This window comes from Oryzias latipes, chromosome 22 (genome assembly GCF_002234675.1).
Source record: "Oryzias latipes chromosome 22, ASM223467v1".
Lineage (NCBI taxonomy): Eukaryota > Metazoa > Chordata > Actinopteri > Beloniformes > Adrianichthyidae > Oryzias > Oryzias latipes.
The window spans coordinates 17,054,304-17,170,638 of NC_019880.2; the positions used below are offsets into that span (position 1 = coordinate 17,054,304).

The 116,335-nt window shown below is 39.8% G+C and overlaps 8 protein-coding genes across 18 annotated transcripts; 5 read left to right on the forward strand and 3 right to left on the reverse strand.

Moving 5' to 3' along the window:
• The first annotated feature begins 20,401 nt into the window (after positions 1-20,401).
• On the forward strand, positions 20,402-25,532 carry syf2 (SYF2 pre-mRNA splicing factor). The gene is made up of 7 exons (XM_004082390.4): positions 20,402-20,504; positions 20,787-20,888; positions 21,095-21,220; positions 22,243-22,360; positions 23,450-23,540; positions 23,954-24,052; positions 24,690-25,532. The coding sequence occupies exons 1-7, from the start codon at positions 20,487-20,489 to the stop codon at positions 24,853-24,855; spliced, it is 720 nt and encodes a 239-aa protein (XP_004082438.1). The 5' UTR covers positions 20,402-20,486; the 3' UTR covers positions 24,856-25,532.
• A 657-nt stretch (positions 25,533-26,189) lies between these two features.
• LOC110017476 (arginine/serine-rich protein 1) lies at positions 26,190-29,086 on the reverse strand. 2 transcript variants are annotated; one of them, XR_002872629.1, is made up of 5 exons: positions 28,872-29,086; positions 27,942-28,561; positions 27,688-27,863; positions 26,609-27,349; positions 26,190-26,525 (listed from the first exon to the last, which is right to left on the reverse strand). XR_002872629.1 is itself a non-coding variant. In XM_020713409.2 (5 exons), exons 2-5 carry the CDS (start codon positions 28,540-28,542, stop codon positions 26,394-26,396), a joined length of 981 nt encoding a protein of 326 aa, XP_020569068.1. In that variant the 5' UTR covers positions 28,543-28,561; positions 28,872-29,086; the 3' UTR covers positions 26,190-26,393. The 2 variants fall into 2 exon arrangements, 1 of the variants encoding a protein (XP_020569068.1); XM_020713409.2 differs by having other exon boundaries at positions 26,609-26,680.
• A 799-nt stretch (positions 29,087-29,885) lies between these two features.
• rsrp1 (arginine and serine rich protein 1) lies at positions 29,886-32,822 on the reverse strand. 4 transcript variants are annotated; one of them, XR_002292892.1, is made up of 6 exons: positions 32,633-32,822; positions 31,557-32,178; positions 31,303-31,478; positions 30,898-30,959; positions 30,310-30,663; positions 29,886-30,222 (listed from the first exon to the last, which is right to left on the reverse strand). XR_002292892.1 is itself a non-coding variant. In XM_011490527.1 (5 exons), exons 2-5 carry the CDS (start codon positions 32,161-32,163, stop codon positions 30,091-30,093), a joined length of 987 nt encoding a protein of 328 aa, XP_011488829.1. In that variant the 5' UTR covers positions 32,164-32,178; positions 32,633-32,822; the 3' UTR covers positions 29,886-30,090. The 4 variants fall into 4 exon arrangements, 2 of the variants coding, with proteins under 2 accessions (XP_011488829.1, XP_011488830.1); XR_002292891.1 differs by having other exon boundaries at positions 30,310-30,959; XM_011490527.1 differs by lacking the exon at positions 30,898-30,959 and having other exon boundaries at positions 30,310-30,381.
• A 9,676-nt stretch (positions 32,823-42,498) lies between these two features.
• Positions 42,499-44,117, forward strand: LOC101161354 (microsomal glutathione S-transferase 3). The gene is made up of 4 exons (XM_004082393.4): positions 42,499-42,735; positions 42,850-42,972; positions 43,233-43,305; positions 43,640-44,117. Exons 1-4 carry the CDS (start codon positions 42,610-42,612, stop codon positions 43,738-43,740), a joined length of 423 nt encoding a protein of 140 aa, XP_004082441.1. The 5' UTR covers positions 42,499-42,609; the 3' UTR covers positions 43,741-44,117.
• Positions 44,118-45,065: 948 nt separating this feature from the next.
• tmem50a (transmembrane protein 50A) lies at positions 45,066-48,748 on the forward strand. Its single transcript, XM_004082394.4, has 7 exons — positions 45,066-45,193; positions 45,697-45,800; positions 46,007-46,119; positions 46,434-46,501; positions 46,583-46,675; positions 46,826-46,886; positions 48,128-48,748. Exons 2-7 carry the CDS (start codon positions 45,699-45,701, stop codon positions 48,171-48,173), a joined length of 483 nt encoding a protein of 160 aa, XP_004082442.1. The 5' UTR covers positions 45,066-45,193; positions 45,697-45,698; the 3' UTR covers positions 48,174-48,748.
• Positions 48,529-54,679, reverse strand: LOC101161846 (RH-like protein). Of its 3 annotated transcripts, XM_004082395.4 has the most exons (10): positions 52,675-53,371; positions 51,635-51,821; positions 51,369-51,519; positions 51,125-51,272; positions 50,815-50,987; positions 50,564-50,701; positions 50,345-50,472; positions 50,192-50,271; positions 50,037-50,110; positions 48,536-49,004 (listed from the first exon to the last, which is right to left on the reverse strand). In XM_004082395.4, the coding sequence occupies exons 1-10, from the start codon at positions 52,823-52,825 to the stop codon at positions 48,978-48,980; spliced, it is 1,257 nt and encodes a 418-aa protein (XP_004082443.1). In that variant the 5' UTR covers positions 52,826-53,371; the 3' UTR covers positions 48,536-48,977. The 3 variants fall into 3 exon arrangements, with proteins under 3 accessions (XP_020569294.1, XP_020569293.1, XP_004082443.1); XM_020713635.2 differs by lacking the exon at positions 52,675-53,371 and adding an exon at positions 54,411-54,679 and having other exon boundaries at positions 48,529-50,110; XM_020713634.2 differs by having other exon boundaries at positions 48,529-50,110.
• On the forward strand, positions 53,559-70,176 carry maco1 (macoilin 1). Of its 2 annotated transcripts, none has more exons than XM_004082396.4 (11): positions 53,559-53,831; positions 55,434-55,575; positions 58,878-59,004; positions 59,983-60,106; positions 61,499-61,677; positions 63,741-64,293; positions 66,299-66,457; positions 66,678-66,860; positions 66,948-67,068; positions 68,070-68,244; positions 68,342-70,176. In XM_004082396.4, exons 1-11 carry the CDS (start codon positions 53,752-53,754, stop codon positions 68,542-68,544), a joined length of 2,046 nt encoding a protein of 681 aa, XP_004082444.1. In that variant the 5' UTR covers positions 53,559-53,751; the 3' UTR covers positions 68,545-70,176. The 2 variants fall into 2 exon arrangements, with proteins under 2 accessions (XP_004082444.1, XP_011488834.1); XM_011490532.2 differs by having other exon boundaries at positions 63,744-64,293; positions 68,342-68,684.
• Positions 70,177-72,915: 2,739 nt separating this feature from the next.
• ldlrap1 (low density lipoprotein receptor adaptor protein 1) lies at positions 72,916-104,660 on the forward strand. Of its 4 annotated transcripts, none has more exons than XM_020713455.2 (10): positions 72,916-73,310; positions 87,259-87,401; positions 88,456-88,568; positions 89,826-89,940; positions 90,517-90,589; positions 96,852-96,947; positions 98,692-98,786; positions 98,969-99,003; positions 100,265-100,296; positions 103,464-103,566. In XM_020713455.2, exons 1-10 carry the CDS (start codon positions 73,226-73,228, stop codon positions 103,508-103,510), a joined length of 834 nt encoding a protein of 277 aa, XP_020569114.1. In that variant the 5' UTR covers positions 72,916-73,225; the 3' UTR covers positions 103,511-103,566. The 4 variants fall into 4 exon arrangements, with proteins under 4 accessions (XP_020569114.1, XP_011488835.1, XP_020569113.1 ...); XM_020713454.2 differs by having other exon boundaries at positions 72,917-73,310; positions 98,692-98,825; XM_011490533.3 differs by lacking the exon at positions 100,265-100,296 and having other exon boundaries at positions 103,464-104,660.
• Positions 104,661-116,335: the final 11,675 nt, after the last annotated feature.

The following is a 116,335-nucleotide window of genomic DNA, read 5'->3' on the forward strand; positions in this document are numbered from 1 at the left end:
AAGGCAGCCAAACCTCCAATCCACAGATCTATAGTCCTGACCAGAGTTGTTTTGGGCGAACTCAAGTTGGGTCGAGCCCAGAAAGTAAAATCCCCAGTTCCTAAGATACTTTGGGACATTTCTTTACAGCTATGCATTGAATATTTTACAGATTTTACTAACTTTTGGGTGATGCCAGCAGCTGATCAGCTCTATCTGTGATTTTCTACTGAAAAATTAGGTTTACTTTGTATCTGAGAAAGTAGAACTTAAGACGTTACCGAACGCTTTACCCAATTTTTATGTTTCATCAAAATGAAATAAGACCAGGGATGTAGAAGTTGTGAGGAAAAAAAACTACATAACAGGAAATTTAATGCAACCCCTTTTTTGTTTTTAACTAATTAAGCTTGTTGCAGTTTGCTGTGTAGAACAGTCCAGAGCTTTGTTATCAAAATAAAATAAAACAGCAGTGGTTATCTTAAAGTTATCTCAAAGTAGACTGTGTCAGACTCTTCAAGCCTCAGTTAGTCTTTAAGATGTGAAGGTTTTACTTACAATATCAGAATTAAAACAGGCCAAACAGTAATAACTTAAAAACCGGGCACCTAATCTTAGTAGCATTTTTTTTCTTAAAACATCATAAACTTGTGATCGACTCTAACTTAAGGACAGATATTTGGACAAACAAAAAAATCAGCACTGTTTTCCACATTGGTCACATTGTTTCAGCCTACTTCCATCACAACAACTGTTAAGCACAGTGGTGGAAGGTTCATAATGAAGCAACAAAGCTACTCACTCTTGAAACATCACACCACATTTTATAAGTAGAACCTGAAAGTGTTTGTAAAAATGTAGTGTTTGTAGCTACTCATGACGGGAAAAGTTTTAAACATGGAAGTTTGAAACTTACATATCTGTGCATTTACATAACTTTTCATTGGAAGCAGTCGCTCGAAAACAGTGTAAAACAACATTGTTTAAAAGTCCTAAAGTTAAAGTCAAAACTCTTTTAGGTGCCGTATTTAATGTTTGTCAAAAAGTTTTCAGCAAGAAGATACTAAGATTTAAAGCTGACAGTAATATTGTGTGTTTATGTGTTTGTAGCTTTTCTTTCTAGAACCTACAATACATACCTGAGATCTTTGCACTAAAAAGCTAGTAAAACCATAGCTGCTAAAGATTTTCCATTTTATTACTTTAAAAGAATTGTTATTGATATGCAAAATTTGTGTGTTAATGGAGTTTTTCTAGGGGTATTTCTTTGATTTTTTTGGGGGGGGCGAGATTATTCCTAAACCAAAGATTTACAAACTTCCATATAGGATTATTCAGTTAGACTGCCTTTTTATCAAAACAATCAAACAGAGAGAAAATGTCTGTCTGTCGCATTTGTCCATTTTGCCTCACTGAGAGCAAACAATTGTAGAACATTATTTAGGATTGGAGACATTTTTGGACCAAAAAACTGAACCTAAAATTCTTGAAGAAAAGTCCTAAAAGTGTTTCTAACCTAATGGTTTTTTATGCGTTGCATGTATGAGTGGAAGTGATGTACATCACAAACATAGAGGCATTAACAGAGCTCTGAGCTGCCCGACCTTCACGTCATCTCCCAACATCAATAAATACAGCAAAATAGCATTAGCAATAACTTCAATGATATGACTAGGCTCTAATATGATAGAATTAGTATCAGTGTTTTAAGGTTTGGCCATTTAGGTGAAATTCTAAGCCGGGCAGGGAGTAATTTGGACACAGGGAAAATTGATTTTGACCATCAGCACTTTCTCATTTTCAAACAGCGCCTGTGGCTAAACGGGTTAGCCTGTTAAGCACATTACACAGGTAGCCTCTCCTTTCCTCCCCAGTGATTATATGTCCACCTTGAGAAATTGATATTTCTTGCAAATAAGAAAATTATCATATTCCTCAACTGCAAATAGAAATGACGTCCGGCTTTTATGGAGTTTTTGAACTCGGAAAAGGATGAGGCACATTTTTCTTTTTGAGGGTGGGGCATGCGTATCAAATATCCTAAGCTGTGTTGGCCATGGGGCGCTGTCAGGCCTCATCAATAAAAAAAAAATATGGTGAAAGAGTGTAAGTGGTGCAGGGAAGAAGGGATGGAGAGCCTCTGAGACAAGAGTACAGTTTTCTTGTGGCTTGAGCTGGAGTGTCATCACCAATTCGTATTGGTCCATTTATCATTGCTGCACAGAGAAAATGGAAAACCTTTTGTCTCATTCACTCTATCATTTTATAAAAATTAAAGAAGAAGGTGCTTTCTCCCACTTAAAGCGAAGAAACTCAGCCGACAGAAGCATGTTCACTTTGAACCAAAGAGCGAGCATTAAGGGTGTGCGCCATGATGAGTATTGAAGCTGTTCCAAATCCACTCACCGGGGCATTCCCCTTATGAAGTCTAAGAGACTGCTGCCGACAGCAGCTGGTCTAAGTGGAACCACATGGAGGAACCTGATAGTGGAGTTTTGTGACCAAAGCAGTTAACCTGGGGAGCTTCATTCTGCTGAACGTTAGGATGGACCGTCAGCGTTGAAGCAGAGAGATCGTGTGGCGTCCTTCTTCTGAACGTTCATACCTGATCACACACTCATACCACCTCGATCCATCCCTACGCCCTCCCACGGCTCTCTGCGGCCACAGTGCCCTCAAGAGTGGCCAACCGATCAGCAGCGTTTACCGGAGGGCTGGACGGCAAATGAACAACACCAAACACACTAATGGGGGGAAGACAAAGCCACAGACCACAGACATCCAGTAAACAGCAGACCATAATCCACAAGATGTGTGCTCTCTGCTCCATTTGACCGTGCAGGTACACCAAACACAGTTGTGACTTCCTGAAGTCTTTTGTGTCTTTTGTGGCTTAGGTTAACTTGAGTAACTCCTGCCTCAACATTGCATAGACAGGAAGTTCTGCTGCTGCAAGATAACACTGGTGCTTCTGCTGCTCCTCCATAGATGTTTGCAGGTCCGTTTTTGGGGAGAAAAGTTCTCTGTGTGTTTGTGACGTGCCCTGCAGCCATGTGTTTCCAGTTACGGCCCGCACTGAGCAGGGGTTAAGTGAAACTACCTGCTCTTCTGTGTCTGGCGATTATTTGTTTTGTCCGTGGCACTGCCAGATCATAAAACACTTGCGTCCACTTTCCTTTTGCTCTCCCCCCCCTCCAGTCCCTGGGGTTCATTACTGTTACGCCTGGATGTGTGGCTGTACAAGCCTGCCTTTTTAAGGTCATACCGCGACAGCTCACTGAGGCTTTCACTGCTGACACAAGCCAATATTTCACAAGCAAACTATTATACACTTCAATCTTGATCCAGAAGGATTCCTGCCGCCCCTGGTTTTCACAGCCTTGATGATCTAGAGTCTGGAATTGATACAACAAATAATGAAAAATTAGGTTTCTGAAGACAAATGGGATGAGACATGAAAGAGGACTTGAGTGCTGGCTCTGGTTTCCTGTCTGAATGGCTGTTAATTAATGGAGCAGACGGAGGCCATAATTCCTTGCTGGACTGAAACTGCCACAACACTGGGCAAGACAGCCAGCTATACAATGGCTAGCAGTACCAGCAGTCTTTTTCAGTTAAAATCCGCACATTCAGTCCTCTCATCCAATTTATAAAAAGATTGAGTTGCAATCAGCCAAGATCAATGTTCAATGTTGTAAATCTGAATCAGATGTGTCTTTCATTGCACCATTTCCTCCATGAAAACATGTTAATAGCTTAAGACACTGAAACTGACCCTTCAGTCTTTCATCTGAGCACAGGAGTCACTTTAAGTCCCACTCCAACCTTCTTTTGATGCAGGGAAGCCTTCCCAGTGGTCTTTTGATTATGATTATGACATTTTTGGCCAAAAACATCATTTTTGTTTTCTAGGACATAGTTTCTGCAGAACAGCAGTAGATCTTTACAAATTCAACACTTAGTTGTGGGCGGGACTGTTGGCACGCGCTCTCCCACTAGGTTACAGCCCTTCACAACCGTAAGCTGACATAACAGGTACAACAAAAATGGTGAGCAATTTGGGGATATCCAGCTGTGAAGTTATGAGCCAGATCTCAGCTCAGACAAGGAAAACAAAAGCCGCAGTTACATGCACAAAATATCTTGATCTGATCAATGGTTGGATTAAAATTCAACCGTGTACGTGGGCCCAGAAAAACCGATTAGAACGAACGTTCACATGGTCAAACTTTAGGTCGGAATAAATCATTTGGGCATGCTCAGTAGTGTTGAAAATACCGGAAGAGGAAATGAGCCCCACTGTAAACAAAGCGAGCTGCATTTATGCAGCAGCTCGGTAATATACGAGAAGATCTACATTTTAATTTTAATCCGTGTGGTCAGTGCTTTTTTGTGTGGAAGAACGGAGCTGGAAGAAGCCAGGGTTAGGTGAAGGCTAAGACACGCTAACAACATTAGCCTTGTTTGATAAACACAAAATCCATGCGGGAAATGCTGCAATCTGCATCCTGGCTGCATGTAAATACGTGGGAATAACATCCCACTGAGGACTGAGCGGCATTTCTGCTTTGAAAAGCTCACACACACACCCAAAGCCGGTGTGTGTAAGCTGGCGGCCCGAGCTTTGCTTGGACGCACAGTTATCCTGAGTCCGGCAGCCGCTAACCCAGAGCGGCGGGTCGGAAGCCTCCCCCCGGTGCGTACACGTAACAAAGCACCACCGCCCTGTCCGCAAACACAAAGCTATAAGTCCGGCTGCTCTGCTCACAGATACGGTTCACTCGCACGGAACAGCCTGTCGGTCTCATGTGCGCTCCAAAGCCTTCTCTGAAGCACTGCACCGTCTATGCGTGACGTAAACCAGAGCAGTAGCGGCACATGATTGGAATGAACTGTTTACATGCACAACAATCGGATCAAGAATCGGCATAACCCACCTATCTCGATCGGAAAGAAATTTTGATCCGAACGAGTCTGATAGGGGCAGAGTATTCCGAACGGCGTGTTTACATGACGCATTTTTCTTCCGATCAGGCGTTCTTTCCAATTACTTTTGTCCATGTAAACGCAGCTAAAGACGTACATGGATCTATTTGACTGCAAGTGGATGCATAAGAGTGGAGCGGAGCAGGGAGCTAGTGGCTTTCCGTAACTTGTACGCCACACTTACAAGCTCTTTTGATCTGCATTTTTTCATCTGGTCCTGATTCACAATGATTTGAACAAAGAAATACTCAGAAATGCAATTTTAAGCTCAACTTTCTTTATATAAGTCCTCTATCAAAAAAAAAAGAAATGCTACAAGAATATGTTAAAGACCTACTCCAATGAAAATCACGTCTTTGGTGTTTTCAACGTGTTTTTGTAGCATTTTTCTCACAAGTGAGGACATATATTTGAAGCCAGGATAAAATCACGCACAGGACTTAAAATACTGAAACTCAATTTTCATCGGAGTGGGTATTTAATCTCTGACAGGCTTATCAAAGACAGCTTGGAAAAAAAGTAGACCAAATTAATGTTCATTCATTTCTCATGAAAGATCATTGTCGCCTCCTGTAGACTCTGTTTAAAGTAAATGAATGAAATAAGATACAAGGAAATTGAAATGATTAGTTTTGGAACAGGAACGTCTGGGCCAAAAAAGTGATTGCATTCAACTATAAACGAGAGCTTAGTCAGGCAGAATGTAGCAGGGTAAGACTAAAATTACATGAAATACAGTCAGCTTTCAAACACGGATGAATTTCAGAGCAAAAGTCAGAACTGAGAGTAATCTGGTTCCGATCACTGATTTAAAATCCTTATAACAAGTGTAATTTCTTCTAAAAGTCATTGTTAACATCTTTTTGACTCTGAGGCGTATTTCCACAGAGACAAGATTTTTTTTTAAATGTCATTTTTTTACTTTGATGTTACAATCCATTACAGTCAAACATTTCTGATCAAAATCACAGAATGAAGGCTGTTGCGGCCACCATAGCCCTTGTGGGAGGAGGTAGGGTTCCAACTTGCATTGGTAAAAGTAGTCATTTACTTCCTCTTTATCAAAAAAAAAAAATTTATTTGAACAACAGAAGTTATGAGAATCTGAGGTTTCAAAATACTTTTTCTTCTCATTTTCACCGTCAAAAACTAAGAGCTGAACCTAAAACTACAGGTGAACAAAGGCTGCAAGGGAGGAGTCATAAACAAACAAATCCATTCTCATCTTTAAAAAATAAAAAAGCGAAATATCTATTTCAATGTATATTACGGTCTGAATATTGTAAATTGGACACAAATACAAATTAGTCAGAATCAACAAAGGCACAAAACTAAAGATAAAATATTGACTGAAAATACATGCCTCTTGCTGAATTTGTGTCAAATGTTAAATAACTTTTCATAAAAAAAACTCGAGATGAAAACCTGCTTTGCTTTCTCAAGTGAAACGAAAAGGTAATATAATCAAGAATTTCTGGCTAGAAAACCTTCAGTTTGCTGCAGATGAGATATAAATCCTTGTTTTTTAGCACACTTCCTCCTCTGTGTTGTCCTCAGCTTTTGGGCTTGGGTGTAAAAGAGACCACATTCCCAGTGGGGACAGTTAAGTCCCTTACCAAGGGAAGTAATCAGGCCCAAACCTCCAAATGATCAGTGTCGTCCTCTTCCCTCCTCATCCGACCGGAGCCTGGGAGTGGTGGTTGGTTTGTCCCATCCTCACCACACAGTCTGGGCTGGGGTTCTCCACCAAGCATCCACACTCCAGACCTGGAGCTCTTATACTGTGACAGCATGGGGACTCCAAAGGCTTGCTTTTCTGCTTCAAGGGACATTTTAAGTATTTGTGAGAACTTCTCAGCCTCACCCAGAAAATAAAAGACCACAGTGTTAACATTAGCCATAACTCAAAGGAGCAAATATCCAAAAATCTGCTTTCTAAGGAAAAATACAGTAACCATTATGGCTCACTTTAGTGTATTTGCATAAGCTGTGTTTCATTCTTCGAGTATGACACAAAACATGCACAAGTATAAAAATAATAAATTAAACATTATTAATGTACTTTCTGTTGCAACCTGTATTTGCATGAACACATATGGACCTAATTTAGACAAAGAAGAAACATTAGAAAAACATCATAAATGGTTTGTAGAATCACCACAATGACAAAAATGTCTCATTTTCCTGGAATCTACTTCCAGTACTTTCTGTGTAATATGCCTCATTTAGGGCACATTTTCACTTTCAGGTTCCTGCTAATTGGATGTCTGCTTTGTTGGTTGTAGAAGCTCATCAGCTCTGATCAGTACTGTGGACCAAACCAATGGACCAAATCCTGATCCGCTTAGGAACATGGGTTTTTGTGAACTTGCAAATGAACTCTGGTGCAGTTTACCTAAGTGAGAATGTAAACAACTAAACAGCGGAAGTAAACCAAAAAACACAAATATGAAGAAATCCAGACCATGCAAAAGTTTAAAAACTTTTATCAGGCCCGTTTGGGCTAAATAGCTGTTGCATTTTCCTTTGGACGCTTTGGACTGTTCAAGTCTTAGAATCAGCATCTTAGAATGCGATGGGTTATGGAAAAACAGCACAAAATAAAGGCTCGAATTTTTCAAAATAAAATGTCAGGATTACAAATCCAAAAGTTATTTTACTAAAAAAAATTGTCACTCCACATTCTTTCTATAAGACTAGGGAACGTTTTTTTTTCTTTTATAGCACAGTTGGAGGTAACAGCCATCTGTCTTATATCTTCTTCTCAAACATTTAAGTGATCAACATGAATCAGCTGATTCTGATGTGGAGAAAAGCGGTTTTGCAATACAAATTACAAACGCAAAATGTTGCATAATGACACAAATCTGCTTTTCTCTACCGTGGAATCAGTTGAAGAATTAAGGTAATTGAAAGAATGTAAATAATGCAGCTAAAGCTCTGGTGTTTAAGGGTTAACCCATGTTAAACACAGATGCCTATCTTTGGCTTCTTAATATTTGTGTTAGCTTGTGAGATTTGAGAGACCAGATTATGTTTAACCAGTCTAAGAAATTCTAAGAAACCAGCCGTTTCTTTAAATATAAGTTTTTGATTTTCCAAAAGAACTTTTTGTGTGTATGTAAAGATTTAATTCAAAGTTTTCCTGATATATTAATCTTCTACAAATAAGCCAATATTAAGAGCCTTTTTTTCACTTGCATAACGTTTTTCAAACATAACACGTGTGTAGTTTAATCTGAAAACTGTGTCCACCAAACTCATCCTTTTTTTAAATCTGCTTAGAAAAACTTTTGCAGATAAACTCCTGATTCCCAATGAGAACTTTCCACATCCCATCATGGTTCTGTTTCCCCTCCTGGCGTTGTACATGAGCCCCTGTTGGGTCAGCGCCACATGCTGCCCGGCTTCTTTATGCATCGTATCGCCACTACAAAGCGCAGAGTGCAGATTTAAAGCATTGTGCATTAAAAGTGATAAAATAGGGGCATAGTCAAAAGCCATGTTGGGTGAGGCTGTGGATGTCATGGCTGACTGCCAAGCTAGAAGCTTCAGGCCCTTTTCAGTTTTAGCTGTGCACAAATTATTACATGTAATGGTGGCCAAACCCAAACCACCATGACCAAGAGGGGAAGTGACATCATTCTCCATGGCTTGGCAAAGAAGAATGATTATACTGATGGCATTATAATAGCAATGGCGTCGGTCTGAGGGATCACTCCTCCAAGAGTTTGTTAACCACTGGGGAAAGAAATGGCGGAATCATAAATAATAAAGAAAAGAGTCTGCATCGTTTATCAGGTAAAGCTTTGTTTAACCTCCTTTATGACTTTGTTTTATGAAACCTACTTTTTTAAACTTCCGGTTTCATGTCTGTACATGGTTTAGATTCTTCTTTCCAACCAAATCTCAATTCTGGACAAATTTAGCCAAATGGCCTAATTTCACACCCTCATCCATCAGCGGCTCTGCTCAGGCTGCTATTCTTCTCAAACAAATAGTACTCCAGAATCATCCCAAATGTGTGTTTATAAACAAGACTAAATATTATTGTGATGTCTGAGCTGAATTCGATAGATTCCTCCTCTGTCAGCTGTGCATCTGCTGCAATCTGATCCGAAATTACATTCAACAGCAACTGGAGACGAGCACGGCTCATTCTGTCTGTGCTGAAATGCTCTTGCCCCCTCTCTAACTTCATCACAGGGGCTCGACGGAGCTTGTGAGGGGCCATGGGAGTCTGAAAACACTTTGGTCCATTACTCAGAGAGAGACACTAACCTGGAGTAAGAGTGTCTTGGCTATCTCCATCAGTGTCCCATGTCTGCCTAGAAGCGTTCCCTGCGAGGCTTTTGGCTTTAATGGACTCTGCTAAACTCATTCTCTGTGTATTACCTTTAAGATTGGCCCATATCTGGTTTCTTTACAGTCTGTTTACACAGCTTAAGAATTTTCTGCCTATGTACTTGATTTTCTTGTCATTTTTTTCCTGCCAATACATTTTTTTTACTCTTTTTATTTCTGTCTTTCTTTCCAACTCCAGTCTTTGACCTATTTTAAAATTGATGGTCTTGTTATTATTGTTATCCTGTTTTTAGCCAAAAAAAAATCTGTCTAGGACATAGTATCTGCAGAGCAGTTGTAGTTTATCAGAAATTTGCCTCTGAGTTGTGGGCGGGACTATTCCAAGTAAACCCAGCCCCTACATCCTTTCAGATGTTTCCACGTCTCTCACTAGCTTACAGCCCCCCATAACCCCAACCTAACATTTTCGGTGTAGTAGAAATGGCGAGCAATATCAGAGCTATCCAGCCGTACAGTTTTGAGCCAGATGCCAGCTCAGACGAGGAAAACAAAGACGTACATGAATCTTGTTGTTGCATCAGAATGGAGCACAGCAAGGGAGCTTGTGGCCCGCCCAGAGTATTTCTTAGCCCGCTCTTTTCAAACAGGATTTTTTTCATCTGCTTCTGATTTACAATTATTTGAATGAAGAAATATTTAGAGATGCAATTTTAAGCTTAGTTTTCTTTATGTGTGTTCTCTATCATTAGAAAAATGCCACAAAAACATTGTAAAAAACAAATATTTCATTCGAATGGGTCTTTAAGGCAAAAACTAGAGCTAAATTTACAGTTATTTTCTTCAGCACTCTTTTTGTTCTTCTCTGGAGTTTAGATGAAATCCTACAAATGAGGAAACACTTTATGCTTTCACATATGTAACCCTGCAACCCCACAGACTGTCTGGCTGAGAAAGTCCATTGACTATGAAACATCTGTCGTTGCTTTCTCGCTTCTATTCAGCCCTCACACATCTGAGTTTGGTTATAATGACTGCAAGACGCTCAAAGCTCTATTACAATACCACCCAGGTCATTTTTATAATAATCTGGTGTGAAGTCTTTCTGAAAGCTGCAGTTGTTTTTGTCATCAATGCTTTACAGTTGTGACTATTTGGGATTTGCTTTAGCATCCAGGTATGATTTATGAACTTTTGTGTGTTTCATTTGTTTGGAGGTTTTTGAGTTTAGCTTACAAGTGTCAATATGGGATGCAGCAATAAAAAGGTTCTTTTTCCTTTTAAATGACAGATTTCATTACCTTTTTGTCAGAAATTCCCATAGTGCTTTGTTGCACCCCACATGTTAGTTATAAATGGGTTTTGCTAAGAGTTGTGTAACCTTTGTGCTATCCTAGGCACTTTAACATTGGGAGTTGGGTCATCTAGACCCACTAGACAGTGCGCTGAACCTTTTTTCTTCAATGATTTGTGATCTTCACTGGTGTCCATGGATTACATGAAATCTTTTCACCTTTATCCACCTTTGTCATGGTAGGGATAACACGTCTATGTAAGGGTGGGGTCATCTAAGATAGCACAAGGGTTAAAGGTCAGGGCTCAAAACCAAGACTTTGCAAAGATCCATCAAGGGTTCATCTGGCCTTTAAATAAAAATCAACTAAAATGTGACAGAATTCAGAGATCCACATTCAGATTTGAGGATAAATTGAATTACACTCAACGTTTTCCATTCTCCAGGGTCATCTTTACTCCAATGACTGACTGCATCTCTACAAAACTCACCAAGGTCTGCAAAATCACTGACTATATATGAGAGCTGGAGTGAGTGATGTCACACAGAGAAAATGATTTACTTCCAGTTCCAGCAAAACTAAGTGAATTTAGTCGCCATTTTGTTGTGCTACAGACATCGCCATGTTGGAACCACAAATCATCAGTAAGCAGTGTTTGGTCCAAGTGAGCATGAGTCAACAATTGTATGGCAACAGAAGTGAGCTTATTGGAAGGGCTCACCCCTACCACTTGTAAGGAGCCTTAAGAGAATCTGTCAATCAGACGTTTCAAACGTTCAACATGAGACCACGTACTATTATTGAGACATCTGATTGTCCAGTTTATAACTTGAATAAGTTGCACTACAGAAACAATATTAAAAAAAATTAGGATTAACAAGAACATGTAAAAAAAAAGACCTACCAGAGCAAGAAAGTAGATATTCTGGTAACAATGAAGCTCAAAAGCGGAACATAGTAGTGTTTTAAACATTGATGTAAAATCCAGACTTCCCTTCACAAATGGCTTTAGAACCAACAATAAGACCATCGTTTTTATTCGTCAAGCAGTTGGGCAGTCGACCTCTGATTGGAAGACTGCGAGTTTGATTCCCACCTTCCATGTGTTGAAGTGTCCTTGGGCAAGACAATGAACTCCACCTTGCCTCTGGTGGTTATAGGTTGACAATAGTGTTCAGTAGCAGAACTGCCATCAGTGTGTGAGAGTGTGTGAATGGGTGAATGGGACTGTGACTTTAAATTGCTTTGGGCCTTCAAGAAAGGTAGAAAAGCACTAGACAAGTATACGCAATTTACCATTCAGCCCCAGGAAATATGATGAAATGGTCTCAAAGGTGTTGGCAATTGTGTTGTTTAGATGACAACATAGCAACATAGATGACATTGAAAACATTTACAACTAGATCCTGAGGAACTAACTAATGTTTAACCATCTACAAGCCTGTCATGGCAGTCATTTAGTACCGCAGTGTAAACACCTCTGGCCACAGGGAAGGTGGAGGCTGCTGGATGAAGACATATTTACATATCTTTATGTTTTGGAGATGTTTTCACTTCAAGTTGAGCACCAAAAAACAGTATCTGAATGAAACAGGACAGAGATGAACTCTCATGTGGAGGAAGAAAAAAACAGCCTGCTGACTAAAGGAATAAGGATTGAAGTAAAACAAGAAAAGATTGTGGAGACACCCACAGTCTACTAAACCAGAAACAGGCTGTGGGAATCGGGCCACATTACACACCTAGAGAGGTGTGATTGTAACTTAATTATTAAAAAAAAAATGAATGCAAAGAAGTCGGATTTCCAAAAGTGCAATGTATGAGACAGGTGACTCAGCTTACACCCTGCACAGCTTTGGAGAAGGTGTATGGTTGCTAACCCTTTGGAAATGCTAATGAGCAAACTTGAGAAAGAGACGGTTGTGATGCAGCAATCCAGAGCAACAGAATGGTCAAAAAAAGAAGAAATTCAAAGACGCTTTAATGAGGAGGAAGGAAAGATGCAAGGGTGTGCAAACAACAATGATGCACACTTTAGCTATGGCCCCTATTCAAGAGACAACATCAGAGCTTTCAACCCAGAGAAGCCTGTTCACAAGAGATGAATAGTAAAAGACTAGAATTTTTAATTGTGCATCAATGAAAATGTCAAATATGTGCTTCGTAATTATTCTGATTGCATTGTTTTTAACATCAAGCCAAGTAGCTGAAATAAAATGACATTACTAAAAAATCCAGAATAGTCTCTTAAGTGTGACCAGGTTATGACAGCTTTCTGCTACAAAGAAAAAGTTTGTTTACAAAAATAAAAGACCTTTTTCTTCCCTAAATAGTTCAGAGAATAAGTCATATTGTCCACAAAGACCCACATTCATCACTCAACAGCTCACAGTAATCTTGTTGTTGACACTCTTTTTAGTCATTTGGCACTTATTCGTTCATCGTCAGATTTGAAATTAGATCATCTGGGCCTTGAAACGGAGATGAAAGAAACCACCCCAGTTCAAATAGATTGTTAGCTCTCACAGAGCAAATTCAGCTGGGAATTGGGCTAGACTTCAGTTGTGTGTGTCCGTTTGCGAGGCCTCATGCATCTTAACACGTGTATGTGTGTGACTCCGTGTGAAGTTATTTTATCTCGCAACTGGATTTGCGTGTCATGCCGGGAACAAATAGGAAGAGACTGTTCGCTTGCACAGCTGCATGTCCAGAGGCTGTTGGGTGGCCACCTCTTATCGCCACCACATACAGCAGCGTATTGTTTGGCCAAATGAGAGCTTTACTCTCTCATTAAGGTCACTGGGTGAGAGGATGGGAACTCAGAGGCGGAAACCCATGACACTTTGGGTTCTGCTTAAGGGAAGACACTTGTGTTGAACTTGTTTGTGGGTACGGTGGTGAATAAACAGCAAATATATTGCTTTTATCTGGGGTGAGAACTCAAATCTGCTGGTGATTGTTGCAGTGGGAAAGTAGATTCATTCAGAACATGCATGACAGGGGCCTCTTTGCACAACCGCTGCTCAGTTTTCAGTGGCACGTCAGGAAAATGGCTCCCTCTTGTGTTAAATGAAAGGGGTTCAAGTCCATGCTAGACATTCAAAAACGAAACTATTTTCCTCTGACAGTCCCCTAAACTTTTAATGGTATGGCAGTACTCTGAGTTGCTGTTGTACTTTATTCAATTTTGATCAATAATTATGATCATAAAGTTTGCGGATGAGTCTGAGTTCCTTTGGATGACAACACAAGAGACATCTGCGCGCCCACAAGCTGCAAGCCGTGGAGCAGTTCTCCCTGCGGTTGCTGCGAGAGGAAAACCCATAATGGACTTTAATTGGAGCTTTAATTGTGTGCGGTGGAGCAAAAGCATTGACTTCAAAACCGGTGGTATCTGAGTGCATGCATGCATCATTTTTTGGGTGAGCTTTTGTGTGTCACCAGATCCACGTGAAAAAGGTTCATTTGGAATCGGAGCGACTGAAAAATCCTCCTGGATAATGTGATATTAACAAAATTCTGCCCAAAGGGGGAAATGGTAATTGGTCGTTTAGGGGTTTTTAAGAAGACTTGAAAAGTGTCGTTTGTGTTGATACAGAGATGCATTAAGTGTGAGGGTTACCATCATGTCACTGCTGTCCATGCCCTGTAGATATACTATGTGTATAATACCAGCAGTTCTCAAATCAATGATAGCCTTTGACCACTAATGATGGCAGATAATAGGAAACCGTAACGCACGATGACATTTGACCTGGAAGACTTCCCTCCTAGAATCTGCTTTTATGACTGAACTTTCCAACTATATTCAACTTGGGTCTAACAGCGGTGCTGAGAGGAGACTGGAAGAGGATACATGAGAAGGAAGTCGTGGTATGGCTACAACATCTGTGTCGAAAACAAAGAAAAGTATCAGAAGTTGTTGCAGTTGGGGAAGGGGGGGGGGGGGGGGGGGTGATGAAATAGATTATGATAGCAACAGTTGGGAAACTTGGAGGAAATGGAACGCAAGTCGCCGTCTTGTTTTCCAGTCGTGTCTGCAGCAGTCGCACACGCTGGCGGAGGGAGACGGGAGCCTGCGGTTCGGCTCCAGTGACAGCGGCCTGGAGTCAGGGAGGCGAAGCTTCAGGAGCAGCTCCTCGTGTTGGAGAAGCATGTTTGTGTTGGCCCTGAATTAATAACTTTTCATTTAGTGCGGAAATGACAGGAATAGTAATTAAGGAAATGGAATGATTTTATTGGCCATGATGTTTATATTAAGTTCCAGATGTCAAGCAGCTGCCTGCCCAGCAAGAGAGCCTCCCCTACGTGTGCTATCTACAGGAACTGCTGGTAAAAGCAAGATAACAGCACCAATCAAACTCCTGTCTGTGTATGAAAGACGTATAATATTTCGTTCATGAGATGGAGCAAACTCCACTCTCCTCTGAGTAATGTGAAGCCACGAGGTCTGCTCCAGATTTTTATAAATGTGCCCCAAACGTGCAATTTATTTGCAGATATAAAGTTTCTCTGTTTCAGGCCTGATTTGCCCGACTGGAAAAGTGAATATTAAAGAGCGACTGTTCAGCGTTTTTGGGTGGCCTCCGCACATGTGAGATGCCTGTCACACATTGCTACATGTCAGAGCGTTTTAAATGAGGATGGCAACTTTGCAGAGATACTGCCAGTCATTCAGTCTGGAATTCCATTTAAAATCTGGCCATTTCCTCTAAACAATAGCTGTTCATTAATCATAATAAAAAAAGACAGATTAAAAAAAGATAGAAAACTGACTAACTGCCAAAGCCATGCATAAGCCAAAATAATTTATTCCTATTTGTATTGAACTAAAACTTATTTTATTATAAATGAACTAATAAATGAATACTATAAACGAACTACTGGAATTTAATTGATTACGTTAACTATAAAATTGGATTGATGAAAAACTACAGTTTGTAGCCACACCAGGAGCTTGTTCTTAATGCTTTGCCCCACAAACAAAATGCAAACAAATAGAGAAATAAACAAAATGTTCTTATTTTTATCTAGTTTTGACATAATCTGAACATGTACCAAACCATGAACTGTAATTTTAGACATATTTTATCTGTAATCTTAAACAATTCAGTTGTAACTAATTTTTATTTATGGGACAAAAATAAATAAAATTGCCCTGACTAAGTGTTTTACTTACTACTTTTTGTTGATCTAATGAGGAAGTGAGAAGTCTGCTTTTTTTTTTAAATGCTTTTTGAACCATGGTTGTTTGGATCATGAAAATATGAATTTAGTTTGTTCCTAGTTTTGTAATAGTTAATTCTGCTATTAGTTCCAGATGTAAACCTGAAATAACACAGAAGATCACTTAAACATTTCACATAAAAGTCATAAAACCATTGGCATTGCCTCCCACCAGAGGCAAAAACACCTTGCCTCTAGTGGGAGGTTGGCGCCAGTGTTTGGCAGTGGAGCCGCCACCAGTGTGTGAATGTGTGTGTGAATGTGTGTTTGACTGGGTGAATGGGTCTGTGACTTCAGCTTTGGGCCTTGTAGGTAGAAAAGTGCTATATAAGTATACGCCATTTACCATTTTAAAACAATTTGAAAAGTATAAAACTATTGCTTGTAAATTAAAGTTATTCATCGCTGTAATATTTTAATGAATTAAAGATTACATTAAAATACAGAAGAGGATCAGGGCCATGGAGAAGAAGAAGGACAAAAAAAATTCTGACTTTTTTCTCCGAATTCTGACTTCAATCTCAGAAATACGAACTATGGAGGCCTGTGAGCTACTGCCTTCAGTTATCTTTAGTAGCACTGTGGAGTCATACATGCAGCAGTGGAAGTAACAAAAATGTTCTCTTTAAGTTTCTTTTTGCGCTGTTGTTAACCAGAAGAGGCCAGTGTGTTAACAGAAGAAAAGCATTTATTTTTGGGGAATTTGTCAATAAAAGTCCTACAGAGCTAGCATTTTGTAACTGTTACCAGACCTAAAACGTCTTTTAAAAATGTACGGGTGGGTGAACATCTGTGACTGACAGTTGTTGTGCATTTCTACACACATTCTGTGTAGTTTTGTTTGCATGCAGCCTGTTTGTTTACATTCAACTACCCGATCATTTCATCCAGAAGATGTCAATGTAAATGTAAAAAGATGTAAATCTCCGGAAATGAGATGATACATAGGTTAATAGGTTAATACATGTTATTTGGCTTCTCTAAATCGTCCATAGGTGTGTCTCTGAGTGTGTATGGGTGTGTGATTTTCAGCCCTGCTACGGACTGGCGTCCTGTCCAGGGTGTCCCCTGCCTTCCCCCACGAGTGGCCAGGATAGGCTCCAGCAGCCCCATGACCCAGAAAGGGACAAAATGGGTTTAGAAGATGAATGACTGAACGAAGGTTGTCGTGTTTTCTAACTATGCGTGACTATATAAATAACGGCGAACAATCTTTATTTAGACTTTATATCAATATTTTGCTCTCAGGCTTCTTATCACCTCATTCGTTAGATATTATTAGCCTCTTATTGGTGAATATGCAGCATAGGACGGTGCCACATTGAATAATTATCCATTTTCATAACATTTATTAGCAGACCACACAGATGCTCTTTCTTTACATTTGCGTGAGTGTAAATGAGACTCAGGGTGTGGAAGTTTCATGACACGTTGGAGTAACGTTGCGTATCCAAGGCAACCGTCATCTCTTCCTCTGAGAGGAAAGACAGAGAAAACAGCAAAGTGTTAATTATTTTGAGTACATAAAAAAAAAACACATTAGTGAAGCAAATGACTCGTCTATCACTGCTACAATGTTTACAAAGAATGCGTTTTTATTTTTTGACAGGTGTAATTTTGAGAGTAAGGGACAGTTTCAATGTAACGTCATAAAGGTAGTTCTCCAAAATAAATCAGGTAATCGACATAATGTAGGCCAGGATTTTCTAGGAACACACTTTCATAGTCTATTTGGATGCTCCTAATTTCTCCCAGGTATCAAATGTTTATGAGCCTGTAAATAGGTAACATTTATTACTGTCAAAGGTTTGCACATTTGGTTAAACGTCTCGTTTATCCAGGTGATATCTTGAAATTGAGTCTTGGCATCTGGACTTCAAATCTCTCTTGAAGAAGGAAGATGGAAGTCCAGATGCCCAGAGTTAATTTTAAGACAGGAAGATTGTTTTTTTCTTATATTTTTACAGTGATATCAAATAAAACTCATATACTTTTTTTTTATTGATTTGTTTTTCTCTTGTGTAGATTGACAGTGATGTCATTGCTTTGGAGGACGATGCAGCTCTGGGACAGAAACAAACAACACACACAATCACAATTCACACCAATTTAGATTAACCAACTATAAATCTCCACACAGAAAGCACCCCGTTACAAAATGCAAGCTTTTTTATTGACAAATTCCAAATAAATAAATCTCTTTTTACTCACCTCCTGTTCTTCTGTTAACACAGTGGCCTCCTCTGGTAAACATCCAGCATGCAAAAAGAAACTTAAAGAGAACATTTTTGTTACTTTCACTCTGGCACGTATGACTCCACAGCGCTGCTAAAGATAAGTAGCTCACAGGCCTCTGTAGTTCTGAGATTTAAGTCAGAATGCTGAGAAAAAAATTAAAATTATGAGACAGAAGTCAGAATTCTAAAACTAAAGTCAAAATACTGCGATGAAAAAAAAAGTCAGAATTCTGAGCTTACTCTCTAATTGTCTTTCGTACATTAATGGATTTACAAAAAATCTTTTAAATGTTCACAAAGTTTTATCAAGAAAGTTACTTTTTCCTCAGTAAATAAAGAACAATGTGCAGGAACAGTCATGAAAGAACAAATGTCCAAAATAAAAAAAAGCTAACGTTTGAAAAAACAAAAATAAAACATAAAAGTGTTTGCCCCTTCTGACGGGAAAATAATTCACTGAGATGTTTTATTCCAAACTTCTGTTTTAATGTTTGGAAATGTCAAAGTGCTAAACAGCGCCTGATGGACCTCCCTCTGATTTGAGAGGTATTTCTCGTGAAGATGTTTTCCTTTTTGCACAGTCCAGCCGTGCCCATTACTGCACCCAGCGGTGTTTTGCTGTGCTGTGATGTGCTCCCATCTGGTTTCAAGTGAAAATGCATCACTCCATTAACATTGCCTGTGATCTAGAGGATGCTTTAATCTAAGACTATAAACTCCACTTAATTACATCCTCCAAAGGAGCTCTATTAGTATAATGCAATCAAACAGGGAGCCCATCCATTTTGGCAAGTCAAACATGCTCAGATGGCTTTTGAAAGTGTTTACATTCGTCTTCTGATCAGATCATAAAATCATATTTGAAGGTCCCGAGTTCCAAGGCCTTGATTGATGCATGCGCTTGTGAATACAAGTAAAATGAATTAGTAATACATGCAAGACTCTGTTCCTTTGCAGCAAAAAAAAAATAAAAAAACAACCTCCGTAACAATTGAGTTTTGGAGAGTCTAAACAGACTCTCTGTGTGGCAAGCTGATGACTTTATGCTTGACCTTTCATGCATCTCACTTCATAACCCCAAGTCATATTCATAATTGCTTTCTGTGTGTGTCATGCCAGATTTCGAAGCCGGGTTTTTCAATGATTCTAAACTTCAAAGGGAAGAAGGATGGTCTGGTTTAAAACTACACACTTAAAGCTTCCCTGTTAAACACAGTATTCCTGGCAATTGCTTTTGCCATGGTGCCATGATGAAAAGGGCTGACATGCAAACAACTGAGACCAATACAACAAGCCTGGCATTGTTCTTCACGTGTAATAAGTTAAGTCAGATGTGCAAAAACTAAAGTCTGAGAAATATCAACAAAAGTTCCTTGAACCATGTAAGTTGTTAAAGAGGGTAGATGTGTGATGTGAATTTTTCAAATCGATCAAAGGTAAGAGGTAAAAGTAAGTAAAAGAGAAATGTTTAGTGGTTTGTTTATTTCTATAAACAGCTAATTAGTAGTACCCAGCTTGACTTCTATTAATCCACCATGATAGTAAAAACGAGTTCTACTGATTTAAACCTCTTGAAAGATGATTGTTTGTGTCTCTTCTTTCTTTTTTTTTTAGCTCTGACGTGAGGAACTGTTCACAACTGTCAAAAGTGTCAAACATGGAAGACCCTGATACTAGACGAACAGGCTGCAACAGGGAGACTGATGACAATTTATTTGGAAACAAAACACTGCAGAGCAGGGAAATTTAAATGATCTGGAACTGAGATTAAACAACAGTGATATAAAAATGATGAGACATGGCAGCATGAAAAACGAATATGTGGGCTAAGAGAAAACTCACTGTGATGTGCAGGCATGTATTTAAACTTATTAAAGAAAAATTAAGTAGTAAGTAGGTTGGAACACAACCAATCAATACAATCAAGGAAAGCACAGACAAGACAAACTCATTCAAAAGATAACTGGAGGGTAAATAAAAAAAATTAAAAAAAAACAGCAGCAGATTTAAACAGGAATGCTCAAATATAATACTAATTAAAACATTTATGTTAGGTCTAATCATGATCTGTTGTATTTCATTTTAAATGTTTATTTAAAAACGCCCTCATTTTGTGACTTTCATGAAAAAGGTTGTCAGTAAAGTTCTGATAAAATAAAAAATAAAAATGTCAATGATTTTAAATAAAAGGTCAAATTTAATAAATGCTAAAGAGTTGAACATTTTCCAAAAAAGCAGTGTTGTAATATTAGTACAATAGAGTTCTACTGTTACAGTTGTTATTGTGATTTCTTTTAATGATATTTATAATTTTTTTTTATTATTTTAGCTTGTATGTTTCATGTTTGTTTAAAATTGTTTAAATGTGTTTTATTCAGCCTTTCAGAAAAAAAAAACCTTTTACGTAATATCCTGTCCTCGTGCCAAACTTCCGCTCTTCTGCTTCCTTTGAAGAAGAGCAATGGCGTCACCTGAAGTGGTTAGTTTTTTGTTGTTTTTTAATCTATACATTTCGGCTATACATTTCTGGGAATCACATTTATTCCTATTTAATATTTCCTTGTCAAGTAAAACGATAAATCTCTTAACTCTTGTTGTTTACCGTGTTGTTTTTTCAAGCTAACCATTAGCTAGTTAGCCTAGCCATTAGCTAGTCACTAGCATGGTAAATTCTGTATTTGGTCTTTGTTGTTCTTGACGGTTTTTTAACTGAGCTCGCTGACATTAAATTGCACCATTCTGTTTCCCTTTTCGTTTGTAGGAAACTCACGCAGCTGCAGGTGACGAACAACAGACGGATTCTTTAGTCTCGCAAAAACGGGAGGCGAGGCTTCGTAAATTTCGAGAGCTGCATTTTAAACGGGTCTGTCTGTTCAGTCCAAAATATTTGACCTTTGCTATGATTATGTTAAAATACCTAACCACGTAGTCATACATAAGCGGATTTCTTAATGAATTCTGTAATTTCAACTGATCCAATTATATTATATTATTTATATAATTTAAATCCAATTTATATATGATGACTTACATATTTTACTTTTATGGGTTTGTTTAATTAATCTACAGAACGAAGCACGGAAACAGAACCACCAGGAGGTTGTGGAGGAGGATAAGAGACTGAAACTGCCCTCCAACTGGGAGGCGAAAAAAGCCCGACTGGAATGGGAGCTTGCTGAAAATGAAAAGAAAAAGGTTTGTGTGTGTTTATGTACTCACACCAATATTTTCCGAAACACAACATTCTGTTAAGGTAAATTGGGGTTGTGATTTAAACGCCCATTCCAATGAAAATGGTGTTTTTAACATTTTCCTGTGGTTTTTTTCTCATGATGGAGGGGAATATAATATATAGATAAGCCTAAAAATATTTCTTTATTCAAATTTCAAATTGTTGTGAATCAGGAGCTGACGGGAAAACGCAGTTGGTAAAGCTTGTAAGTGTGACATAGAAGCTGCATTTTTGGGCCTCAAGCTCCCACTGTGCTCCATTCTTGTAGACAACTAGATCCATGCACATCTGCGTTCTCCTCGTGCCGCCTGGGATCTGGCTCAAAACTAAGGCTGTATGGCGCTGATAGTGCTCGCCATTTTTGTTGCACTTGTTATGTTAGGTTGGAGGGTGTGAGAGGCTGTAAGCTAGCAGGAGAGAGTTGACCGAAGGATTTTGGGAAGCAGAGGCGGGCTTGAATCGTGACAACAGATCCACCTACGACTCAGCGGCAAATTTCTAATTAACTCCAGCCATTTTGCTGAAACTATGTCCTAGAAAATGACAGTTTTTTGTGTGTTTTTTTTTAAATTCTGGCTAAAAACTGCATAATCATAATAAACAAACCACAGGAAATACTTTAAAAAATAAATCAAAAGATGGAATAGGGTGGGATTTTAAAGCTCTAAAAAAAGAAGCTGGAGTACAATCCTCTGCTCTATACTAATTAAAAAAGAACCTTTGATGTTTGTGTCTTTCTGTTTATTTCCTTTAAAGTCAAATCGCAGACATTGATTGTGAAATGTTGAATTATACTCAATTATGTGACAGATTCAGTGTTCAATAGAAGCTAAGATGACATTCGGCTTCATGAAAGAAAAAAATCTTAATCTTTCAAACGATGTATAAATTAAACAGTCTAACAGTATATACCTATAGATTCAGAATATTTACATTCTTAGCTTAAGTATTAATTGCAGTATTTAAACAAAGTGTGCTTTTGTAGGAATGTGCTGCCCGTGGAGAGGACTACAACAGAGTGAAGCTGCTAGAAATCACCGCTGATGATGCAGAGCGGTGGGAAAGGAAGAAGAAGAAGAAAAACCCAGACACGGGATTTGCAGGTTGGTATTTGTAGGAAAGACTGACGCCAATAATTTGCTCATACTTGTTTTGTGGGATATTAGTGAGATAATTGCAGCATCATTTAAAGATTAATTAGTGGCCTGTTGGTGTACTTCTCCAATGCGAGATGCCCCCAGAGAATAAATCTGAACGATTATTATTTATTTATGTTCTGATAAAATCTTTCAATCTTGTGGCGGTGGAAAAAAGCCAAGCAGCTAACAGAATCTCTCTAAACTAATAAATGTCAATGTGAGCTCTGTTTTGGAACTAAAGCTTTACTGCTTTCTCAGAATTGGATCTGCAGTGTTTCCTCTTTATATCACAGTTCCACTTTTGCAGTTTTTTTTTTTTTGCATGCTCTTCTTTATTTCCAGCACATCCTGATTGGCTGTAGAGCATTGTCAATCGGTTTCAAATTTACATAAATCTTTGATCGCTAACAGTGTTATTTTAATGTGTTGGACTGATTTTTCTTGGAAGATTTGAATTTTGAGAGTTTAAACAGCTATTTTGCAGTTAAAGTAAAGTAAAGAGAGAAACTGACAAAGATCAGAAGTAAACATGCTGATGAAATGAACTTCTGAATTGATCCTACAAGTAGTAGTGTTTCTAGAGTGAACCATTGAAGTCACATTCCAATTGGCTTTTGACCTACGTTCAAAGCATTCCCAGTAGTCTTTTAATTATAATTGCCTTTTTTTAAGCCAAATAAAAAAACCTGTTGTTTTTTAAAATCTTTGATCTTAATTGATGATCTTCAGCATTGCAGCTTCACCGAGATGTTTTCAACGGTTGCTTTAAACTGTTAAGATTTGCAGAAGAACAGCTTCTGTTCAAAACCAAGCTGGGGAGGGGGCAAGTGCCCATCATTTAAAGCTGTTTTCACTAAATCTATCAAGAAACCCGACTAAATGGCTGGAACTCTGGGAGAGATCAATCCCTGCAGGGGCTTGAGGAGAGGACAGGAGCTGGCGAGTTGCCTCCGGTCCTCCCGAAGCCTCGTGCCTGCTTCCTGTTTGTTCCACTAATTATACCTTCTTTTCTTCCTCTCTCCATGTCTGAAAAACCCTCACAACGGACAAAAGGTTACGCCGAGGCCCAGTTCCGACAGTACCAGAGGCTCACAAGGCAGATCAGACCAGACTTGGAAAGTTATGAGAAGCTGAGGGAAGACAGGTGAGCTGAACTGGAAACTGGTGTCCTTAAAATACGCTGCAACCGCTCAGAACAAACTATAGACAGAAAAATCAACTAAAGTGATTGGAAGTTGAACCTCCTCGTCTTCCCAAAAACGTATGATGTTCACCAACGCAGCCTCTCGGTTTTGCTTTGAGCCAGAACTCCAGAAATGAGTTTGATTTGATTATTGTTGAAGGAATTCATGCTAAGGTTCATGCCTAAACGTTTTTCACCCTTAAAAACAAGCTGCTGCATACATAAGCTCAAAAGATGCACCAGATTTGCCCCGAAGCCCCACTTTTCCCATTTGGATGGTTCCAGTCACGACGATGGAAGAGAAAATCTACTTTGTTTTTAACGCTGATTATTCTTAATGATGTATTTCTAATTCTTTTGCCGGCGCTCCACAGCGGTGAAGACTTCTACCCCACGTCAAATAGCCTGATCCACGGCACCCATGTTCCCACAAAGGACGGCATTGACCGCATGGTGGAGGATGTTGAGAAACAGTAAGTCACATTCACCACAGATAAGAGCCAAAATGTCTTCCAACGTTTTTGACCTTTTTGCTTAATTTGAGTCTGGCCTCTATAACTATCAAGCACTAATCAGAGCCAACAAGCAGAGGGTTAATCATAGAACATGTGCTTTTTTGTATCCATTCATAAACTCTTTTTGAGCGCTCTTCCTCTAAACGCTGGTGACCTGTACGGCTGTAGCTGTTAGGATTGCCACGGTCACATTCACAGAGGAGCTCTGAAAATAGCTGGAATTTCCACATTTTAGATGGAAATATTAAAATCCTCTAACGTCTTGTACTTCAGTCTTTTAGTTTTTCCATGAACTGTTTATTAGCAGAGAGCGCCCCAGGCTTGTGTCGTAGATGCAACTGTTGGGCATTAGACAAGGTTCAGCTGCCAGTGTGACGCACCTAAAAAATGCTTTGAAAATACTAAATCATGAGCTTGGGAGCTCTCAAACTGACAGTTGGGGTTTTTTGTGTGTGTTTGAGGTTTTTCTTATTTTGGGGGGCATTTTTTGTACTTCCAAATTTAAATACACAGTCCTAAATTCTGGTTAACATTGGAAATGCCACAGAGGGAGCACAGACTGCTTAACAGAACCTTTAATAATCTGCTTCCTCAGGATTGAAAAGCGTGCCAAGTACAGCCGGCGCCGAGCCTACAACGACGACGCAGACATCGACTATATCAATGAGAGGAACGCCAAATTCAACAAGAAGGCTGAGCGTTTCTACGGCAAATACACGGCAGAGATCAAGCAGAACTTGGAGAGAGGCACGGCGGTCTAAGAGGCATCCGTCGAGTCCTTCACTCTTTCTCCAAATTGAGGAGTGTTTTTTAAAGCAGTCTTTATGTTACACTGACAGATATCCCCACGGTTTTTCCTTATATAATATTAAATGTTGAACAGCCATTTTTCTTAACCTTGCTTTGAATTAAACCGTTCCATAATTGCATCCAGTTATCTCATGACAGATATTTTGAACCTGGGCCTGAATCCCTGTCAGACCTCTGGGCATGTTCTTCAGAGCATGGAAACCAAAAAAAATGCTTGAGTGTAAGAGATTGAGAAGATAATGGTTATCAGTGGAGTAATTCAACTTATCACCTCTATCTCCCCTGAGGTTACAACATGAGCAGCAAGGCCTTGTGACTGGAGATCAGAAAAGCAAACTGTTTCACATCCAAGTGTCAATACACCTCAGAATGTGGGGGAACAGCGCCCTCTGCAGGCGATGGGATGGTTTTCAGAAGATTATTTTAATCCAACTGGTATTTTTTGTTAGATTATCCCCCGTAGGTTTGGGTTTAAAGAGAATTTTCCACACATTTGCATTAACAATCACTGTTCTGATCAGGTCACAATGCTTTCCAGGTCATTTCAGGGTAATACTGATCCAGCAGGGCAAAAAGGGCAGCCATTGCATCTCCAAGAGCACATTAAAAAGAACCTCAAATTTAACAGTTTACAGTTTCAGTGATTATTTTGTTTAACTGAACATCTTACTTGCCTAAAGATCATTTTTGATGAGATCTGGTGAAGAAAATAAATGACTGGTCAAGAATAAAAACAGGCTGTTAAACCTTGACAGAAAATGCAGTCTGAGTGGATTGAGTGTAACCCTTGTGCTATCCTAGGCACTTTGACATTGGGTGTGGGGTCATCTAGACCCACTAGAAAGTGTGCTGAACCTTTTGTCAATGATTTGTGTTCTTCACTGGTGTCTATGGATTACATGAAATCCTCTCCACCTTTATCATGGCAGGGATAACACGTCAATGTAAGGGTGGGTTGATAAGAGAGATAAGGGTTAAAACAAACTAATCCTATGAATAGGAAACAGTCTTCCACAGACATAGGTTTAAACTACTCGACATTCCAACATGAAAATAGGTTGACGTCAATACGACAGCAAATGGCGCTGGTATCTCCAAGTGCAATACTGACACCACGTGGCCGCTATGAGAAACTACTAGCAGGTTGTTGCAAAGGCCACCTCATCACTACAACTGACCCGGTATATATTTAGTTCAAACTTTTGGAAATTCTGAAGTAAATGTTTGGCATTAAGACCTTTATGAGCAAATCAAATAATAATTATAAATAGATTGACAACACAGGCTTTATCAAGAAAATATTTTATTGGACAAATAAATACGCACGATGTATACAAGAGGAAAATTTCCCACCTGAATTGTTCACCTCTTCTCATTTAAAATGTTCATATCTGAAAGAAAAAATGACCACGAAACAATGCTTCATTATATGTACAAACTATTTACAACATTTACACGTCCATGCAGCTACACTGTTGTGGCTCTAAGCTCATTTGCGTGCACTTTGGCCCGAACCGATTGGAATCCAGCTGCCGTAGGGCTTCCTGCTTTCATAGCTGTCCACTCTCGACGTTAGCTTAGCAGGAGATGGAGCAGCTGCAGTTGGTTTGGCCACAGAATTCTGGAAGAAAAGAAAGAAGCTCTAAAATAATAGTTTGAAATACAAAACTTAATTTCACCATAAGTGGTCATTTTTCCACTTACATTCAAGCTGAAGGCAATTTGCCCTTTAGAAGACGGTCTCGGGCTGGACACTTCAGGCTCCACCTCAATGTCCTAGATTCAAAAAGGGAAAAAATAAAAGGTGAATTAAGGGCAGAAAGGAGCAGTATCCACACAGATCAGTTATAACAGGAGCTTACAATCTGCTCCCAATTAAATGACATTTGCAGACAAAGGAAAGGAAAAATAAATTCTACCAAAGATGGCAGAAATTCACACAAAAGTAAAGCAAACAAAGGGATGCGGGTTCCCCGTCCCTGTAGCACACATCTGTGTACCAACTTATCTGTGACAAACGGAGAGGTGTTCCTGTTTTATAGTTCTCTTGACAGGTATAGTCACTATTATGAAGTCCACACACCTGTGCCCCATCAGCGGACGGAGATCTCTGTTAAATAAATACCAATTTCATCTGCAAGCATAAATACATTTGAAGAGACAAAGTTCTACATATCTGTATAACTGTGGCTCTCTCCTACCATTTGAACGGAATTTAAAAATCTGTTTTTAAGTTCTTAATCTGTACTTTTTCTTTCACATAACCTAAAATAACAACGGTGTAGACTGCAGATAAGAGTAATGTGTTATTAAACTGAACTGATGACTTAAAAAGTTACATAATTCATCAGATAACCTTTAGGCAAACAAATACTTTTGTCACCCAAGTCACATGAACGCCTTTTTATCCCAGGTGCCGGTGAGTGAAGATCACCGTCATGTTATCTATGAAGACAGGAATAAATACAGAGAGTACACATGTTCTCCTTCATGGTCCAAACGTTTAAACAGAGCAGAAAAGTCATCACAGAACTGAAGATAGAGACAGTCCAAAGGTTCTTGAAAGTTTGATAAATAATTTAAGAACATACTAAAAAGGAAAGAAAAACAATCATTGGTATAGTCTTATACTTTGAATCAATGCAGGTTAACAGTCCATCTCACAACATTTAACAACTTGCACTTCTACACAAAGGATGTCAATTTTTAATGTTTTAGTGTGGGATTTTTGTTTTCACTAACTCCCCTGCATCAACAGTCTTAATACCTGTCTTAATACCCACCTGAGGTCCAGTCCTTTCAGAACCTTGCCTCCTCCTGACCAGTGGTTCTGGTGACAGTGGTCTGGGCTCTGGTTCCTCTGATAGGATGGGTTTCACACTCTCAGGAAGCTCTATCTTCTCCACCCCAAGGATCCTCATGGCGTTAGCCTTAGCAGCTTCAAGCAGTTTCCTTTTATCTGGAAAACAATCAGGTGCAAAGACGTCATGAAATGTCTCCTGCAAAAATGAACTTGATTTTAATGTATTTAACTTACCGTCAAGGCTTAAACTGACAGAGCGCACCGGACTCCTGGATCTGGATCTGCGCCTGTAAAATCTTGGCGGGGATGGAGATAGAGTGAACCTGCTTCTAAACTGGCCAACTGGTCTCCTGTAGCGACTCCAGCGACCTGAAGACCTGGAGCGGGATCTTGAATATCTGCGACGGCGGTAGTATCTGTCTGGTGTTGGGGATCGGCTGTAGGAGCGGGAATGGGCTCTGTAGCGACGTGATGGGGAGCGACGGTAGAGGCGCCGGCCAGATCTTCTGTGTTCATCACAGCGACAGCGAGATGAGCGTCGGCGGCAGCGGGGATGAGACCGAGACCTAGACCGAGACCTGGACCGAGACGAGGACCGGCTCCTCGAGGATGAACGGGAGGAAGATGAAGATGAAGATCTGTCCCGTCTTCCTCGTCTCTTGTAGTGACCAGAACCAGAAGAGCGGCTCCTGCGGCTGCTGGAACTGCTGCTGCTCCTCGACCGGGACCGGGAATGGGAAGAAGATCCGGGGCTTTTCTGGTCAAAGATCACATTGAGGCCATCGGTGTGGCGAGCCTCGGCCATTGCAGAGTGAGAATTTACTTGTTCAGCCATAGTGTTGAGCTGCCAAAGGCTAAAAAAAAGAGAAGTAGTTAGCTTACAACATTAGCAAGTACACAATAAAACGACAGTGTTGTGTAACAGTTGCTCAATGGCGCCCCTAGCAGGAAAAAAAAGCTGTTGCGTAACGATAAAATGTTCTGGAAATTTCCATGCTCAACCGAACTAACGGAAAAGCCAACTACCCCGATATACTTTCGCTTAATCCTAATGTACATATTTTTAATCTTATTTGAAGGAGAATACACATTGATAAAGACGACACATCTCCCAAACACAACTTTATCATGAGTAAATTACGCTTTTTTGGTCAGACTACTTACCAGGTCGCGTGAAGGCTGCCTGTTTCCCAAAAAATTATACGAACAAAGACACAAACGCCACCAAAAAGATCGCGGGTAACGTTTTCAAGATATAGCGACTAAATTTAAATGTTTTTGTTGATTTTTTAGCTAGTTGCGAGGGTTAGCCTCGTTTGTTCAATCGTCCTCGAATACGAACAGCACGCTGTCGTCACTCCTGACTAAAGGACAACCCACCAGGCAGCCAGTTCTATATAGCAACCTTCTGGAATTTTCCATTCTTTAGCGGACGATTCCATTCCGCGAAACCCTACAGCCAGCTAACATTTAACAGAATTCAATATGGGCAGATGGTTGCCATTTAATTCAAATTTCGACATTTAAATGTATTGTATCAAATAAGTAAATAAATAAATTAAAATTGAACAAGTTAGTTACAGGTTCAAGAATTGATCAAAGTCAGCATTTGTATAATAATATGAATAATTAATAAACATTACTGCTTTGATAAATTAGATATTTACACTAGCCTAAAGTCTGAGTTTGGATATATTACCCTAGATACCTCAGGTATTAGCAAAACTCAAAGTTATTTAAAAAATAAATGAAGTTTAGGTTCCATCAAAGAGGGATTATGGCACACAAGGCAGTTATCCAAAAGAAATATTTTTATACAAAATTATTCACAAACTGATTAGTTTAAAATACCTACATGTTTCAAGAAGATTCTATGTGGCAAAAAAAAGAAAAGAATTAAACTTTATTTTTAGCCTTTGAGCATTATGATTTAAATCAAGTTTCCTTGGTTACCTTCTGCTTGATATGCTTTGATTCCGACTTTAACTTTTTAGGCATCAAAGTCATACAGTTTCTTAAAGGTTAATGTTTTTTTTTTTTTTAATTAAAGTTCATTTAAAGCACATTGGCATGGTTTTTAGTGTTCCAGCATGTCATCCATGTGTCTAACAAGTATAATTCGTTCATTTTCACAGCTCCCTAATTCATAATGCAATAACTTGAATGAGACACATTCCATCAGTTCAACAAAACTTTATTTACATCTATAAATTTACAATGCGCTATATAAATAATCCCACCTGATACGAGTTCTTCAAATCTTCACATATAAAGTTTTCACATCTGAAAGAAAGAAAATGACCACGGAGTGATGCACCATTCTTTTTATATAAACTATTTACAACATTTACACAGTCTATATAACCACTCTGTGGCTCTAAGCTCATTTGCGTGCACTTTGGCCCGAACCGATTGGAATCCAGCTGCCGTAGGGCTTCCTGCTTTCATAGCTGTCCACTCCCGACGTTAGCTTAGCAGGAGATGGAGCTGCTGCAGTTGGTTTGGCCACAGAATTCTGTAGGGAGAAGACAAAGCTGATAAGAATCTGAAATACAATTAAATATTTATAGCTGACTAAGAAACACAAAGTATATAAACTTACATTTGTGCTGAAAGCAATGTGTCTTTTTGGAGACATCATGGGGTTGGACACGCCAGGCTCAACGTCTCTGTCCTAATTTAAAAAAATAAATAAAATGAATTAATTGATCGGTCAGAAAGAATATTACTGCATATATTTAAGCAAATGCTCCTCACCACTTGATGCCCGTTTTAATAAATGACTAGCAAAAGGAAGTTTCCAGACTATATTAGTACAACCCTCCTAGCTTTGAAAGCGTTCAGCTTTTATGTCAACTTATCTTCAGCAAATGAAGAGCTGCTCCTGTCTTTAGTTTGACAGGTTCTCTTACTATAATGTGGTCCAGACACCCGCGCTCCGACAAAGAGTGCAGATCTGTTAAAAAACCCATGTCATTTTGTCAAAAATGTAGCCATCAAAACAAACAAAAAGTCGAGAAACAATCTTAATTTAATGTAGATGAACAAAAATGTTCATTGGTAGCTGTGATTAGTTTTTTTGTGATGCATTTCAAGTAATCCGTATCCATGTTGCTTTAGCTAGTCACTCCAAATATAAAAAGTTGCAAATATCCACAGATCTGTCACGCAAAACAAATATTTTGGTCACCCAAGTCACATGACAGCCGTTTAATCCCAGGTGTTGATGAGTGAAGACCACTGTCATGTTATCTATGAAGACAGGAATAAATGAAGAAAGTACATGTTCTCCTTCATGAAGTTAAGCGTTAGCACAATAGTCAAATAAAAACATGGGCGATAAATAGAGAAGAGTTCATGACCAAGGGAGTTACAGGAAGTAGAATACATTTCCACAAACGGGTGCAAACTTTAATTAGCAAGAACAAAATGGTAATCTTTATTTGAAAAAGATTCTATCAAATAGTAACATTAACCATGTTGACGTTATCATCAGAAACTTTACCTTCAATTTGGGAAAACAAAATCCATCTTCTATCCTCAGTCTCATTTGACTGAACGAAATATATTCTTGCCTCTTTTTTGTAATACCCACCTGAGGTCCAGTCCTTTCAGAACCTTGCCTCCTCCTGACCAGTGGTTCTGGTGACAGTGGTCTGGGCTCTGGTTCCTCTGATAGGATGGGTTTCACACTCTCAGGAAGCTCTATCTTCTCCACTCCAAGGATCCTCATGGCGTTAGCCTTAGCAGCTTCAAGCAGTTTCCTTTTATCTGGAAAACAATCAGGTGCAAAGACGTCATGAAATGTCTCCTGCAAAAATGAACTTGATTTTAATGTATTTAACTTACCGTCAAGGCTTAAACTGACAGAGCGCACAGGACTCCTGGATCTGGATCTAGATCTGGATCGACCCCTGTAGAATCCATATGGGGACGGAGAGAATCGGAATCTGAGCGGGCTCACAGGTCTCCTGTATTTCCTCCAGTGACCAAAAGGCCTGGACGGAGACCTGGAGCGGGATCTTGAATATCTGCGACGGCGGTAGTATCCGTCTGGTGTTGGGGATCGGCTGTAGGAGCGGGAATGGGCTCTGTAGCGACGTGATGGGGAGCGACGGTAGAGGCGCCGGCCAGATCTTCTGTGTTCATCACAGCGACAGCGAGATGAGCGTCGGCGGCAGCGGGGATGAGACCGAGACCTGGACCGAGACGAGGACCGGCTCCTCGAGGATGAACGGGAGGAAGATGAAGATGAAGATCTGTCCCGTCTTCCTCGTCTCTTGTAGTGACCAGAACCAGAAGAGCGGCTCCTGCGGCTGCTGGAACTGCTGCTGCTCCTCGACCGGGACCGGGAATGGGAAGAAGATCCGGGGCTTTTCTGGTCAAAGATCACATTGAGGCCATCGGTGTGGCGAGCATCGGCCATTGCAGAGTGAGAATTTACTTGTTCGGCCATAATTAGGTCCCTTCTCTGCTAAAGAAAACCAGTAAGAAAAACAAACATCCAAACTTTTAGCGGTTCTTACATCGTTTTAGCTACCCAAAAATATTTTTCAAACTAGCTAAACAATGTATCCATAAATTGTCAGCAGGTGGGATCGCGCAGATGCATTTTCTTACTAAAGATGACCTTTACAACCATGGAACAGTCCTTAAAAGTGCTCATTGATGCCCCAAGCGGTAGAGGGGCGCATTACACAACCCACATAATGGAAAGTTCCAGAACATCAAATGCATGCTAACAACAGCACAACTAGCTATCGGCATCTCCTCCTAATTCAAACGATTTCACATTTAAATTTAAAATACAAACAATCTACCGAAATAATATATCTAGTTGGTAGCAAATGAACAATATAACAATAGTTTCGGAATGAAACGGCGGCAAGATGAATCCATCCCACCATGTGTTATATTTCTCTTACCTGTCAGATGGGAAAAATGCCTTTGTTTTCCCTAATGTTGTTTTCAAAATACTTCTTAATCAGCACGGGTAATTAATATCTTAGTTTCTTTCAGCTCTTCTGACACTGTGAGCGATGTTTCATTCACTGACTCCCTGCGCGTTTTGACCGTCAGCTCGCTGCACTGCGGCTTATATAAGCTCCGTCTCCTGTTCTGGAAGTTTCCATCCTCTGCTGTTTAGCAGCATGGACTGCAGAATTCTGTGCAACATTTATTCTGTTGCACATCACTTTCTAGAAAAGGAAAACGTTGTAAAAAGTTGCATTTGAAGATAAATATGATTTGATTTATTTTGGATTGTAAAACGTCATTCATTTATAATTGATTCTTTACTGTGTTTCTTAGTTTTTGATGTAGAATGCATTTGAAACTTTTTTGTTTATGGTAAAATATTTGGCTATTAATATTGGCAAGAGATTTATCTGTCTCAATTGCACAAGAAATAAGTGTTACTTTTTTGGGGGGGGTTGTATATATATTCTCTGGCCCCAGAAATCACTCGGAGTGTGAATAAGGCCTCAGTTCCTGTGGGGGATGGCGGTGAATCCAACGCCTAAACCTCTTGTGTCATCTTACTTGACAACAAATCATCATGCGGATTGTATCATATAATACGCGTGGCTTGCGGTCTGGACACAGTGTTGCAGATAAATCCAGTCGCTATGTCGTTGATAAGCTTTTGAATGAGTGTGATGTATTATGTTTGCAAGAAACTTGGCTTGCCAAACAGGACTTGGACAATCTAAACTCATTACATGTGGATTTCCATGGTGCTGGTGAATCCACCACTGATCTGAGTACCAGAATCGTTCGAGGTAGAATTCCTGGGGGCGTGGCTATCCTCTGGAATGTTAAGTATGATGCTGCTGTTAATGTTGTGAGGCTTAATGTTGATTGGGCTGTTGGCTTGGAAATCGACATTGATGAAAAGAAATTTACAATTCTAAATGTCTACATGCCCTATGAGTCTAATCTATTGGAGGACGAATTCTTGCACAAATTAGCATTCATAAAAGCATATATTGAGGATAGCAGCTCCACTTGTGTTATGGGAGATTTTAATGCTGATCTCTCAGATGACTCATCAATATTTGGTAATCATTTAACTTCTTACTGTGAAGAAAATAATCTCACCTTATCAAGTAAAATACTTCTCCCAGATACAAGCTTTACTTATATCAGTGATGCCTGGCATTCCACCTCATGGCTGGACCACTGTATCTGTACTACGGATGCTCATGCTTCTCTGAGTAACATAGAAATCCTGTATAACTTAGCTACCTCTGATCACATACCAATAATCTTCTCCTTAAATGTGGCAAATGTACCATCTCTTGTGGCGAAAGATAATAACGATCTTACAGATAAACTTGATTGGTCCAAAGTTACAAATGAGGACATCAATAAATACACGGCAACCACCGATGCTCAGCTGCAGGCTGTAAAATTGCCCAGGGATGCGCTGGCATGCTGTGATCCAAACTGCAAAAATACTACTCATTGCAATGAATTGTGTAAACTCTATGAAAATATAGTAAAAGCTGTAAAAGATAGTAGTCTTTGCCTACGAAGCAGGAGTCTTAAAAGCTGGACCGTCAAGCCAGGCTGGAATGACTTTGTAGCTGAACATCATGCTGCAGCCAGGGACGCTTTCAGACTCTGGCATGAAGCTGGGAAGCCTCGTCAAGGTGCCTTGTTTGAGAGCAAGAAAATGACTACTGCTAGATTCAAATATTCACTTCGCATTCTCAAAAGGCAAGAAAACATGATGAGAGCAGACTCTCTGGCCAGAGGTCTACAAAATAATGATTACCATAAATTCTGGAAGGAGGTTAATTCTATGAATAATCGTAAAACTTCATTGCCATCCAACATTGAAGGTGTATGTGGTGCTGATAACATTGCTGATTTATGGCGTAAGCATTATTCTGACCTGCTTAATTCGGTAAAAAGTCATGCAGTTTCTATTGACAATGTGGATTTTACAGACACAATGGTTATTCGTGCAAGTGAGATTCAAGATGCAATTTCAAAGATAAAAGAAGGCAAAGCATGTGGTCTTGATGACATCACAGTCGAGCATTTAAAATATTCAAGTTTTAAATTACTGCCCCTGCTGGCCATGTGTTTCACTGGCTTTTTAACCCATGGAGTCCTGCCTGATTCAATTCTCTCAGTTGTATTAATTCCCGTCATCAAAGACAAGACCGCCAGTTTAAATAGTCTGTCGAACTACAGACCGATTGCCCTTTCCAGCAACATTTCAAAAATTTTAGAATATGTTTTATTGACTAGACTCGAAGTGCATCTTTTAACAAGTGAGAACCAATTTGGTTTTAAAAAAAGCCTCGGCACTGATATGTGTATCTACGCGTTACAGGAAATAGTTGGGAAATACCTGCATCTGAATACATCTGTATTTCTGTGTTTTATTGATGCCACTAAGGCCTTTGACAGGGTCAACCACCTCAAGCTTTTTCAGAAGCTAATTAATCGAGGAGTGCCCAAATATCTTGTACGACTCCTGGCTTTCTGGTATGCTAATCAAACAATGGCAGTCAAATGGGGCAATGTCTTATCAGAGCCTTTTTATGTAAGCAATGGAGTTCAACAGGGGGGGATCCTCTCTCCATTTCTATTCAATGTGTATATTCATGACCTATCCACTAATCTGAATCTGTGCAAAACTGGATGTGTTGTTGGATGTCAAACCTTTAATCATCTTATGTATGCTGATGGCCTTGTCATTTTTAGCCCCTACAGTGCTGGGTTACAAACACTTTTAAAAGTTTGTTCTGACTATGGCAGAGACTTTGACATAAAATACAATCCCTCCAAAAGCAAAGTAATGATCGTAAGGACCAAAGACGACAGAAATGTAAACTTTCCTGTTTTTAAGCTTTGTGGAACGCCTCTGGAACAAACATCATCTATCAAATATCTTGGACATTTCATTACTGACGATTGGAGGGATGATAGAGACATTCAGAGACAGTACTGTAAACTCTATGCTCAGGCAAATATGCTGATGAGAAAATTCAGTGCATGTTCTCTTCAAGTGAAGTGTTCGCTGTTCAGAGCTTACTGCACTCCTCTGTATACGGCCCCTCTTTGGTGGAACTATGGACGTGGGACATTCCACAAATTCTTAGTGGCCTATAATGATGCTTTTAGGCTTCTGCTACAGGTGCCCAGGTGGTACAGAGCCAGTCAGCTGTTTGTGGACGCTCACATCCCCACCTGTGAAGCTCTACTGCGTAAGCTTACATACAGCCTCATGGAACGCCTGGACAAATCTAAGAACTCAATTATCATGTCTCTGACTGATCCCAAAAGAAGCTCATGCCGCTACACTTCTGCCCTAAGGAAACACTGGATACAGCGATTATACTCTTTTTAAGTTATATCTTTTTACTTTTTATTATAAATACTGTATTTGTATCTTATGTTTTATTTTATTCTCTTTTCCACCTGAGTCTGAAATAAAAGTTTGAAACATATATATATATATATATATATATATATATCAGTCGACCCATGATCATAAGATTGCAGGTTCGATTCCCGCCTTGCACGCCCATGTGTCGAAGTGTCCTTGGGCAAGACACTGCACAGGCTGCAGCCAGGGCTTACTCAGACACTGAACCCCACCTTGCCTCTGGTGGGAGGTTGGCGCCAGTGTTCGGCAGCGGAGCCACTATCAGTGTGTGAATGTGTGTGTGCATGGGTGAATGGGATTGTGACTGTAAAGCGCTTTGGGCCTTCGTAAAAAGGTAGAAAGTGCTATATAAGTATACGCCATTTACCATTTACCATATATATACAGTATATTAACAACATACTTGGTTTGAAAGAAGAACATAGCACATGCTATCTTTTTTGGTAACACCCTGCCATAAACCAATTGCTCCCGTATCGTACAAACATTTCTATTTGTTTTATTTGGGCTTTCTGCATAACAAACTCTTTCTATGTTTTTTTTTTCTCCCATGCACATGGTTTTTGTTTTTTTATAGCCACAAAGAATAAGGCATCATGATCCATATCCTAAATCTTTATTGTGTTTTACCCCAACATTATGTTTATGTGTTGTTGTTGTTTTTTTTTAAAACAAGTTATTTTTAATTTGTCATGGTTTTAGAAACTTGCAAACTATTTCAACTCTTACGGAAGCTGTTATATTTACTTTTATGTTTCATAATTCTTCTTTGTTTGTTTTTGTTTTTAACAAATGTGGATTTATGTTATATCTATGAAATTATGTTGGGTAATTTATTTTCAAGGTGTGACCTTGAATAATTTCTTTTTAAATTTTCCATTTCTACATACATTTTGTAGGGATAAAATACTCAATTGCCTTTTGTGTATTTTAACAGTAATCTTGTGGAATCAAACAGTAATGTTTAAAACTATGGTTTCTCGTGTGCCATGCAATTAATTCAACAATCTTATCTAATTATAGTAACAGTAACAGTTTTGTGCAGAAAATTCCTGGCCTAAAAGTTAGAAATGTTTTTTTTTTTTTTTTTGCAGTATCTTCATTTAAATGTAAAATGAATGAGTATTAAATGTTTGGCAGTTTTTTTCAAGTTCAATAAAGATTTTTCAATTGATTTTTTTTAAAGTTCAAAGACGTCATAATATCTCGCGATGGTTAGGAATCATCGAAAAACATGACTAAATCCAGGATGGACGCTAAGGCGGTGGCGGGTAGGCACAGCTGTGTTGTGACTGGGAAGGAGTGGGGAGATGACGGGGGATGTGAAAGTGAGGATAGTATGGAGATGAGCTTTGGGATTGAAACAGGAAGGGAAAAGAGGGGAAATAGTTTTGATGGAGCTGATCCTAGAAAACTAAGACGAGTGATGTCAACTGACAGTGATGAAGAAGGAAGGGATGGCTATAAAGTCATTTTGAGATTTTCTGAAGGACAAGGGTTAAGTACTTTGAGTCCGATAAAATTGACGACTATATTAAAGAATCAAGTGGGGGACATTAAAGTTGCTAAAGTCCTGAGAGATGGGAACCTGTTGATTGTTTGTAGAAGTGAGGAGCAGAGGGACAGGGCCTGTAAAATGAGAGAAGTGGGGAAACATAAAGTTGTTAGTATGAGCAAGGTAGGATTGGGAGGTCAGGGGCGGAGGGGAGTGATTTGGGGCATACCTGTGGAAATGTCTATTACGGAATTTAAAGCTAACCTACGAGGGGCAGAAATAAGAGAAGCAAGGAGATTAAGTGTTTTTCGGGATGGTGTGAGGAGGGAGTCTGAGGGAATATTGTTGGAATTTATGGGAAGGAGCCTGCCGGACAGAGTGTCCCTGGGATACATGTCTTATACTGTGAGGGAATATGTTCCTAAACCCGTTAGATGTTTTCACTGCCAGAGATTTGGACACACTGCTGCTGTATGTAAAGGCAAGCAGAGGTGTCCCAGGTGTGGAGAAGATCATGGCTATGAGTCCTGTGGAAACAAGATGAAACCAAAGTGTTGTAACTGTGGGGGGGACCATAGTGCTGCATATGCAGGCTGTGAGGTTATGAGGAGAGAAGTCCATATTCAAAAAACCAAAGTACTACATAGAATCTCATATGCAGATGCAGTTAAAATGGTTGGTAAAAGTTCTGATAGACAGGCAGGAGTCATACACGAGGTGCCAAACAGTATACAGGGCAGGAATGTTGAGGGGAGAGTTTTGATAGATTTGAAGAAACTGGTCACGTTTGTGGCTGGAGTTATAAATGCAACGATGGAAACTAAATCAAAAACAGAAAGAATACAAATCATTGTAAAAGCAGCAGCGAACCATTTGGACATCAATGAGTTGACATGGGAAGAGGTTCGGAACAACCTTAGTGCCCAGTCTAGTCAGGAAGTGGGAAGTGTGGGATAGTAAATGGTTCTTATACTTCAATGGAATGCAAGGAGCTTATTGGCAAATGGACAGGAATTGAAAAAGTGTATAGATGACTTGGATCAAAAACCGGATATTATATGTATTCAAGAGACGTGGTTAAGGCCAAATTTAGATTTTAGAATTTCCCAATATACGGGAATCCGGTGTGATAGAGCAGAGGGAGGTGGGGGTGGTTGTGCCACCTTTATAAAAAATAATTTCAATTACAGGGTGATTAAGATAGGAACACAAGAAGAATTTATTGGCATTGAAATTTATATTGGTCTGGGGAGAATATACGTTGTTAATTACTATAATCCATGCAAAAGGTTAGATCTCAGTCTTCTTAAATCAATTATTCATCTAGACAATGGGCATGTCATTGTTTGTGGGGATTTTAATGCACATAGCACATTATGGGGGGGGAAGGTGACAGATGTTAATGGTGAGGTATTGGAGGATTTGATGGATGAATTACACTTGGTGTGTCTCAATGATGGGAGAGGAACAAGAATTGATGCTCGAACAGGGAATATGTCAGCGCTAGATCTTACTTTTGTTTCAAATGTTTTGGCAGGGGGTAGTGAGTGGAATGTACACAACAGCACAATGGGGAGTGACCATTATCCTGTGTTCTATAGGGTTGGTGGTGATAGAGAACCACCAAGTAATGGAAAGGAAGGAAGATGGCTTTTTCATAAAGCAAAATGGGATGAATTTACTTTTATGTGTGAGGAGGAATGTTCAAACATTAGTATGGAGAGTACAGCTGAAGAAATGGAAAAGAAAATTCGAAATTTAATAATTTCAGCGGCGCAAAAAACAATTCCGAGAAGTAAAGCAACTATGACGAGGAGAAATGTTCCATGGTGGACTGAAGACTGCAAAATAGCAGTTAAGAATAGGAATAAGGGTTTGAAACTCTTAAAACGGACTCACACATATGAAAATCTGTTGAATTATAAGAGACTTTGTGCACAGGCAAGAAGGACTATTAAAAAGGAGAAAAGGGAGTACTGGAGGGCTTTTTGTGATAAAATTGGTCGAACAACTCCAGTTAATACGGTTTGGGGAATGATTAGAAAAATGAAGGGTATAAGGAGGGAGTTACAATATCCAGTATTGAAAATGGGTGATGACCTGGCGATATCGGATATTGGTAAAGCAGAAATGTTGGCTAAAACTTTTGTGAGAAGTCAAAGTAATGAGAATTTGTCAGGGTATAGGAAAGGGAGGAGAGATGAAATTAGGGAACGGCACTACAAGGACTTTGATGATAACACTTATTTGACAACCATGGATGCTCCGTTTACCTGCTTTGAATTGGATTTAGCACTACATAAATCTAAAATTACATCACCCGGTAGGGATGGTATAAGTTATGTTATGTTAAAACATTTAGGTAGGAAAATGAAATTGAAATTATTGGACATGTATAATAGGGTCTGGTGTGAAGGTAAATTGCCGACCAATTGGAAAGAGGCTGTGGTTATTCCTATATTAAAACCTGGGAAAGATCCGAGCAGCCCAGAAAATTACAGGCCCATAGCACTCACATCACATGTTGGTAAAGTGATGGAAAGAATGATAAATGAGAGATTGCAGTATTACCTGGAAAGTAAAAATTTGCTGTCCCCATATCAGAATGGTTTTAGGAAAGGTCGAGGGACAATGGATCCTGTAATCTGTCTAGAAGCAGACATTAGGAAAGCCCAAGTAAATAAAGAATATTTGGTGGCGGTATTCTTTGATATTGAAAAGGCTTATGATATGGTCTGGAAAGAGGGTTTATTGATAAAATTAAGAACGTTGGGACTTAATGGAAGAATCTATAAATGGATTAAGGGCTTTTTGTTTGATAGATATGTTCAAGTCAGGATAGGAAAGTCCTTTTCTACTAGGTACGTAGTGGATAATGGAACCCCACAAGGTAGTGTAATTAGCCCTGTGCTGTTTTCAATTATGATTAATGATATATTTAATTCAATTGGATGTGAATTTGGGAAAGCATTATTTGCAGATGATGGAGCCTTGTGGAAGAGGGGAAGAAATATTCATTATGTGGAGAGAAAGATACAAGACGCCATTACGGAGGTGGAAAACTGGTCTTATGACTGGGGATTCAAATTTTCAGTAACTAAAACAAAATGCATGGTTTTTACTAGGAAACGTGGAACTGTTTTGAACTTAAGGTTATATGGAGAAGCAATTGAGCAAGTACATAGTTTTAGGTACCTGGGGGTTATATTGGATACAAAATTGAAATGGAGAGAGAACTTTGATAGTATAGTAGGGAGATGTAAGAAAGTCATAAATATAATGAGGTGCTTGAAAGGTACTGGGTGGGGAGCTAGTGCACAGGCTTTAAAACAAATATATATTACAATGATTAGGTCAGTCACAGATTATGGAATTATTGTTTACAATACAGCGTGCAAAACGTTATTACATAAAATAGAAGTCATCCAAAATCAGGCTTTGAAAATATGCACTGGGGCTATGAGGTCAACTCCTGCTGTGTCATTACAAGTTGAAATGGGGGAACTCCCATTGAAACTAAGAATTAAACAGCTGATGCTTAACTATTGGGTGAAAATACAGGGTTGTGTAGGTGTAGAGAACATGGTTAGGAGGGCTATTGAGCCTTGTTGGGAAAGTGATAATGGGACAAATGAAAGTGCTGCTTGGAAATTAGCTAGGTTAGCGAGAAAAGCAAATATTCATGGCAAAACCCTAGTTAAGACGTTTCTGTACCCGACCACTCCTTTCTGGATTTTTCCAACTGCACAAGTGGATTTGTATCTCCATAGAACAATGGAGGATAGAAAAGGGAAGGGAAACTGGGATGAGATAACAGCAGACAGATTAGACACAGTCCATGCTTCATTTATACCCATATATACAGATGGATCTAAAGACCCAGAAACAATGAGAACTGGTTTTTCTTTCTGTATCCCTACATTGGACAAATCTGTTGGAGTTAAGACGTCAAAGGATCTTTCAGTTTTTGCAGTTGAAATGTTGGCAATTTCATATAGTTTACACTGGCTAGAACAGAACAGAATTGGGGATGGTATAATTTGTTCAGAATCATTGTCAGCTTTGATATCTCTGAAGTCATACTATTCTGAGAGCAGATCAGATATATTATATGAAATTTATGAGAGTTTGATCAGGTTGGCAAACTTAAAAATAAACATTAGATTCATGTGGGTACCAGCACATAGGGGGGTGGAGGGAAATGAAATGGCTGACTTCCTGGCAAAAAGGGCATTGAAACGGGGAATAGAGATAGAAATTCCATTAGGTAGGACAGAATTTAGGGCAATTATTAGGAGGCGTATTATGGAAGAATGGCAGACACAATGGGAAAGGGAGAGGAAAGGAAGACATCTATTTAGTGTTCAGGACAAAGTAGGGAGAGGTATGAATGTCAGAGTAAACACCAGAGATAGCTGCATAATATCACGGTTGAGGATGGGACACACTGGTTTAAATAATACATTGCATCTGATAGGGAAACATCCTACTGGTTTGTGTGAGTGCGGGAAAGGGGAAGAGTCTGTGGAGCATGTTCTATGTCAGTGTGAACTGTATAGGGAGGAAAGACGACAACTGGAAAGTAGGGTACGGATGATAGAGGGCGAGCAAATGACTTTAAAGAAGCTTTTGGGAGGGGAGGAGAATTTAAATGGTGCAATTATAGGTTTTTTGAAAAGAACTAGGTTATTGAGGAGAATTTAGTTTTTTTTTTTTTTTATATAGTCAAATTTGGTTAGGTAATCCCCACTCTGACCCACACTCCAACACAGTAGGTGGCGGTAATGCACCTTCACGATAGTGCCTCCCGCCAATAAAATCACAAGAAGAAGAAGAAGAAGAAGAAGAAGAAGAAGAAGAAGAAGAAGAAGAATATCTCGCGATATCTTACGCGATTTGGCCTGTTCGCCTGCCGCGTACGTTAGCGCCTTCTTATCCCTCCCTGTTGCTGGCGCTGATAAGTATTTGTGAACTGCAGCAAACCAGATTCTTCGAGTGCAGTGATGGCTGTCCTCGCCGCTTTACCATCTGACTTTGGATATGTCATATTTACTTACCTGTACAGCTGGATTATGATGGCCTATTTGGCTGTCAAAGTTGGGGCGGCACGGAAGAAGTACGGCGTTAAGGTATTGCTAGTGTGTGTGTGTTGAATTTCTGTTGTGCCGTTATGATTTGAACAGTTGACTAACTATTTTTGAGTCTCTTGAGGATTCACTTTTTGTTTCCGGTTTAATCTGCAGTATCCCGCGATGTACAGCGACAAAGACCAAGTTTTTAACTGCATCCAGAGAGCCCACCAGAACACCTTGGAAGTGTACCCTCAGTGGCTTGTTTTCCAAACGATCGCTGCACTCGTCTATCCGGTTAGTTTTCAAACGTGTTCGTCGATTATATGCATTTGGTGTCGGTTTAAACTCTGTAAATGGCGTAAACAGTCAGATCTCTAAAAAATTTTGACGAGTCATGATGATTGTGTCACACTTATGAGACCACTCCTCCTCCTGAACTTTGCCATGATGTATTAACATTGCTCTGATGACTAGACATAATCCCTGGAGATTATGCCAGATTTTCTCATTGATTAAAAAAAGTCATGTTTTATGTACTTTTTGTTTTTACCCAGTTAACTGCATCTGTCCTGGGTGCCATTTGGGTAACCAGCAGGTTTTCCTACGCCTGGGGATACTACACAGGAGGTAATGCTCAGACAGTTTTGAATAATGAAACATTATTCTTTCATCTTTATTGACACGATTGTTTAATCAGAACCACTAGACAAAAGGTTATTTCACAACAGATTAAACGTACATACAAACAGTATAATCAGAAGCATAAAAGCAGCTGAACAGGCAATAATCGTAAAGGTCAATGTGCAGCAATGGCTTTGATAGCTCCTTTTTGAAGTTGGTTAAATTATTTACACTTAAGTACACAATTAAAGTTATTCTATGAAAAGGTCAGTATTGAGGTTATTTGACATTATTTACCTTTTTGTGTATATTTAAAGTGGAATGGTTTGCTGTATTTCAGATCCTGAAAAGAGGATGAAGGGAGCCTATGGCTACATTGGATATCTTGGAGTCATCGTTCTGTCCATATACATCGCCCTGCAGCAGCTGGGAATTTTGTAGGATGACCATCAATCCACTTTTGTATCTGGCTCAAACGTTTACCCAGATTATGCCTACTAACATGGAGTTTTCAGTTCCTCAAATCAATCTTCAATATTTTCAAAGTTAATATTTCTGTCTCCTTTTATAAGATTGCTTCCATTAAATTCTGTTATCATATATAATACAATTTTTCTTAATGTATTCTTCATTTCTGCATTTGCAGTCATGACGTGACTTCAAATACATTGTCTGTTTATTCACATGAAATTTTGACAAGATTAGTGGTAGCAAAGTATATGAATCAACTCATTACTCGTTGAGAATCTTCCATTCAATTCCCCCATTCCAAGAATGTTTTCTGTTTACTTTTTTTAATTAAAGTTTTTTTTAGCCTAAATACTTTCTCTATATTTTAAATAGGAAAATGCTATATGAAACATCTTGTTTAAATTCTTTGCCACTACACAACCTACAGCTTTGAATTTTTGTTTAGACCAGTTTGTTTAAACTGGTCTAAGCAACGACAAAATAATAAATTTTATCATTTAGTGTCTCTGTCTGTGACTGTCTGTGACTACTTAGTCTCTAAAGTTTAAGATTTACATTTGGAGTTGCTGATGGAATAACACTTTATTTCATTTGATCTGTAAAGGTGACCCACCACACAAAACTCTTAAACAGTCTCTGGAATCTCAATACATATAATTCATGATAAACAAAGTGCATTCACTTTGATTATTTTGATTCTTGATAGATTTTAGAAAAGACAAACAACATGTAAGGAGTTTTGATGATCATCGTGCTTGTTAAATCCAAACCAGACAAAGGATCCCATCAAAAGTTTACTGTCATTTTAAATCTTTTAAAATACGTTCTTAATCTTTGGCAGCTTAATCTTATCACGCATGCGCACGGGTGTTTTCAATGTATATGCAGGGGATCTCGCCTTCCGCCGCTGTGGGCGGGGCAGAAAACGAAACTAAAGTGTTCGGATATGCTTTTAAAACGGTTAAAGCAGTTCTTGCACAATGTTTATTTCCTTTTTCATATATTTACGACAACCATTTTAGACTCCGCGAGTATATTCGCGTAATCGCCCAATCCTACTGCAGTTTTGTAACAACTAAATGTAACAAGTCATTCATTTTGAAAAATATTTAAAGAATTCAAACAATCGTGTAGTTTAAAATATGATTTGTTTATGGACACCTTACCTTAATTGACTTTTTTCTGCAATAAGCTGTAATTGAGAGTATTTGTTTGACCTTAAGTCTATTTGTTTTAGTCATAACAACGGTTTCATTTTATTGAAGTTTAAAATTCCTACGTTATTCTATACACATGAAATACACACGACGAAGGGTTCTCCCATCAAACGAAACGGATGAACTGCGCATGTGCACGGTCGAGGTCTATCGGAAGTCAGGTCGGTCTTAGCGGTAGTCCACATCAAAAAACTCAAAACAGAAAGGTAAGAATCTTTTTAAAATAGTAAATTAATCCATATTACAACAGCCCGCACATTTTTTATTCATTGTTGTCGCTATATGTTAAAACAAATGTACTGTTTTAAGACTACGTAACAAGAAACCTTCAAGGAACTGTTTTGCTAGTACCAAAGCGATGAACAAAAGAGTCCGACGACACAACAGTTCCACTCTCCTAGTTATTACGTTGTCAGTTTTAATACTTTCAATTCGAAACTGTCAAGAGAACCAATACACGTTTTGCTTTGAAGTGATACAACTGTCGACTCCAAAGCATGTCGGTGCTTGCGATCCGGGGGGTTTAGCATCATCACCAACAACAGCGATTGCGCACAAATGTTTTCACTGACTCCTTTCTGATTTACACGCGACGGGAGCGGACTTGCATGTGGAGTATTGGTTTAGATTGGTGTTTGGATCATCTATTGAATGGATAATAACCGATATTTCTTTGAACTGATCGACGTCGCCCTTTTTTTCCTCACAGTCATGTCAGGGTTTCTGGACGGGATCCGCTGTGGAGACTGTGACTGCAATGTTGACTGGGGGGAGAGGAGAAACACCATCGCTTCCATTGCTGCTGGAGTTCTGGTACTTCACTGATTCACTAATTTAATGGGTGTTGAACAATTGAAGCCACATTGAGAAATGTATTCCAACCTGTTTGTAAATGTGCACACAGGAAGCATTTGTAAATGTAATTATGTCTACCTGTGCAGCTTCCGGTTGGTTATTGATCATGGTCCACCGTCCTCCATATTTCACGCTTGAGTCACATTTGAATGTTCTTATTGCAGTTCTTCACTGGTTGGTGGATCATTATCGACGCGGCAGTGATGTACCCTCTGGAGGAAGATTTTCATCGCGCCTATCACACCTGTGGGGTCATAGCTACTGTGGCCTTTCTCATGTAAGATGTTGGTTTCATTCATGTTTGATATTTTATGAGGTTTGGCAGAAACAACTTCATACTAGGACTTGAAGACATGCTAGCAGTAGGGAGACGGGGTTGTGTTGGTAACCAACAAAAGTCTTTAGTGTCTGATGCAAATGACTGACCTGTTTATGGGGCTGTGTAACCAGTTTTGGTTGATGTCATGTGACGGCAGTCATGTGATTCATCTAAGGGCCTCCTTCATGAAAGCTGAGCAGGCTGCTGTCACATGGCTACCATATGAAAAAGTATATATTCAGTTTGATGTTTTCTCTCTTTCACATGTTTAGGATAAATGCAGTTTCAAATGGCCAGGTGAGGGGAGACAGCTACAGTGAAGGCTGCATGGGACAGACAGGTGTGTGTGCATCCAAAAGAGAATCATTAACTTGTGTTTAATGTCACTCAACAACTCTCCCGTCTTGATCTGTGCATACAGGCGCTCGAGTGTGGCTCTTTATTGGTTTCATGTTGGCTTTTGGCTCCCTCATTGCTTCCATGTGGATCCTGTTTGGGGGATTTGTTGTGCCTGGTAAGTATCCCCATGTAGGCACAGTCAATTTATACTGAGTTTTGAATTAGAAAACATTTTAGAACAATGTGTGGTTTTGTGCAAAAATGAAATGTATGGTTGTTTTTTTTCCAACATTTTTGTGAACAGTGCAACACTTATCTTTTGCAGGGAAGCCACATACGTACCCTGGAATCGCCATTTTCTTCCAAAATGCATTCATTTTCTTTGGGTAAGTTAAAAGCAACTTTCACCAGTTTTTCCACTCCATTTGACACATAAAGGGCTGTATTAAAGCTATATAATCAGCATAAATGTTTACTTTTTAATTCATATTCTCCTGAAATAGATTTTTTCCCTTTTGCTTTTTGCCCTGTGTGTCTTTTTTATTTTGACCCCCCCCCCCCGCCTAGCACATGTTTTCTGTCCACATCTCGGTTTTTTGTTAATTTGAATAATTCAAACACGTTGAAACTTTATTTTTGCCGGATATAACGAGGTGGAAGCTTCAGGTTTCTATGCACAGAAACAGGTTTGTAAACAGATAAAGACCAGGAGGAATTTCAGTTTAAATTGATTTAATTCATAAATCTTTATTTTAATGTAAATGTGGAACATTATTGTTCTTATCCCTGTTTGCTACAAACACAAATAGACTCGCATTTTAGTTTGGTTTCTTTTTAAACAGACTTGGTTTGTCAGCTCTTTCTAACTTCCAAAACTATTTTATTATAAATCCTGATGTGAATTTCCATAAAGATGGAAATAAAACACCTACTTGGTTGAAACTACTGTTGGACACAAGGGGAAAAAACAATGGACAGACTTAAAAACAGGGTTTTTTATTGACATCAACATAAATAAGTTATTAAAATCTTGAAATGTATTTTGAAACCTCACAGCAGAGACTTTGTTCCCGTCCCCTTGAAGCCAAATTGACTTATTCTAGTCTTGTTTTGTTTTTTTTACATCAGGAGATTGAAACATAGTCCAGAAGATTCTGGCTGTATTGAAACGAGGCTTTTTAAGGGGTTCAGTGTGAGAAGCCGTTCACAAGCAAAAATATTTAGCTCAAAGACCAACTCTAGTCAAAATCGTGTTTTGGTGTTTTCAACATTTTGACATTTTTGTTGCACTGGTAACGTTCGATTGGGGTTGTAAGGGGCTGGAAGCTAGCAGTAGAGAGGGTAAACAAAACAACTGAGAGGAAGGGGGGCGGGGTTGCTCCACACAACAGTCCACTCCCCCACAACTCAGAAGTGAATTTCTACTGAACTACTACTGCTCTGTAGAAACTATGTCCCAGAAAAAGTCACCGGTTTTTGGATTTTGGCTAAAAACGGCATATTCAGAATTAACAGACCATTGGGAACGCTTTTACAACAGATCAGAAAATGATCGGATTGGGTCTTTTAAAAAGAAAGTCATGAAAGATTGTTAAACTCACATGTTCCTTCATTTCTTCTATCATAGGGGGTTGGTCTTCAAGTTTGGACGCACAGAGGACCTCTGGCAGTAATGAGCTGCATGTGTCTTTATGTCTACACTCACACCCTCTGCTTTCTGTATTGTATGAGACTAAATAATTCCAACATTTCCTGAATTTATACTTTTTTTTTTTTTAGCTTTCAAACTAAAATCTTTAATTTATAAGCTTTGTAGTTTATAAGCTGCATTTTACCAACCACACATTTTTATAGATGTCTTGACAGGTGGAACATTTCCAAATGTGGCACATGGGTTAAGATGTCTGCCTACATTCAGACCTTTTAGCCATGTTGATAATATGTTAAATGACTTGTGTATGACAAAGATGTATATTGGGAGCTTTTTCTATCACTTCCACTTTGGTAGACATTTATGAATAACGTTTTTTTTTTCTGGCCCATGGAGTCTAAACTACATAAGCTTTTCCAGTAGATAAAAAAAAAAGTTTCATGTTATCGTGTCTTTAGGGGGGTGTAATCATATGGGGTGTTTTTTTGTTGTTCATGTCTGTTGTAACACAACCACAGTTCTCAAATGTGTACACCCATTGTGGAATAAACAAGCTCACAGTGCACACCTGAAGCCAACAAAGGTTTCACAACAGAACGGTGTTGTTGCTGAAAAAGAGATTTGCGTGTACAAGTGCCATGTCCAAAACATCAGGTCATTTTCTGAGAACGATGGCATAAAAAAAAAACTGACATCAATCTTTCTACTGTCCAGCCTTATTTTTCTGTTTTTCTTCTTATTCACAATCAAAATCTTTAAAAGACCCATGAACTTGATGAGATTTGAGGCAGAGATGAGTCACTTTGTAACTTCTTCCTCTGTCTTCTTACTTGCGCACTGCAAGATGAGGAAACTGGAAAACAGACAATGAAATTTTAGGATTCCAAGTATTTGTAAGCGCAGTGCATCTCTAAAACCTCTATTGATTATCATGCATCATGCCATTATTAACATTTTAAGCCTAATAAGCTTCTATCCTCATATGACACTCAGATTTTAATAGTATTTTCTGAATATTTTAGCTCAGGATTAACCAAGCTCAGGATAAGTCACAACGCGTGCAGATATAGATGCTAAAGTTCTGCATGTTTCCCACTTGGAACCATTGACTGTATAGAAGAACTGGACCGAGTGAGCGTGATGTCACCCATAGAAATGGTTCACTTCCAGCTCCATCAAATGAAGTCAATTCAGTTGCCATTTTTTTCGTGATACAGACATCAGTAAGTAGTGATTGGTCTGAGCCAACATCTCTATGGCAACCACACAAGCCAATCAGGGGTGAGTTTACACTCCTTCCACTGATAGCTGTCAAAACACTTCACATATTCAACATGAGGCCACTTACTTTTATCATAACTTAAACTGCACAACAGAAAAAAATAGGCTTGGCAATAAACATGTTTAAAAAAAAGGTAGCAGAGCGAGAATAGTTATTCTGACAAATATAATGGCTGTTTATTTCTGTATAAAAGTCTATATGGTTTTGGCGTGTTGGAGCCTGAGGGTACTTCCTGTTTGGAACGCCAGGGGGTAGGAGTTACTCAGTCCAGCTCTCATGTACAGTTGATGGTTAGAAAACAGTGGAAAAAGCACAAAGTAGTTGAATTGTCTTTTTCCAAACAGTTGAGATTTACTGAGTTAAACTTGTGCATCTATTCTAACTCAAACTCCAGATGAATGTGGAGATGAATGGTGATGTCATGACTTCATTAACATGACCGTAATCTTTTTGTTTCTAGATTTGAGTCCTTCATAAACTCATTATTTTAAATATGCTCAAAAGAAGGAATACTTCTATTGCTGCAACACGTTTGGAATGTGTTGTGCATGTAAGCACCCTCCCTGACTTCTTCAATTGAGAAAAGATGCCACGACCGCTTACCTCCCAGAAAGCTTGATCATCGAAGCACTTCCTGTTTTGAGGAGGCCTCCAGACGTTCAGCCTGAGCAGAAATCCTTTGACACCAACAGCAATCAATCATAAGTGAAACAGCTTCAAAAATCAATTACGGATTGAATTGGAAAGAAAATACATACCTGTCAGTGTTCCCATGGTCAGGCTTACTGTAATGGTGACGAGGAGAGTGCAAATGTGAAAAACTGCAAAGCGGATAGCCCTAAAAAATAGAGGTCAGATTTCCTAAGTGCCACATATCTTCAGTGTCTGTTAGGATAAAGATGCATTCGTACACTGTGTGGTCACCACAGTCTTTAATCTGCAGGATGAGATGCGCAAACCATCCTAGGAGACCTGGGAGTCCATGTGTACTCAAGATAGCGGCGGTGTCATGGCAATGAAATGCAAGAAGCATATGGCTCTGTTCAAAACAAAACAAAAAACATGAATAGAAGATGCTATAGATAGATCATTAAAATCCGTTAAAATGTGCATGTTGGGTTTTTAAAAACCTTAAGATATTTGAATCCAGTGGCTGACAGAACAGCTGCAGCGAATCCAATTGCCATGGCTTCCCAGGGCTGATGGACTGCAGACATGGACACCCCGACAGCAACACCACCAGCAAGGATGCATGACTGCATTTGGATCTGGTCGAAGAGTTTTGTTAAGAGGCGCTACTTGGTGAAATGGACTTGACTTGATGGCAGCAACAATAGCTGTGAGCTTTTCTTGGCTTTCTGAAGAAAGTGTCAGATCATACCAGGTTAAGTTTTCCTCTGGGACAGGAGAGCACAGACACAGAAGCCGCTGTCACGGCACTGACGGCAAGGGCCAGGTATGTGCTGTACACAGCCCCCAGCTTCCTCCCAGGGAAACGATCATCCACAAGCACTGAGTTAAAAGTGGGCCAGAACATCCAGAGAAACACACTTCCTGAACAACAAAAGCCAATCATGGACAGTTAGTCTAAATGTGTGCTAAGATGAAGGTGTAACCCTGCAGGGTTATATGTTTTGCCAAACATCTTTGCTAAAAAAAATAAAAAATGATGCTAGGGATAGTTCCTTCACCCAACATGGAGAACAGCCCCGATTTTTTGTCAAATTTCTCCTTTTCAAATCCTCCCTCTGAGCCTTTGCGGTACAGGATCCATGTCAGCGTGAGTCCAAAGAAGGCCCCAAAGATGTGGAGCAGCATGATGCCTTTCAGGGGTCGGACCTGGCATTGAGGAAGATCATTCCAACCATTTTGAAAACCAAAAAAATCAAAGTAAATGATCTGATTTAAAAGTAAAGATTGGAGGCATTTGCTTACTTTAAGGAGACCCTGGAGGAGCCGTTCATTCAGGACGAACCCTGAGACCTCCAGCAGGGCCAAAAGAACAAGCTGAACTGGGTTGGCTTTCCCCATCACGGCTCCCATTGAGATGAGGGCAGAAGCTGCACACATCTCAGCAACCAAAACACTGCAGACATTTTTCACAGACTCAGAAAACGGCACTGCTTATTATATGTATACTCTTGAGTCAAACTAATAATAGTACACGCAGTTGTAAATCCAATTTTGAAATAATATTTTACCTTCTGAGATCTAGAGGAATCTTTCCTCTGTCATACCAGGACTCAAGGCCGATTAACACGAGTGCCCACTGGGTTGCTACGGCAGCAACAAGAAGGTTGAACCCGGAGCTGCTGAAACCGTGACGCACCAGAAAGGTGCACAGGAATCCAAAGCCTAGAACCACCATCACGTTCACATCCTGGAATTCTGCAGGAGGGGAGAAGTCTATTCAACCATAAATGGTCATAGTGCATTTTATTTTTTTACTTTTCTGTTTTGCTTCATAAGTCGAGACTTTGCAAATATTCTGATCTGCTGTTGAATTTGAACAGCCAGGGCATTATTACTGATTAATCCGAAAGATAACATAAAAGCCATTCGTGGCATTAAATATAAAATTAAACCAAATTTACTTGTTCCATCTTGCATTTTGGAACATTTTCATCACTGGTTTACAAAAGTATCAACATCGGTGATGCCATACTGGAGCACTTTGGTATTTAAGTATATTTTTGGCCCCATTCTGCTCTAGTAAATGGTGTTCAGAATACTTTCTGTTTCTGTGAGAGTTTTTGATCTACTTATCATTATTGTTCACTTTTGTTGTTATTGATTCTTAAGTTTATTTTTTGTATTATTTATTATCTGCTGTTTTAAGCTTCGGTAACAACATCATTTCCCCTTTGTGGGATCAATAGAGTTCTATTCTATTCTATTCTATGTGTTAGATGCATTTATGTTAGCATCAGTTCAGTAGCTGTCCAGTGATATATTATTCTGTTATTTTGTCATGTTTAACCCCTTTAAATATACCCCTCTGTAGCTGACGGTGTTCAACAGGGGTCTTGTCTTGAACCAATTCTTTTTAGCAATATTTTCTATATATGTTTAAATATAATTTTCAATTTTGATTGCAATAACACAGATTTGCGTGTGTTTGTCACTTGCTTTAGAGTTGCCTAAAGACACCAACGTTCCATATAGGTAAATATATGTTGTACACTCAAGTGTAACACAAATCAAACACATAACCCTTCATCCCATATCAAGTGAGACTCACCTGCATACGCATCTCTGAAAATGGCTTCATCTACCACAACGTTATCTTGGATTTCAAAATAAAACGCGTATATGAGGATGAATCCTGTCTGCAAAAACAACAACAAAGGGCCCAGACGGGAGCGCAGACTCGGAGCGTATCGAGGAGCCATTGGAGCTTTTCTGTGTCCGTTCAGTTTCCACGACGGTTTGAAAATGGGCGCAACCCCCTCAGCTCTTTATCAGCTGTTGGACACGAAAACCTATAATCTGTCCTAAAACATTAGGTCATTACAGCAGGTTGGTTTTTGATTTTTTTCTTTTCCTTCATTAGGTGGGTTAACACGTGAAAAAATCCACAGTTTTGGGTATATTTGCTGTTATGTCGGGTTTAAAGTAGGATAAGAAAGATGATAATTAGTTTTTAACTATAGTTTAATTAATAAGTCAAGAGCACATGTTTCCTATCCTTTGTGAAGAATTGTATGTGGCTCAGAGCAGGATTCCCGTCACTGAACATTTCAGAAATGTTTGACTATAAATGTATCCGAGTGCTGGAAAGAATTTTTGAAACAAAGCAGATTTTAGAACAATGACTGTATGTTCCCTGCAGATATGAACCGAGGCTGTGGCAAAAGGCCCGCCTCTGACATAAAGTATTGGTTAATCATCAATGCCCAATTTGTCCACAATGATCTGATTAGTCGAACTGAGAGCCTTTCTTGAACATCCTACACGCTCTCATCTGTTGTCTTCAACGAGAACAGCAAAGCGAGCGGCCTTGCTTTGATCTGATTGGCTGACGCTTGTGTCACTCAAAGAGGAACACGTCGGCAGACGCGCTGATTGGCTAACTCGGCCGTCTGACAAGTTGACGTATGTAAAACACAGCGCGTCTTGGGTTTATTGAGCCTGCGCTAACAGAAAAAGAGGAGGTTCCCGAATAGAGTCCTTTATTTATTTCTTTGTGTTCAGTAGGGGGGAAATAATAGCAGAGACATATACCTACGATATTTAATTTATTATCTTTGTTCGTATACACAAGAAAACTGGATAAGATTACAGTTGTTGCTCGAAGGCCAAAGGCAAGGGGAGGAGGATGAAGCGGCGCAATGCGGACTGCAGCAAACTCCGACGGCCGTTAAAACGGAACCGAATCACCGAGGGTATATACGGCAGGTAACCAATACAGAACCGAAGAAAAGCGGTGCTCCCCGCGCGAGTGAGCGGCGGTAATTATGCAGAATATTTAGCTTTGGGATGCCGTTGCCATTGAACAGCCCCATGCTACAGCAGCCTGTTAACCCAGCTAGCTGAGCTAGCCGTGAATTTGTTTTCGTTGAACGGCAGCAGGTAACGCTAGCTAGTAAGCTAGCTAACAGCTAGGCCCCAAAAGAGCCCTGTCAGTGTCACTATATTTATTTTCCAACCACTTTAATATCATTCATATAAGATGCCGTAGTAGACCTTGTGAAATGAACTGTACTATAACTCAGTCAAACGGCGGCAGTACTCCGTTGTTGTCATCTGCCTCTCCTGTCATAGAGTAGCCGCTTCCTTTACGTCAAATCTGTAACTTTTGACAGCAGCTTCTATCTTTTGGGACCCAAACACAACCACGAGACTTAATGAATCCAGAAGCGCCGTGTTAACATCGAACATCTCCTAATAAGACCACAGGAGCAGCTTTCGCTCCACCTTTGGGTTGTCAAAGCAGAATAGTTGAGTCGGTTGCCCTTTCTGACAGTTTCCACCTACCAGCGACTTCCTATCTGATCAGCCCAACGTCGGCAGTCAGTCACCAGTGAAACACGTGGCAGAGAGGTTTACAGATATGGGGCAGGTTCTTCATGATCAAACTGGAGTGAAATGTCCTAAAACAGATCTGTTATGATAGAATATTAAGTCAGATCTACTCCACATGAGAGTAAACAAGAAACAACATTAAATGACTTTTACTATTTTTACAAATATTAATTCAAAGCTAAATCATAATATAATTTATCAAACCTGAACTGTAAGCATCTCTTTTAGGGGTCTAATGATTCATTTGAACGATTCATATCATAATTAGTGGTTGCTGATACGATTCAGAGTCAATATTGGTTCATTTTGAACAATTTGATTCACTGATTTCAAATCAATGTGATAAATACCTGGTACTTAACAGTGCAGGTGAAGTTTTCCAGATTTCTTGCAAGATAATCAAGTGTAAATGCATTCAGTTTATAGTTTCATAAAGTTCAGCTCACTCATAAAAATAATGCAAATGGGCCATTATTACAACATTCTAGCACACTGCATGATCACTATTTTGCAAAATTCAAAGTGTTTCCACACATTGGACTGTAATGATGGTTTGGGCATTTTTTGCTGCAGCTCGTGTGTTTTTTCTGTTAAAATGTCACTTGATCATTTTTATGTTAGAGCAAAATAAACCTACAGTGTCTCAATCAAAATGGTATTTTCCAGGACCGATTATTATCAATTTGTTTCATTTTGAAGCAATTTAATAATAGTGTATTTAATTCAATTAACAACTTACCTTAGACAGATTGATCTAGTTGGACTGTAAGAATATAAAGTCAATTAATCGTTACACCCCTAGTCTCTTCTTTTTTAAGACTTTTGTTTAAGATTAAGCACTCAAATTATTATACATCAAACAGTAATACAATCACAGCAATATACCCACACAATTACTTAGAAAAAAATGTTAATCTTGTACATTTGGGTTCCCATAAAATGTTTTTAATTTTTTGTTATTTGAATCTTTCCTAGTACCTTCCTGTACTTGAAATTCCTGGTGGTGTGGGCTCTAGTGCTGCTGGCAGACTTTGTGCTTGAATTCAGGTTCGAGTACCTCTGGCCGTTCTGGCTCTTCATTCGGAGTGTGTACGACTCATTTAGATATCAAGGACTGGTAAGTATGGCAAGAATATTCATAAAGATGAGATAGATTAGCTTTTTGTCTTTGTCTTATAGTTTGTGGCCATGAGAATGTTTTTTTTTTTTTTTTTTTACCCAAAAAAAAAAAAGAAAAAGGTCTAAGCCATTTAACTTCAATAGTGACCAAAGCAGAAGAAGTAAAGGGGGTTAAATGTACATTGCAAACAAGTCATTTAGTTGTTGAAAGCTAACATTATAGTAAAGGAAATAGCTATAATAAAGGGAAGTCCTTTCGATTGGGTTATTAGTGAACCCTCACCAGAGCTTTCTGTATATCCTTGGGATGTTTATGAAAGGCAGCAGACAGTTTGAGCGTCTGATTTCATAAGAGCAGCTCCCTGTGAATGCGTCAACCTAAGTGCTTGCTTACCCCCGTCTACACACTTACAGTAGCATTAGGTCTACAAACACAAAACAAACAGTTGTGAAATAACCAGAAACCTGACAAAAATTCTAAAACCTGTTGTGAATTTTATTTAAAAAGTATCAAAAGCACAAATAACATTGTTATACAGCATAAATAGTCATGCAATAAAAAATATAGAAAACTATTATTACGTGTTAATTACATTTATTTCAACTTCAATGTATTAATAAATATAAATGTTAAATTAAATATAGCAAATATATTCAAGCTAATAGTTTTTAATTTAGTATTTGCACTTTATTGTGTAACACGAAAAGCTAGCAGATGTTCCAAGCATCTTTAGCATATTTCTTTAAATTTTTCTGGTGCTTAAGGTGCTGCTTTTGAATTACAAATATTCATTTTAAGATGAAATGTTTTGTTGAAGTCATGGAGGCAGCTGTTGGGAAAAAACAGTCTTCACTTGTAGTCATGCTGCTCTAGCGTTTTTTTTTCTTTCTTTTTTTTAATGGGGACAAAAGTGGTCACTTGATGCCCGATAAAAGTTCATCCCTATTCTGGGGTTTTAATGAAATTGAATCACAATCAGGCTCAAGGTTCATCCTTCACATCATTTTCATTCTCATCAAATGTTTGTAAAAGAGACTTTTAAAAGACCCACTCTGATGAAAATGGTCTTTTTGGTGTTTTACCACGTCCTTTTGGCATTTTCCTGATTGGGGGGGGCAAAAAAATGTAACTCAAAATTGCATTTCTTAGTGTTTTTTTTTTAATTGTATTTGCTATGAATCAGGAGCAGACGAGGAAATTCTATTTGGAAAAGCCTGTATTTGTGACATAGAAAATAAGCTGGGCAGGCCACAAGCTCGCTGCTTCACTCCATTCTGATGCATCCACTTGCAGACAAATAGATCCATGTTCATCTTTGTTTTTCTTGCCTGAGCTGGAATCTGGCTCAAAACTGTACGGCTGGATAGCTCCAATACTGCTCTCCATTTTTGTTACACTGCTAATGTCAGGTCAGAGGGGTGAGGGGCTGTAAGCTACTGGGAGACAACGTAAGCAGGGTGATGGGGAGTGGGGTAGGATTGCTCTGCGCCAATGGTTCCGCCAACTACTTAAAGGTCCATTTCTAATGAACTCTGTCTCAGAAAACAACACAGTTTTTTTTTTTAATATTTGGCTAAAAACAGCAAAATCACCACGTTCAGCTGGTCTTTAATGACCTGAATTGGATCAAAACTTCAGAGGTAAACCACCGAACAGCAGAGGTCAAATCAAACATAGTTTACATGTACAGCTGTGGTCTAAACCGGAGCTGAAATGCGACAAAACCGTTGAACCTAACAAGTAAAACTAAAAATACTTTTTATATTACATGATACAGCAAGGACAAATACATAAACGGCACTTGACATGTTCAAACTCTTCTTACAGTAACACCACTAACCAATGTGTTGTACTTTTTCAGTCTAAAGCAGAACTGAAATGTCTGAATTCACTTCTGTAAATTAACTATCACTGTTGGTTCCAACTTCTGTTTGTCTTCTTCACTGTAGACTCTATTTTACAAAGCTAATAGAACAAACTTGGATTCTTTTTTAATCATCCTACTTAAAATATTCTTAAAAGGCTTTTGTCACATCATAAAAAATATTTTTATAAAACATTTTGTTCTTGTTAAATTTTGTACACAAACCTTTTTAAATCATAAAACCGCTGGTTTGTGTTGGTGAAGCAAATACAAGTCTGTGTTCTTCCTTCAATATTGACAACTGTTTCTTTTTATTTTTCTTAAAGTAAGAGAAAACACAGTAAAAAGGTTAAATGCAGCTTTCAAATGCAACTTTCTCTTAACATGAAGTTTAGTTGGATATTAACAGTGAATTATATTATATTTGCATGTTGTATTTTGTATTTCCACATAGTTTTTAGTGAATAAAAACTATGCCCAAGTTAAAATTCAGTTACAAGTGAATGGCAACCAAATGAATCGCCAATTAAAGGTTTGAGCAAACTGTTTAAATAAACTCAGCCCGGCTAAGGTTCTCTGTAGACGAGAATGACCCCTTCAATACTGACAGACTAGGCTCTGGATTAAATATGACTTCATCCACACTAACAGCCACTGATTTACATTGTTTGTTGATTATAAATACTAGCAGTCGCCCTTTAACAACAAACCATTTACAGCAGCTTCGACACACAAACACATATGTCCACAGACCATTTAGGTTCAATTTATGCCCCTTACTCTTCATTAATGCTCTGCAGAAAAGCTTAGCAAACATAAAGTGTTGCTTTTTTGTATTAGGAGTCACCCTCAGAGAGCAGAAAGCAAATTATAGTCATGAAAATCCATCATAATTTGGATCAGGATAAAGAAAAAATGCAAGCAAGAGTTTTCCTGATCACAGCCTGATGAAGTTATTTCGACTTGATGTTTTTTTGTGTTAAAACAGCTTCATGCTGTAACTTTGAGGAAACGTTGAGTTCATGTTAAAGTGAGCTGAACATAGAAACCAATAGTTTGACTTGAATATTAGTTTAGAACATTTGAAGGTCATATTTAGGAGAACATCATTGTATTTCACAGTTTGAATGCTGAAACTGGACAGTTGCTTTAGTTAAAATCTGCTGTGTAGGTCTGGTTTGTGTTGTGAAGGACAGAACTAGATTGTCATGTAATTATTTGCGTTCTCTTTGTCATGTCTCTGATGTTTTATATTTTTGAAAAAGGAACAAAGCATGTGTTTCTGGCAGAAAGCTCCCTAACCTCCAAAAATGTGTAGTATGTTTGTGTTTAATGTGCAGAAGCTGTGATTTGACTAAAATTTAGTAGGAAGATCAAATTTAAAACTTTTTTTTTGTCAAAACTAAACTTTAGCCTCTTCTCTTTTCCCCAATAGGCTTTCTCCGTATTCTTCGTCTGTGTGGCGTTTACCTCGGACATAATTTGCCTGCTCTTCATCCCAGTGCAATGGCTGTTCTTTGCTGCCAGTACCTACGTGTGGGTGCAGTATGTTTGGCACACAGGTACGTTTCTTTCAACCAAGACAACAAAAATCAAGCTTCCATTGCTGCAGGCACCTTAATAATTGGATTTTTTTGTTGTTGTTGATTTTGGGGTTAAAGAAAAGTAAATAGATCTTTTTTTTTATAGAATTCCGTGCACAAACTTTTAAAATTTTGTGATTTTTGTTTTCTTATTTAAAATGGTGTGGCCTGTTTCTCTGCTCTGTACTGCAGAGGATCTGATAGATTTGCATGACTGCCTGGTTGACCAAGGGCCAGGTGTCAAACTGAAATACAAGATCTTATTAGGGCGGGGAGAGGGACACACACACACACACACACACACACACACACACACACACACACACACACACACACACACACACAGACAAATGGAATGGTTCCCAGTTTCTTTCTGAGCTCTTTAGCTTTGCTCACCAGTGACATTCACAGCTGTAGATGTCACACTTGTATTAATATCAACACCAGAACTCCCTGATGAATGTCAGAGTGTGGAGTTTCCCCATAGTTTTGCCAGCGGCTAGGAAATTAGTCTGAGAAAGACTCTGGCTGGAAGGATTGAAGGTTTTTTATGCCAGATTATTTAATCTGATTCCATCAAGCATACAAGTATGGGAATATTTTTCTTTGTTTAGCTTTTTTCCCCTTATTAACTGAAACGTTTCTCTTTTTTAAAGAGGTGAAGGGCTAAGGCATGTCTAATTCATCAACCCTTTACATTTATTATAGATTCATTTATAGCCCATTGTGGTAAATTAAGAATACAGGATATTTGGAAAATTCACAGGTGTTGTCAGCAGTGTGGTTTGGATTTCTCAAAAGAGGATGCAGCTGACCAAAACTCATGTCAAAGCAAATTATAGTTGGGATATTTTTAACAGTTACACCAAAGGCCGTGTAAATAATGACATTGCGAGCACATGGTCAGGTCAGAAACCTCGCTCTGACATTTTTGCCTGCCTTTGCTTTGGTTTCCAGAGAGAGGGGTCTGCCTCCCCACGGTGTCTCTATGGATACTCTTTGTGTACATAGAGGCGGCAATCCGATTCAAAGACCTGAAGAATTTTCACGTGGATTTGTGTCGACCTTTCGCGGCGCATTGGTAAGTTCCGTTTTGGTAAGACCAGTTTAACATCTGATATATGTTTATGATATACATATTCCGAAATGAATTATAGAACTAGTCCAACAAAAATCGTGTTTTCTGCGTTTTTACACGTTCTTCTAGCATTTTTCTCATGATGGAGGACATATTTAAAATAATTGAAGATTAGAACGGTGTTTCTAAGTATGTCTTTACTCTCATCATGATGGTTCAACAGCAGATAACAACCTGCCGTTTGAAAAAGCTCTCAGTTGTGATGCAGCATCTAAAATGGTCAGGCCAAAGTCTCCCTGCTCCCCTCCATTCTGATGCATCCACTTGTAAAGCGACTGGATAGCTCCACTATTGCTCGCCATTTTTGTTGGACCACTAATGTTAGGTTGGGGTTGTGAGGGACTGTAAGCTAGCGGGAGATGGTGTAATCCAAGGGATGATGGGATATTAGCGCTGGGTTACTACTTTACCAACAATCCCGCTCACAACTTGGTGGAGAAACTGTCCTAGAATACAACACACGTTTTTTTGTAGTAGGTTTGGGGCTGTCATCTGGTTTTTAAAAACCAAGTCCAGATGACAGCCCCTAAACCTACTATAATGGAACCAACCTGGATGAATGAGAGTCTTCATAGACGACACACGTTTTTGTTTTTAGCTAAAAACGTCATGATCCTAATCAAAATCCACTTGGAAACGCTTTTACAATAGATCAAAGGATGATCAAAGTGGGACTTTGAAGTCATTCTTAGAGCTAATAGTACTAATGTTCGCGGTAAAACGTGGTTCTTTCCAGCAAAAGCAAATTAGGTGAATATGATCTAAACGTGTAAAAATGTTGCTTTCTCCAGTTCTTCCGTTTAAATTGAATAACTTTACCTGATTTGCTGCAGCATTCTTGAAACGCGTCAATCTGAAATCATCATCATCTTCATCACCAGTAACAGCCGCTTGTAAAACAACAGAGCGCTGAAGCTGAATGCATGTTTGGATAAACTTCTTCACAATCTGGAGAAATAAACATTGGTCTGTAATAAACTCTTTGTTTTTTAGGTTTTGTGTTGGACTGATTCAAATATGATGCAGATTTTCTCTTTACCAGTGATGTGGAGGCTAACAACTGGACACCAACTTTAGCCTCGTCTGTAATTATTCCTAAATGAGAATGGAGTGAAATAACACACAAATCAATGGAGGTCCAGTTTACCTAAAGTTATGGTGGCGCCATCATTAGCGTGTTTGTGCATCTGCAAACATGTGTGTGGTCGAAGACAAATCTTTTTTTCTTCGGCAAAATGTTGTCACTCCTGCTTGATTGACTGGATGTACACAAAATAACAAATGGTGTAATTCTGAAATGATATAAAGTCAAAATTCTCTGCTTTTGTTTTGCAGCATCGGCTACCCAGTGGTTACATTGGGCTTTGGATTTAAAAGCTACGTTAGTTATAAAATGCGATTGCGGAAGCAGAAGGAGGTGCAGAAGGAAAATGAATTTTATATGCAGCTGCTACAGCAGGCTCTGCCTCCAGAACAACAGATGCTTCAGAGGCAAGAGCGAGAAGCTGAGGAAGGTAAGATTCAACCCCACATGCAGTTTACATCATAGAGCTGGAGAATCAGGAGCAAAAAGAAATGTAGCAGTCACCAATTTTGCAAGTTGTCCCCCTTTAAAAGATGAGAGAGAGCTGTAATGTTCATAGATACACTTTAACCTTGATAGACAGAATGTAAAAAAAATCCAGCAAATCACATCCCGATGTCTAAAAAGTTTATTTGTATAACAGTGGAGAAAATCAGTATTTAACCCCAACAAACAAACAAGAAGTCTGTCCTACAGACATGATACAGACAAGATCACTGACAATGTCCCTCCATCTGGAGCTCCATGCAAGATCTCATCCGGTGGAGTACAAAGGATCTCGAAAATGAAGAGAAAACAGATCAGAACTACACAGAGGAACTAGTCAGTATCAAACTACGGCATCATGGATTCAAATCCTGCAGAACTCCGAAGGTCCCCCTGCTTAAGCTAGGACATGTCCAGGCCGTCCAAGGTTGATCCAGAGGTGCATTGGGAGAACGTCATGTGGTCTGATGAGACCAAAATGTAACTTGGTATAAACACCACTGGCTTGTTTGAGAGGGGCAAGAATAATGAGTTGCATCCCAAAACCACCAAGAAGCATCAGGCTTTAAGGCTGGTTTTCTGCAAAGAGGACAGGAGGACTGACCTGCATTAAGGAAAGGTTGAATGGGACTATGTCTGATAAGATTTGGGACAAAACCTCCTTCCATCAGTGAGAGCATTGAAGATGAAACATGGCTAGATCTTCCTGCAGGACAATTATCACAAACACATCACGAGTGACCTAATTAGTATCTTGACCTCAATCCCCTTGAGAATCGGTGGAGGGAGTTAAAAGTCCATGTTGCCTCAAAATGTCACAGCTCTTGAGAAGATCCGCATGGAGGAATGGACCATAATAGCCTCTACAGTGCGTTCAAACCTATTCAAGACCTACAAGAAACCTTTGGCCTCTGTCATTAAAACCAGGGTTACATTACAAAGTTCGTTATTGACCAAATACTTATTTTCTGCCCTCTCAAACAAATAAATTCTTTAAAAGTTTAGAAAATATAATTTCCTGAATTCTTATATTTGCATTGGGTCTTGCAGTTGAAGTGTATCGACGATGAACATTACAGATCTTTCTAGTCTTTTGGTAGAACAACTTGTAGAACCTTTGACTGATTCATTCTTATTCTGTATTTCAGGCTGAGTTTATTTTTTTTCATCTAATTTCACCACCTTCCTTTTTAAAAAAAAAAAAAGAAAAAAGAAGGAACAATCTTTAGAGATTTCCTTCTCAGCAAAATGTCGAGATAAAGTTCTGACTGAGATGAGAACTTTTCCAACACTGTGAGGTTTTGTTTGTCATTTTGATGACAGAAGCACGTCACAGCCTGGTGGCAATGTGAGCTGTGTGAGATCCAAGAACAATGAGTCCATCCAAACCGGATCTCTGAAATGCTCCACCTACTTCATAACAACTAAGACAATATTTAGGATTTATTGGTCTTTCAGTTGGAGAATATGTAATTAAGACTAACAGTCCAATAATTAGAAAAATACCTCGTTTGTTACAGCGCTAAGGAACCCCCCCCCCCCATTCAAAGTACTTCCTGTTCTTCAACAAGTTGTCAAGCCTTTATTCAAAAACAATGTTTATAGATGGAATAAATGTCAGATCTGTCTTTGAATTGTGGCTGAGACTGGCTGAACCCTGTTTGTAAATAAACAAACATTATGCTAATGCACATGTGCTGAATATAGTTTGTTCTTCTATTGAAAGTCTGCGGTTCGCTGCCTAAGCAAACAGCGATCACAACGTGAGTCACTGTGTGTGATTTAGGAAAACAAATCACTCACCCAAGCAGTCGGTAAAAGCAGGACAAACTGCCGTCTCCAAAGTGTCTGAAGGTCATTTTAGATTCCGCTGAGCTTCAGGGGTTCAAACACTACAAATATTGAGTCTTCTCAGTTCAAATGGCTCTTCAATGAAACTGTGCTTCAAATGCAAGACCAAACAAATTCCAACTTAAACATGATGTCTGTCATTTTTCTGTTTTCCAGCAGCCAAAGGAGCATCTGAGGTGGAGACGCTCCCAGTGACCCAGAATGGCGCCCCGCCTAATAAAAAGACATCTGTGCCGCTGCCAGAGCTTGAGTATAGAGAAAAAGGGAAAGACGGGAGAGGCGGAGGAGAGGCTAAAAAGCAACACAACAGCAACAACATTCTTCAGCCATCGCTGGACTCTAAAATCCACGAGATGGAGTATATGGAAAACCATATGAACAAGAGACTGACCACAGAGCTGGACAGCACAGAGAGCCTGTTGCTAAAAGAGGATAACAATTCCTCTTGCTCTTCTTCATCGTCCTCCTCCTCTAAAAATTACAAAAACGCCAGCAGCAATGCTGCAGCGCTTAATTCTTCACCTCGAGGCCATAGCACCACCAACGGCAGCGTGGCCTTCTCAGCATCTTCATCTACAACTAACACAGCGAAGAACGACAAGAAGCACAAGTTACCGGTGGGCAAAGGGACAGCAGGAGGTTCCCACAAGGATCCCGCCGACAACTGGATCCCCAACAACCAGCTGAGCAAGCCTGAAGCACTTGTCAGGTACGACCCCACGCTGATGTACAGAGCTGTTTAAAAAATGGGATTCTTGTGAAAAAGTGTTTTTATTTTAATGAGATTAATGGGTTTATGTTGAATTTTGGCCACTTAATCTTGATCCCAGGAAAATCAACAGAGTTGTGCTCATTTCAAACACACCTGGCGAATCTCAAAAAGCGTTCAGTTTGTCTCAAAGTGCTACTCAAAGAGCAGAAAGCATCAGTTTGGATTGGTCTAACCCAGTTCAGTCCAGATCATTCCAATACAGCCGGATTAACAGATGAATCCCTGGAATGAGCAATCTAAAGGATGAAAACTCTAACAATGTCACACCAAACGCGAGTCGATCAGATGCCTCTGTTTTCATGCACACCATATTTGTCCACCTGTCCAAAAATGTGTTCATAATCTCGTTTATGGAGGAGCTATCACCAAAAGTTTATGCGTCATTGCTACATGGAAGCATTGGCTATGACGACCCACGTAAGAGACGGATGATGAGAGATCAGGTTGATTTATTTTGCAGAGCTCCTCCAAAGCATCAGTAATCAGGTCTCCATGTTTGGGTTCATGAGATCATTCAGAGACTCTCCCAGCACAGTGAGGTTCACCTCCTACTGCAGGAGCTGCGTCTGAATGACTGAAGCGGTACTTCCTGTCTGTTTATCTGTGACCCAGTTTGATGACTTGCTGTACAGCATTAGTCTGAGGAAAGAAAAAATAAGAATACATTTAAATGAAAGGACCTTTTTTTTTTATTATTGTCTCCATACAAATAAGAAAATATCATAAAGTTCCGGAGAGGAAGAATCCGATTCTCCTCCATGTTGGTTTTGGACGCCACCCGCTGGTCACATCACTACATCATGCGGCAAAGCTGAGTCCCTGATTGGTTAACGTGATGTGTCTTCTTTGCCAAAGTTAAGATTCTTGAACTCCTGATGTGCCGTGCGGCACCGCGATGCCTAAAAGGTGCCGCAAGACCTCTGATCACACCTGTACCTACCTGGACTCCCTGGATGCAATTAGCGTGGGGCAATTGTGTTCGGTGTGAACAGAACTTTAGTTATAACTGCCCTGCTTTCTGCAGCTGAAAAATGGGCAAACTTGTACGGGTCACACATGTGGCCCGCAGAAAATGTCAAGAGCATAGACCACTCATAGAGAGAAAATGCAGGGTCACAACGAACACTTTTAGTCCCACTCTGGTCAAATCCTACGCAGCGTGCAAAGGTTCCATTAGTGCTGTTTAAGCGAGAAGTACGCCCTCCTTACGTGCAACCTGACTGTTAGAACTGAGAGTGTAGTTTATGTGGGCATCCTACAGTCATCCCACAGGTACTTGCGGATCACCTGCACACCCTCTGCATGCAGGATTTGCATGCAGTCAGTAAGGAGCCAGCACCCACGCCTTACCAACGATCAGTGAGGCTTAAGGACACCATAGGACAGCATTACCCGACATAGGGGACCTTTTAAAATACTTCACGATACGCTCGACATCCTATGAGGTGGCCACATGAGCCTCAGGACAACTGCAGGACACACTTAGGCTCTTCTTATGATGCAGCTGCTCCTCTCTACTCCACAAGCCCGGACAACCCAAAAACCTGCAGCACCCGCACAAGTCAACTGCTCGTTCGGGTGCATGTGCCTCCGGCTTCCCTTGCGTCTCATGTATAAGCCTAGATTGGTGGTGTGAGTAATGAGAATCTTCTTCTGATGAGTTCAGTTCTGTCACAATGGTTAGAAGAACGCCAGTAGCTTTGAGACTGATGGAAACTGCTGCTGTAGCCACAGCCCTGAAAGTAATGATTAGCAGAACTGTGTGATCTGGAGGTGAGGAGCTGTTTTTAGGATCAATTCTGGAAAAAAAAAAGTACAAACTACAAGTGTCACTTGGATACGGATAGTGAAGCCAATATATAAAGTCATCATATTGATGGATGAAGTTCTGCTGTTTTCTCACTATTCTGCATTGTAAATGTTTTGCTCTCTCCTGGGACAGACTGGAGCAGGACATTAAAAAGTTGAAGGCGGATCTGCAGGCCAGCCGGCAGGTTGAGCAGGATCTGCGCAGCCAGATTAGTTCGCTGGGCAGCGCTGAGCGCTCCATACGCACCGAGTTGGGCCAGCTGCGCCAGGAAAATGAGCTTCTGCAGAACAAGTGAGTGGCTCTGTGAAGGTTGGAAGTGAAAGTTCTGGTGAAGGTTTTATCCAGGCAGCATTTTTCTGTGTAATAAGGGGTGTGTTCATAGATTAAGTTTCACGATTTTACAGATTTTCCGTCAAGTTTTTTTACACAGAAAGTCAAGAAGAATAGGTAAAACTGGTATTTCTTGCGTCGAGTTTGCTGATCCTCTCGTCTCTCTGTGTGCGTCTGTTAGGCTCCATAATGCTGTGCAGGCAAAGCAGAAAGACAAACAGACTGTGGGACAGCTGGAGAAAAAGCTTAAAGGCGAGCAGGAAGCTCGAGCCACTGCAGAAAAGCAGCTCGCAGAGGAAAAGAAGAGGAAGAAGTTGGAGGAGGCAACAGCAGCCAGGGCTGTAGCACTAGCAGCAGCATCCAGGTAAGTCTTCTTCCAATTTCAAAAAGCGTTCCACTTTCAGCTGCTGCAGAAGCGTTCTCATCCTGCATTCCTTCTCGCATATCTCAGAGGGGAGTGCACAGACACGCTGCGGCGGCGGATCACCGAGTTAGAAACAGAGTGTAAAAAATTAACAATGGACATAAAGCTGAAGGAGGATCAGATACGAGAACTTGAAATAAAAGTGCAGGTATGCTGAGCTTTCTACCTTTTCTTTTACATCTTTTGATCAAGAAGATGAAATCAAAGTGATTTTTCTAAAGTCTTTAAGTGTTTGAAGTTTGTATGGAATTATCTACTCATTGGCCACTAAAGCATCGTCTGTTGGATGAAACAGCCGTGCAGCTTAATGCACCAGGAAGGAAGAAGACATTTTCCCTCACACGTCAGAGCGAGGGTTTCTAAAAGCTGACGTAAAAGGAAAATATCTTTCTACTGAGCTGAACTAAAACACCTGTATACCAGTATAAGAGCTCAAGCTGGGCGTAAATAGAAGCACAATTTAAAATGTATATTTGTATGTATTTTATGACGAATTATTGAGAATAAAGGAAACCTAGCTTGCTGTGAGTGAAAATCCTCACGATGGAGGTTTCCAAATCCCATTGAAACTAATCAGATGAGATCCATAGAAGGATTGTGCTCCATAAAGGATCCATTTAAAAGAGATTTGAAGAGTCAAATATGACATCATTTGTTGTTCAAACTAGTTCCAGTCTTTCATTTTCTGACTATATTTGGTAAAAGGGATGTTTGGTGATCAGTTCCAGCTACTTAGCATGTAAAGCTAACAGCTAATCGTGTTTGTTTATGAGTGTAGACATTTTTCATTTCTAAATACAGCATTTCTATTGTTTAGGAGATGCTGGCCGTGACTAACATTTAGGTCTTGGTCCCAACTGCCCTTATGGGTAGATACAGGCTACAGATCCGTCACAATACACTTAGCACATACACTTGAGGTGGCTGCACAAGCCACAAGGAACACACCTGTGCTCACCTTAGGATGCAGCTGCTCTGGTCTCCAACACTCTATGAGCTCAGAAAACCTACAGCACCTGCACGGGTCGACTCCCTGTACAGGCGCATGTGACTAAAGCTTTGTCGTCATTATTATTGTATCAGTCTGTAGAGAAATCAGTAAATGCCAATCAACAGATTGATGCTAACATTTGCGTCTTTATGTTTCAGGAGCTTCATAAGTATAAGGAAAACGAAAAAGACACAGAAGTGCTGATGTCAGCGCTGTCAGCCATGCAGGACAAGACTCAGCACCTGGAGAACAGCCTCAGCGCAGAGACCAGGATCAAACTGGACCTCTTCTCTGCTCTTGGAGATGCCAAGAGACAGTTGGAGATCGCTCAAGGTTAACACCACATGAAAATGTTTAACATGTCCAAATATTACCCTTTGGAATTTAAGCTTTTGTTTTTAAATGTTACCTAAACTTCATTTGATTGCAGGTCAGATGATCCAAAAGGACCAGGAGATCAAGGACCTGAAGCAGAAGATAGCAGAAGTGATGGCAGTCATGCCCAGCATCTCCTACACAACAGACACCAGCAGCATGACCCCCGTGGCCCCCCATTACTCCTCAAAGTTTATGGACACCAGTCCCTCTGGCCTGGACCCCAACGCTTCTGTTTACCAGCCACTTAAAAAGTGAAGGCTTTTCTTCTCATCTCTTCTCTCAGCGTTTTTACTTTTCCTCCACCATCTTGCAGCTGAGAACTTCTTCTTTTCTGTTCTCATTTTGCCAGGTCAGAAGAATGTTGTATTGTGTGACTGTATTTGTTGTAGTTAAAAACAAAAAAAAAAAACAAAAAAAAACAAAAAACAAAAAAGGCGGACATCCCACATCAGCTGTTTAGAAAAAACCTCACAGATTCGGGGGTGTATCTTCGTTCTCTCTTCCCTTCCAACATCGCAGCAGGTCTGTTTGGTCCTGGAAAGAAGCTGCTGTGACCTCTTAAGGTTTGTCCACCTAAGATAGCAGAGCAGTTCCTTAACATGCATCCAGGCTCTTATCAGGAATGGTTTTTTCCTCCTAATTTCATTTAAAAAGCAGAGGAATGTAGTGCAAAGATGGCACAGACTTGCTCGTTGTTTTATTTATTTAACATCTACAGATTTACTTTGCTCTCTGCTGTTTTGGCGCGCGGTGGCTGACGACTCTGAACAATTGAAAGCTCAAAATTGAGACCAAAATTTGCTCCAAAAGTCGAACGTTGGAGCTTGGGAGTAAGTGAATTCCTTTGGATCCAGCTTGGACGTGTTGTCAAAGTGATGGGAGCTGACAGAGGGGGTGTGTGCAGGTCAACAGCATCTCTGCGCTCCTCATCCTCGTCTTTATCACAGTGCCTTGAGTTGAGGATGCTTCAATTCCATCCAATTCTTCTAAATTCCTCAATCTGGAAAGTATTGCTGCACAAAATGTTTCCAAAATTCTCCTTTGATGGGAGGATAGAACTCATCGGGAGGATAAACACCTTCGGTTGTGTTGACATAGCAAAGCCACCACAGTCAGCAGCTCATTTCATGTCCTAACAGGAGCTCCCGTGTTGAGCTGCTGCCAAGGGAAGCCTGTAAAACAGAGCGAGCAATGCCAACCAAAGCCCATCTGATGCTCCACATGAAATCCTCGTATTAATCCTCCAACTTGAGTTTGAGTGCCATGACAGGAATGCCCGTTTCTCTAGCGATGTATTCAAGAATGTACATGCAGAAACACTGACTGACATGTTTGTCAAATATCCAGCTGAATATTGCTTCATGGAAGTCCTTGTAAAGCGGTCAAAGAAAGTGGTCAGCTGTTCGTCGTAGGCTGTATAGTGAAAAGTACGGGAGTAGGAAGTCACATTTCTTTTTGTGAATGTTACAGTATTTGCAACGTTGGGTAAGTCGGTGTTTTAAAGCAGTTTGCGTACTCATGTTTCTGGTATTAATCGTTTAGTTCTTGCAGGGAGATAAATCTGCTCGAGTCAGATTTGGTTTCACCGTCACCTCCAATGGTCATTGTTGTGCGTGTGGTTTTTTCACCTTCTTTAAATGGAGAAGCTTTCTTTGCTCGGATCGCCGTTGTTGGCCTCCTGAAAATGTTGTGACGATTACAATTTTAGCCAGTTGTTCAGTCAACCGATTGTTGGAAGTATTGAGAAGTGTTTTGTTTGTTTTTTTGTTTTCAATGCCCACAGTCACTGTTTTCCCCCAGGTCTGACCTTGGCTGCGCTCTCGCTCTGTGAGGTTTACAAGGAATAAAAAGTTTTTCTCTTGCAAAAAAAAAAAAAACACAACAAAATCCGTGTTTGTTTGTTTCTTTCACTAGTCATGGCATTGATTAGGGATGCCACAATTCTGGATTGAAAACCGAGCCGTGAAACTGAATTATAGGGGAAAGTGAATTGTTGAATCCCTTCTGCATACCAGTGTGTTTACATTGAAAGGGTTAAACAGTTGTGCTAAATTTAAGATGTTTTTATTTTTATTGTTTTATTACCGGTACATTAGGCCAGGCTTAGCATAACTAACTTACTTTATCATGGCTTACTTATTAGCAAATTTAAAAGAATGATTTTTCATAATTTTTAGTTTTTTTGTTCTTTTGTAATACACAAATCAAACATCGAACCAAAACGGTGACCAAAAAATTGAGGTTTGAAGCAAATTGTGATGAAAAAAGAATCATTGATTCTTCTGTTATGATGATGGGGAGCGTCTCCAGCTAACAACTACATTTGTTTCGTCAGAGATGCAATGTCCACCACTTTACTTCCTACTGATTTGTTGCTGGTTAGTGTTTAATATCGTTTTTTTAAATGATTTTCATGACTGCTGTTACCAAATGAACTACCTCCTGTCACCAGTAGATGGCAGTCTTCGTCGAAACCTGTCAAACAACTCCTGTAATAACTTAGAAATGTTGAAACTCCCACGTATTTGTGATTCAAGACAGAACATTTATTTTTGAAAATCACACGAGTTCATCCAAAACTTTTGTAAAAACTTTGTGCCATTTAAAAATATACAAAAATGAGAAAATGCTGCATAGTCATGTTTTGTATTAAGGCAATGACTAGATTTTTAAAATCATTTTTAAGAAGATATAAAAAAGTTTTTACCAAGGGGTAATAAGCCACTGAACCTGTAAGAGACCTTTATTCATCAATCTGGCTAAAACAGGGATCTGAAAAAACACTGACTGTTCCTTAATTTAAAAAAAAGAAATGAAGGTAAAATCTCTTTTTGTTTTTTCTATTTTTTCCCCTGGCCTTGATGTTTTGGCATAAATTTGTGTTCCATTAAAGTATTTATGCAAATGTTGAACCTCAAAGTCAGGGAGTTTTTCCTTCACCAGCTTAGTGTGGGGCGCTGTCACATTCTCTAGAAAGTAAAGAGAGAAAGAAAAAAATGTACCATTTCACAAGAAAATCATAAAAGAACAGCATGTTTATTCTAACAAGAAAATAACTATTTCTTATGAAGTCAAATCAGTGTGTTTGTAAGTGTATCACCTTTTTCCCCTCTCATATTTGAGAAGAATGTGCTTTCTAGGTGAGGAGAAGCATCTATACTGATCTACGCTGCTGCTTTGTCAGTCAGTCAGTCGCGCCTCAGCAGCTCCTCAGGCCTTCACAGAAACCATGACTGCACCTGTCTGCGCTCAGAGGGAGTCCTCATGCGTCTACTGCAACGCTCACAAACCCCTTTGAAGTGAACTTTTTGCACGCCTGGCCCGGTGCTGTCACAGCTAAACGTGTCTTCCAATGGAGGATTGCAGAGCTGTTGCCTAATATGTCCTCAGGGACACGCTGGCCTCCTGAACTCGTTCCTGCACGTCATTTATGAAATCTAGCACTGCAGGATTTTTGGCACGCCAATCTCCTGAGTGATTTCTCTGAAGGGCGGTGATGCAAACAAGCGAAACCCAGATTGGTGTATCAATTTAATTATTTTGCTAATGGAGTCTAAGAATTTAATGAGCATTTCCCTCCCCAGCAGTGAGCAGTGGAAAACACACATTTGACGCTGTTGCTTAAAAACAGCAGCACAAACATGCTCCCATAATGAATTATTTAAAAAGAAAAAACATTTTTTTCCTTTCATCAATTATATGTGTACATATGAATATCTTCTTTCACAGTTTAATTTTTCATTTTCCAAAGGTTTGGTATTTCTATGTTTAGATTTCTTTTTTGTCTTCTTTAGTATGTTTTTGTTTTGATTGCCTAAAATAATGCAATTCCTAAGGTTAACTGTTGTTGAAATCAGTGATGCTGCATTAGATGCCATTTTACATGTCAAAACTGCTGTTTTCTAAGCAAATCTTAAATGTATTGACTACAAATATTTGTAGTAATCCTCAGCTAAATTTTAACTACATAGACAAGCCTCCTTATGTTGGTCAAAAGGGTGATTTTTAAACCTACCATGTTTGACCTCATGCATGTGTGGCCTCCCCTAACCCTTCTTTGGTACAGTGCAGAATGGATGTACCTTCCTCAATATCTGATTTTTCTATTCTGTCCCATTCATTCGTTTATGCATCCTTTTACAGCTGCAAACGCATCTTTTGTCAAGTTATAGACATTCCAGTGTTCTTGTGCTTGTCTTCTTCCTGCTCTCTCATTGTTTTAGTTACTAACTTACTTTTTTTTCTTTTATTATTGTTTTTCAGTGTTTATCTGTGTCTTTCTTTTCCTCTCAGATAAATAGTTCCAACAAAAGCCCCCCATCCCCTCCAGACTGAATCTGCTTCTGCTGACCAGACAGATGTGCTAAAAAGACACTATTTTTTTTTTTAAATAAACCAATAAAAACGTTTTTTTTAAAAGGAAATCTGACTTTGCTGTTCATGTAATAAACTGTGAGGACCGAATATGCAAAGACAAATTTGCCTTTAGAAACGTTAGAGGGACTTTTGATGAAATGCACTTTTTTTGGGGGAAAAAAACCTTTATTTAAAAGTATGCTGAACAAATAACACTTTTCTGCTGGAATCCAGTCATTTCTGTAATCTGACCCCGCCCCCCACACGCCGCATCGTCGCACGAGGCGCTGAGACGAACCCTGACAGGAACAACATCCGCCGCTCCGCCCGTTCGGAGCCGAATCCGTTCGTGTGTCACAAAAAGCCGGGCGTCACGCACCTTATCCGGTTCATTTACATACATGACGCCGCCCAGAGTACGAGCATGGTAATCTGCCATCGGCTGAAACCGACCTACCCGACGAAAGCAGATGAAGAAAAGTTTGGACGCGGGGCTGCTGCTGTTCTGACCGGGAGGGACTGATTCGAGTCGACGGAGACCCTCGTCGAGCTCTTTTGCTCCACTTTTCGGTTTACGATAATGGACGCTTTAAAATCCGCTGGGAGGGCGATCATACGGAGTCCCAGTATCGCCAAACAGAGCTGGGGTTCGGGCAGACATAAAAGTAAGTGTTCGGTGGGTCCGCGCGCGTGCTGACATTTAGCTCTTAAGTTGTTTCAACCATAGCTAACTTAAGACTTAGCTAAAGTAAGCTAGCTTTCCCGAAGCAGCTAACCTTAACCAGCGTAATTCATCTTTAAAGGCCAGTCACTGAACGGTGTGTGCGCGCGCGGGGTGTTTTCTTCCGCACAAGTACAGTCGGAAATGTTTCGGCTGTTGAACCAGAGACTCTCGAAGTGTTAGCCCTCGTCATGATGCCTTTAGTGCAAAAAGTGACACTCCTCAAGTGGTTGAAAAACCAAAGTTTAAATGCTCCTGTCAACATTTTGTTTGCCCGTTCAAACAGGGCTGAAAATATTCAACAGAGGCTCCCGAACCGAAGGAAGGCAGAGTGGTCGCGAGCTTGTGCCATCCTAGCAACGCACTGTTGCTAGGCGATACAGGATGTTGGGGTGGTTTCTGATTCCCTTCATTTTTAAAGCTCTCTCGTCTATTATTTGGTGAAATATTTATGGCGTTGTGTGATCACATCGGGGTGCTGCTGCCAGATTTAAGTTTATTTATTTATTTCCAATTGTATTTGAACAACAAGCTGAGCAGCTCTTTCATGTTTGTTAAAGAGAGAGATGTCCCCAGTGTCCATGCCTCTGCTGTGATTGTGTTTCCCTCTCCTAGAGACAATGGGCGACAGTGGTACTGTTGCACGTGCCACCCAGGGCAATCGATGCTTTATGTGCCCCCCTTGCCCCTTGGAGGCTGTTGCGGGGTTATCAGTCCATCAACATCTGATCAGGCACAGTAATCAATCACACTGTGCTGGGAGCTCAGGCTCAGGTTTACTTTGTGTTGTTTTTGTGGCAAAAGTCACAACCTCCCTTAAGCTCAGCTATGACATTCAGACAACAAATGCAGTGAGTCATCTCATGTGTCCACACACACACTCAGCATGCATTCCTGTGTCTTTCTGTCGTCCCGGTTTCTTTGTCATCTGTGGACTGATCTGTTAAGTTATGGGTTTGTACTCGGGTTATAGTGGCGTCATCAAAGGATTTCTCATTTCAATCTTCAACCGATATAGCAGCTAATTTATTTCTTTTTCATCTGTCATTGTCATTATTTTATTGTTTTTGTTCTTTTTGCTTTTCAGGGTGTCATTTCTGCATGTCAGCACAGGTTATATTCATAAACATCTTTATTTTTTCTGCTGACTGTACACCGCCTTACATTTCCTTCTTCTAACGTCCAGTTAGTTCCTATTTCCATTGGAGAAAATGATGTGAAACAGACTTTTTAGGTATATGAGCATTTTTTTTAAAGCCCCACTGCAATGAAAATAGTTTTGTTGTTTTTTTTAAACAAGACCTTGAAGCATTTTTTTCTAATGATGGAGGACACATAAAGAAATTTTAGCTCAAAATTGCATTTCTGAGTATTTCTCCGGTGGCTCAGGTAATGTTAGGGGTTGTGAGGGACTCAAAGCTGGTGGGAAGACATGGAAACAGATGGATGTTGGGTAGTGCGGACAGGCTTTTTCCACGCCAACAGCCCACCCACAAATTAGAGGTGAATTTTGGATGAACTACTGTTGCTCTGCAGAAACTATGTTCTAGAAAATGACAGTTCTTTTTAAATTTTGGCCAAAAACGACATAAGCATTATTAAAAGACCAGTTGGAATGCTTTTACAATAGAACAACAGATGATCGGAGTGATGAGGGATTTTCAAAGACAAACCCTACCTGCACTAAAAACACATAAGTGGATCAGTCTATTTAACTTTTATACCTCAGTGACCAGCAGTGTATGATTTGATTTGGTAGTAAGTCCAGAAATTTGATATTTGTTTTTATTTTTCACATTCATACATGAATACTTATGGAAGTTTAGAAGCTTCAAGCATCTGAACTCCAGTGCAACCTGCACAGAGTCATCTAAGACGACCTGCAAGGAGGTGATGGAGATTGCTTCCTGCAGAAATCCTTTATGGTGCTGTGAAATCCTCACTGATTTATGACCCTGTTGGATGTGACGCAGTCTGGTTCTGCGTGGAGATTGAGCCTCCTTCATGCTGTGTCACGGACGCTTCCTCTTGAAGGACAGCAGATGCGTGTGTGTCTTTGGCTTCAGCTGACAGAGGATCAACATGCCTGTGAACATGGGACTTGCAACAAACAATGTATTTTGATAGGCCACAATTACAGATCAGATGCTCCACTGCACTTATCTATTTTGCCAATTGATTTGATTTTTTTTTTTAAGATCAAAAACAATAATTATGTTTTATTTTTTTTGTGTATTTTTAAGCTGCAAGTCTTAGACTTAAGTTCTGCTTTTAGAAGTGGAACCTCTAGGTCTTGACTTTATTTTTCTTAGAATAATCATCCAGAAACCACCGTTTATTTTAAAAAGGAAGTATCGCTCAAAAATGAGTTTACTTTCTTGATAAGAAGCAATTTCTGTAATGCTCAATAGCCCTATGTCTCCACATATGGACATCTATGCATTCTTTTTTGTAGATGTCCCCTAAAATGCCCAGAGTAGCTTTAAGTGTAGTAGTCACCGCTTACATTTGGATCCTGGACCTCACCCTGGAATTTGTTGTATTGTTGGACATTCAGTGTCCCATTGAATTCCACTTCCTCTATTTTAATCCTCTCTGAGCTACTGAACAGCTTTAACCAAGGTTGAGAGAACCAAATAAAGTACTACAGGAGAACCCCCCCCCCCCTTAGAGAACATGTCAGTGTTTGCTCATGGGTGGGTGTCTTTTGGCTTTTTGGATCACCACTGTTGAAGCAGCTGCATCAGTGCTCCTCTGTCCATCTTCATCCCAGAAAGTATAGGTTTGAGTCAGATGGCATCTTATCAGTCAGTAAAGTCACTCAATTCCTCTAAAAAGCGACTTGAATTTTGTAGCACTTACACACTACAAATGCTTATTAAATAGGCGTTTGCAAATTTAAGCCTATTTCAAAAATGTTTCTAATCCTCTTCCTAGGGGAGTACAAAAAAAATCCCAGATATATATCTATGACAAGCCGATTTAGCAGTCAAAGGTAAGACTTTGCTTACGCACTCTGACTGATCACCTCTCCATCCATCCTAACGACACAAACGGCTCCGTCCATGTTAACTTCAGCTCACTTCAATGTGGGCATGTCCAAAGTCCGGCGCGTGGGCAAAATCCAGCCTGTGTTCACATTTTCACAGGTCTGCGGGCTGCTGTCGTAAAATGAATAATATGTTGCCCTCAGCAGCTTCTAAGAACTGTGTACGATTTCTTGATTCTGGCTAAATTCCACCAGGAGCCGTTGAAAACCTGTGGCTACTTGACCATTAGAGCCTAAAGAGCCGAATGACAGGAACAGAATTTGTTTTCTGATCAAACCACGGTGGTTTTTCCACAGTAATTTGGGAAAAATGTACATAGATGTATTTTTGTTTAATACAAAGAAAATGAAAGGTATTCCCTTGCAATAAAAATGACGTTAAATAGTTCATTTGCATTTAATGTTATCACGAAGGGTAAAAAAAGCAAGGTGATTGGTTGGCCCTCACACTTTTTTACCTCATCAAATCTGGCTTTCTTTGCAAAAAGTTTGGTCTTGTTTAACGCATCAGTTTGTCAATACAGTCTACTTGTTTGCACCTCCACAAAAAAAGGTAAACATGGCGCAAAAGCGAAACGTCTTTTGTTCTTCTTTGGCTCGTCCAGACTCCTTCACCCATGTATTTAATCTTTCATGTGTTCTACCTTCACAAATAAACAGGACTTTTGAGCTTTAGTCACATCTGTCATTTAGTGCTTCGAATACATTCATAAAACCTAAAGAAGGCGACTTAAGACTGTAGGAAACTTGTTTCTACACTTTTAAGAAGTTTTCGGCCTTTGAAAAAGTTTCTTTTCAGAACTCTCATTACTCTGATGGTGGATTGGTTTTACTGTCAATGAACCGACCGTCACATCTCTCTGACCGCAGTCCATTGATTTCTGATGAATGGTGCTTGACGCCGCTGCTCTGTTGTGCTCTACATGACTGATCCCCATCCTTTTGTTTTGAGCCGCCTCACAGTGCAGCTCATAAATCAGGCTACAGATCGCGTCCTCAAAGTGTTTAAAGGGATGTTTGCTTAACAAGTGATGCACACTAAGGAAGCAGTTCACGTCTTCACAGTTGCCATACAATCCAGCCCCTCCCGTTTGGCACGCCTGTGAGCGAAGCATGGAAGGGATCCGTTTCATAACCCGGATTCCTGCTGTTAGTACATTCTGGCCTCTGCTGGACATGAGCTTTAATTCCTCGCTGGCATGACCCTCATTTTTCTCCTCTCCTCACTGTCCTCCTTTGAGTGGATTCAGCCAATACTGCTAGACACGTGTTTCAGTGTTGGGACGTGGAAGTATAAGACTCTTATCCTCTGCAAATCCTTCCCAAATTGATTTGGACGGTTTTCAAACCAAATGCTGATGAGTGCGATCTGTATTTGGAAATGTTCCAGCGTTGATGTTTAAGAAAACTGCTGCTGCTGGTCCGTAAGAAGAGAAACATCCTGTTTTCTCCAGATGAAGAAAAAAAGAGGTCACATGATAATCAGTGGAAGACCCCACTGACTGTTGACTTAACGTGACTTCATCACTGCCTGACCCTCTGTGGTTATTTGTGGACATGCCTTTGTGTACTTTAGGGGACTTTGACCATGGCTGTTCGATAATATGTGAAGCTTTGTTTCAACAGAAGCTGACGTTGGGAGAACTTTGCAGGCTTATGCGGACTATAATTCCCTTTAAAACAGCTGCTCTCTTTATCTTCTTCTCAGCCTTTTCCCATAATGACATGCCATTAGGGATTAATGATGGTTGTGCATTCTCTTGCTTCCACCACTGGACTGAACAGAACAGACTGGCATCGTTTTTGGTAGCACGGTTAGACTGGTTTGAAGCATTAAATATGTGCTGTGCCCATCAACTTTCTGTCATCCGAATCTAATCAAGCCCGATTTGTCTTGATTGTAATCGGTTTGATACAATATTTATTTGGAAATATCTTATCTAGTTACACTAAGATGAGATGTAAATCGTTGCTTTTATCCCATAAGATGTTTTAAAATTCCTTATTTGAGAAAACATCTTTTTTTTAGGAAATGTTGAATCCCATTTGGGAAGTCTGAAAAACCTATAGAAATAGTTTCAACAAACTAGTTTGACCTGTGCTGTCCTGGGAGTATTGTCATTCTGAGCTGACATGAGTCACGCCTTTGCTCTGGGTGATCTGGATTAAGGTTTCTTTTCTTTTTTCATGTTTCTGTTTCTTTTGTTGTTTCTTAGATGTACAAGATTGTGTTTCTTAAAGGTCGTCAGAAACAAGACATCTCACAATATTGACGTTGAAAGCTATGATTTTGATATTTACATTTGAAATTTAGCCAAACAAGTCATTTGAAATTATTTATATGATGTCATTTTAAATGCGTGTTTCCCTTTCAAACACTTTTTAAAAAAACAGTGAGGTTATTTGTTTTTAAATAGTGTTTCAGAGTAAGTGCAGATCATCTGTTTGTGTGAATCTAACTGTAACTGAGCTGCTTCCTTTTGTGGGTGTCGCCTGCTCCTTTCGCTTTAGACTCTGACTGACCTTGTCTTCAACCACTTGACTTGATTTGTTGTTTGGAGGTCAGATGTATTCTCACTGCACCCAGCCCAGAGGCTTTTCCTACATTTGGAAGCACATGCCAATATTCAGATCTCATCCTAAACAGGGTCATATGCTGCATATGACATGGTCATGTTCACATCCCATCTAGACTAAAGTTCTTATCCAGATAAGCCATGTTCTTAATCAGTATTTCACATTCACAGCAGTTTGATCACATTGATTATAAATATATGTGTGTGTGTGTGTGTATATATGTGTACGTACAGAGGGACAAAAACGCATTTATCAAACATTCTGCAACTTGACTCACTTCAAAAAATAAGAGAGGTATGTAATTTCCGTCATAGATACACTTCAACTGTGAGCAATAGAATGTAAAAAAAAAAAAAAACAATCCAAGAAATCCCATTGAATGTATTTGTGTGATGTTTTTGCAATGAAGTATTTAGCTCCACAAACAAACAACAATTCTGTTCCTCACAGACGTGTCGCTACTTCTTTAAGAAGGTCATCTATCCTCCACTCAGTGCCCGTATCAATGTCACCTGTTTGAACTACACCAAAATGGAAATTTTGGGTATAAGTGCCACTTACCGTGTTGGGAGGGGGAAGAATGCTTAGTTACATCCCCAAAACACCATACCCACTGTGAAGCATGGGGGTGGAAACATCATGATTTGGGGCTGCTTTTTTTATTTTTTAGAAAAGGGGACAGGACGACTGAGCCGTATAAGGCAGAGGATGAATGGGCCATGGAAGGAGAGATATTGGGCGGAGACCTCCTTCCATCAGTGAGAAGATTGCGGATGAAATGTGGCTACATCTTCCAGCATCACAATAATTCCATACAGACATGACATTTCAGTTCACATGAAATGTTACATATTATTCAGTGTTAAATGCTCACTGTAAACCTACCAGTTTAAATCACATGAACAAGAAATGCATGGTTTCTTATGTAGAAGTACAAAACACGGACAGGTATTTTGTATTTCACAAAAATACTCCAGTTTCAACTTGTCTTGGTGGCTTGTTCTTTAAATGTTCCTTTTCATTATTTACAGTTGTAGAAATAGGTTCGGAAGAGTCACAGAAGGGTCCAGCAACAGTGATGTCGCAGGTTTACGACGGCTCGAAACAGAATTTAGATAATCATAGTCAAGAAATCCTAAACACAGTTCTTAGAAAGTGCTGGGTGCCACATATTGATTTTATGACAGGAACTTTTAGGCCAGCGGAAATTTGAATGAGGGTCACTTTTGCCCCACAGGCCAGACTTTGAACACGCCTGTCCGATCAGACCCAGCGTAGAAATGTTGCCAACAGACAGAAAGTAGTAAGCTAATTTCTGTTAGCCGTCAAAATTTACTGGCTATCTTTCTGTTTGCTTGGTGCAAAGCTGACTTTGATGCGGCTTGAACAAAGCGTCACCGTCTGTAGAACAAGTAGTGCTACTTTTGTTCAAAGCTAAAGTCAAATCGTCCAAAGGGATTCTGTTAAAAAGACACAGAAGAAGAGAGCTGCTCAGCTTTAACCAACCTGAGAATTGAGATTCTGTTACTTGTCAGGCATCACAGTTCCCTTTTTCCTTTCAACTAAAAAAAAAGAATATAGAAATATTTAAATATTTTGTATTCATTTTTTTTATGGCTGTAGAGAAATATTTGCGGTGATTTGGATAAATGTTTATAGCTAAACTGTCAAGTTGTCTAGAAAAACTCATTAATCTTTTGGAATAAAGCAAAAAAACTTTTTTATCCTAATTAATTTAGTCGAGACGATACATTTTTTGTGAGGTACATAAAATGAACTTGTGAACATTATGCATAAACGAATTTTAAACAATCCACACGTGTCCTTCAAAGCATAACTTTATGTCTTAAAAGGAAAAAAGGATTGAATTTTAGTTGATCCATTATCTGTTTCTGGTTTTTGCCTCACAAAGACGACGTTTAACAAAATCTATCTAAGAATGGATGGGCTGAAACAGAACAAACGGCATCAGCAGCAACTTTCATCCTCTGCAACACGAGGAACGCCCCGGACCCATTAAAGGAGCAAATCAAACAAGTCTGAGCTCTTGGTTAGCAAAATAAAATCCACAGGACACAAACAAACAGAGAAATCACATAAATATTGCACCTAACGATGATATTAACGCGGTTGTTTTCTGTTCCCTTTTTGATCAAAGAAAGATTATGCCTTGATCATGATACGACGTTGAAGTTAAAAAAGCAGTCCTCTGGGGTTGATTGATCTTTTATTTTTAAAGATTGTTCTCTGCAAAGGTTTCTTGATTCTATAATACCGTGGTAACAGAGCTGGTTTATATGCCTCTAGGAGGGTATGACCCCTTCTATGGAATGTGAAGTTATATTAATCCAGAAGTGCAGATTTTTGGAAGTCTGGTCTTGAACGAGCTGTAAGAACAAGATGAACAAAGGATGCAACTGGTGAGCATATGAATCCTTAAATTGTTGGTCACTGGGCGGGTCGAAGAGTGTGCAGGTGAGGAGAAATATCCAAATGGATTATCAAAAGTCAAAATGGTTTCAGGTCTTTGTAAGTTCTTTTGTCCTTAGCTGGGGTCCTCTGGGTGAAATCAGCTTATTGGGTCTTGTTGGACCAATGGAAGATAGAACCCAAGTTTTCCATTTTTATTAAGTTCATTTGTTTTTTAACAAAAATGGTTTCTTTTATTTATGTCTCACTCAAACCATCCTTTCAATCTGGTTAAGATGCAAAGTTGGATCAGAGAGACCGGGTCAACCTGTAACCAACTTTTTGTTTGTGTCTGAATTTCCTGATCAACTGAATGAGGCGTCATGTCTTCCTAGTCCATAGAAACTTTCCAAACCCTGTATTTCAGAATTGGGGAAACCTATTGGCAAGGAGGGGGAAACATCAAATCAAGTTGCCTGCTTTAGATGGATGAACCTGAATAAAAAGCTCATATAAATTGTAATGCTTAGGAATTATTTCTTTTTTAGAAATGTTGTTTATTTCTTTGTAACGTTTAGGGTCTGCGCTTATAAATAATGCGTCACCCCTAAGATTCTTACAGAGAATGCCCTTTCTTTGTGGTTGGTTCCGGTTTATCAAACTACTAGGTTACCACAAGCGGACCTGCTGTGTCATAGCCTTTGTTGATTTTTCTTTTTTTAATTTTCAAACTTTGGAGTGACTCAAAATACAAGGTGTGTTTAAAAAGAACTTGATTGGCAGTTTTCCTTCTCAAGTCTGGCCGTCTCCACAGCTTAGCCATGATATGGTGTGTAATCTGTAACTGACAGCGTTGCAGCAGCTTACTCATCTTCTCACATGAAGACTAATCTGGTGTCTCTTGTAGGAGGGTGTCCGTCAAAAGAAAAAAACAAAGCCCACTTTTTCTTCGGATCTTGTTGGAACATTAATGGGTTCTGTTAAATATTGTTAATCATCTCTGTGAGTCTGACTCAAAGAACAGGTCATCCGCTGTGCTCGGGTGCATCTGAGCTGGCGCGATAAGAGCGCTGTCCGTAAATGTTGGCAAGAAGTCCTCTTTCCTTTCATCCTGCTGTCAGCTGTTGCTGTGTTAACAGTGCAGTCAATCAGGCTTAAGGCATCCAAACACTCGATGGCATGAAAAGCTCAATCTAAAAGAAAACGACCACAGAGCTGCCAGAGACGTTTATGAAGCGCGTGTAGACTTTAGTAGCGTTGTCTTTCGTTCTTTTTTTTACTCAACTTTTAGAAAACTAATTAAGGCAAACAGACTATAAGCAATCCCTTCTGTTGAACTTGACTTAAAGTCCTCCGTTACTTCTGAAAGGTTTCCACAACCTCATCAGATGTTGGACCTCTTATGAACACTGACATTTGACATATTGGATAATTCTAAACAAACTACATCAAATACATTGACTAGCTTTGCATACATATTTAAAGTGTTATAAAGGAAAGACCCATTCCGACAATTTTTTGAACTATTTTCAAAGTTTTCCTAGTGGTCTTTTACTTATCATGCAAAAATCCAAAAACCTGTGTTGTTTTCTAGGACATAGTTTCTGCAGAGCTGCAGTAGTTTATTAGAAATTGGCTTCTGAGTTGTGGGCGGGACCCTTGATGCGGGGCAACCCCGCACCCTCTTCCCCTTCTTGTTGCAGTGCGGAGTGGGGAGCTTGTGGCCCGTCCAGTGTATTTTCTACGTCACAAAGAATCTTTTCCATATTGCATTTTTTCGTCTGCTCCTTATTCACAATGATTTGCATATAGAAACACTCAGATATGCAGTTTAAAGCATAATTTTCTTTCTGTATGTCGTCTATCATCAGAAAAAACACCAAAACGAATTTTTCATTCACTTCTCTTCGGGCTGAAGGTAGAGATAGCTTTTAATGGACCAACTGGGTTGTTTTGAGGAACATCCTCACTTTAGACTCTTTATTTCTTACCCATAAACCCTTGTTGTTGCTTCCTTTCTTGTGCCAATAAGAGCCTTTGTATTTGGGTTGTGCAGTTTTTATTTTTGAACTATTATTTGAAGAATTCACCAGACTTACCTGTTCTGATTCCAGAAAATGCTTTGGCTCACGAATCTGAAGCCAGAGCAATACGACCTCTGGCTGCTACATCCTCACACCTCTGACGAGCACAGCTTTCTGCCCTCTTGAATCCCCTGCCACTTGCCAAACCACCTCTCACCTGCTGGCTGCAGCTTATTTGCAGGGAGTGTCACCCGAGTAAACGCTTTGTCCAGCCAGAACTGCAGAGCCTCAGCTGTTACTGTAATTATCTCTGTGGCTGCATGGAGCTGTGGTGGAGGGGGGGGGTCTGTGTTTGTGGTGGGATGATTACCTGAGTTCAGCCAGAGATTACCAATGTGGAAAATAATTGGAATCCTTCTGAGGCTCCACATTAATCTGAGAACAAGCTACTCATTTTTTAATGAAAGATTTTTGTTTACCGTCTCATCATTTTCAGTCCAAGTCGGTGCTTAAAATGGTTTTGGCAATATATTAATCTGTTGCCTCTTTTAGTGGAAAACAAGGATTTTAAGGCTTAAAAGGCCATAAACATTTTCTGGCAGCACTTTTTTGTCACTTTTTAAAGTTGAGCACATAAATGGCGCTAATTGACTGGTTGGGGGTCTATCATGGTAGCTATCAATCGACTCAGTCTGATTTTAAAGACCCACTCTAAAGAAAACTAGAGTATTTCATCATTCAGACTGTAGTGAATCAGAAGCAGACGAAAAAAGCTCTTTGAAAAAGCTTGTAGATGTCAAGTACAAACTACAACCAGAGGGTAACAAGCTGTGCTCCATTCTGATGCATCCACTTGTAGACAAATAGATCCATGAACATCTGCATTTTCCTCGTCTGAACTGGCAGTTGGTTCAGCTACGATATTGCTCACCGATTTTGTTGCATCACTAATGTTAGTTTGGGGTTGTTTGGGGCTGTAAGCAATGGGGAGAGAGTGTAAACAGATGGAGGATGGAAAGTGCGAGTGGGCTTCCTCTGCGCCAACAATCCTGCCCACAACTCAGATGTGATTTTCCTTCCGCTCTGCAGAAACTATGTCCTAGAAAACGAAAGGTTTTTTGATTCTCTCTGAAAACGGCATCATCATAATTAAAAGACCTCTGGGACACTTTTACAGAACAGTAGATCAAAAGATGATTGGAGTGAGTCTTTAATGTTTGCTTTTTTTTTTACATTAATCCTGGCTCATGCATTCCCTTTGGGAGAAAGCCAGAGATTCTCATGCCTCATTTTTAGTCGGTTGTAGTTGACCCCCCCCCCCCCCCCCCCCCCCCCGTGTTTTGTAATCTGGGTTTTCTGCATTCTTTCAGGCAAAACTTAAATACTTGGTATCTTATAAAAAGGCTGTGGAAGTTCTTGACTTTGCCCTGAGATGTTTCAGCTTTTTTTCCTTTTTAAAGAGAGCAAATCAAGTCAAAAATGGCAAGTTTGATTGTTGAAAAAAAAACCCAGTCTAAACAGAAATACCTACAGTACCGATGAACTTCAGTTTGAGGTTTCCCTCCTTCAGGCACTGGTGTTGAATGCTGCCGGAATGTTTTTAGGATCACCACACACCAATGGTGCGTGACTGACACGTCTGCTGCAAACCATAAATCACACACTGCGTTTGATTTTAAAGAACAGCTGAAAGTCGGTAGAGACTGGCCTCATCAGAACCCGAGGAGCGTGCAGCAGTGGTACCAGATGGCCACTGAGGCTTTTTGAACAAGCTTTAAGTTCTTAATGTTTGTTGTTTTAGTGTCTTCAGAGCGACTTCTCTTCATGCGAACCTTTTTTAGCAGCATGGAGACTCTCGTCCACAGATTGTCGCTTTAAGTGGTATTTATCCAAGGAGGACGAACTGTTTCCATGACTGAGGAGCTCAAAGCCTATCTATGGGTGTTCACTGGCAGACACACCCTTTACTTAAGAATGGGCTTGGTCACAGCTGCATTTGGGCCATTAAAAGTCATTCTCTGTAACTACTCCCAGGCTGCTTGGTTTGGCGATGGAAGAAAAGATTATTATAGGTTTGGATTCTGCTGCCATTTGCAAATGTTCTGCATCTCTTTAATGATATGTTATCCCAAGCTGGGAACCCAAAAAAATACATCAAGAAAGATTTATAATTTAGTTTTCTGTCTTTAGGGTCATTTAAAACCATTTTAACAAAGCATATTTTTTTGAAAGGTGTGGAAAGTCATGTACCTTTATGTGTGCTCAGAATTCTAAAGTAGCTGTAATTTTTCATGATCATAAACAAGGTATTGAGGAAATGAAGAATCTAAAGCTTCTTTTTAATCATTCAAATTTTATCTACAGTAAAGAATGAAAATAAAAAACAGAACAGAGGGAAATATTGGAGCACAAGGCTTCCATCACTTCCATAGGGCTAGACTCTGAAAAAGGGGGAACGCATGACTGTATTGTCTTTATTTTTCGCTGTCCTCCCTGCAGGGATTGGAGCTTTGAGAGTGGGGGTTTTTGCACATCAGTCTCAGAAGACGGTGAAGTGCTATGAGGACCACGGAGCGCCTTGATGGTTGCTAATGCTGATCTTTGCTGATGGGCCTTTTGAGGAAATGAGTGGATTCCAGTTCCCTCTGTTAGTCACAATGGACAAACATTTGAAATGCCTCCAAACTCTGATCCTGATCGTCTTGTTATACAACTAGAGGTTCTCAGTGAAACGTTTGATGTTTGAACTGGCAAAAGCTAGCTTAAATGTGGATCAAATATACAAACATTTTTGTTTTTTAGATTTTTGTGTATTTTATATTATGTTATTTTCTCTTATGTTTACTGCTATGGTAACTCACACATTTCCTACGTGTGGGTCATTAAAGTACTTCTGATTTTTGACTCTGATTCTGAAATAGGTTTTTTTATATACAACCCGGACTGATCACTGTTTCACACACAACTGTGGGTGTTTCCTTTTTTTTTCTTCCTAAGCGGATTTTTGTTGCCTGTTGAGAAACTTTTTGGAGCCAAAGTGGAATTAAAGCAGGAGGAAATGATTTCAAGATGAACCAAGGCTTTAAAAAATGTATGAAATGTTCAGAAGTAAATCTGTTCTACAGACTCTTGTGTAAGTTGATAAAACTAAGATAAAAAAAAAAAAATTGTAATTTTTATTTTTGCATATCTGTAAAATTATTTTATCCCAAATGATCCATATCTTTCCAGAATAATCGGCACTTTTGCATCTATATTGGAATTTTTGCTAAATACCTCGACTTGTTGTGGTTAAAGATTTGTCAGGGAAAAAAGAGGATTTTTATCTTTTTTTCAATATAAATATTGGGATATTATAAGGAGTTAAAATAACTAAATGCACTTTTTAATTTGGATTATTCTCTCTTTACGATATCTGATATTGGTTTGTCTTTTTTGGACTTAAAAAACCCACCAAACCTTTGTTAAAACCCAAAGGAATTTATCTGTAGAAATTTAGTTTAGAAAGATCCATCTGTTTGAAACGGGGTTAATCAAATTTCTTCATACAACTGAATTGAATGTTTTAAACTTGTGATTAAAGTTCAGTAATTATCAAATCCAAATGAAAATATTCCAAAAAGGCTGTACCTGTGTGTTTCAGTGACAAGAATATCATTCTTCAAAAACGATCTTTTCTAAGTAAAGGCCTCCAGCTGCAGTCATGTCCAGCACTGCATGTGAGAAGAAAAGCTGTGAAGAAATGCATGATGGGAGGATTTCTCAGCTCTCTTTGCTGCAGGATGGATTGGAAGCACAAGTGCCATTGACGTGTGTGTTCTCTCGTCTTGCAGAGCTTCCAGAGAACTGGACCGACACCAGGGAGACCCTGCTGGAGGGCATGGTGTTCCAGCTCAAGTATCTCGGGGTCACCATGGTGGAGCAGCCCAAAGGCGAGGAGGTGTCTGCCACCGCTGTCAAGAGGATAGTAACAACAGTGAGTGAAGACACACACACACACACACACACACACCGTACACACTAATCACACAAATGTTTTCTACAAACATACAGGTCCACATTTCTGCAGATTCCCTCCTCTGTTACTTTGACCTTCTCCTCTTATGAATGGGTGGAGACGGAGTGTTTCACTCCACTCCCTCGCCTCCCACTTGAGACTCCTGCTCAGTTTTTAGAGAAGGCTTTTTGCCCGTGTGGACGCTGTTCATGCAGCTTTAACATGGCGGAGGAAGCTTAATGTTATTGGAGCTGGCAGCTTAATGAAGTTAGCCTCAGCATTACTGGGGACTTTAGGACACAGAGATGCTTGAATAAGGAGGTGTAGGCTTTGATTTGGGTTAATCCAGTGCCTGGTTTCAGTGGCCCTCCTAAAAGGATGTTGTAATGGGAGAGGGGGGGTACCCAGCATCCTCTTCTCTATACAAGCTGTTCTTTCACACATACCGTATTTTTCAGACTATAAATGGCTCCAGAGTAGTTGTAGTAGCCAAAAAATGCATAATAAAGACAAGAAAATCAAATATAAGTTGCACTTTTGAGAGAAAAGTGCAATTCTTCTGAACAATTGCGCAAAGCGCGGCGTAATGCTGTGCTCACACCTAGAGCTGTGACGATGAAATTGATGACGTCGTTAAAAAAATAGTGAGCATGGTTTCCAAATTGCTTCTAAAATTCAGGGCACTGCAAAGCCGGGCTATATCGTTTTTTAGTAGTTGGAGGTTAGGGTGGGAGGTCGGACACAACCTGAGCCTAAGCGGCGCTTCTTCTTCTGTGTTGCTGTCAGTATCAAATGTTGATTGCACCTACAGCGCCCTCAGCGGTTGTTAGTGGGGAACTACTGCCAAAAGCCAACCAGTTTCCAGTGGGAAAATTGTAAATCTATGAGCTAATATTTATTTTTTAAAAATCCTATGTAAGTCACTCCTGAGTTTTGCGTAGTTTGACTGCCGGCCAAACTATGCAAAATAAAACATGACTAGGCTACTTTGGTTTGTGTTTGATCTCGTCTTTGATCTTTTTTTATTTTGCAGGCCAAAGCCAGCGGGAAAAAACTTCAGAAAGTCACGCTAACCGTGTCGCCGCGTGGGATCATCCTTTACGACAGTGCCTCCAACCAACTGATTGAAAATATTTCCATATACAGGTCAGTTTCTTCAGCCGCTGAGAGAATGAATGACTGTTTGGTTGCACTTTGTGTCCAAAGTCAGTCATTCATTGAACTAAAGGGACTGAGCTATAATTAAACTCTCATTTGCTGCTGTGGCACTGATGATCTCCAAACAGCTTCTGTGCCTAAAGGTTTGTACCTGGGTGATCAAAAAAGCAGAAGATCAGACATGTGGTTCTTCATTTCCACATGTGTGATCTTCCACTTCAGGTGATGCGTTTACACATTCAGTATTTTCTTGTAAATTCCCATCTTTCCTGTCACAGTCTGCACGCTGGTCTAACTTCTATTAGCTGAAGGATTATGAGCCCAGCATGAATGCCTGCTCATAAATTCCACTTTTATGAGTTTGCGCACCTAGAAACAGGAATTTCCATCATTTTGCCAAAGATTCATTGACCTGTGTTAAATAGTTTCTTCAAAAAGTTGCAGGTAAAGTTTTCTGCAGTCAGTCATGGCTGTTTTTCTGCGGCTTAATTCAGTTTGACTGAGGAGAGTAAAGCTAAGCTCCTTTTTGTTTTTGTTTTTTTTTGTCATTTTAGCTAAATTGAAGCCACATTTAGTGTTGAATGTTAAAAAGGCTGTAAAATCTACATCAAATTAAATGGTGCAGTTCTTTATCTGAAGTCATCGTAAAAGATTCTCGTTTCGGCCTTAGGAGGTGTGCAGGCACGAAGCAAGGAGCCAATAAAAATGGATTTTGTTTAAACAAACTCAACAGGCTGCAGCTCAAACACTTGCTTGTAAACCTTGGCGGAGTTTTTCTGCAATATACTTTTTATGTGGTTTATTTTCGTGGATTTGTCGCGTGTTTGGATGTGTGCAGAGGACAGGGGAAGGACAGATGGCAGACGGTAATTATTTCCATCCTCCACTGAATCGCCAGCTCCTCTCCACCTGGCGAGCGTGCCTGTGGGGTCGGTATTAAAGTAATTACATCACGCTCAAACGGTGGAGAAAAGCTATTTGCCGGGCATTATGGCTTGATTTAAAAGCCTCTGCTGCACCTGAGACGGGCCAACGCGCCCGATGGCTGACACAGAAGTTAGGAGGCCTCTGTCAGCTGGGTTCAGGAAGGCTAGGAATTTTCTTTCTTCTTTTCAGCAATTTAAAGGCTGCTGGGTGAGATTAGGGGTTTAACACAGATTAGATTTAACACAGTAATACATTAATCCTGAGATTTAAAAAACACAGATTTTGTGTTCTCACTGCTGTGTTGTCTGTTTGCTTCAGAATATCATACTGCACAGCGGACAAGATGCATGACAAAGTGTTTGCTTACATTGCCCAAAGCCAGCATAACGAGACCCTGGAGTGTCATGCTTTCCTCTGCACCAAAAGAAAAATGGTGAGTCACTAAAACTGTGTTATTTTAGGCAAAACCTTTTGAACTTTTTGTTGACGTCCAGCAGCATCTCAGGAAGTGACCTCAGCAAGACTGTAAAGGTATCCGTTGCAGAGCTAACACTAGTGGCACTGTCAAGAGGTTAGTCTCTCACATCAACACACCCACTTCCCCTTTTTTGGTCTGAATGTACTGATAAGAAACGGTGAAGGCTGTAACAGAGCAGCACTTCCATCGCTTGTCTAAAGGAGAAGGGAGGAGTGAAGTACGAGGAGGCTGCGGTCCCCCTTCTGGCACTCTCACATCCCTGGAGGATTTCTGATGGAACCGGGCACTCCCTCTCCTTCCGCCTTTTCTCTAATTTAGTTGCGGCCAAAAGGCCACGTACCCCGCCGTTACACAAACAAGCCCCTGCGAAGCTTCCCTTGTGCTTTCTTGAAGTGTATCTGCAGGGGAAGCCGTGTTCGCGGTCGGTTCCTGTTTGTATCACTGCAGGAGCTTCTCTGGCTGCTGGATTTTCCTTCCTGTTTTATTCATCCCTCACTCTGGTCTCTTCCTTCTCCCCCCCCTCCCCATCAGGCTCAGGCGGTGACCCTGACGGTGGCTCAGGCTTTCAAAGTGGCGTTTGAGTTCTGGCAGGCCGCTAAGGAAGGTGAGCTCTGTGGTCCCTATACATTTCCTTGTTTCTCTGACTCCTTTGCCTCTAAATATATGATTTTAACATGTCAACACAAAAACGCTACACTTCCTGTGATCTCAGCTCTAAAGGCCTGTTCACACCGGGACGAATTTCGCCGGCGATTTTCGCCGACGTTTAACGCCTCGTGACTAAACAAAGGGCACCAACGAGAGTGTGCACACCGACGCGAAAAAACGCCAGGCGTTAAAGCGTCAAAAAAAAAAAACGCCTCGGGTTCGTTTTTTTTTTTCGACGCGTCGCGTCGAAATCTACTCGACCAATGAGAATGGCGCTTTTGCTCACGTGTCTGGAGCTTCTGAAGTTACAGTAAAACACAACTTGGGGGCGCTCAAACACAAAACTGCCTTGCTGAGCACACATACCAGCGAAGAAGATAGACGCCAAGTAGCGTCTACACAACCGCGAAGCAATAATGACGGACATTCTAAAATATCCCTTAACCAAGCACCAGTTGGAGCTACTGGTGCTTGAAATATTCATGTTTTCTTTGTTTGATTCTGACGAGCGCGTAAATACTTGCTCTCTTCTTCTGAGTGAAAAGCGACTTTAAGAAGCGTAAAGTTGCGCAGCGCCACCTTGTGTACAGGAGTATTTCTGTTTTACATTAAGCGCCATCTAATGTCAGGGAATGAAATTGCATGTTCACTCCACTCATCGTCAGCGAAAATCGCCTGGGTGTGAACACAAAAGACGTGGCGAAAAACGCTGGCGAATAACGCCTGGCGAATATTCGTCCCGGTGTGTACGGGCCTTAAAGGCCTGTTCACACCGGGACGAATTTCGCCGGCGATTTTCGCCGACGTTTAACGCCTCGTGACTAAACAAAGGGCACCAACGAGAGTGTGCACACCGACGCGAAAAAACGCCAGGCGTTAAAGCGTCGAAAAAAAAAAACGCCTCGGGTTCGTTTTTTTTTTTCGACGCGTCGCGTCGAAATCTACTCGACCAATGAGAACGGCGCTTTTGCTCACGTGTCTGGAGCTTCTGAAGTTACAGTAAAACACAACTTGGGGGCGCTCAAACACAAAACTGCCTTGCTGAGCACACATACCAGCGAAGAAGATAGACGCCAAGTAGCGTCTACACTGCCGCGAAGCAATAATGACGGACATTCTAAAATATCCCCGAACCAAGCACCAGGAAATATTCATGTTTTCTTTGTATTATTCTGACTAGCGCGTAAATACTTGCTCTCTTCTTCTGAGTGAAAAGCGACTTTAAGAAGCGTAAAGTTGCGCAGCGCCACCTTGTGTACAGGAGTATTTCTGTTTTACATTAAGCGCCATCTAATGTCAGGGAATGAAATTGCATGTTCACTCCACTCATCGTCAGCGAAAATCGCCTGGGTGTGAACACAAAAGACGTGGCGAAAAACGCTGGCGAATAACGCCTGGCGAATATTCGTCCCGGTGTGTACGGGCCTTAAAGGCCTGTTCACACCGGGACGAATTTCGCCGGCGATTTTCGCCGACGTTTAACGCCTCGTGACTAAACAAAGGGCACCAACGAGAGTGTGCACACCGACGCGAAAAAACGCCAGGCGTTAAAGCGTCGAAAAAAAAAAACGCCTCGGGTTCGTTTTTTTTTTTCGACGCGTCGCGTCGAAATCTACTCGACCAATGAGAACGGCGCTTTTGCTCACGTGTCTGGAGCTTCTGAAGTTACAGTAAAACACAACTTGGGGGCGCTCAAACACAAAACTGCCTTGCTGAGCACACATACCAGCGAAGAAGATAGACGCCAAGTAGCGTCTACACTGCCGCGAAGCAATAATGACGGACATTCTAAAATATCCCCGAACCAAGCACCAGTTGGAGCAACTGGTGCTTGAAATATTCATGTTTTCTTTGTTTGATTCTGACAAGCGCGTAAATACTTGCTCTCTTCTTCTGAGTGAAAAGCGACTTTAAGAAGCGTAAAGTTGCGCAGCGCCACCTTGTGTACAGGAGTATTTCTGTTTTACATTAAGCGCCATCTAATGTCAGGGAATGAAATTGCATGTTCACTCCACTCATCGTCAGCGAAAATCGCCTGGGTGTGAACACAAAAAACGTGACGAAAAACGCTGGCGAATAACGCCTGGCGAATATTCGTCCCGGTGTGTACGGGCCTTAAGAGGTCAGGAAGATCCCCACTGTCAGAGATGCGCTCTAGTTCAGAGTCTCCTCTGTGAAGCTCACAGTCCGTCTGCTCTTTCCATTGCAGACTTAGCTCAGATTTTCTCCTGTTGTATTTTACCAACCCCCTCATGTTATGTAATGCATATGAACCTGTTTGATGCTGTGTGACGATGGTGTCACGCTCTCTCCTGAAGCTCAGCAGAACACACATGCCATATACGGCACGTTAGCCTCCGTTCTTGCCCAGATCCTCATCTTTGACCTTGATGCCTGATTATCCTTCCTGGCTTTCTTTCTATGACCCGCCGCAGTCCTGGAGTGCAGGGGGCCATATTTTTATTTTTGCAATTCTTCTTCCTTCCAGTAAACCCGCAAATAATGATGACATCACAGCAAAGGAAGCTGTCAAAAAAAAAATGAATGGGGCTAAAATCTCTTATGGGTCTCAAAATAAATCTGTCATATTCCACTAACAAAACCAAAACACACACGTTTTTAAGTTATAATGTGATGTGATGTCCACCGGGACCTACGGTGTTGTGGTCATATTATGACAAAATGTGAAATGTAATGATTGTTTGTTGTTTTTAAAAAGATATTCATATCAATGCGTCGGATTATCTCGGAAGATTTGTTCTTCCATGAAATTTTCAGAAAATTTTAAACGGGAATTAAGTGTTTCTGTTGTAACATCATGTTGGTTTGGTAATTTAACGCTTACAAAAAGAGATTTCTTTATTGTCTGTTACAAAGAAAGTCTGTTTTGGTATTTTAGATAGTTTATTAATGTTATACACACTTGTAACAACGAAACAGAAGAAGAGGAGGAAGAGCAAAAAAGCAACACTAACTACTATCAAAATAATACTGTTGCTAAAAGTCAACAAAACAAAAATAGAACAAAAATGAAGAATTCGCTGTATGTGCCCTGGACTCGAACTCACATGAGAAAAATATCAACTGAAACAGTTTAACCATCAGGCCGACCCAATAAAACGGTGCTTGGGACGCGCAGTTTTGAACACGATAAGCCCGTCTTGTGCGGAAAGTACATGCTACTTTTGTGTCAAAAGTGGCGTTTTTGATGGCCAAATGGCGTTCTTTTTACACCACTTTTCCTGGCGAATCATGACCCCTTTAGCTTGCCATAACAGCCTCACATCGCAACACTTGATGGTGCTTTTGCTCGGGTGGAGGAGAGAGGAGCAACTGTTGGGGGATGGGGGGAAGAAAGCAGAAAGGCGAGAGCGACTGAAGACGGTGGTTGCATGTGTGTGTGAGTGGAAGCTTCAATGTCAAAGGCATTGATCCTGTCTTCCATGAAGAGGAGCTTATTTATGCAGTTCTTTAGAGACACATTTGCACAAAAATAGTGTAACCGCTTCTGTTTTTATGCAAGATTTCTACCTCTTCTATTATTTTGGAACATATTTTATTAAAAAATCAGTTTTCTGAAGATCAAGGCCACATTATCTCCTTTCATTTATTTAAAAAATAAAGTGTTTTTGGCTCCCTTCATCTTTTTTCTAATTGCAGCTGGGCAAAGAGTCCCTTTGAATATTCATTACTTGTTGTTGTTTTTTGATCATGTTGGGATGAGTGGAATACTTTCGTCCAAAAAGACGTGGAGGAAGAGAAGAATAGATTGTGATGAAGAGAGTCCGTTTCATTCAAGTCAAAAGAGTTGGCAGGAGCGTGGTACCCACGGTTCGCCTGTCTGGTTTGCTCACCGTCCAGCTCTTTTTCACCACCCACTGTGATTCCTCTGCACACGTAAGACCCACATTCCTTCAAGAACAGTCATGACTGTGCAGTCAGATTAGTCACTGTCAGAGATTTGAAACTGAAGAAACAGTGGCTTAACTTAAGTTAAACTTGTTTTTAAACATGCGATTTTTCATGTAATACCTTGTATTTTAATTTCCCTTTAGTTGACAGGGAAAAATAGATAAAAAATCTCAGTTTTCGCTGCTACTGATGTTCATTGAGGGAATCTGTGTGGAGATGAGGAAATTTGAAAATATGCATGAAGTAAAACCACTTTAAAGGCTTTTTAACCATGATGTAATGATTGAATTAATAAGTCATTGATTATCCTGCCCCAAACACTGTGTGACTACAATCAGCCTCAGAGAGGGTGAAGTACGCAACATTTTAGCCCATTTATTTGAGCACACTAACAGCCAAACAGCATGGAGGTCACTTCTGCTCACAGCCTCCTCAGTCATTACACCCACGATTCCCCACTTCCCATGAGTCTTAGGGGCTTAAGGTGGGGCTGACCCCCAGATTGCCACACTGTGTTGTAGATTGAGGATGTATATGTGCTGAAACTGCGTGCGCGCGTGTGTAAGAAGGGGCAGGGAGCTGCAGCGGATGGCGGGGAGAGCACGAGTGCAGTGCAAGAGGGAGTGACAGCAAGAGTTTATGTTTGTTATGCAGAGTGAAGGAGAACTGTAATAAATGAAGGTTTCCTCCAGAAGAAGATGAATGATTCTTTATTAACCCACTCTGGAGGCTCTGGGGGTCCAAATGGGGAAGTGAACAACTGAAGGAAGATCCGCCTTCAGCGGAGAGGAAAGAAAGAAAGAAAGTAATGGCAGGAAAGGTTCAACACATGATATATTTACAAAGAAAGACAGTATACAGAAAGAGTTTTCAAAGTTGTAATAATATACCTGAGCTTTTCTTTCCAAACAGTACCTGTGACACGGCAGTAACACGGCAGCAATACGGTAGTAACGGTATGTTAAGAAAACATACCTCTGCGCAGAGGCAAGCGCTGCGCAGCGTGGCGCTGGAAGTTTTCTTCCACAACAGTGACACACTGTAACACACTGTAACGCTAACAGGGTTGTTTTAAAACGCATGAACGTAAAAGTCACTAAGAGCTTTCTTCATCTTCATCCTGTGCACTGAAACATGGAAGTCTTCCTTCTCAGTATCAGATTGGAATAGCGTCAGATAGTCTTCGCCACACACTCTCTCAGTCAGTCGCTGTCAGTGTCACTCTGAGGCAAATTCACTCCTGTCCTCTCCGTCACACAGCAGACCAGCTTTTCCAAACCCGGCAGTGATGGTGGATTTTTCACACTGCTTTTATTGATTGCTTTGAACTTGAAAGCTGCGTCATATTGTAGTGGCAGTCATGTGCATGTTGGGTCTAATGGCCCCAAAGGATTGTGGGATGCGGCCAAAGTAGGGCTGAGCATGGGTGTTTCTTTTTGTTGCACCATGACTGACAGGTCTAAGAGCAGAAGTGAGATCCATGCTGTTTGGCTGCTTTTTCAAAATAAATTGACTTGTTGCCAGAAATGGGATTATGCATTTAGCTTCCTCTCTGAGACTGTTTGAGGCAGCAACACATACATCATCTTCCACATGTCCCACACTGACCTTATCTGCTTGAGAGCACCTAGCGGCTGTCAAAAAAATGCATAAATTGGCCGCATCTTTGAATAAGCTGCAGGGTCAAAGCGTGTGACAAAAGTAGCGGCTTATAGTCCAGAAAATACGGTACTCAGAAATGCAATTTTAAGTTGCATTTCTTTTATTTGTCCTCCATCTACAGAAAAAATGACCCAGCCTGGTAGAAACACCAAAAGCATGATTTTCATGGGAGTGGGTCTTTAAGCATTCTTTTAAGTTGAGTTTTGTCCATAAATTCGGACCAGGTGTTTATTTCCTTGTAGTATTCAATAATTAATCCTTTCTTTGAAATTGAGACACTCCAATGCCGGCTTGCAATCAAAAATAGCATCAGAAAAGGATCTGAGTTTATTAGAGCGGTGCAGGAAATCTGCTGATGGCTGCCGTTTCCTGCTGCGGGTCACCTCCACTCTGCAGAACAGTCTCAACAGGAAGACAGGAGCAAACCTTGTGATCTCTCTGACCCAGATGTCATTCCTCCGCTGTTCAAACGCTCTTCCTTTTCATGCTGGGACATGTGCTGGAGCCCAGGCAGGTGGGCCTCCTGCTGAGCTGCAGCTTCATCTGCAAATGCGTTTCCAGCCATTTGTTTACTCAAACAGTTCAGAAAAAGTCTGCACACATCATCGCTGACTTGCTGTTCGTCTCTGCTTTTCTGCTTTCAGAGAAAGAGAAGCGAGTTAAGGCAGGCTCCGACGGGGAGGGAGCCAACAACTCTCAGTCGGACAGCTCAGCCAGTCTGGGCAGCCTGAAGGGAGCAGGTGAGTCACGTCTCGCTCTGCGGCATCCGTGTCTCCAGATTTGTGCGACCACTTTGCGGCTCTGACATCTCGGCGCAGCCGAAACCAGCCTGCATCCTCTGGGTCGAAACGTCAGGGAACAGGAAATGCCATGTTTGCTGAGATAAAGTTAATGATGATGGCCTCTTTTATCTGAAACTGCTGGAGGCCTGAGGTTACGTTGTGCTCCAAAGAAACCAATTTTCCCTGGAGTAATTCCTCTGACATTTAATGATAACACAACTGTTATTGTAAAGATTAACCACACTGGGGGAAGTGCATTTACAGCCCGTTTGATTAAAAATGCTTTTTGTTCCTTCTTCCAGGATGATGAGGGTTAAGAATGTTGATTCCTAATTTATAAAAAAAACATAATTAGTGATACTCTCTTTATGCGGCGTAATGAGTTTGAAAAAACTGATCAATCTAATCGATCTCATTTAATCCACAAATGAATGTTCTTTAAAAGTAATTTCTTGCATTTTTCAGTTAAAAAATATATTTTTGTTCATTTTAATACATAAACTTGTAGACCAAAGTTTAGCCAATGTTCAATTTAAATTATTAGTTATGTGAAAAGTTTTATTTAAGAATAAAAAAATTGAATAATAATCGAAGTAAAAAGTGAATTGCATTAATTAAAAAAGTAATGCAATGAAACCAAACCCCGATAAAGAGAAGAAAAGGGGAAGCAGCACAGACGTCCCACACTTTTAGTTGGATCTGTGCATTTGGTGTTCAGTCCAAACCTGCTGCTTGTCTGCCCTGCCAGACCTCTGGTGGAAGGTTTCCTGCAGGAAGAGGAAGGACGTTTTGGTTTTCTATTTTTGGCTGGTGAGTCTGAGCGGAGCATCCTGGACCAAGCTGCCATGTGTGGCTTCTGTCCAGACGGGAATCTCCACCCGGGTTAAATCCATGCGGACTCGAACGTTGAGATCTTCACATGGATTTTGAAGGATGATGACTTCAGAAACCAGACTTGAACACAGATTTCTTCAAGCGTAGAAGGTCTGTGGGAGCGAGGAGGAGATTCTCTTGGCAAAAGTGGGATCTTTTAGCAGGTGGGGGGTGGGGGGGGGGCGGTGCTTTTGAGAAATGACCATAGACTGTAATGGAAATGACTGCAATCAGGCTGAGGATGACATAACTTCAGGGCTTTCAAAGTTCACACGACTTTCAGATGACACGGACAGCAGCCTCAAAACTACATCCACTTCTCCGTTTTCCTCGTCTGAGCTGGTATCTGGTTCTAGATCAAAAGATCATCGGAGTAGGACTTTAAAAAAGTCAGATGTTCTGTCTTAATTTGCAGGAAATATTTATAAACAGTAAATGAGCAAATCAACATTTCCCCCAGCAGGATTTGTTTACACTTAGACACGATTTTTACAGGGAAATGGCTGAATGAGCGGCCAGACTCATTAGAGACGATTGCAGCTGCATGTAGAAGTCGACGGGTTCCTTCATGCTCACATATCAAAATGTGACAGTGCACAGATGGCTGAAGTAATGAGAAAACAATTGGAGGCTTAATGAGTTACACGCTTCTGCTCTCTGCCACATGAGATGATGACCGTCTCATCTTTTAATTGGAGGTAAATGGATTTGAGGAGGCGAGCTCATCGTTTGTTTAGAGCTGATACTGTGATGTGTTTGCAGGCCAGGATCTCCTGTGAGGCGACAGTTGTTTTTTTTTTATGAACGTTTGTATTTTTATTTTTGTCAGACGTTGCAACAGGGACACTCCTGGATTTGGCGGACGGCGCCAACGCGGCGCAGACCCACTCAGGAACAATGCGGACTGAATCGGATCCTGTTACGGTGCATAATCACACAGCAGAGAACAACAATACTGTATGGGTAAGGCACACGGCAGGCCGCCTGCTGAATCTCAGAGGAGCTAGCTCAATGGGTTCGGGGAAAACCATTGCAGCAAAATCCTGATGAAGAACGCATGTTTTTGGATTTGTTCATTGAAGGATGTTTGTGATTTTCTCCTGCAGGAACTGGAGGACGGCCTGGATGAAGCTTTCTCAAGGTGAGCAGAGCTGCTTGAGGAGTTCCACACTGCAGTTGGCGCTCATAGGAGGCCTCCTGCTCTCAGTGCAGACACCAGACAGGCTCAGTTTACAGACGTGCTGCAGCTGACGCCCACCTAAAGTACAGGCTCCTTTTACCGTCATATTAGAGCAGCATTTCACAAGGAACCTGTGATTAGACATAGTTACTGCATTCCCAACCATTCCTTACTTCAGCTGGAAAACATTATTTTATGTGGCTGTGTACAGTTTATAGGAGAAAATCTTCCAAAAAGACTCTTTTTTTGGTTGTGCATTAGCCTCCCCTGTCTGTGCTTTAATTCATTTAGCCAACTCCGCAGGGACTCGTTATTCCTTCACTTTCATTTATTACAGGGGAAAAAAAAGAGTTTGCAGGCGCAATCAAGCTTTGAAAATCATTTGAAAGCTCTTATCAAGTGATTATTTGTGTGCACACGCTGTAAACACGGCATCTTACCATCAGCTCTGTGATGAACGAGGATGCCTGTAGTGTAAACAGATGCAGCCTTGTGTGGAGCCACGCTGTCAGACGGATGTGTGCCTCCAGAACAAATCTGGAGACATCCTTTTAGTTTTAAACCCCTTTAGTGTAATTTAATTTGATCTAGATTTAATGCATAAAAATAAAGTGTGCAGCTTCCTAGAGGCTGTTTTAGTCATTTCATTTATGTTGTAGGGACAAATTAATACCAGAAGGACAGCAAATCCTAAAGATGATTAAGTTGGTGTCACCCCTAAAACCCCTTAAATTTCCCTCCATAAACATTTTTTGAAGTTCGTATTATGATCAGCATTTGGTGAGGACACACTGTGTAATATATGCACAGTGAGATCATTTTATATTATTCTTATGAATGGCCAGGCAAACTGTACTGATAACAAAATTCACTACAGATCCCATAATGCAGTGCTTCAAGTTGATTTATTCTGGAATAATATTTTCTGTCTATTTTTATTCATATTTATGCCAAAAAAAAAGAAGTTTAGTTTTAGTGTGTTCAATAAACCTTTATCCTGTTCAGCCCGCGACCTTCATGGTGTTTTTGGTTTTGGCCCCCTGAGCATTAAGTTTGAAATCCCTGAGTTTGGATGAACATTGTTCCTGCTTGAGTCTCTGCTGCCACCTGCTGGCCTGTTGGTTATTGACAGGATAACTGGACTTTGGGGTTTCTCTTAACAAAATGTCACTATTAGTCTGGAATTTAAGGCACCTGTGTTTCTTTTTTGCTCCCCCCTCAGTCGCAGTCTGGATAGTTTTGAGTCGTACTCAGGTAACAACATAAATATGTGGTATTTCACATCATTTTCCCTCATGAAAGCACTCATGGAGCGTTCCCATCTGTGTGGACATCAGTGTTCAGTCCTCACCACAACATGGACGTTTGCATTTCTCATCGGGTCACAGTAGAAGACTTAGTCCTGCCCATACCTGAACAAATGTCTTCTTTTGTTTCATGTACACGTCTTCATCATGTTTTTTGTCTGTCATCAGCTAATCTACAGCTCTGGGTAAAAATAAGAGACCTAAATACTAAACCCTGATGGGCTGATACCCTACAGCTACTTCAAGTTCCACCTTTGCTCTGTGTTTCTCATGTAGATAAAGGCTCTCATTGAACTTTTCTGCAGAAAACAAATCTTTTCCAGAATGATCGATGGCCGCTGTTTAGTTTCCTATTTATATCTGAATTTCTCTGCATCAGAACATACACTACCAAAAGTATTGGCTCACCTGCTTCGACTCGCATATGAACTAGAGTGCCATCCCATTCTAACCCGTAGAGTTTAATACGAAGTTGGTCCACCTCAACTCAACTCAACTTTATTCATATAGGACTTTCAATCAACAGCAGTTGATACAAAGTGCTGAACACGAGAAATAAAGAAAATAAACACTAAAAACACGTTAAAACACAAGATTAAATATAGAAGGATTAAAAACAATAAAACCAGTACAGTAACACTGCAATAACAGAAGTCTCCTCTTGTATTAAAAGCCAGAGCATAAAATGGGTTTTAAGAATGGGGCAGTGATGAGGCTTCTCTTATGGACAGTGGCAAAGAGTTCCAAAGCTTTGGAGCAGCAACAGGAAAAGCTCTGTCCCCTCCAGAAGCAGCTGATCAGCTGATCCGAGGCACCGGGCTGGCGAGTAAGCGGGGCAAGACCATGTAAAGATTTAAAAACAAGTACACGAATCTTAACGTGAACTCAAAAATGCACAGGCAGCCAGTGGAGTGATGCTAAAATCGGCGTGATGTGGTCTCTCTTACGTCCTCCAACCAGAAGATGGGCAGCTGCATTTTGAACACGTTAGAGACGTGAAAGAGACGACATACAGAGAGTCAATATACAGAGAATTACAGTAATCCAGCCGGGACGTGATGAATACGTGGATTACGGTTTCAAAATGTGCAGCTCTTAAAAAAGGTTTTACTTTAGCAAGTTGGCCAAGATGAGAAAAGCTTGACTTCACCACTGAGCTCATCTGCTGATCCAGTTTAAAATGACTGTCCAGTTAAGACTGTCCAAGTTAGGTTTTAAAAAGTTAGTCAAGGGACCCAAATCAACTTGGGATGCTTCACTAAAATCATTCGGTCCAAAAACTGAAACTTCAGTTTTATGTTCATTAAAACTCTAAAGCTTAGGGCCAATCGGTCCTTAATGTCCTGAAGACCTGATGGGAGCTGCTTCATGGAGAAATCATCTTTTGTTAGAGGCAGATAGATCTGGCTGTCATCCGCATACAAATGAAAAGTAATGCCGTGCTTTCTCAAGATTGACCCTAAGGGTAACCGATACAAAGAAAATAAAAGTGGCCCTAGAACCGATCCTTGTGGAACCCCATAAGAAACCAGAGTTGTGGTAGATTCAAAACCACACATGGTTCTTTCTGCCAGTCCAGTGCTGTACCTCGGCACCTTTTGCAGCTCTTACAGCTTCAGCTCGTCGGGATGGCTGTCCACAAGGTTGAGGAGTATTTATAGTAATTTTTGACCTTTCTTCCAAAAGCACATTGGTGAGGTCACACGCTGATGTCGGTGGAAAAGGCCTGGCTCTTAGTCTAAGTCATCCCAAAGGTGTTCTATCGGGTTCAAGTCAGGACTCTGTGCAGGCCAGTCACGTTCATCCCATAGACTGTAAAAACTGTGGACGAATCGAGGTGTGACGTCGCCCGGACAAAATGCCTTCACTCCGGCTCCCGCGAAATGAGGCAAAATCCCTCACCATTGCTTCCTGATACGGGCGTCGCCATGTCATAGTATCTATGGCAATGGTGACTGTAGTCACCATAGATACGATGACTCAATCACTGTCGACATGGCAGCATTGTATCAGGAAGCAATGGTACTTCCTATTTGGGAACACAAGTAGGGGGACGGGTTAAGCTGAATTTAGGAGCTCTGTAGCAATTGACTGTGCAGAAGGTCGGCGACCTCTTTGCACTATGCGCTTCAGCATCCGCTGACCCTCTCTCCGTCAGTTAACGTGGTCTACCACTTGGCGGCTGAGTTGCTGTTGTTCCCAAACTCTTCCATTTTTTTCTGATAGAGCTGACAGTTGACTGGAATATTTAGGAATGAGGAAATTTCACCACTGGATTTGTTGCACAAATATGCCAGTTCCATGCTGGAATTCACTGAGCTCCTGAAAGCGGCCCTTTCTTTCACAAATGTTTGGGAAAACAGTCTGAGTGCTGGATTTAATACACCTGTGATCAGGACACCTGAATCTGACTGTTTGGATGGGTGAGCCAATACTTTTGGTAATGCAGGGTATCTGTCCTTTACTTCCCAAGTCAAATTACGGTGATTAAAAATAATAATTTTTAACTGTAATCAGGACTAAGTGATCCTCAAAAATTAAAAATTTAGCTTTAAAAAAAATAAAAACACACAATTTATATTTTTGAGAGTAATTTATCCTGTTTTCCTTTAGTTTTCCATTTAAGATTCGGGAGATGAGCAGAAACTTTTCACTGTGACAAACTTTCCAATCTAGAAAACCCATTTAACTGTTAATGTTTCAATGAATCCCTCTTGCTGGTCTGCAGCTTTGTTTTCCTCCAGTCTCTGCTGCTCGTTCCTGTTCGGATCAACCGTTCTTTCATTTCATTTTCCATTTGGACCTTTTTTACCTTTAATTCTGATTACTTGTTTCATATTTTATTATGGAATTGTTTAAATATAAACCTGAAACTTCAAACTTTATAAGACTACATTTATCATCTCTTATTTTTGATCCTGAGCTGTATTATTACAGGAGACTTTAAAAGTTTTATTTAGTATATAATTGGATTAAATGAAATCATTTCATGTTCACATCTATTCAATCACGCCCTTCCAAGTAGAGTCTGTTTTTATGTCTATACATTCACAGTAAAGTGTTATAAGGTGTTGGTGTTACTGATCATCCGTCTGCTTTCTTTTGCTCTTCCAGACTCGCTGAGTCTCGCACTAACCCCCAGGTCCTGGACATTGGGGTAAACCCTCAGGACTTTAACCCTGAAGAGTGCTTCTCCCCGGGCAAATGGGACAAAGAAGAGACAGACTTGACCCCACAGAAGGACGCCTTTGGGTTCTGATGTTCAGCGTCCGTCGGGAAGGAGGGGGAGGTGGGAAAAAATGAAGAGGGAGTGACGGTCGAACGGCGCCGCAGACACCTGTTAGCTGCTGCCGGCAGTCGGGGACCCCCCTTCTGTGGCTACTCGCCGCTGGACGACCAGAAAAGGCCGAAATGAGCCGACGGCTCACAGGCCAAAGCAATACCAACCCTTCTCACCAAACACGTCATGTTTGTTACAGCCTGCAGGCTAAATGTTATGTTTGTCCTTTCACTGTCGGTAACCTTTGTGTATAACGCTTTACAGGAAGTGTGTGTGTGTAAATATGAGCGCTCTGATGCAAGCCAAGTTAGAAAAGTGATGAGGCCCAAAGGCGTTCAGCTGCTTTTTACTGAAAAAGTGAGAAATGTTTGGATTGAATGAAAGCCGGGATGAGAACAGCCCGTGTTCTGTACTGAGTTTAATGGCAAGTTTCTACACACGTGCTTCAGCCCATGGTCGGGCAACTAAAGCTTTAAACCTGCAAGTGTGAGAGAGACAGAGGTCAAAGGAAAGCAAAACGACAATCTTTCTTTCCTATTGAAAATCTATTTTTGCACTCATCCATCTCTGAAAGCACACCGTTTCACTGAAGCGTTTCCGCAGTGCCTTTATTCAGCCTGGAAGAAACCCTTTTCTGACCATCAGTCACTGGATTCAAACTCCTGTTTGTTGATTTTATTGTTTTAGGAGTAAAGCCCCACATGCTTAACCAGAGTGGAGGTAGATTATAAACCAAGCTGAGGACGATGACTGATGGGAAACTGTCGGTGGGTTAAGCGGTTTGGCTTTGCTCTGACCTGCTTGAGTGTCTGAAACGCCCGTATGACACGTGAAACACAAGAGTTCACATGGATGAGGCTGTTTTTATCTGAGCTGTACCACCATTTATGGTACTTTTACGTTACCATTGGTTTTTAAACCCAGTGACTGTTCTCTGTGTAATTTGGCATTATTTTTAATATATATTTGATTTTACGTTTATTACAGTTTAATTTTATTTACATACGTTTCAATAAAATCATTGAACTTGTTTCATGCGTGAGTACATTTCCCCCTAACTTGTACATCAACCTGTTCTTTTTTTTTTTGTAGATTTACATTTTCATTTGAGCATAAAGACAAATGCATTGAATATTTCCCAGATGTAAAAATATTTAAGCGATTATCAGACAGGCTTTTCTGTTGGCTACAAATGCTTTTTATTCTGTCTTTATAAACATATCTAATATATTTTTTGTGTATTTTGCTAAAAGAAACATCATTCTAGTTTTTCTATTAACCTTTTTCTTCCATTTTACCAAGAAAACATTTAAAATACTCAGATTTTGGGGATTTACTTGTGAAAATGTTTTTGTAACAAAGTCAGGTCATGACGGTTAAAAGTAGAAGAAATAAGAGTGAAATATTTCCCCAAAAGTGAGATTTAAAAGAAACTTGTTTAATTGGAGTGGGTTTAAATTTATATTTATTAAAGATTTTGGCTAAAAGAATGAAATGCATTAGAGCTACAAATGAGCCATCAGGATTTTATGTACGCTTTTTTTAAGGTATTGTGTTCAACAGATGTTTTCATTTTTCTGCCTCCTCCATTGGTATTTAATGTAATCGGTTTGTAACTCTACAATAGAGTTAAGAACAGATGTATGGCAGTCCTGCAACAGACTGGTGACCTGTTCGTGGTGTACACTGCCTTCATCCAACAGGGATAGGCTCCAGCAACCCTGTGGCCCCAAAAGCGATGAAGCAAGTTTGGAAAATGGCTTGATGAAACAATTTGTGGCTCAATTAATCTAATGTTTCCTATTCAATTTGAACCCTAATAGCAATTTAAGTGAAAGGAGTTTCCCCAGCTAGATTAACTAGATTAGCAAATCCTACACATTGAAATTTGGAAGAAATCTTTACAGACACCATCCAAAAACAGATCATTAAAGTTGTCTATAGCTGTTGTTTACAGAACCGGGCTGTAGGCTTGTTAAAACCTAGTCAAGCATCTGGTAATTTTATACCAGATTTAATGAAGAAAAACTCATCAGTTTTTCAAACAGGTTTCTGTTTTCGTCTTTATGTTTGTCAAAGGTTTGAGGGTTCTTTGATGCAGGTTTAACCTGAAAGTTTAAAATCAAATAAACAAGGAAAACTGTTCCCTTTTGTGTTTATCTAGAGGGCCTCACAGACTTTTGTTTTCTGATTTAAATGTTGAAAATTTTTATTTTATGCACCTCAGTTTTTTTTGCCTTTTATTGCTAAATATGATGCAGAGTTTTCCTTCACCACTAGGTGGCGCAGTTTGGCGGTCATTACATTTCTATGAGCTCAACTGTTTGTTCCTAAAAAATTGCAGTGTCCTAAAAAACAAATGTACTCGGTGTATAAAAATATGCCTTTATTAAAAAAACAACAACAAATGTTTACCTATTTACAAATGGCCTTAACTAACTTTTAACAATTTTACATGTTTTTTTCTCCTAAAAAGTGAAATGGGATGCAGAAGCTCATGGACTCACAAAGCAAAGACCTTAGACAGAGATACCCTATTCAAATACGAATAATTGGTGGTGATTTTAACATGGTGGAAGATGATTGGCTGGACAGATCTCCATCTGCATTTCTGAATCACCATTATAATCCAATACTCCTTAATTTCTGCACAGAGCTGCATCTAATAGATGTATGGCGTAGAAATAACCCTAATGCTCAAGCCTTTACCTGGTTTAAACCGGATGGTACAACTAAATCTAGACTAGACTTTTGGCTAATCTCAGATGATCATCAGGGGCCAGTTGTTCAAAGGTAAACTGATCAGATTTTGGTGATCGGATTGGATCAAATCTTGAAAATGGGTTGTTCAAAAGGGAAAGAAGGAATCTGAAATCAGATTAGATCACAGAATCCAATCCTAGTTCTAATCTGGATCAAACCTTCAGTTTGTGTTGTTCAAAACTTGTCAGTAGGATTTGGATAACTATGATCCAAAAAAACTGGATTATCCTGATCCCAACAGGGGGTAGGATTTAAAGGTGGATTCCAGAAGGGAAATGTAGAAAAACGTTAAAAGTGGTCAAATAATACATTTGTTTCATTTAGTGTTTATACTTTTATTTATATTTTGCTCTTGACTTGTGTAACCGTTGTAACAGTGATGAAGTAGATACAGTAGACATAGGCTACCAGTTAAGCTATTCAGTAAAGTAAAAACAACCAAAGCAGAACTGCAGATCCGCCTCCTAAAAGCAGAGCTTGGAAATGCTGGTCTCTCCTCCTCAGATTGAAAAACTCCCTGAACATTCTTTATTTTGTTAACTATTGGACATTTAGCCATTTTATCTAAGACGTTTTCAAAATATCCACAATGTATTTGTTAATATATATTTGTTTTTTTATTTTTTGTGACTCAGATAAGGGGTCATAAAAGAAATTATGAATGGAAGTGGATGTTTGTTATTTTTGTGTTTTGTCTCAGAATAACAAACTCTTACAGTGACCCCATGTTGGCTCTTCTACCTGTTCTTTACATAGCTGGTAGCCCGTGTTGTGATATTTAGAGCACAGGTAATCTGGATTTGGTAATCTTGAAAACTGTGTATCTGGATCAGGGTGATCCAGTCCAATGTTGCTTTGAAAAACCGGCATAAAAGTAAGACGGATTACCTGATCCTGCATAGGAAAAAAGGTGATTTCCAAATCCGGATCATTTTGATCCAGATTAAACTTTTTGAACAACTGGGCCATAGAGATAGATGGGAGTTTTTTAAATATAAGTAAGACAAATTTCCATATCTAGAGGTAAACAGATGAGTGAGCAATATAATATGAAGGAAGAAGAAATTATCAAAGAAATAAACTAAATATGCCACAATTTGGACTCAGATGAAAATCATAATCAGAAAATGATCATCTTGCAATCCTCCTTGGATAAAATGTACATAAATAAGGCTAAAGGTGCATATATCAGATCGAGAGCAAGATGGATTGAGGAAGGTGAAAAAAGCTCAGCATATTTCTGTAGACTGGAAAAAAAAGGCAAGAGCAAAACACTGTGAAAACTTTGTTTATTAAAGATGTGGAGTGCACTGATCCTACAACAATTACAGTATAAAGATTTTTTTCAGTTCTACAGTGAGTTATACTCCTCATACTCCCTCCATGATGCTGAAGCGTTTTTAAAACAGATCAAACATTTGGTCCCTAAAATAGATGATGGCTGCAGAGATCTTTGTGAGGCAGAGATCACCATGTCAGAAGTAGAATATGCTATAAGATGCTTAACTTTGGACAAATATCCAGGTTCAGATGGGCAGACTGTTAATTTGTATGGACATTTCTGTGAACATGTGAAAGACCTGCTCTACCTGACACTGAAAGAAATAACTACCAAGCACTCTCTACCACATATTTGCCAACAGAATGAAAACTAGGATGTCCCAGATTATTTCTGACACTCAATCTGGCTTTCTGAAAGGCAGATCCATTCATAATAACATCCACCTCATATTGGACCTGTTGGATTACAATTATCTGATTGAAGGCAAAGGCTTCATTTTGTTCTTAGATTTTTTTAAAGCCTTTGACAGTCTAGAATATCAATTTATGTTTCAAACTTTAGATTTATTTGGTTCATCAATCTCACCAAAACACTTTATAGAGCTACGAATAGTGCAATTTCATTGCCACATGGGACCTTGCTGAGATTCTCCATTAACAAAGGAGTTATACAAGGCTGTCCCATCTCTCCTTTACTCTTTATCATAGCAGCTGAAATGTTATCCATTTGGTTAAAAAACCCAAAATTTGAGAAACTTAATGCTTTAAGCCAGCAAATAGCAATCACTCAGTTTGCTGACGACACAGCTATTTTTATGAAGGACAGCAGTCAGATTTCTGTGATTCTACAGTTAATACATGTTTTCTCCAGAGCTTCTGGTCTGAAACTCAATCTGAAAAAATGTGAATTATTGCCAATTAAAGATTCCACTTTAACAACAATTCAAAACATTCCTGTTAAATCCCAAGTTAAATATCTGGGTATTCACCTAACCAAAGACTCCAAATCATTGGAGTCATCTAAACTTTTGGAAAACTTTAGATAATTGTAAATTAAACCTAAATTTGTGGTCCAATCGAGATATTTCTATTTTGGGTAGAGTTTTTCTAGTAAAGATGGAATCTCTATCAAGATTAATCTACCCAGCACATTCTTTATCCTTCCCTAAATCTGCAATTAAAGACATAAATCAAATTAATTTTAAGTTTATTTGGAAATACAAAACTCATTATATTAGAAAAAGTGAGATGTTAACGGATTATGAGGAGGGGGGACTTAAAGCTATTGATGTTGAGTGTTTAGATGGGACAATTAAAATCAACTGGCTGAGATCCTTCTTAAAAAACAAAAAAGGTTTCTGTTTTCAATTCCCCCCTAAAATATTAAGGGATGTAGATTGGAATTAACTTTCTGCTTAAAAGTGACTATGATTTAAAAAAAAAACTGCCAATCAAACTTTCTGCCTTTCATCGACAAGTTTTATTGCACTGGAAACTAATTTATAAGCATAACTTTAGTCCGCACACCACGCCTCTCTGGAACTGCTGTTATGTCTTACGAAGACACAAATCCTTCTTTTACAATAACTGGCTGAATAAAGGGATATGGTCTGTTCTGCATCTACTGGATCATTCTGGAAATATTTTGTTGTTCGAAAAGTTTAGTTTTAAATTTCAATTATTTGATCGGAAACAATATGATGCTGTGATCAAAGCTCTTCCTCGGTCATTGATCCAATTATCACAAAATCTATTGTCAAACAAACTTCAATTAAAACTTCCTTCACTCTTATTGGATGGGCAGCCGGTTACAAAGACAGAATTACCAAACAGCTTCATACGAAGATTGTTTGTAAAAGAATTCTTCCAAAACATCTCATCGGAAAAAAAGGATTTGTAAACGCTTCTCTAAAGAAGAGGTGATTGTATTAAGGTCGCATTTCTTAAAATTTTGTATTTTACCAAAAGTAAAAGACATTCATTTTAAAATAATTAGTGTTTACCCATCCAAGGAATATTTGAGACTTCGTTTTGAAGAGAATGCTTGCAGTTTTTGTTTAAATGACATTGAGACTGTGGGTCATTTATTCTTTAACTGTGGAGTTATAAAAACATTCTGGGAAGAGTTCTGCTTTTGGTATTCTTCCAAAATTGCAATGCCAGTTCATTGAGACGCAAAAAATGTTTTACTCGGGGTGGTATCATTGAATAGACCAGGAAATATTGTTCTTAATGTCCTGATATTGCAAGGAAAGTTTTATATCCACAAAAATAAATATTTGAAGACCAAACCACTTTTTATTACATTTCATAAAGAGCTCTGTTTTTATTTTAAATCACTTCATTATAGGAAATAGAAGAATGGCTTGAAATTGCTTTGTTTTGTTCAAAAATACAAACTTAATGAGTACTCCTAACCAATTTTAAACGATTTGGATGGATCTATGTTCTTTTATTTTATTTATTTATTTATTTTCATGTGTGTTATGTTCATTCGTTTTTTGTCTGTTTTTTTAATATATATATATTTTAAATATTTATATGTTATGTTTGGCAATGGTGATTGCTATTCGAGGTAATGTTGATTATATATTTACTTTTCGTTAACTTATGGATGATACCTCAATTGTCAATAAAGTTATAAAAAAACGTGGGGCTGGTACGGAGCTACGTAGAGGCTGGGGCGGAGCTCATAAAGCAAGCACTGGGGCTAGTGGCTTCAACAACGTTGAGACGGCAAACACTGAGCTGTCCCTCGTGTTTCTTCTGTCTTCAAGTTCAATCTCGAACGATCAACATGATGTGGATCCTCTCGACAGTGTGGACATTCTGTGAGTACTTTCCGGAAAGTTCTTTCTTTGAGTGACATTCTTTATTCTGAACGAGATCATCAAGTAAAGAGATTGTACAGAAATCGACGCTTGTTTTATTTATTTACCAACCTATACTATAGACTGAAAACGTAAACTTGTGTGTAAAATAAATCAAAGTCAAATCAGATCAAGATCAAAGTTTGAACTCCTTCATCCGTTTTTGTCTTCGTCTTAGTAAGGGGAATTCCTCTTCTCTCGTTTAGCAAAAGTTCTACCTCTGCTACGGACATTTAGGGGATATCCCATTGATCACGTCACGTGGACACGTGTTCTAATAGTACAGAAAAGTCAATAAGTAGAAATGTTTTTCATTTTTGACATGAAAGCAGTGTGAACACTTTAACACTGCTTTTAACATTTTTTTACATTAGGTATTTATTATTATTTTAATTCCTATCATATATATATACATATACACACACACACACACACACACACACACGGATCGTCCAATGACCGAAGGGTTGGCGGTTCGATCCCCTCTCCCACCAGCCAAAAAAAAAAATGTCGTTGTGTCCTTGGGCAAGACACTTCACCCTCCTTGCCTCCAGTGTGGCTCCACTGGTGTGTGGATGTGCATGTATGATCCCGGTGATGGTCAGAGTCGTAGGCGCGAACTGGCCGTCACGCCTCTGTCAGTCTGCCCCAGGGCAGTTGTGGCTACAAAAGTAGCTTACCATCACCAAGTATGAATGAGGAATGAATGAATGAATAATGGACACACTGTAAGCGCTTTGAGTGTCTGGAAAAGCGCAGATAAATCCAATCCATTATTATAAATATATTAGGCACCACTGTCACCTTCACTTTCCAGGCTTTCTCATGTTCAATCAAACACACACACACATCTGATTGTGATCTCTTGTATTTCCTCACTGGTCCATGTAGTGATTATCATTTACCATGTAAACAAACTTGACCTTCTTGCTGCTATATTGATGGGGCAGGTAAACAAACATTGGATTTAATTCTTATTCAAAACATTTTTGTAGAGCATTTCTCACCTGTGCCAAGCACAATGCTCAGATCAAAATGAGGGAGGTTTCTAACTCCCCAATATCCATTTCAGATACACATTACTCCTGTAGCTATTAAATCTTTAATTACTGGTTTAATACCTTCTTGTGCATCTGGTTTTAAAGGGTACTGTCGAATACACGGTCTGTATTCTGTTTTTGGTCTAATCTGAACTGGTAAAGCGCCTTTAATTAACCCTACATCTGTGGGTCCTTTAGACCACAGGGTTTCAGGGAGATCTTTTAACAGATCTTCCTCCTCCTCAGTTAACGCTAATAATCATTTGGCCCAATCCTTTGGTTTTTCTGGCAAATGCACACCCATTTTAACAGAGTTTGTCCAAAACAAAGCCACTCGAGTCAGTCCAGTAGAGGGACTTCCCTGGATGTGGTGTGATAGTGTTGGAATCCAGTCATCAGCACTTTCCCCCATCCTAACCATATCTCCCAGATTGTGCCACTGCTGATTGTGCCCGTTCAGCATGGAGACATGTAGGGGGCGCCACATGTGATAAGATTCAACATATATATGTTTTTGTAGTGATTCCATAACAGTTTAGTGTAAAAATAACTTTACTTAAACAATTATAATTGTAGCTGTCAAAGTCCAAACCCCACCCATAGTACTGTACCGATCTACTGCTTTAAATAAACAATTGACAAAGAGCCAGATTAACATCAGTCAGGGGCTAATGACATCATTTTTATTTGTTTATCCCCAGGGCTGGTGGTGGTGGTGGTGGTGGCCAGTGATTGCAAAGTTAAGCATTCCAGGGGTCAATACAGTTACATCGCTGACGTGACCCTTAACAAGACTTATATTGATTACTCATGGAGCAATGAGACTGTAAGTTCTGTCTTCCTTCATTCTTTCTTGTCTTCTTTTATTTCAAAGTCTCAGATTTTATGTTATTTAATCAAACCTCAACGTTTCCATGTTTTGTTTTATTAATAATTATGGCCATATTTTAATTTATTTTTACAGAATCACCCAGTTGCCACTAAAAAGTCTTCATCTGTTTCACCTGTAGAGACCAGCAATCCTGAGATGCTGGTCTCTTCCCGTAACCTCGGCAACCTTACTCTGAAGAGATCCTACATTATGGTATCAAACTTTGGGATTTAACACAAAATTTACGAGCATTTGAGTTAAGAAATGTTTTAGAATAGAATTTCCCCTCATTTTTCTGACAACCATATCTTTATTTATTTTTCTTTAAGAATAAAAGGCTTAAAGAAGAAATTGTTCCGTGTTATGGTGAGTATGAATTTCCAGTAGAGTGTTTTTGTTCTAAAATAATAATTGTCTTTTGAAAGACTGTGAAACTAAAATGTGCCACTGTTGTGTTTACACAGCAAACGCTCACATGGAGTCTCACGCCGCTCTTGATGACCGTAAAGGTGGGATGAATCACACTCTGCACAAGTTTCTCACACCAGATTCAACTCACTGTAACAAGAAAAACAACAGATCTGAATCTAAATCTTTAACACTACTTCATGACACACTTCCTGTTTTACATGGAGCCAGAACAATGACTCCGATTTAGTTTGTTTACCTCTTACCTTCCTTCCTTCCTCAGCTGCAATAAGTGGCTTTATGTTTCAATTCTAGTGTGTTTATTTATTGAACCTTTGGCAGAAAAGAAACATTGTTAGTTCCTGTCAGGAGATGCTGAATCATAACTGAGTGAAGTTTTAAAAAAGAAGTTCTTATGGATTTTATTTGAATAGGTTTAACCAAATGGAAAATACCATTTTTCAGGACAACCAAAAACCTGGGCTACTGTTGCCGGTGTTGCTGTTGCTGCTGTTCTTCTGGCCATAGGGATTTTCTGGTTTTGGACGATTCAAAGAAAGAAAAAGAAGGTTATTTTCCTTTTTATGTCTGCTGCCTAATACATGGCGCGTTTTTATTTATTTGAAATGATCGAATAAATAAATACTCTCTTATCCTCGACAGGTTCCAAAGGCGGCACACAAATTCCAGCCTGTTGACAATCCTGACAATCCTTGTGTGTAGCAGGAAATGTGGGATGTACGACACCTCTCTCTTTCGCTCATAGCTCTTGCTCATCTTTTGTAATAACAGCACACTTTGTATTTAAGCTTTTAAACTGTAACCTTTCACTATATACTAACCATTGTGCATTTTGAAACTAAAGAATAATCTTAGGTGAGCTCAAGTTGCACCTCTGTAGTTTATATTGTTCTTACTTGTAGACCGATGAGTTATTTCATGAACGTATTCTATGTCCAAACAAATCATTAGAGGTTAATTTGATTTCAATCTCAGCGTTTGTGGCCATGCTATGATCTATTAACTGTAAAAAACAATATTGGCGCGCAGACTTTATTATTTATTGATCTTTTCTCGAGGCTGTGGAAGCTGACGGAACCTAGCTGTACCAGAGCGTGCACTTTACCGCCGTGGCCTCCCCAAAACCACACGTGGTTATCAGCAGTAACACTAATGACTTAATACAAAGCTGTGGAAGCTTTTAATGCATATCTAATTTATATATAACTGTATATCTTTTCCAGAATGATATACGTAGATACTTTATTCATATTATAAAACTGTCAAAACAAAATGTTGGTTTTGTTCATGCATTATGATATCTATCTATATATATGTATATGTAAATATGTATTTATACATTACTGTAAAACATGGGGCATGTATATTCATTAATTCATCTTTCTAAACCCGATTTGTCCCTTTCGGGGTCCCGGGGCTGCTGGAGCCTATCCCTGTCCAGGCTGTGGACACCTTGGACAGGTTGCTAGTCTGTCGCAGGACCACAGTCACGCACCCATCCACACCTAGAGACATGTTTTTGGACATAGGTCATGTTTGGTGGACATTTTTAACAAACTACAGATATTTCATGTTACACTCTTAAGAATTTTAACTTTTTAATCTCTTAGTAACTGTATCTTTTCACTTTCTTTGCCTTAAATAATCAGCATATCATAATAAATTCACTATGTGTACTGGCTTTCTCTTTGTGTGTCTTTGTTTTTTTATTTTGCCGAAATGTTTTTCGTCATAGCAACAAGGGGAGGGGGGGGGGGTTTCCTCAATCTCCTGATATGCTTCAGCCAGTAAGGCAACTAGACGGAGGGGGGGGGAGGGGATTTAAACGTTGCATCATGCTGAGATACTTTTCTTAGGGGACTTTCCTTTGTATTTTTCCACTTGCGCTGTCTAAAACGCACGTGATAAAGTTGCAAAATAACTTTTTAACTTCTGACTTTCTGAACCTGCAGGATGTAAATGTACAGTCGTGAATGAATGAAAAGGGAGTTTTTGGAATGCAGGCTCTCACTTTTAACAATATTTTTAGAGTCTCAAGTTAAAGAGTATAAACATTAATGACGGTGACATCATCACTTCAGAATATTCATACACTTGTTTACACTGGATGGGTGGTGGTGTGATGACATTCAGCCAATAAGATGTCTTGTGAATGGGGTGATCATCTGAGGTGCCATGAGGTGAGGCACAGGGTATTTCAGGTTGCCTAAGTCCCATCATCTTTATTTTTTCTTGTCAGCATTCTTTTCAAACACAGAGCAGGTGCATATTGTGTCAAGCAGAGATGTAAAGTGTGACTAAATAGCTATTACTCAGTCATGATATTTGTCACTATTCTTGCTCTGCTACTTTTTTCTGCCATGTTCTTGATAATCCTTTTTTTCCTCATTTTCCTGTAGTGTTACCGTATTTTCCGGACTATAAGTCGCTCCGGAGTATAAATCACACCAGCCCAAAAATGCATTATAATGTAGAAAAAAAACACATAAGTCGCACTGGACTATAAGTCGCATTTTGACGGGAAATTTATTTGACAAAATCTGGGACCAAGAACTAATAATTTTCACAACCTCATATAACACAATCATAGCAGACTGTTTATCTCATAATTTCACAGTAATTCTTTCTCAAACCTATTTATTTATTCTTTTCATGAAGCCTCATAGGCCAACTAATACTCTGTTTTCATCCTGTATTTGTAGAAACAGTTGTCATTTTTATTGCATTTCTGAATCTCTGAAATCACTGGAAAATAGAATATTATGTTTTTAGCCTTCAAGATCTTACTGAAAAAAAAAGTTTGCTGATTCTCTGAGTCACTTAACATACTCTTAACACTTAACATACCTCATACATCAAATTGACCCAGGAACATCATCGCTGTTCCTCACAAATGAACATAACAGGAGGGTTAAAAAAGTATTTATTTCAATTTAGTTCTAATATAAGTCGCTGCGGAGTATAAGTCGCACCCCTTGCCAAACTATGAAAAAAAGGGCGACTTATAGTCTGGAAAATACGGTAATTGAAGTTATGAAATGACTAATGAGATGCCTCAATAAAGCTTTGTGAGAGTGGTTGCCATAGAAATTATGTCTCAGACCAATCTGGCAGCGTCCATATCATGAAAAAAGGCAACTGGGCTGACTATATTTTTGGAGCCGGTGTTCTGTAAATCCTTCCTACCCCCGAAATGTTCCTACCCACTGTGCATTAGTAGACCGAACTTGCATCATAGTTTTCATCCTTGTCGGATCACCCATAAATCTGTGCTACCTCTTTGATTTTGCAATTATTTACTATGTTCCGTTTTTGTGGTATTTTTGTGACTATAGCTTACATTCAATGATATGCTTAATACAACCAATGCAATGCTACACTTGTCCACTTAGCTCTGGACCTTTAGGCCAGATCACTACTTAACTTCTAGATCACTACTTAACTTCTAGATC

Coding starts and splice junctions, on each gene's coding strand:
- syf2 (XM_004082390.4), top strand. Junction 20,889..21,094: donor GAGAGCTGCATTTTAAACGG/GTCTGTCTGTTC, acceptor ATTAATCTACAG/AACGAAGCACGGAAACAGAA. Junction 22,361..23,449: donor CCCAGACACGGGATTTGCAG/GTTGGTATTTGT, acceptor AACGGACAAAAG/GTTACGCCGAGGCCCAGTTC.
- LOC110017476 (XM_020713409.2), bottom strand. CDS start 28,542: ATGGCTGAACAAGTAAATTCTCACTCTGCAATGGCCGAGGCTCGCCAC. Junction 27,864..27,941: donor TGTCAGTTTAAGCCTTGACG/GTAAGTTAAATA, acceptor ATTGTTTTCCAG/ATAAAAGGAAACTGCTTGAA. Junction 26,681..27,687: donor CTGAAAGGACTGGACCTCAG/GTGGGTATTAAG, acceptor TTTTGAATCTAG/GACATTGAGGTGGAGCCTGA.
- rsrp1 (XM_011490527.1), bottom strand. CDS start 32,163: ATGGCCGAACAAGTAAATTCTCACTCTGCAATGGCCGATGCTCGCCAC. Junction 31,479..31,556: donor TGTCAGTTTAAGCCTTGACG/GTAAGTTAAATA, acceptor ATTGTTTTCCAG/ATAAAAGGAAACTGCTTGAA. Junction 30,382..31,302: donor CTGAAAGGACTGGACCTCAG/GTGGGTATTACA, acceptor TTTTTAAATTAG/GACAGAGACGTTGAGCCTGG.
- LOC101161354 (XM_004082393.4), top strand. CDS start 42,610: ATGGCTGTCCTCGCCGCTTTACCATCTGACTTTGGATATGTCATATTT. Junction 42,973..43,232: donor TCGCTGCACTCGTCTATCCG/GTTAGTTTTCAA, acceptor GTTTTTACCCAG/TTAACTGCATCTGTCCTGGG. Junction 43,306..43,639: donor CTGGGGATACTACACAGGAG/GTAATGCTCAGA, acceptor GCTGTATTTCAG/ATCCTGAAAAGAGGATGAAG.
- tmem50a (XM_004082394.4), top strand. CDS start 45,699: ATGTCAGGGTTTCTGGACGGGATCCGCTGTGGAGACTGTGACTGCAAT. Junction 45,801..46,006: donor CCATTGCTGCTGGAGTTCTG/GTACTTCACTGA, acceptor TTCTTATTGCAG/TTCTTCACTGGTTGGTGGAT. Junction 46,887..48,127: donor AATGCATTCATTTTCTTTGG/GTAAGTTAAAAG, acceptor CTTCTATCATAG/GGGGTTGGTCTTCAAGTTTG.
- LOC101161846 (XM_020713634.2), bottom strand. CDS start 52,825: ATGGCTCCTCGATACGCTCCGAGTCTGCGCTCCCGTCTGGGCCCTTTG. Junction 50,988..51,124: donor GGGGCTGTTCTCCATGTTGG/GTGAAGGAACTA, acceptor TTTGTTGTTCAG/GAAGTGTGTTTCTCTGGATG. Junction 50,111..50,191: donor GACCATGGGAACACTGACAG/GTATGTATTTTC, acceptor TTGGTGTCAAAG/GATTTCTGCTCAGGCTGAAC.
- maco1 (XM_004082396.4), top strand. CDS start 53,752: ATGAAGCGGCGCAATGCGGACTGCAGCAAACTCCGACGGCCGTTAAAA. Junction 53,832..55,433: donor ACCGAGGGTATATACGGCAG/GTAACCAATACA, acceptor AATCTTTCCTAG/TACCTTCCTGTACTTGAAAT. Junction 61,678..63,740: donor AGAGCGAGAAGCTGAGGAAG/GTAAGATTCAAC, acceptor TCTGTTTTCCAG/CAGCCAAAGGAGCATCTGAG.
- ldlrap1 (XM_004082397.4), top strand. CDS start 73,226: ATGGACGCTTTAAAATCCGCTGGGAGGGCGATCATACGGAGTCCCAGT. Junction 96,948..98,691: donor GGGCAGCCTGAAGGGAGCAG/GTGAGTCACGTC, acceptor TATTTTTGTCAG/ACGTTGCAACAGGGACACTC. Junction 98,826..98,968: donor AGAACAACAATACTGTATGG/GTAAGGCACACG, acceptor TTTCTCCTGCAG/GAACTGGAGGACGGCCTGGA.